The sequence below is a fragment of the Uloborus diversus genome, chromosome 8 (genome assembly GCF_026930045.1).
Source record: "Uloborus diversus isolate 005 chromosome 8, Udiv.v.3.1, whole genome shotgun sequence".
NCBI classification, from domain to species: domain Eukaryota; kingdom Metazoa; phylum Arthropoda; class Arachnida; order Araneae; family Uloboridae; genus Uloborus; species Uloborus diversus.
In genome coordinates this window covers 79,901,262-80,045,440 of record NC_072738.1, presented here as the reverse complement: position 1 = coordinate 80,045,440, position 144,179 = coordinate 79,901,262, and the positions used below count along the sequence as shown (strand labels likewise).

The 144,179-nt window shown below is 34.8% G+C and overlaps 1 protein-coding gene across 1 annotated transcript; it reads left to right on the top strand.

The window, feature by feature from the left end:
- Window positions 1-29,270: 29,270 nt before the first annotated feature.
- LOC129228444 (homeobox protein unc-4 homolog) lies at window positions 29,271-122,836 on the top strand. The gene is made up of 5 exons (XM_054863125.1): window positions 29,271-29,508; window positions 64,966-65,216; window positions 118,970-119,183; window positions 121,418-121,582; window positions 122,421-122,836. Exons 1-5 carry the CDS (start codon window positions 29,271-29,273, stop codon window positions 122,834-122,836), a joined length of 1,284 nt encoding a protein of 427 aa, XP_054719100.1.
- Window positions 122,837-144,179: the final 21,343 nt, after the last annotated feature.

Here is a 144,179-nt window from a genome sequence, read left to right as displayed (position 1 = left end):
CGCCTTTATGGATGTTTTAAAAAGTTATGAACTTACTTTGAAATAGTTACAGGATAAACTCGCTTAAATTTAGTACCATAGTCCAGAAACGATACTTAAAGCAGGATATTTGGACTTTACAGCGAAAAAAAAATTCCGTAAATTTTCCCGATCTATACTGGAAAGTTTGGACATTTTTCCGATTTTAGCTCAATCCTTTTAACTAAAAAGTAAAGAAATAACACACATTCTGGCATAATTTATATTACATTCTGTTAATTAGAGACTAAAACTGCAGTAGAAGCTAAACTGCGAAAAAGGCGGGACACGCCGATTATGAATTCATCAATTTTTTGCATAGTTGATCCCTTGGAATGAACACATTTCCGATCATTTCAAAGAAAGTCCCAAACATTTTATTTTATTTCTTTCTAAAATAGTTTATTTTCTGTAAAATGTTGTAAACTATTTAAAAAAATAATAATAATAATAATTTGAATTTTGTCATCTTGAATTCAAATTATGTTTTTCGCAATCACGAGTGTGTATTTGTATGTGTGTGTGGGGGGGGGTATGTGTATGTGTGTAGGAATGTGTGTTTGTGTCTGTGTGCAGTCATGAGTGCGTGGGTAGTTGTGTGTATGAGTGTTTGTGTGCGCTGGGGCGGGGTATGTGTATCTGTGTGTGTGTGTAAGCATATGTGTTTGTGTCTGTGTGCAGGCATGAATATGTGGGCAGTTGTGTGTATTTGTGCGTATGTGTAGGTGTCTGTATGCATGCGTGTGTGTATGTGTTTGTGTATGTGTGTAGGGGTATGTGTGTGTATGGTGGTGTTTGTGTATGCGTGTGTGCGGGTGTGTGTATGTATGCATGTGTGTGTAGGATATGGACGCAACCTGGAGACGGTTTTCACTAGAGGAGCAGCATCGTGAGGCCGGCCGACGCGACGGGTGGTGCTGGCAGAGGGTGGCGCCGCGCCGGTGGGAAAAATGATAGCACGCCAAAAACAATCAAATGAAAGCAATAAGCAATCGTGATTGCTCAAAAATAAAACATCGTATGCGCTGCACCTGCTGTATCGCCACATCGACAATTAAAAAACTTTTTCTGGTAAGCGACGCGGCGCTTCCGGGCGAAAATACGGTATAGTTTTGGAATCCTTGTGTGCATTGGTCTATTACGGGTCTAAAGGCAGATGGGGGACTTGCTCCTAGTGGTATCTCTCATTTTCATAAATAACACTTTTGCTACTGGATTTATTGCACTTGTTTTTGTCCCTTTCCTCAACAGAGCATTTCCAAGAAGCAGCGAATGGCTAGTTTTTCCTTCATTTTCAGCAATTTGGGTATCCTATTGATTTCTTGACTAGACAGCTTAAGAAGGGAAAGGTCTCATCAATGTATGATCTGTAGTGGAGATATAATTCCCAAAAATATGTGAGCTTACGAATGAAAAAACATCTGCTAAAAGAAGCTTAGTTTTAAAATTTTGAAATTTAGCTTAGGTCTTTGCATGCATTGGCTAACCTAATTGGCATGAAACTTAGTTCTTTGTAACCTCAAAACATATACCTGCAATTATTTGCAATTTTGTGCTTTATAACGTTGTTGAATAACAGGCACGCATAACTCAAGAAACGTCTCATTCTCCCCCCTCCTCTTGGAGGAATTCGCACCAAAAACCAATGGGCACAAGTTCACATAGGGGCACACATGTGTACCAAATTTCGTTCGATTTCATGCGGTAGTTTTTGTTATAGAGCGACCACAAAAAAACTGTTCAAACACATACGTGACACACACACAGATAAACAGACATTTTCCAAAAATGGTCGAAATGGACTCAGCACACCTCAAAACGTTCGAATCTGTCAAAAATCGAAATTCGAAAATTTGCACGAATCCAATATTTTCTTCTATATATTTGATACATAAGAAAGTAAAAATGGCAGGATGGCTAAATTGATCAAAATTTGGTAAGCCTACCTAACATTAGATATTGATAACATGGACATTTCGCGGCATCCAGTTTGAGAACCCCTGCTCTAAATAAATATTAAAACAGCGAGTAAACTTATTCTCGTTTTTGTGGTAATCTGACAACCCAGAGCAACATCAACTTTGGTCAAGTGAGGATAATAAACAATTCGTGATTGCTCATTTTTGCTCGCACCCTGTATAATTTTTTGCCGCCTCAACACCTTTTTTTTTTTTCGCGTGAGCGCCTTTTCTTCATTCTATTTTTAGCAGCTTGTCCTTCTAGAATCCATTTATTTCATTTTGAATTCGGTGCTAGTATTTTTCACAAAAACTACTTTACTCTGTGGCGAAATAGGTCCCAAAAGTATCGAAAGAAGCGTATAATAAATTTGTTTTAATTTTATGCGTTGAGATTGATGTGCACAAATTCGACACACAAAATGATTTTACATTTTGTAAGTACCTACTTTAGATTTATCAGCGTACAACATAGCGGCGAATCATAAGCGACTCCAAAAATCAAAATCAAACCAACTTTCTCTTTCGCTCGCTCTCCATATCGAGCTGATTAAAATCTAATTCACGAACGCAGAACGGGTGAAGACAAAAACGTTCTCGAAATAATTTCCCCAAAATCTTACGACGGGGAAGCCAGCGCAGCGGTAGAATGAAACTCAGAGACGTAAAAGGAAGAAATGTAATTAGATTTAAAAGGAAAGGAACAAGAAAATATAAATAAATAAAAATGGCACAGAGAACATGAAGCAAGAAAGAGCGGGAGAAATATCCAATCGGCGAGACGATGACGTGAAAAGTCATTGGGGCATTAAGGTGGCTGACAGATTCAATCCTGAATTTCATTACTGCTCTTAATTAAAATCTGGCGGAGCGAAATGACTACCTCGTCTCAAGTAATTATACCGCCTCACAACAAGTACCGCTCCGCGAAAAAGTTCTCTTTTTCTTCCAAGCTGTGTGATGCTCGCCAGAATGATTTCCGATCTTTCTGGAAAAAATTCTTTCATCAAAAACAAGCATTCCAGCTAAAGAGAAAGACGACGGCGCTTGGAACGTTTATTTTTCACGTTTATGAACATTAAGACGCATATTTCTGCTTTTGCGACTCATATGAATTAGGGTTTGAAAGTCTTAAAAGAGCTTTCGGTCGGATTTATTAATTTTCTATAATTGATTAAAAGTTTATTAATTTGCGACTCATTTTAATGAACAAAGTCACTGGGCTATGATTGAGGCCAGCTTTTCCCTAAGAATAAATATCATTACGTTTTGCAAAGAACTGATACGTTGAAGGAAAACTTCGGAAAAATTTAACTATGACCAAATCTTTAATATTATTTTTTCATTACAAGTAGCGTTAATTATATTTTGCCAGTACTAATGTCATTAAACTTTCTTTGAACCCATTTATTATTTTCCAGATAAATTAATTAAATGGTACTGTTTTCAATTAATTTGAACTAAAGTTTTAGTTTGCTGACCAAGTTACGTAATATAAACAAGAGCAAATAAGAAAAATGGCGGATTTTTGACTTTTATCGAACATTAATATCGGTCAGTTTCAGCATTGAAGGTTGAGCTTTTATCTTAGCTTGAACATGGGATGCTTTTTTTGACATAGATCACTGTTATAGCAGCACCACATTCAAGGGTGCCCCCTAAATATCGCAAAGACCCCCCCCCCCAAAAAAAAGAGAAAAATACCCCTCAAAACAACCTCTCGAAAAATTTTGGTGGCGCAGTCTGCGCCATGACCCCCTCCCCTCAGGTGGGTACCCCAGCCATATTCGAGACCCCACACTGTCTCTAGTGTGGTGTTGGTTATAGTCACAAACTAAATGTGCCAAGGTATTTCTTTTTTTTTTTTTTTTTATACACTACATAAACTTTTTTTTGTACACTTTTGTACATTAGAAAAATCCGCGGCAGTAAACTTGGATCTTCAAGTTCAAATGCCAATGGGGTTGTTTCCTTCTGTCAAAAGTAGTACTTTTAGTCACTGAAATTGATAGAATAAGCAAAAAAATAATAATAACATGGACCCAGAAAATTCTTTCATTCTCCCAACAGTTATTCAATTCATTTTTTAAACTGTCCGATTTTTCAAACAAGGCGTGGTCTTGATGACGTCACAAATGATGCTCTTTGGCGCATCTTTGTACCGCGTTTCCACGTTATAATAATCAAGAAGCGAATTAAAATTGCGCTCTATGCTTGCTATCAGCCATATCGTTACCAATACATGTGAGTAAAGATGCGAATCAAATATTTTGCTCTGTGAATGGAAACACAATGGCATTTCATCGTTTGTGATGTTATCCGCAAGAAATGTAAACAATAAAAGTGCGCCGATTTAAGTATTTTTTTTTTTTTAATATTAAACTTAAACAAATTATTTAAAAAATAGTTAGATCCTATGTTTTTAAGCATGTTCTTTCAAAAAAAAAAATACTTTTAAAATTTTGTAAACGACCCCATTAAAGTCCCAAAAACAAACAAAAAAACCCCTTAAATACATGTCATAAAACTCCGATTCAACGTCTCCCGAATTTAACGTTTTCCCGCTTTAAAAGTTTCTTCTCGTTGATCCCGAATTTCTTCATTTGTATTTCTTATCACACTTTTATTATCACCTCTTAACCGCTTTTGACTTTTTAACTCAAAATAATGTTATTGATTTTGCTCATTTTTTATATGATAAATTACATATGAGTCAAGTATAATACCATATTAAGTGACTTAGCGGTGCCAGATCGACCATCTCCGATTTGAACATAGAGTAAAGAAATATTTCTTTACTCTATATATTTCTTTACTCTATGGATTTGGATGACATTTTATAGAGGTGTAGTTGTGCCTTTGAAACTAATCTATGCAAATTTTCAGCTTTCGAGAACCAAATCCTGAGGATCTAGGATCGCCCAAAAATGTGATCCAAAATGGCGGATCAGCTTTTTGTGACGAATTGCCATCTTTAGGCTAAGATTGTAGAATATTTTATCACACAGGAAACCTGAAATTTTGGGGGCTTAAAGTACGTTTAGCCTTTAATATATTCAAGCATTTTTGCGAATTTGAGCTCGTTAAATTTTGTGTAGTAAGTGTGTAAACTCGTGAAAAAGAACAATGGAGAAATTTTTTCTTGGATTTTAGGTTGTCATTAAATCTGCACAAAAATAATTCAAATTCTCGTACTTTGTGATTCAATTGTAAAAGTTCTTTTTTTTTCTAATGTGTTACAGTTGCAGAGCTTAAATATCTTTTTTTAAAAGATATTGTCATTCAAAGTGGCTATCAAAACCGTTCAAGAGAAAAATGGGCTATTTTCATAACGCTGTAGCTTCAAGTTTGTCGCCTCGCATCTTCTGTTCCATAAGGCTATTAGAAATCTACTTCTGGTGGGGAACTTTTTTCCCCTATCTATTTTTATTTTTACCTTAGTGAGATTTATGCTTTTAGGAGGAGCTCCCGAATCTTCAACGTCTCCCCCAAACATTATCGTAAAAAATGCTTTATTACTTTTTTAGTCTAGAGCCCTAATGTTGGACATTTATTGGGAAAGTTCCCACCAAACACTCTTAACGTGGCTAAGAAAAAATGCATTTTTAGGCCTTCAATCTTGAAATAATTCCTTGGGAGACAACCAAATCCATCAGTATAACCTAAAAATCTTTTCAGAAATTCAAAGTCAAAACAATTCAGAAGACAGCCCCAAATCCTGGCACCTGTTCTTGCATCGATAAAGAGAGGCTTTCAAGCTTGAAACATTTCCTTGGGAGACAACCAATTCTGTTTTCAGAAATTCAATATCAAAAAATTTCGGAAGATATCCCCGAAACCTGACGCCTTTTTTAGCATTGTCCAAGCGAGCGTAAACTGCGTTTTAAAGACTTCGATTTCGAAAAAACTCTGGAAAAGATTTCCAAACCCTCACCCTTTATACAACCAAAGATAGTATAAATTAGTGATGGGCATAATCGAGTACTCATAATCGAATCACTCGATTATTCAAAATCATTCGAGAACTCGATTATCATGAGTTTTCGATTATCGTATCTCGAGTTCTCGATTATCACTTTTCGAGTTCTCGAGCGATGAACTTCTCGAGTTCTCGATTATCACTTTCCGAGTTCTCGAGCGATGGACTGCTCGAGTTCTCGATTATCACTTTCCGAGTACTCGAGCGATCAACTGCTCCAGTTCTCGTTTGTCCTTTCCGAGTGATCGAGCGATCAACTGCTCGAGTTCTCGCTTTGAACTTCTCGAGATGTTGAGTTCTCGAGATCTCAATCACTCGAGCAGTGTAATTTTTGATCGATTTGAGAATCGAATGAACCCCTCAATATAGTTGACTTCTGACAGGGGTGCCCACCTTGGAAGATGGGGATCGTGGCGCAGACTGCGCCATTGACATTTTTAGGGAGAAGGGGTGTTTTAAGGGGTATTTTTCTTATTTTTCGGGGGGCTCTGTGATATTGAGGGGGTGCGCCCTAACGTCAGGGGGGCACCCCTGCTTCTGAAGTGATTCAATTGCAGGGATGGATCCGTCATTTAGGGGGTCAGAGGCCTGGCTTTGAAAAGTTAATGATTTTATTTATGAATGGTCATTGTTTTTGTTGCCTTCCGAAAAGATATGCATTGAGACTCTTTAACCCTTCCCCCAGAAAAATTTGGAGTGACGGGTTGAGCTGAGGTGCCCACAGGGGAGGTGGGTCATAGCGCAGACTGCGCCATTGAAATTCTCAATGGACGTTAATCTTTTTTAGGAAATGTCCTTTTTGAGGGGGGGGGGTGTTTTGAGGGATATTTTTCGCTTTTTTTTTCGGCGGTGGGGTTGTTCTATGCGATATTGAGGGGGGTGCCCTTGTCCTCAGGGCGGGTGGGCACCTCTGCTTCTGAAGAGTTTCAGTTGCAGGGGCGGATCCGTCATTTAGGGGGGTCAGAGGGCTAGCTTTGAAAAGTTAATGATGCTTCATTCGAATAGTGTTATAATTGAATGTATGCTGTCGAATGCTTGATTATCAAATGATTATTTGGGATGCTTTGGTAGTCTAATGATATGTTTGGTGGAAGTGGGCGCGCTAATAAGGTTCGGACTTGAGAGGCATTAAAATTAAAATTATATTTCAGGTAAAAAGGTGGAATACTTAAGTTGAAAACTTGAGGGAAGTCTTTCCCCCTTACGTCCACCTTCGACTATACCATTAGGTAATGATACAAGTGTAACAGGCAACAACAAACGTTTTAGAGCCCAACTATACAGATTACTGCAGACACGTGTTTCGGGGTTTCAAGGAACCCTTTTTTCAACGCAAAATAGTGAGATTGTGGATGTAAGGACATTACTGGATGTCTTTAGGGACCATTCATTAATTACGTGAGGGTCCCGAGAGGGAGGGGAGCTTCAAACCCATTCTCACGCAATATTTTCCAAGTTGATGTTTTACATTTGAAATTGTGCAGTCAAGTGGTTTGACGGGAATTATATATTTTATTTGCGTTTAGAAAATAAAAAACTTATTAGGATGAGCTGTTTTTTATTTGTTTTACGAAGAATGACTCGTGTAAAACATGATAAAAGAATCGCCCTATGCATAGCATGTTTTATTTTTAATAATTATCGCATCATACACAAAAAAAAAAAAAAAAAAAAAATGTCGAAAAAACATTTAGTCTAGATTCCAATTTTTTAGTAAATATTTCATTACACAAAAAGGATTAATTTAATAATAGTGAATTTAATTTCGATTCCCAGTGATGTTAGATTCGTTATTTTATTGTTTTGAAAAACGGAATTGGAATCAATCTTACCTAAGAATAGGGGGAGCGGTTTGAAAAATCTTACATACTTTTACATGGTGGGAGGGGGGTCAAAAAAATGCCAAAATCATCCTTACGTAACTAATGAATGGCTCCTTGCACGCAAAAGCTTACTATTTTGTTGAAAAAAGGGTACCTTAAAAACTCCAAAGCACGTTTCAGCAGTACTCTGTATATTTGGGATACAAAACGTTTGTTATTTCATGTTACTTCTCGGCACTAAGGTATTTACTTATTCCTTAATAAAACAAGTGGTTTACTTCTTGTGTAAGTCCTTCCTATGGGTGCTAATAAGAGGGGAGGGGGGGGGGGAGTTTTGACGCAAACTGCGGGATTGTAATTTTTAGGCGATTTTGTCTCATTTGGGGGTGTTGCTCTTTGGGAAGAGCTTCATAGGTGGTGCGCCTTCGCTCTTGGGATGGATAGATTTGGAATGATTTTAAAATACAATGAATGCTTTTCGCTTGCTTTATTCGAATGGGGTTATAGTTGAATGTTTGGCGTCGAATTTTCGATAATTGAGAGATTCCTTAATAATCAAACGATATTTTTCGAACGAAAATTGTTTATTATCATATGAGCGGATTTATGGAGGGGTGTGTGTTGTGTGAGTGGCGGATACAACGGGAAAATCATGGGGGTCATGTCCCCCCACCCTAAACTGTCGACAACAGTATCCGTACACATTGTGTTCAAACACTTCATGCATAAAATGTCAACGATGACAGTATCTTTTCATCTCATTAATTATTTTTCAAAGTAAATATTTGAACTACTACTTCGTTTCATTGCTCATGAAATTAATTCGCAACGTTTATTCCCAATCAGGTGCCTTATTCCTGACCGATTTGGTGCTTTATTGACTCCCAAACAGATTCAGACATTTTTCGTACCAAAAACGGGAATTTCGTTCATGGGCGTGGGGGTGGGGGCTTTCTTCAACATGAGCCCCCTCTCCCCCCAAAAAATGGTTTTCTGTATCCGGCCCTTTAGTGATCCGGTAGTGAAATCTTGAAACAAAGGGTAGAGAAACGCTTTCCATACTGTTTTGAACTTGACAATTATTAAGATCAAATATGTTCAATTTTTATTAAAAAGTGAGGGATAGCGATAATATGGGCGGGTCTTTGGGCGACACTAGCACGTTTAAACTTGAGAATTGTTAAACTTAAAAATATATTGAACCAGTAAGTAACCAGTAGTGTAATTGAAAATTTAAGGTGGTCTTAGGTCTTTTTCGGATTATTGTTTCTTAGGGGGAGGGGGGAGGGAGAAATTTTCATAAGATGTGTGCCATTGCTCACAGGGACGGACGGACACCCCTGTCATTCTCTAAAGTTTCAGAATCAAATAATAGCTTCTCAAGTGCTTTTTTTCGAATGGGGTTACTCAGAGAGCACACTTTGTTGAGATAAAGGTTTTAAAACGATTGTTAACGCTGTGACAGTCATGTTAAAACGTTTAAACGCAATGTGTTTAAAATGCAGTGGTGCCCATCCCCCCCCCCCCCTGGCGATGACATTCATCTCTCAAATGCGACGGAGAACCGAACGAGAGCCCCATAAAATAAGACTAAATGCCCTCTTATAAGTTACCCTCTCCTCCTCAAAACTTCAATGGCATGGTCTGCGCCATGAAACCCCCCCCCCCCCCTCTGCCCTCTCAATCGTGGGGGATCCTTGTTTAATATATTGCTTGTTGTCGAATGTTCGGTTATCGAGCGTCTCGGATGATTTGAAAACCGGATACGTAATCTGCTTTTTAGAGAAAGTTGGTAATCAATTTAAACCTTTTTGAGGACCAACGCACGGAAAATCAAGCGCAGCTATGAAACTAAGTTCCGAAATGGACCGTCGCGAGCCAAAGCATTTTCAGCAGTTTTGCCTCAACTTTACATTAAATAAATAAATAAATAAATCTCATAAAATCAGCACATCAATTGACTCCAAATTTTTAAGTTGAGTGAATAATATACTAATCAACATTTATGAAAATATAAGGAATATCACATTGAAAATATAAGGAATATGACTTAAACAGAAGCGAGTAAAACAAGAAAAACATTTAAATTCAACTACGCACGCGAAAATAAATGCTACGCACAAAAGTCATAAATATCTTACGTATGGAATTTGAAAGAAAAAAAAAATCTGTATAAAATGTTATTTTTATTTTTAAAAAAATGGGCCAAAGAGTGGAAGCTAGTATTAATTCCACACGACAAACTTCCATATTTCTTTTTAATGCACTCAGAAATATTTCAACTTTACTCCCTACACTTTTATACTGTTATTACATATTTCCCAAGTCAGCGAATGAAAAAGAAAAATAACAAAGAGCGAATCAAGAAAGAAAAAAAATAATCATGAACTTCAATGCAATTCAAGCCACACTTATAACTTTCAATGCGCCGGGAATCCCAATCTGCTGGAAAACGCAGTCAGAAATATTTTACCCGCCCTCCGCATGTATCAGTCAGATAAATATAATTCCACTAATAACAAGAACATAAAAAAAAGCAAAGCAATAAATAAGAATAAATGAGTCCTTTTGCGCTGAGAGAGCAACGATTCCCCTACTTGTTTACAATATTAACTTTGTGTTTGAGTGCCCGAAACCATTTGAAATAACCACGTGATATCTGAGAATCATTAGTTTAAATACATGACCGTTCGAATAAATCACTCAAAATGAATGTAAAAAAAAGAAAAAAAAAAAAGAGAAATCAATCCGTTACAGAAATTGAAATGCAAGGGGGAGGGGGGTGATACCATTTCAATCGCTACGGGGCGTCCCCTGAGGGCTACCAACAGTCAAGGGCACATTGCCAGTTTTCTAGCCGCTACCAAGCCGGGTCGCCCAAATACCGAACTCCTAGTTTCTGACAAGCTAACAGGGAATCTCGTCGAACCAGCATCCCCCAAGGATTGCGACCCCTAAATGAAGACTAAAATCTATCAAATTGACCCCCTAAAACAGTCTTGCGTTTCGAACTTTTCCGGAGGGTAGGGGGGCAAGGCTGTATCTGCTCATTTTATCGGAAAACAACAAAAAAACTAGACCCACTGAAACGTAAAAACTAGATTTTTTCAAGGAATTGGGGGAGGGGGGCAGGCCGTTATTTCGAACTTTACAAGAGAGGAGGAGGGATTAAAGAGTATCCTACGAGTTGCATATTATGCCGAATAAGAGTAAGAATTTCATTTATATGAGTACAATAACTTCTAAAAGCCAGGGGGGTTCGCCCCTTATTATACCCCTAAATGATAGGCTTGATGGCACATTCCTATTTCGAGCGCACCCCTGCCAATACAACTCGGGAATTCAACTGTTCCAAAAGTCAAAGGTATCCACCCCCCCCCCCCCCCTTCGCAGGGCGATGGTGCACCCTCTCAAATGTTAGGGAGCATCCGTCGCGAAAGAGCTCCCCCTCCCAAAATGCGATTTAAAAAACCCTCTCAAAAAACCACTTTTATAGAAATTTCGGTTTCGCAGGCAGCGCCATGGACCCCCCACCCCCTCCCGAAAATGAGATTTAAAGAACCCTCTCAAAAACCCAGCCCTAAAAATTTTAATGGCACAGGCTGCGCCATGCCCCCACCCCACCCGAAAATGAGATAAAAAACACTCTGAAAAAACCGGCCAATTGCGCAGGCCGCATCATGCCCCCTCCCTCTTATAGTGGGGCGCCCCTGTAGCAGTCTACTCAATTCTGGAAAAGCTCAGAAAATGAACTACTTGAGTACTCGATTCAAACGTCTTGAGATCTCGATTTGAAACATCTCGAGATCTCGATTAAAAACATCTCGAGATCTCGATTTAAAACATCTCGAGATCTCGATTTAAAACATCTCGAGATCTCGATTTAAAAGATCTCGAGAAGTCCATTGCTCGAGTACTCGATTCAAAAGATCTCGAGAAGTCAATCGCTCGAGTACTCGATTCCAAAGATCTCGAGAAGTCAATCGCTCGAGTACTCGATTCCAAAGATCTCGAGAAGTCAATCGCTCGAGTACTCGATTCCAAAGATCTCGAGAAGTCAATCGCTCGAGTTCTCGAATTCAAACGATCTCGATTATCAATCACTCGAGTGATCGACTTGAAAAGATCTCGATTATCAATCACTCGATTATCAGAAGTACTCGATTCCCGAGATCTCGATTATCAAAAGATCTCGATTATGCCCATCACTAGTATAAATTGTGTCTTTAAGATTTCAATTTCTAAATTTAGTCGAAGAACTGAATTCTTCTCTATACCTGCTTAACGTGCTCGAACGCAGTCGAAAATTGTACTTCTAAGACTTAAACTCTGGTAAATTTCCGGGGGAGTCCCCTCAAGCTCCTCCCTCTAATATCAGCACAGATATCTTTAAATTTCTTTTTTAGAAAATTCCGCGGGAGAATCCTCGAACCTTTCCTCTTCACATACAACCTAAAATTGAACCTCTTTTCCAAACTTAAACTTAAAGTCGCATCTTTGGAACCTCAATTTTGAAAAATTCCAGAATAATGCCCTTTGGTTTATATTTCGTGACGTTAGGATGCCCCCATAACGTCGGGGAAAAAAGCGTACTGTTGATTTTTTTTTCTAAAAAAAACTAACTTCTCTAAAAACTAATGAGTCAAAAATCTTCGAGAGGGAAGCCGTGGCTTTTATTATTTCAGAAACGGCACCAAAGACGGCTCTTTTAGGACTTAAAGGTTGAAACATTTTCATATTGAGAGCCTCCAAACCTTTCCATTTCCTAAACGTCACCAGTTACAGCCTGAAATTGCGTGTTCAGCGCAGAAAAATTTCCGGAGGAGAACCACCTAATAATGTAACTTCCACCAGAGATTGAGTAAAATTGCTTTTTGAAGACTTCAATTTTGAAATAATTCTACAATAAATCACCAAAGCTTTCTCTCCTAACGTTTCCAAAAATAGCTTCTTATAATTGTGTTCTCCAGAGTTTCGCAACTAAAAACTTCCGGAGGGAGCACCAGAGCCTTTCCCGACGCCTAAAAGTCGTTAAAAATAGCAAAAAAATTGCTTTTTTAAAAAAATTTTTTGTGCAAATTTTTGGAATGAGCATTTTATCCCCTAATATCGCTCAAGAACCCTTTGGCCTTTTTGGCCACTAGAGGGCGCCTGTGATGTAAGGAGTGTTATTGCTGCTAATTTGATAAGTGTTTTCTTACTATAATTTTTCATTATTACTGTCTAGTTTTAGGTTTTTTTACTGCACTTTATCATGTAATTTAGTTTTATTGTGTTTTGGGGGCTCATTTTTGATGTTATTGTATTCTTGAAGTGTTTTTGCATTTTTTGGAACTAAGCCTAACATGTGGTGATCTCCTGGTATTTGATCTTGTGTGCTTTATTGGGTGTAGCAACTCTGTTTATTTACTGCTGTTTTTAATATTTATTCTGTGTTTTTTGCATTTTTATCTTCCTGTTTTGCCTTTTGGAATATATTCACTGAGTAGAAATGGGTGTTATATGCATTATGAAAGAGGTAAAGAGTGGGAAGGGGAACAGGTGGATCTCTTGTGATTTATGTCATATGTTCTGCCTGTATAAGGGGGAAAATGAGTGTTTTTGAGGAGGATTGTATTTGCACTAAATGTGCTGAACTCTCAGACTTAACACTTAAGATGCTAGTTTTGGAAGCCCAGTTAGCATGTTAGGGTGTAGGCCAGTTGTAGAGGATATAAATGTTCCAGAGATTCAGGGGGAAGTTTCAAATGAGGAATTAGACTGCGGAACTAAGGGTGTAATTTTGGGGGACTCTATGGTAAGGGAGGTGGGTAACAAAGTTGGGAGAGTAAAGCGTAAGGTGGCTAGGTGTTGTTTACCAGGGGCTTGGGTAAAAGACGTTAATATGGTTATTGAAAAGAAGGGAGTATTCAATAAGGAGGACATGGTTACTTTGTGGGTGGGAACAAATGATGTATGCCACAGTAAAAATCAGGAGTTTTCTAGGGAATGGGAATCCCTGTTGGATAAAGCAACCAGCTTTTCGATGAATGTCCAAGTGGTTGGTTTGCTTCCCAGGTATAGAGTTCATAGGAGCTGGCTAAATCAACGTGTGAGGTGTATGAACCTGCTACTGAAGTCAATTTGCGAAAAGCGCAGTATCAGGTTCATTGATGTATGGAGTCATTGTAAACGGGATTGGATTGCTAGGGGTGGCCTGCATCTGATCTCTACAGGGGTCAAAATGGTTAGTGGATTACTTTTAGGGACTTCGGAGTCAAAAAACTAAGTTGGAATGGGGGGCATGGTTCAAGCATCAGGTATCGAGAGAATGAATTTTTTTTTTTTTTTTTTGGGTATTGCTAGAAATGGAAATAAAGTGTCGAACAAGAATAGTAATGTTAATAATAGTGATTTAAGAAATTTCAGGTTGTTAAATAAAAGCAATTTAGGCATGCTTAAAGTTTTCTATACTAATGCTCGCAGTATTAGGAACAAGATGGATGAATTGAAAAGCATATTTATGGATGAGAAGTTGGATGTTATTGGAATTAGAGACATGGGCTACCGAATCTGATGCATATACATATTATTATTACATATTGCTGGGTATAATTTGTTCCGACAGGATAGAGTAGGTAAAAGAGGTGGTAGGGTTTTATTTTATGTTAGAGACAATTTTGTTTGCAATGAATTGGTCATAAATGATAAGCCTACTGATATTGATATGGTTTGGCTGCAGTTGATGAGCAGTAAGGGCAAAAAGCTACGCTTTGGAAACATTTTTAGGCCACCTAATTCAAACCAGGGACAAGATGAACAGATGTACCGTATTATTAGTGACATGTTCAGTAAGGGATCCGTTATCAGAATGGGGGATTTCAATTTTCCGGGTATTGATTGGAATAATTTTTATCCTGGTAATGGCAAAGAAGAGGAATTTTTCAAAGTAATTGGCGACTGTTTCTTAGATCAAGTTGTAACTCAGGGAACTCGAGAGGAGGCGATTTTGGATCTAGTTTTTTGTGACATAGGAGGTTTTGTTCAGGGGTTGTGTGTAGGGGAGCAATTGGAGATAGTGATCATAACAGCATTAGGTTCCGGATTATATTTGAAGTTTGCAAAGATGATAATTTTAGGTTTGTGCCCAATTTCAGAAACACTGATTTTGTTGCACTTAGGCAGAGCTTGAAAGAGATTTTTTCATCAGGATTGGAAAATAGCGACGTAGATCAGCAGTGGACGGAATTTAAAGAAAAACTTGCTAAAACGGTTGGGGATTATGTTCCATTTAGGAGAAAAGGTGTTAGTACCAAAATTTGGCCCATGTGGTTCTCCAGGGAGATTAAAAAAGCTCTTAATTATAAGCAAGCCGCTTTTCGTCAGTTTAAAGAAACTGGTCAGAGTGCGGAGAGGCTCCAGTATGGCAAGGCAAGGCGAAATTTTAAATATTTGGTACGGATTCAGAAAAGGGAATTGGAGCAAAGGCTGGCAGATGACATTGATGGGAACCCTAAGAGGTTTTTTGTTTACGCTAATTCTGGGAAAGCTCGAAACAGTCAAATAGAGCCTTTGGTTGATGAGTATGGAAATTTAATCCAAAACGATAGGGATATTGCAAATGTTCTAAATAACTTTTTTTCGAGTGTGTTTAACGATAACTGAATCTCAACAGTTGACACTAACAAGACCCAAGCTATTATACAGCTTGAGGATTTTGTATTTTCCAGGGAGGAGGTTTTATTTCATTTGAAAAAGATTAAAGCAACTAAAGCTCCGGGACTAGACAATATTTATCCAAAAATTTTAGTTGAATGTGCAGAGGAATTAGTGGATGTTATTTTGAATATTTTCAATGCTTCTTATGACTCGGGGGCGGTGCCAGAGGACTGGAAGCTGGCTAACATAACGCCACTCTTTAAGAAGGGGTCTAAAGGTAATGCTGGGAATTATAGACCTGTAAGTTTGATTTCAATGATTTGTAAGATTTTCGAAACTTTGATCAAAATTAAGATTATGAAGTTCTTAGAGACTAATAGTCTGTTCAGTAAGTTACCGCCCTATAGCCAGGGCTAAGGCAGAAATACGTGAAATACACTGCTGGCGGTGTATTTCATGTAGTCTGTTGACTAGTTTGCAGTATGGTTTCAGGAAAGGTAAATCCTGTACTACTAATTTATTGCATTTCTACGACAAGGTTACCTCAGCTTTAGATAACAAAAAATGTGTGGATGTTGTTTAGATTGATTCTCAAAAAGGTACCGCATGTTGCTCTTCTCAGCAAGTTAGCTGACATAGGAATAGGAGAAAAAACTTTACTTTGGGTTCGAAATTGGCTCACTGGTAGGAAGCAAAGAGTAGTTGTGAGAGGAAATCATTCTAATTGGAGTGATGTTTTAAGTGGGGTTCCTCAGGGATCAGTTTTAGGGCCTCTTTTGTTTATTATATTTATGAATGACATCAATGAAAATATTTCTGGAAGCATGAATTGTTTTGCTGATGATGTAAAAGTTATGGGGATTGTCGAAAATGAAGAACAAGTAAAACAGCTCCAAGAGGATTTAGATCATAATACTAAGTGGGCAGATAAATGGGGTATGGCAGTTAATGTAGGGAAATGTCAAGTGCTACACTTAGGTTATGGAAATAAGCGTATGATATATTGTTTACAGGGTTCAGTCATAAATCAGGCAGAAAATGTTATGGATCTGGGTATCTTAATAAATCAGGACTTCAAGTTTAGTCAACAGTGCAGTATTGCTAGTAACAAAGCCAAAAAAATGCTTGGGTTTATCAATAGATCTATTTCAAACAAATCTAAGAAGGTTCTTCTGCCTTTATATAGGAGTTTAGTAAGACCTCATTTGGAGTACGCTGTTCAGTTTTGGTCACCTTATCAGAAGAAAGATATTTTTTTATTGGAAAGGGTTCAAAGAAGGGTAACTAAATTAGTAAGGGGACTCTCAGATTTAGATTATGATACCAGACTTAATAGTCTTAACATGTATAGCCTGGAGCAAAGGAGAGTCAGAGGGGACATGATTCAGTTATTTTAATTTATCAAAATGAAAGATGTAAATGGATTAAATTTTTGCGGGGGAAAGCAGAACAAGGGGTCATTGTTTTATGCTATTTAAATCTCAGGCTAACTTGGAAATTAGGAAAAATTACTACTTTAGCAGGGTCGTGAGCACTTGGAATAGCTTACCGGAAGAGGCAGTAATGAGCAAGCGGGTGGATAGCTTTAAGAGGGCCATTGATCTTCATTGGGGACTAATTAATTGACTAGGACCAGCCTAGCTGGGCCCAGAGCCTGTAGCTGGTCGTCACATTTGTATTTGTATTTGCATTTGAAATTGATTATGATTTGGAAAAAGACTCGGGAATGAACAGCAACCCCATTTCACCCTACGGTACCATCAAAACGTGCCAAAAATTGTATTTTTGACATCAATTTTACCAATTTTTGCGAAAAGGTCCTAACTCTTTTCACACACACTCTCCTTTTTACAAGATGCTCTCTAGCTTGGTTATAATGTCTATACCCTTGGTTTTATCTTCACTTTTACGATATAAAGTCGTGCCATGCTTGCACTAGCTCCGGCTATGGGGTGGTAATTTGTAACTTTATATCCAATAGAGGTGTATATAGTGGTTTCAGGCATTTAAAATGTTCGCGATAATTATTCCAAAGGATTTGTATTCTTCAGTACTCTATACAAATTTATTTCAAAAGTAAAAACCTAATATGTATTGGAAGACCTATCTTCTGCGGGAGAGTGACGAGGGACCACCCCTTGTACAGAAAATTTCATATTGTTTAAAAGGGATGGCTGTCCTTCTGTCCTTCTAAGAGCGATGTATTCCCCCCCCCCCTCTTCGAAGGATGAGAGTCCCCGCAAAAGCGAAGAAAAAGATCCTCTAAAACAGAAACTCCCCACTTGGACGCAGGTTTGCCTCCCCCCCTCCCCCTGTTCGAGTTATAAATCCGCCACTGCATTTGATCGATGCATTTTATAAAACAATAAAACGAATACACAAATGCAAAATTACATTGTGTCAAAAATCTATCAGGGGAGGGGGGATAGATTGCCAAAAGGTCGAACCTGCCCCCCCCCCCCGCTGCAATTTTTATTTTGAGCTGGAGACGACCTTGGTGGGCAAATCAGTAGTGAGTCAAGTCCGATTTCACATTTGGTGTATGGGCGAGAGATAGGTTTGGGAAATTGCCACAGTTCGTGACAACGGAGAAGGAGGGGTAACAAGAAATGTGACATCACGCATTTTTCAGATGCGCATCATTATATCCAGAAGAAGTGGGTTTTCCTGACACCACACTGCTAAAAATGAAATTCAATATTCCACCAAAAAATGGTTAAATCTAGCAAAATTTACCTGCAACCATCTTATTGGTGATGAGTTTCACCGATGTAATATGATGCTTCTGGTGGACAACAATTTGTAAAAATAAAAGTATCATTACATTGATGAAACTCATCACCAATAAGATGGTTGCAGGTAAACTTTGCTAGATTTAAATATTTTCTTGGTGAAGCATTAAACTTGATTTTTAACAGTGAAATTGATGAGATCCATGCTTGAAATTTTCTGTTGCAACAGAAAATTTTAAGCATGGATCTCATCATTTTTCCCCGTAATAATTTTCCATGGAAACATATTCCTGATACGAGCATACTTTGTCTCTAACTCCCCCCCCCCCTCTCCCCCATCTCTTTTCGTCTCAAATGACGCTTTTCGGAGAAAAGTGAAAAATTCAACACCGCAGTTTCGCTTTTCCCCGCCCAACACCGGACCGTTTCAGATCAAACACATTATCAGAACAGAAAAGAAAGGTCAACAAGTGAAAGGAAATGGCCGCTAATTGAAAAGGGCAATCGAATCTGGCGGCCGCTAATGTGTCTTCCGGAGCCATGGTGTTGACTTTTGCATCTCTTTCCGCTGCGGGGGATCTCTCCGACTCTGGAAAGTAAACAAGGTGGGCGTCGGACTTCGGGAGGATCGTTCTTTTTTAATGAACGGTTCTTTTCTGATTCAATAAACTTGGCAAACTGTTATTGTGATCTAGTTGGCCGTTCCGTGTTGCGTGACATTTGGCAGTGAATGATTGATGCGGTTTAGCAAATCTGGCAGATTTCTTTAATGATGTTTGTCTCACGAGAAAAAGTTCATTTTAGAATCAAAATAATTAGGAGCTAAATTGAAAGGTGTCAATATATTTTCACAAGGTTCAATGTAAACGTTCAATGCAAAAAAAACGGTTTGGCCCTTTAATGACTGATTTTTTGAATGCCTTTAAAAATGTTTTCTTTGGCTTTTATTTGATTATTAGCTAATTCCGCACTGCTGTGCTCGTGCTTCAGTGGTATTTAAAAAAAAAAAAAAGCTTTTTGAGCGTATGAAAATTTTCATTCCTATTTCGAAATTAAAAAAAAAAAGATTAAGTTTCATTAATTAAAATGTGTATACATAACTTTACCTCATCTCCAGGCGTCTTCCGTGAAATAATAAAAAATCCAGATATAATGATGACAACTGTTTGTCAAAACTCAGGGCCGTATCCAAAGGGGAGGTTTTTTGGATTCAAGATCAAACCTCCTCCGAAATGTTTTCGAAACTATTCCAAAAAAAGAAATCTTTTTTGCTACACTTTTTTGCTCGATAAAATATATATATATATATATATATATATATATATATATATATATATATATATATATATATATATATATATATATATATATTTTCAATTTTATTTGAAAATTAGAATATTATTTTTGAAAAATTATATAAATTCAGCGCTGTAACCACAGTATTTGTTTTATTGCAGCTATTTCCAAACAACAGTTCTTTAAATAACAATACTGCGTTTATTTACAGATTTTAAGAACAATATTAACATTCAAATGTATTTTTATGCAAAAGTGCAATTTGAGGAAGCTTATGAATAACTTGGAAAAACCACAAAAAAAAAAAAAAAAAAAAAAAAAAAAAAAATCAAAGTTTGATTTTTTTTTTTTTTTGCCGTTTTCTTCTTAGACAGCCATTAATGAAATTCAACAGTATGTAACTGCTTGAGGTAAGATTGCTGCATAAAGTGTGATGCATTCTTCTAAATATCTTGAGTTGATCATTACATAGTTTTACCATTTTTCATTAAATCATATACCATCATATTAATGCTAACAAAAATCAGTAAGTTATAGGAATGGATAGCTCATGCCGGTTTCTCATCAAATGTGTTTGGTAAAGCCCTCCCCAAAACAAAAGCCTGGTAATGGCCCTGTCAAAACTCCCTCTTTCAAAGAGAAAATACATCCAATTTAAAGACGCTTTACAATCAATCAAAACCATCGTAGCTGAGCGTTTAAAGTAAAATATTAAAATAATAACATGTTCCTATCCTATCCCTATGTACAATTACAAATTAATAGAGAATGTTTATTATTTTTCATGTCCCTATCCTGTTTCCTTTACTTAAAATCATTCAGCCTTTTTCGCTCTCGTCACTCATTTTCATTTATCTCCCAGACTCAAGAATAAAAGAAAACTATTTTTATTTATTAATAATGTAAAAAAGAAAATCTAAACGTCAATCACTTAAGAAACCAGTACTGTATAAACTTTAGTACAGTACTAAAAATCTTAGTCAAACTCCAATCTTGTTGCGACTTCTGGATAAACGCAACTACACTTTCTGAAGTCGACACCCGCTTTTCGTCTTCACTTAAGTTTTTATGCTGATCAATTACCATGATTGGAAAACATTTGATTTTCATCAGATGCGGGAAAGTAATCATTATCAAATTACAAAGAAAAAAAAATGTCTCTGTGAAAAATGATAGAATGCTAATACAGTCGGACCCCGATTTAACAAATTCATCGGGACCGAAACTTTTATACGTTAAATCGGGTTATTCGTAATATCGGGGTGTGAAAAAAAAAACTAAAAAATTTCACTAAGCTTAACTAAAAGCTCTAATAAGAAACTACGCAAAAATATCCATAATTAGAAAGTGTAGACTTTTTACTCAGCATTTCGTGACTTATCACACTAGTTAATTTGAAATTTTAAAGTACTGTGTAATAGATATTTGATAATTTCCTTGATATTTGACTCGAAATAGCTCTTATTCGACTTTATGGAAAGAAGAAAATACCGTGTCACTGCCAGATATATGTTTTTAGTTTCCAGGCCATGTAAAGCATTTGAAAAAGTAACAGTTTCAATGAGAGTTTCATTATCGCTTTCCACACATTCATTAGTTTCCCCCCTCACCCGTCAAAAATTGCTGATTTCAAAAAAAGTCTTTGTTTTTTGCTTAGGACAATGTGGGTTAAGTCATTTGGAAAACAATCCAACATTTCCTTACTAAAATTACCAAAAAAAAAAATTTTTTTTTTTCGGCTGTTAAAACAATTCGTTAATTCGGTGTTTAATATTCGGTAAATAGGAGTATTTGCCTTCATTTTAGTTGGGGTAAAAGAAAAATTCGCTAAATCGCGAAACTCGTTAAATAGAGGTTCGTTAAATCGGAGTCCGATTGTATTTTACTTTAGAATAAAAAAAATCATTAAAAAAATATGTGGTTAGTGTAAAACTTGCCGCCCCTGAAAATTTTGCCGCCCTAGGCAGCTGCCTATTCTGCCTATGGAGAAATTGGGCCCTGGTGGGGCATCTCTCTCACATAATGAGGAGAGATGCAAAATTTTCAAAAATTGTAAATGATGGGGGGTTTTGCTCATTTATTTATTTAATTTAATTTATTATTATTATTATTATTTTTAGAATGCCAAGAAAATACCCGAGGAAGCATATGGTAATCAGGGGGCAGTGGAGAGAAGAGAACTTAATTCCGACTTTGAAAAAGTAAAAAAAAAGAGAAATATCGAAAAATGAAGCTCAAAAACTTTATGGAATGCCATGGGAAATGCTACATTAGGTTCTACAGCTTGTGGAATGTTCCCACTCAATTCTAAAGCTATTCCAGATCATTTCTTTGCTATATCTGATTTAATTGAAGTAACCTACTCGTGACATTCCTCTTGAAAGTGCTGCTGCTGCTACTCCAGCTCTGTCTCCACAAAAACCATCACTTCTAGACAAACACCCACTAGTAAAGAAACCTCTCACAAAGATCCTTGAGAGAAATCATATTGAATCCCAAAACTACTTAGCGCGACAGTGATGCAAAACAAGTTACTTGTGTGTGCGGAATGTTGGGAAAATTAGTATTTAACCAAAAAAAAAAAAAAAAAATTAATTTGAATTTTGTCATCTTGAATTCAAATTATGTTTTTCGCATTCATGAGTGTGTGTGTGTATGTAGGCGTGTGTGTTTGTGTGTGTAGGGGGGTATGTGTGTTTGTGTGTCTGTGTGCAGTCATGAGTGTGGGTAGTTGTGTGTATGAGTGTTTGTGTACGTGGGGGGGGGGGGGTATGTGTATGTGTGTGTAGGCATATGTGTTTGTGTCTGTGTGCAGGCAGGAATGTGTAGGTGTTTGTGTGTATGTGTGTGTGCGTGTATGTATGCGCGTGTGTGTAGGATATGGATGCAACCTCGATGCGGTTTTCGCTATAGGAGCAGCATCGTGAGGAGCCGGTCGACAGTGATGCTGCAGAGGGAGCTGGCGGGAAAATGAAATGATAGCGCATCAAAAAGGCAAATGAAAGCAATAAGCAATCGTGATTGCACAAAAAAAACTGACTGGCTTAACTGTTCCTTGTACCAAAAATGGCTGCTTGAGTCATGTACAATGTACATTCCGCATTGTAATAATTGCGGTAAGGAAATAATCCGCAAAAAGATCAAAGACAAGGAATAATAACATATATGGCACAACACACCATCTCCCCCTCACTGTAAAAACGATTCAAAAACGTTCCTGCTGGAAAATAATGGGCAGCTGATGTGCTCAATTTCTGCCAGTAAGATAACTTGCAAAAACCAGGAATGTTTTTCGCTAAAATTTTGTAACCTTCCTGAAAGTATCCCAGAAGCTTCCTGAAAAGTTCAGAAATCTTCCCGTTTGAAGCCAGTCATGTCATTGGAACTTTAGAGTAAACTTAAGTAGGTATAATATGATAGCTTGGCACCTTCCCGATTTAGTGAGAAAGTTCCATACACTGTTATAACTAGGGGTTCCAGACGAGTGAATATATTCCCCCCTAAGGTGAAAGCATGGTGCCCAAGGGTGCCATGCTGGCCAGGAAGTAGAGCAGGGGTGCGAAAATAGCAGACAATCGCAGACAGGGGTGCCAAAACAGCAAGCAATCGGAAAATGACTTGCCGGCGCATGCGCTTCCGGCATACATTCACCATTCAACCACTTCAATATGGCGGACGAATGATAAGTTTCATCTATGCGTGGCTTTTATGTCTTTCACATTAAATGAAGTACACTTATTGGATTAAATCTCAACTTTTCTAGGATAATTCTTTAAAATCACAAGTAAGTACAGCTTTTGATCACTTTGTAGCTTTTAGGGCTTTCAAACATAGTTAAACGTACGTTTACTGCTTTTCAGTTACCGTTAGTCCGTTACGATACCGTAGTACCGTTGTTTAGTTTCAGTTTACCGTTACTGTCGTGAAATTTCCATCATTCAAAACGCTACTAAATCTATATCTATCATTATTTTCTTGAGTATTCGATAAGCAACATTTAATCACCAAAATAATAACCGCAATAAGATTATCAATAATCAACAAGTGAGAACCTGAATAAAAATGATTCTTGTGTTTCGTAGATTACTACAAAACAGCAAACGCAAAAAATAAAAAAGAAATCTCTCTCCGTCTAGCTTTTTTTTTTTTTTTTTTTGCTTTTCCATTCAAGTGTTTGAGTCACTTCCTGTTAGCGGTTAACATTCCGATAGCGTTAGGAATTTCTTAAAGTTTTTAAACTGTCGAAAAATTTCATGCGCATTTTATTTTATTGTTATTTTGATTGAAATTTTGAACGTTTGAGAAACAATTTTGTTTTTCCTTAACTTTAATATCCTAGAATATTTTTGGCTCTTCATGTAAATAATTCATAAGTACCTCTACATTTTACTTTCGATGCGGTTATTTCTCACAAATGATCATTAACTTAACTATGATTGTTGAAATAATTATTCGTCTTTAACTTTCTATATATTTGCGACAATTCTTTGATACCAAGTAAAGTGGGTAGATATTTATTGTTTTATTCATTTTTAATAATTCTTTGTAAAAAAAAAAAGCTCATCAGTACGCAGAATTTTTTCACAAGTTTTTAACGGCCCGAGAGCTATTATAATTATTATTATTTATTTTATTTATTTTTTAAGAAAAGGATAAGATTTCACGGGTTCGCAATGTTTTTCATTTGCTTTTACCGACCGGTGGGTCAAAAGAGGTTGAGAAACACTGATTTAGAGCACGATCAGATGAATTAAAGCAATAGACACTTCTTAACTATGTTGAAAACTCTGAAATATGATCAAATGCTGTTATAATTACGAGTTTTAATCATTTCTAGTACTGAATTCATGCAATGTGAAAAGTGTGCAAAACGTAGACTATCATGAACTAAAACAACACTATTGAAAAAAAAAAAAAAAAAGACAACACAACTGTATTTAAAAACGCCCACAATACGGGGGGGGGGGAGGACCTTCAGTAAGGGTGCCATTTCTCTCTCCGAAGGTTCATTCTTTTTCACCCCGGCTGCCTATTTTTTAAAAGGTGCCTGTTTTTCACCCTAGTTAGAGGTGCCATTTCGGCTCCGTATTAGGTGCCGCTGGTGAACAAGCGTTTCACCCCCGAAAGGAGCCGAATGCAACCTGTAGTTTTAACAGTGTAGGCAGTACTACATAGTGATGTTCCGGATATCCGTATCCGTATCCGCGGATATCCGAGGGAAAATAAAGATCTGTATCCGGATCCGAATCTGGGCAATTCCACCGCTATGGACGTAACAATCACAGACTTTAAACATGCATAATTTCAATTTGGTTTCATAAAAAGCTACAATTTTTTTTCTGTTGTATAGTTTGGTGTTATCAATGCTATCGAAAATTTGGGTGCAGATTGCTCTATTACAAAAAGTAACAAAAATTAAAAACTTCCTGTTACGGACGTAACTCATCAGAAAACAGCAAAATGTATACATTGTCATACAATTGCCAATATTCCTGTGAATTATTCATAGATTTCTAAAATTTTCTTTGAGATACTTGTTCTAGAGATTTCAAGCTTTCTAAAATCATAAAGTTTTCATGGATATTGTTTGTAAAATTTATGATAGAAATTTATATGTTTGTTACGGACGTAACAATAAAAGTGTTACGGACGTAACATGTCTGATATGCTAATTGCACAAAGCAAATAAAAGCTTATGTATACTAATAATTTTTGTTAAGAGAGTGCAATGGTCTAGATTAACACATTATTTTGACCCTTAATTACACTTTAATAGTTTTTAAAGATTTGGGGAGGTAGGGAGCAGCCCCCGTGATATACCGCCATGTAAATAAATATAAAATATAAATTGGTGCGTCATAAAAAGTAAAATTATCCAAGGGGATATTAAGCAAAACAAAAGTGGAATTATTCAGTTACAAATAAATGTTTCAAATTTTTAACATGAATTTGGAGGGAGGGGGGGGGGCTTCTACAAAGGAGTACTTTTGCAGTTTGAGAATTTTCGATGATTTTTTCTATCTCTCAACAAACATATTAACTGCCAAATTTCTTTTAAAGTTTAACAATTGCCTTTGATTTTGATCGCGTTTTAATAGAATTGGCAAGTTTTTGCCAAAGGTGGAAAAAAACGGTCGAAACTCACATCGGAAAAATGCATTTTGGCCAATCTTTGCCTAAGTAATCTAAATCTTGCTTAAAAACTAAATGTGTTTTATGTGAGGATCAGATGTAGCTAGTTTAATATTCAGTACTTTTAACTCTAATCTAATTATGCTTTTTAATTTAAGTTTTAAAACAAAATATTCAACGCATCAATGAAACAGTAATTGAAATATTATTTTTTTGTGGAGAGTAAATAACTATAAAAAGTAACTCTCTCAGCAACTTTGGTTTAAACTATTAAACTATTAAAATTATTTCTTATCGCTAAGTTAGTTTTTAAATAAAAAGTATTATGAATTTGTCTATGCTTTCAGAATGATAGAAGTTTGAAAGAAAAACTATAATTAATATCTGTAATATAAATTTTTTTGAAAAAATAAACTTTATTAATGAAAATTACGCACAAAATGCTTTGTGAGTAATTTTCACAAAAATCTACTTGGAGAACACTATTTTTTTGTGTCATAGTGCATTGATGAAGCAAAGTTTGAGAAATTAAGGAACCCTCTAGAATATTTTTATGCACGTTATTAAACATTAATTGCTAATCTAGAATTATTAACAGCAATTGAATTTATTGCATGATTTGGAGGACAAAAAATCTTACCTTGAGAGGAACACCTCAGAGCAACAGTAGGATATCTTAGTGTTATTCCTAGGATTAGATGTCTTAATGTTGCTCTGAGGAGACGATGTGTATTTCAATAATTTTAAAAAATGAAATTAAATATCCACTAATATTTATAAAACTTTGAAAATCACAGTATCAGAAGATTTGTTATATCATATTACATGTCATACCCTATATTTTCATTGCCCATCCTGTATTTTTTTTTCTTTTTAATTGGAAATATACATGTGTTACGAACGTAACTTACTGCTTTTTGTTACGTCCGTAACAAAAAATGTTACGTCTGTAACATCATTTTTTTTAAAAACTAAAGAAATTTTAATGTTTTAAACTAAGGTAAATAATTACTCTGATGAATTGCTAAAAGGCAGAAAAGGATTTCTTTTAATTTTGATTTTTTAGGAAGTAACGACAACTTTTGCCAAATTTTTGTTACGGACGTAACATTGAACTTCATTTTTTAAAAATTTAAACTGCCTAATCTTATTTTAAAAAATGATAAAATAATTGCATGTTATTATAGTATTATGTTAATAGCTTAAGCTGTACTGCAATTAATTTTGTTTATTTTAATTTTGCTATTAGAAATAAGCGTTTGAAAATGGGGTGTTTTTTTCTGATTGTTTTGAAGACCCGACTACCATACTTCCAACTAGGAAAAAAATTTATTACTTAATTTTTATTAAAAAAGCAATGCTATATTCTGAAAATACACATTTCAAGCTCTACAATGATATATAATATAGCAAAATGACTGCAATATGAGATTTTGATCTACTGGTTTCACTTTTCATGGAATTGCCCATCTGTTACTTTTTTAACGGATCTTAAACGGATCTTTTCTATTCTAAAAATTCTTAAATATTTGAATAAAAGACTGTTAAATTCCGTTTAAATTACGTTTTACTCCCTATTTAAATTATAAGGTATCATTTCCGAGGCTAATTTGTTCCCCCGTCTCAAAAAGGAAGGTATAATAAGTTTTAAAAATGTGTATATGTGCGTCTATTTGTGGCATCGTAGCTCCTAAACAGATAAACCGATTTTGATAGTTCTTTTTTTCGTTCAAAAGCTGACTTGAAAGAAAGTATCCTTAGATTAGCCTCGTTTTTGTAGAACTTTAATTACTGGAGTCCGGAGTGCCGGAGATATTAATTAAAAGCCGGCTTAAAGTTTTTCACAATTATGGTAATAAAAACTTACCCGTACGTTAAAAATATTGGAGCTAATTGAAAGAACGAAGTTTTCTGCGTTTTATATTTATTTGGAACTTCCAAGTTATATATACAGTAGGAGCTATAATCTTGTTAAGTAAGTTCTAAATGCAATTCTGAGCCTTTATACGCATGATTGGTAGCGATTTCTTAGTCGGAAAACAAGACTTCATATGAGGTCGGTCCTCGGGGACATGTTTTTTTTTTTTTTTTTTTTTGAATTTAATATTGATTTTTGTTATGTATTTGGGGGGTTTGTGTTATTTTTCATTTTGGTTTTTCTCGGCAACCTTCAAAATAAGTGATATTAAATTCTCTATTAACTGATTGTAAAGGTGTTCCCGGCTCTGTTATTTCGTCGGTCCGGGTAAGTCTGTTGGAATGGGTCAGCGGAGCATTTATGCTGAAATAAAATGCGAAAAAAATATTTCTAGCATGTCCAGAAGCAGCTTTACACTCTTGCTCCTGTATCCGACATCTAACGAGCAAGCTAAAAATAATTTTTCACATTCTATCTAAGTATTAATGCAAAACTGACTCATTCCTTCCAACTCTCCCTCAATTTTAACGGAGATTTCGTTAAAGAGTAAATCATAGTCTTGATTATATTTTCACCGTAGATGACATTTTTTGAAGAAACAGTGCATTACCGTGACGGGATACCTTCCTTAGCAAATATTACACTTGGGTAGTTGATTTGGGGGGGGGGGGAATGAGGTCCGTATCCGTATCCGCGGATCTTGACATTAATGATCCGGATCCGGATCCGAGGATCTACTTTTTTAACGATCCGGCACATCACTAGTACTACAAACATGGTCAAAGCTAAACCAGAATTGCAACTAAGCCGCATTCGTGCAACTTGTAGCAATCCAGGAAACTTTTTGACAATGATATTTGATTTTTCCAGGAAGTGCATAAAAACATTAAAATCCCGAAACGTTACACGGAAATACTCAGTAACGTTTCGGAATTTTTTTTTACAGTGCTGGGAGCGATGGCCTGTTCTCAACTTAATATTTTTTATTTCTTCTTTAATTAAGTAGAAAGTTAGTTAATGGTAATTTTAATACTTAACAATAATGTGACTTCAAAATAGAAGATAAAGGGTTGATTTATATTGCATTTTTAATGTTTTACCTAATTTCAACAAAAAGGACTTTAAAGGACCCACTTTTACCCTAGTAAAATTAGTACCTATTATTTGTGTATTAAAGAAAAAATAAACAGGCTAAAACATTGGTGGAATGAATTCTATCTTTTTCATGAGATAAAAAAAATTGAGAATCCCCGTAACTCCGAGTTTGTGAAATTCAGGGTAGCATACACCGATGTATTACTGTATTCTACAATTTAAAAACTTTTATGCCGTTCTTTGCAGTAGTTATTCAATTTCTCCCCTTTAAAGGTGTTTTGGCAATAAAAGTATAGCTTTGAAAAAGTTCCGCTTCTAAGAAGATTTGGAAGTAAAACTTAATTGCGAAAAAAGAGAAAAAGTTGATACTGGACAAAATGAAATTCTTCAAGTACTTCCCAATAACATCTGCAGGAGAACATAAATCTTGATATGTATTCTTAATCACATGGCTAAAATCAACAAACAGTCTCAGAAAAACACGTGAATATTTCTCCATCAAAAAGAAGCTCAAGAGCGCTGTGCATTCCGCTTCGGATCGCCCAGCCCAAAGTAGGCGTGCCTCCCGTCCGATTGGCTCTGCCGCCACATAGGTGGGCGTATCCCTCGTCATGACGCTGTCGGCCGGCACCGATGGCCGCCATGTCAGATGAGCGACGTTGAGTCAATCGGGCAAGAGCCATGGAGTCCCGGCTCTACGCCCCGGGTCCCTTGCTGCCGATTGCGCCCTACAGCGTGCCCCTCGGGCCCCCTTACGCGCGGCTGCGCCCCGGAATGCCTCCTACCTACAGCATCGAGGGTATCCTCGGCGTCCAGCCGCCTTTCGTGGCCAGCGTTCCGGACAGCTATCGCGGCCCGCCGCAAAACAAGGTGGCACCGTCGACAGCGGTTTCGAAGCAGACAACTTCCATCAAAAAAGGTAAGATTGCTTGGTAATACAAATCAGTATAGGCCCAACCTAATGCCAATGGTGTTTCCATAGGGTTTACTCCATATACGCCGTATACTCTCCAACATTTTTTAGATTTATAGAGTTGTCTAAAAAATCAAGTCCCTCTAGCTTCAAAAATTTTCCTATTATGATATATTTTGTAAGTGAATGCATACACATATTGTGTGTAATGGATTACTGAGAATATACCCTCAGAAAAAACTATGCAAACATCACTGCCTACTGCCCGTGGGCCACATGCGGTCTACGAAGCTGATCCGTGTGGCCCGTTGTTTCATTAACTGTTACAAATCTAGTCATAATGTCACAAATTCGGAACCAAATGCTGAGAAAACAACTGGAAAAAAGCTACAATTAATAAATTAAGCATTGAGTAACGATAACAACAATATTCTTCGTTCGTAATTTCCTTTCCTTTTCCATCTTTATTAAGAAAATTTTAAACATTTTGAAATATAAAATTGTGTTTTGACCCGTGAGAATCATTTTATTATGTAGTGCTTTCCTCTGGTCCTAAAAAAAAGGTTGGGCAGCACTGGGATATACCAACCAGTTAAAGAACTGCTCGCAATTCCCCCCCCCCCCCCACCAAAAAAAAATATTTTCTCAGACGAATTGGCCGTAGTAATTATTTTACACATATTTCCAAACAGAAAACAACTAGAAAGTTTTTTTTTCCAGTGGTTAGACGTGTTCATACAGGGAATTGGAGGGTTTTCTTTTTTAATCTTCCCCCAAAAACTGATGTAGAACTAAAAGTTCTCCCAATTTTTTGAAAACAATTACTTAAGGTCAGCCAAAGGTGGTCATAGTTAAGGTTTGAAGATTTTTCCTATTTTTTTTGGTTAGGTATATTTTTCTGACTTTTTTACGTTGAATTTTGCATTTATCTCTCACACATTTCAAGAGCTATTTTTTTTTTACTTTGTAGTGGTGTTTCAAAAGTGGGCCATGTGTTCAAATCACTTGTAAAGCGTGAAAAAACATTTATTTTTTCTTAGCTTGATTTTGCTGTTGCATAGTTTACAGGATTTATTATTATTATTATTATTATTAGGATAGCCACCTTAGGAACATGCATATGTTCACCATTTCCACCACGTAAAATCTGTTAGATACATTAAAGTTAAAGTGAGCGTGGTTAAAGAGAAAAAAAAGTCTTTCAAAAAACGAATCTTAATTCAAAGTTCTATAAGAATTTAAAAACATGTAAGTTGAAATATATTTATGTATGGAAGTAAACTATTCCTCCTCAAAAGTGAAATCACTGCATGCATTGGCGACCGATCAAAGTCGACTTTTGTATGCAAAATGTTTTCAAATTCGGTCCTTTCAGCTACACTGTAAAAAAGATCCGAAACGTCCCAGGTTATTTCCATGAAACGTTTCGGGATTTCACGGATTTTCACTCATCTCTTGAGGAAATCAAGTATCTTTGTCAAAACGTTTCATGAATTACTACAAGTTGCATGAATTCGGATTTCTTATTGTTGTGAAAAATATTTTTAGCTATCAGTTTAAAGATTAACTAAGCATATGTATTAATTATTATCGGCTTCAGCTTGATTATGGCTCGTCCAGATTGACTAAGCTCCCAATGAGAGCGAATAAGTCTCTGGATTCCGTAGCTTCGCAAGAGTTGCAAGCGAGATGCTTGGTATTTACTTGCAATTCTGTCTCAGCATTTGCCATGGCTGCAATGATGCTTTTGCAACTTTCTTGGTAAATATGGAAGGTGCCTAGCATATTAGCTTGGTGCCTCCTATTAAACCAACCTCAGTTTTATCTGAAGGGAAAGATTCCAGGATAGTTTCAGGGGATTGCAAATTTAATTCGTTTTAGCCATGCAATCAACTCTAAATAACTCGAAGTCTTATTAACTCCAATATTCTTTTATCTCGAAGATCTCATTACGTACCAAACTCTTGAGAAGACTGGAAACTTCGCGTAACTCGAACAACCAAAACTCCAAGGTTTTAGCCTGAGAGTTGACAATTCGTTTTAAGCGTGTTCAAATTAACGAGGATCGACTGTATAGTTTCACACCGGTAGTTAAAATATATTTCACAACAATAAAAGACCTGCATTCATGGAACTTGAAGCAATTCAGGAAACATTTTCGATACTTGATTTTCAAAGAAAACTGGAGGAAACCCGTGAATTCAGTGACGTTTCGGAATCTTTTTACAGCAGCGGTTCCCAACCCGTGGGCCGCGAGCAGCGTGTTACTGGGCCGTGGGCCCTGTTCTAGAATCTGAACCGATATAAATATTTGGGGTTTTAAAATTTCTGTTTTTTGCAAGAATTCACTTTTTAGATGTACCATCACTCAAAAGCTCTCCTTGGCTCATAGCCAATAAGGAACTTTTAAGATTAAGATTTTTCATCTTTTTCAAGAACTTTCTCCCAAAATTGAAGATGAAATTTAATGAATCAAAAACTTCTTCAAAAAAAATTGCGAAAGAAGCTAGTTATAACTTTAAGCTTCAAGCCTTCAAGTTAAAAATGCTCATCATTTGTTGAATTGGTATGGCTATAACCAATGAACTGAGACACTTGAGGGACTTTTCGACAATCAACCTATTTTATGAGACTTTTCATTGCAGTTTTTTAATAAAATAATACAGGAATTAATTGAACGTCGCGAGTTATTTGAAACTAATAAAACAATCCAGTTTCAACACAGATATCAACTCCCTCGTAGACGAAAAACAGCGTCAAAAATCCCATTGAGCTTTAACTTTGATGACTTGTTTTTGAGTTTTCTTACAGCTACGCCAGCTAAGGGAATGAAATAAAGATGTTTTCTTTCTTAAAGATTGTTTTAAAAATGTTTCTTGTACAGTATATCTATATCGGTGGTGCAGCATGAGGGGAGAAGCATTGATCCTAATTTAATATATTTACACCTAAGCACAGTTAGGAGCAGATGCCCCCCCCCCCCAGACAGTAAATTTAGGCTGTGCAAGTAATAAATGGTAGTTAGTGGGCCTCAATGGTGGTTTTTACAAAACTGGTGGACCGCACAACTAAAAAGGTTGGGAATCACTGTCTTACAGGGTAGTTTAAATACCGAATTTGGTTTCTTCTTGGCCATTGGAACAGAAGCAGTGGCGGCGATTCGGGGGGGGGGGGGAACCCCCTCTTTTTATGGTCCATTTATATATTTTATTTTCCAATAGCAACCAAAACTAGAAATTATAAAAAAGCAGAAACTTCAAAATGTTCAGATCATAATTATTTGTTTTATTTTGTACACCTGTTTCTGAAGCATTATTTAGTATAGGCAGTAACTTTTAGTTTATGTATTCATTGTTTAGATATTAGTGAATCAATAGTTTTACTTAAAAACCAGCCATACTTGTTCAATGAAATTACCAAGTGTTTGTGACATCTCAAAATACTTTGGGATAAATAATGTAAGTCTAATACGTGATTCTTCGGGGAAAGATTATTGTGTACAAAATTCATCAAAATCTTAATAAAAACGTGAGTTAAGTTGCTAGGTTTATATTAATTACTACTCATCTGCTCTCAAAACTATATCCCTAGCAAAATTTTGTGCTTTTTTCTCTGTCTCTCTTTTTTTGTTCATTTTTCTTTGGCTGCCGCTAAAAATCCTATGACTTTTAGTTGTCATTTTTTGGTCCCCCCCCCCGCCTCCACTTTTCAGTCCCAATCGCCGCCTCTGTACAGAAAATACGTACATTGTACACATTTATAAAGGTACTGTAGTAGGGCTCTGAGATAAGTTGAACTTTCCTTGATAATGTTTACCTCTTTTTGGGGCGTTTAGTAAAAAGGGGGCGCGGATTTGGGCATAGGTGGATTGAGGCAGTGAATTCTGAGGGATGCAACATTACTTGGGTCTGAAAAGCATACCTCATTGCTTCGAAAATTTTTGAAAATTCACAAAAATGCTGATTTTCAGCCGATTCCAGGGCAGATTTTATATTGGAATGATTCGTAGGAACTTGAAACAGTTTACTTGTGTTTTGATAAAGTACATTATACAATAACCAAGTTTTTTGACTTTATTAGCCATAGTTGTTTCAAAGTAATAGCAATTGTAATTCAATCCCTATAAACACCTAATTACAAAGCACGCAATTGTTCTATAATCCAGCACTGAGTAATAAACAGTTTAAGAAATGTTCTTATTTGAAGAATGAAATTATTTATTATCTTTTTTTCAAAAGGAAAAAACGACTTATTCTCGATACGTATAGCACAATATGTCTCGTACTAGTTATGTGTGGAGACACACACGGTTCACAAAATAAAATGCACATTTTTATATTTCTAGGATTGTTTTTAAGTAAATGAACTTGTGTTGTAGCTGTGAAAAAAATATAAGATATTTTCCAAATAATAATTCCTGGTGAAATATATTTAATTCGTTCAAAAAAGAAAGAAAGAAAAACAACAAAAAATGTTGAGGGTGCGGCGCACTCCTTGGCTCACCTATAAATCCGCCTATGGAGCTGAGTTAGACTACTTTTTACAAAATAACTTAATATCGGAAGAAAAAAAAACAAGTCAGCACTAATTACCCTTCCCTATTATCTCAAAAAGAGGAAAACTTTAAGAAGGTGGTATCAGAATCGCCCTGTGATTATTTTTTCCATGCTTGTTTACAACTCGAGGTTCGTACAACAATGAAAACCAACCATAGTATTTTTTTTTTTTTTTTTTGAAAAGGAATAGGTTGTTCGTTGCACTGTGTGATTTTTCCTTCACAAAAGAGAGAATTTTATGTATTGAGCAATAATATTTGGCAACTAAAATGTCAGAGAACTCTTTTTTGTAAGCATAATCAAGAAAATGAAAGAGTATTTTCAACTGAAAGTCGAGAAATCCATTCAAAAGTTTCTACTGATTGCTTTTCCAATGAAATATCATATTTTCATCATCATTTTTTTCTAATATTTATTTCATAATTTATAGACCGCGTGTAGGGATGTCGGGTTTGAATCCCGGTTAAGGTATGGATATTATTGATCGGTATAGCAACTCCTTCGAATCACTCACACTTCCTTCCTCATTAGCTATCGATGTCCCTCCTACCCTTAAAATTCCGTATACACTGTAAAAACGAATCAGAAACGTTCCTGAAAAAGAATGGGCCCAGTTTCTGCAAGCAACACATCTTGCAAAACACAGGAACGTTTTCAGCTAGAACTCAGTAACATTCCAGAAATTATCCTTGAATATTTCTAAATAACACAGAAATCTCTCCGGTTAAAGTCAGTCATGTTTCTGGAACCTTCAGAAAAAAACTTCAGTAGGTTTTAAAAAGTAACTTTGCGCCTTCCTGATTTACCAGAAAAGCTCCAAAAGTATTATTGTAACCATGGCCAAAGCTGAGACAGAATTGTTACTAAATATCTCACTTGCCTGCAACTCTTGCAAAGCTACGGAATCCAGAGATTTATTCGATCTCATTAGGAGCTTAGTCAATCTGGATGAGTCGTAATCAAGTTAAAGCCAAAACATTCAATAAACAAGTAAAAACTTTGTAAACAACTTGGTAAAAAAGCTTTAAACTGGTAGTTAAAAATATGTTTCACAGCAATGTGTATAGTAATTCAGGAAACTTTTTGACGAAAATACTTAATTTTCTCAGGAAATTGGTGAAAACCTGTGAAATCCTTTACCGCGCTTCATGGAAATAACCAGGGATGTTTCGGAATTTTTTTACAGTGTAGCAATGAACTCTTTCAAACACCTACTTCATGAAATAATTAAAAAATAATAGTTAAAAAAAAAGAACTTGAAAATTGAAATAGTAGAACAGATCTCCCCCCCCCCTTCCCCTCTCCCTCCACGGCTTAAAAAGATTATCTTTATACAATGTCTAAATAATACCAAGTAGAAAACTTGTTTTGATTGCCAACTTATTTCCACTGAGTAATTATTTTAATGATCACTTTTAGCTCATCTTTGTCCTGCGCTATTAACTGATCATTAATTCTCATTAAATGCCTATGGAAAGGAGAGAAGAAAAAATTGTGTTGTGAGAAAGATTCTTGAAAACAACAGACTACTTTGGAGGCTGATAAATTAAAGGAAAATTAGCCATCTTTCAATTACTGCGATTTCTGTCTCCCTAATCGTGATAATAGGTTACTAATGAAGATTAGATACAATTAACGCTATCGTCATAAAATATAGCTAGCTGATCGAACAATTACAGTTACGAGTAGCAGAGAATGTTGCTAAGCCCATTATTTTGAGGGAAATTGCGGGAAAAAATTGCTTGAAATAAATACTGCTTAAAGACTTTGTTCAATCAGATATAGTATAAGATTTTGGTAATATATTTTTTTAATCTTCGGTAAGTTTATTGCCTACGTTACAGCAATATCTAAAGTCAATTTTAAACTATATCAAACTTTCAACGGGTACCATGCAGTGATGCAGAACTTATATTTTTCTCATCAAAATGCGAGAGTGGAAGAATTTTTTTAAAAAAAATTGAACTGCTGATGTCATCGTGCTTTGTTCTTGTTTCGATATGGCGGGAAGAGGAAGATCCTCCAGAAAAAAAATTAATTCCCACTATTTCTTTCTTTCTAAAGGCTGCGTTTAGGGTAATTAGACTTTTGTAGATCTAGTGCTATCCTCCGATCCTAAACAATATTAATTGCTTAAAATTACTAGGCATTTACTTTACTTCTTATTGATGGTTTTTGTCCCAACAGTATCGTTGTAGACAGGTTTTACTGTATAAAGGAAACGATATTGAAATAAAATATAGTGTCAAATAATGAATAAATTTAGTTAAATTTGGTATTATTTCTCTCGCCGTGGGATAATTTTAGCTTACGCATTTTGAAATAACTTTTTGTGTTACTGTTACATGATTCGAAAAGATTTCAAAAATGTCCATTTTAGGAAGAATTCGTTGTAGGGGAATGTGGGGTAAAGTGAAATAGCGGGACAAAGTGAAATAGTGAAATATTTGCTCTGCTTTTTGCGCTACCCATCTGGTAATATTTTAACTGTGTAGTAGCACATTTTGTCTATTTCAGTCAGAAAAAAAAATACCGACGAAGATTAAAGCCTAATGGTAATACAGGCAATTTTCCAAAATTGATACTTTTATTGTGATTTTGTTGTAAGTCAAAAATTATTTTGGAATAATAAAAGGATCTTGTTATTAACATTTTAAATACTAATTGAGATCTTCTAATATTTGTTGTAAGCTTACATGAACTTTAAATATTTTGCACACTTAGTCAAGTATTTGCGGGGCAAAGAGAATGGGGCAAAATAAAAGAGCTTGTTTCGGTTATTCAGTCAATCATTTATTAAATCAATTACTTATTCATTTATTAATGTATTCATTTACATTCCTTCATTTAGGTAATTCACTTATTTACTTATTAATTCACTTATTTTCTTATTCATTCCCTTTTTTATTCACTCAGTTATTTTTCTTCATTTGTTAATTAATTTACTTAATTATTCCTTTATTGTTTTATAATACTTCCATTTTAACAGTCAACGTTTTATTTACTATTCAATTGATCAAAAATATTTTTTATACTCGAAAAGAACATTTTTTATAAGAAAAATATTTTATTTTTCACTTTGCCCCATCAAAACAAATAGTGAAACGTTCCACCTTTTTTTGAAGGTGCAAATTTAGTGCCAACAATAAAAAATAATGCTTCAATGCAAGTTGTATTAAAAAATGCAATGTTCTTTCTTTATGTACTGTGTACTGTAATTTTCAAAACAAATTTTCAATTTATTCACTTTGAAAAAACTGTCATCTTATTTATTTCACTTTGCCCCACATTTTTCTCAACGGCACTCCACGTTGAAGAAAAGTACCAGAACTACGTACCGACAAACATGGCAGTTTCAAGGGGAGGAGGGGTGGAGCAATCGCCCTGGGTGCCACGAGGGCCACGCCTGGGGGCCTCAAGGCGCCCCTCATTTCGTGTATCATAGATGCACAGTCATAGACACACAAAATGGAATCATTGCAGGGATTCTATTTAGGGCAATAATGAGCGCCTTGCGGCGCCCCTCATTTCGTTTATCATAGATGCACAGTGATTACCACACAAGACTGAGAATCATTGCAATGATTCTGTATTTTTTCCTAGTACACGAAATTATTTCCCTCTCTCAGTCTCCAAAACATCAGTTTTTTTTTTTTTTTTTTTTTTTTTGTAGCATTGAAGCAGATACAATTTCTGATAATAGTATAACTGTTTAAAATCAAACAAAAGGCACTTCTCCTTTGTCTAGTTCCCACCAAATTTCTTGAAATTCTGCCCCAGCGTGCAACCAGTTTTAGGGGGAAGCACATTAAAAAAACAAGAACAGTTTTTTTTTAAATCTAATAAGAAAGAGAGGGAGGGCGGTCAAAATTTTGAAACTTTCAGTTTTAAAAATGCAATTTTAGACTTTCTTTGCAGAAATTTAATACCAAAATAAAGAGATTTTTTCCCACTTCTGGTAGAATGTGTTTGGAACTTCCATGTTTCATAGAATTCGAATTATAACGTTCTTTTAAAGCAGATTTTAATAACGGTCAAGCCTTTATTCACGCGATTGATACTAACCGAATTCATTGTTGGCCGACAAGGAAGCAACAATTTAAGATTCTTATCTGTTGCCAGTTTCTATTTAATAGCAAACAAAATACTTGACATTGATTTTTAATAATATGAGGCTTTTAAAAGGATTTTCAATTTTCCTTCTTGATTCTACAGTTGCGACTTAGTCGGGGGTTTTTAAAATTTTTAGTTTTATCGTTGTTTGTACACTACATAAATGAGTTCCTCAGATTAAAAGCAGCTAGGGTACAAAATTTCATTGAAATCCGGCGAGTAGAACAAAATATATTAGCCAAATGCAATTCAGGGACCGCCATCGCATGTAAGATGGTACTTTCGAGGTTTAAGTTCACCAGTCAATGCAATCGAGTTCATTGAATTCCAATTGGTTTTTTCAGAGGAAATAACTGAAGTTTATCAGTATAATACAATAACTTTCAGCAATTGATTGACAATTTTCGGGCTTTGTTAAAGATATCTATTTTTACCCAATTTGAGAAAACATTATACAATCAACTCTCGATAGCTCGAAGTCCCAAGTAACCGGCTAAAATCTGCGCGTAATCAGAAGTTCGAGTTATCGGAAGTTCCCCTTCCAGCCTTCTCAAGAACCATTTTTATTTTTAGAAATAGTGCATAATGGTAGATTTTATAGTTTGTATGAAATTAATTATTTTCATAAAAATATCTTTACAGAGAACAAATTTTATTAAGATATTTGGAAAAGGGTAGTAATTTTCGACAGTTTACATTTTTAAAAACCGCATCTAAATAAGTCACTATAAGTTTGAAAACACAATTCAATTTATCCATGTTTCCAGAATTTTCCGAGTACTTCAGTAAAATATTTGCAAAATCTGATACTTGTTGATTAGTTGGAGGTGGTAAAGGTTCTTTGCTGTACAATCAGACTTTTCACGAACTGCTTACACAATCGTTTCATCGTAGAACAAATATTCACTTGTAGTACCAGCTTCCTCAATGTTTAGAATCATATTTCATTTTAGCCCAGTCCACATGAACTAAAATTTAAAAATGATCCTATTCGTCGGTCACTTCAGACATCATTGATGTTTTTTAAACCCCACCTCATAAAGCAGTTTTTAACTACCATACGAGTACATGTGATACAGTACTCGTATACAATGAGACTTCACATTGCATACAATGTGAAGTCTCATTGTAAGCGAGTACCATGCCATGTGAAGTCCTTATAAATTAGTATTTCTTTTATGACCTATACGCAGCCAATATAATGCCAATAAGTAGCATTTAATACTTGTGCTACTTATTGATTACTCATAAACGATACTGATATAAAAAAATAATGCAAATTCTATCACTAAAAAAATTAATAAAGATAAAAAAAACTAATTCAAATATAACTTGATAACAACATAAACACTAATATTCTAAACTAAACTAATACTCTAAATTTAATTATAAAGAAGTAATTTCAAAGTAATTGTAAAAAAATGTGTCTCAATTAATCATTTGGAGACATGCAAAACATGTCTTTCGTTTCATTTAGTTGAAAAATTTTGTATTGATTTTTACATTTCTTGTATAGCAATAATCTCTCTTTTTTTTTCTTTTGGAAACTACTAAGTCTGTTACTGAAAGTGACTAAAACGTTGAAATCACTGTTATTTATTAAACCCCATAAAAAACCATCACAATAATTTAAATTCTGTTTGCTACAATTTCCAATTCATTGAATGCAAAAAATTTTTGTAGTATTTTTAATCTTAGTTATTATAGCTTGAAATTGACGATTGCTTTTTTTTTTCTCAAAGACATATACAACATTTTATATAAAATGCTTGATGGGTCACAACTACTCATTCTCATTCATGAAACTAATTTTGTTTACGAGCAGTAAAACCGTTCGTTTGTGACAATATACGATAGAGGGAATGATAAAGCTTAGACAACAGCAAAGTACAAAACAAATTTCATAAGTATAGCGAAATACGGCATCACACCTTTCACCGTGTGCTGATTCTAAATTTTCAGTGTTTGAAATAACTATATTACATCTTCTAATTAAGTAAAATTAAGAAATCATAGTTTAATGACATTTTAATTAAATCTTCATACTTTACAAAATTCTTTAAAAAATCATTTCCGTCGAGTTCTCCTTGAAGTAGTAAGAATTTTTTTTTTTTTTTTTTTATTAAATAGAGTATAAGTTGTGAGTATTCTGCCGTGTGCAGGCAGGGCCCAATTTCCCAATAGGCAAAGTAGGCAGCTGCCTACAGCGGCAACATTTTCAGGGGCGAAAAGTTTTGATTTAACTACACATTTTTCAAATTAATTTTTATTCTTGAAAGTAAAATATTAGCATTCTTTCATTTTTCACGGATATAATTTTTTCTTGTCATTTAATAATGATTACTTTCACACATCTAATGAAAATCAAATGTTTTTCAATCATGGTAATTGATCAGCGTAAAATAGTAAGTGAAGACGAAAAGAGGGTGTCAATTTCAGAAAGTGTCGTTGCATTTATTCAGAAGTCGCTATACAAAATTGGAGTTTGACTAAGATTTTAATGTATACTTAAGTTTATTCAGTACCGGTTTCTTGAGAGATTAACGTTTATTTTATTTTTTACAATATTAATGTTTCAAAATTGTTTTCTGTTAATATTAAGTCTCGTAGGCAAATAAAAATGAGAGACGAGCGAAAAAGGCTGGATGGTTTTAAATAAAGGAAACATGCTAAATTAAAAACCGAAGAACAAAAAAGAGTCATCAAAAATTTTTTAAACACACATGATATTTTTTTTTTTTTTCAAATGTACAGTTTTCAAAAGCGGAATCCTTAGACTATTTGCAAAGTAATCGAGTTATAATTTACTAATGAAAATACCATTGGACAGTGAGGAGTGCTAAGAACACAAGTGAGTGAACGTAATAATAGAGGAAATTATTCAAATCGTTGATTCGTAGATGGGGGGGGGGAGAAAAGAAAAGAAAAAGAACCAGGATAAAGATGCTGCTATAAATAAAGATGACAACCGATAAAATGGTTAACGCACAAGACACTAAGGCTCAGTGCTCATCAAAGATTCAGCGATATAGAACATTAAATAATTAAGCTAGGTTTAATTTTAAAACAGGTTTGATCAAAAGAGCATTAATACGTAACTCTAAAAAAAAGTAACAGAATTTATTCGGAATGTAATCGTGTTTTTTTTTTCCAGAAAAAAAAAAATATGCTCTATTAATTGATAATTGCAAATAAATATTCATATTGTAAATATTATTTATATTGATCTTATGTGAATCGCTTGATAACCTGCTCAAAAGCATTACTTGAGCCATGAACGATGTAAAAAATTAAATAATATAAACAGAGGAGCATCGAACTAAAATTTGGGTGGGAGGGGGGAGGAGGAAAATTCTAATTTCTCCGAATGAAAAAAACACGAGCTTACACGCATATCACACATACGTACATAACATCTATCGAGAAGCAAAGTTAGGTATCATTAAAAAAAAATAATTTAGAATTAGAAAAAAAGAAAAATAATATGTCGCTATGTAATCTCTAAATCTTCTGAATCGTCAGCAAACTTTGCCGAATAAAGAGTTTTTTAGGAGATTGCTGTGACCTCCCATCGGGACGCCCCTGAATGTGAAACGTCATCATTTCTTCATAAGCTTGACAGTGTAAATTTCGGGAACACTTTTTTGCGTGTTTTTGAGTTTTTGCTTTTTTTAGGGGGAGGGGGGGGGGCGGCAGATTTCAAATCTGCCTGGGGGTGGCATGGAGCTAAATACGACCCTGTGTGCAGGTCAGTAACTAAATTTTTCATTTTTTTGCATTTTTGTCATCTATTGTACGTTATCTTTATTGTACAAGCTCGCTTATTTGGTTTCCGCTGAAAAAAAGGCGCGAAAAAAAAAATTTAATTCCAACATTATACTATTGTTAGCATTGAATCCACCGCACATTTCTTCAAATATCTCGAAAACTCATTTCTACAGATCCTGCTGTTTATCTGCACACGGTAGTATTTAGCCCCGCCATATAGTTATGACCTAATTTTTTTTTTTTTTTTAAATATAAATGTCCATCTTGTAGGCAGGATTCAGAATGAAAGAGAGTTTACTCTGTCTGTTTTGGGGAGAAATTATGATTTGAAAATAGGAAAAAAAAGTGTTAAATGAAATATCATGCCGGAATAGAGTTCCGTCTTGCAAACGCCGTTCCGACCACACTACAGCCGTCTCCAACACAAATCTGTAATTCGAAAGAAAATAATTACCGGTTTTCTGCACTTTTTCAGAGTTCGCCTTTGGTACCCGTGTTTATTTTTTAAAAAAAAGACCAAATTGCCTTTCTTTGTTAAAAATGCCGAAAAACATAATTGAAACTTAAATTTTCACACGGAATTATTATTTTCTTATTTTTTATGAGTCATTTTATTAGGGGCGTCCCGATGGAAGGTCTCTATGACCTTCCAACATTTTCCCTTATTCAACAAATCTTCTCTGACGATTCGGAAAATTTGGGGACATAATTGTAATATTTAAACACGTAACTTTTTTCATTAGATAAACTTTTGTGTGTGCTTACCCGTATTTTATCATTCGGCAAAACTGGAACTTCTATTCAGCAAATTGAGAATTTCCGCCCTCCTAAATTTTTTGATTTAGGCGCCCCTGCATGTTATGAATTATTTTGGAGCCAATTGAGTAATAGATCAGCGAGATACTGGTCCATCAATCTTAGGGTATACTTATTTGGCGCACTTACCTTTTTTAAATTATTGTTCATACAGACGTAAATAGTTCGTTGATATCATTGATGATTTATTTATTTAATATGCAAATCTACGCATACATGACGCTGTTAACTCCATTAACCACCATTACTGTTCAATATCAATCTGCCAAGTCACCTTGCCTCTCCTACAATTTGGAAATTTGGTGTCTGATAAAAGAGTATCGACTCAAAACATTACAGCACCAATACAGTATAACTCAGTTATGGCCCATCCTACCCAAGTTCAATGGCGAAAATTCCCACCGAATTTTTTTTTCTTAACCTTTTTTTATTTTTAATTTTAAGATAACTTTTTTTAAAGTTATTAATTTCTTTAAAATATTTTTTATTTATTTATTGATTTTTAATTATTGTTACTATTATTATATTAGAAAAGTAATGTGCTACGCCGATGACATACACACACACTAAATAAATAAATGAAATAAAATTTAAGAACAAAATAAAATAAAAAAAAATTAATTAAAAATAAATCAATAAGTAATGTTGATAGCGCATCTTGTGCCATAATCCCACCGCCCTTCTGTGGAGGATCCCCTGGTATACCTTTTATCAAACTGATGTCTCCTGTGGTAACTGTCTTGTTTTCAGTACAGTTTGTCTTTTGAGCAAATTATCCACCATTAAAATAAACTTCATGATATCTCCATCTTTCAGATAAAGCAATAACACGCGAATATGTACGCACCGCCATGGAAACGCAAAACTACAAAAGAAGAGGAAAAGCTGACGCGTATAATGAGGGGAATTATCTTCGTCTATAACATTTGACAAGTTGCCTGGACACAAAGCGACAAGTTGATGACAAACTTTTCCAGTCGGGGTGCCGACATTAACATCTCTATTCATTTCAAATGTCATGTCGAAGTGGTTGCGCAGTCATCACGTCTGTTTTATTTGACACAATACAGGAGCGGCACATGATGTAGCTCTTAATTACAGAATGACTGACATGGAGAGAGAGGTTCTCACATATAAAAAAAGAAAGATTTGCATTGTGTTGAATATGAACAATGTTTCTTTTCTGTAATCCGTTGATTGGGGAGTTCAAAAACCACTGGATGAAAACTTAGGCCTCATACACACGAGGCGGTTAGTTGAATCAACTTTTCGAAAAAGTCGCCTATCAACAGCTGTAGTTGACTGGTGTTTTTCTTTGTGTTAACGTAAGGCAACTTGGTTGAATCAAGTTTCTTCTCGAAAGAAAAGGGTACATAAAAAAAAATAATTTCATGTCTCACACCAGTGGCCTAAGCCGAATTTATTCGAGTAACTGCTCCAGGACGCTGTTAAACGAATGCTTGTTAAAATCCTTTTGGTAGATTCAACTGAAAGAGATGGGAATGGTAGCGGCACATGTACCTGGCATGTCTGAAGAGTTGCCTTTTATGTGAAGGATGCCAGAGTGTGTGTGTGTGGGGGGGGGGGGGGATGTTGAGTTTTGATGAGTTTTGTTTCGGTTGCTTGGCTGATCACGGTCTTTTTGTTTGAAGTACAAAAATCTGCTTATGCATCGTCGATATTCAATTACCCTTTGAAATTAATTTCAAAACACTTGCGTACAACGACATGCTTTCCAAGGAAGTCTTTATTTAAATATCAAGTTTACGGTACGAAATTCTTGCGGAAAACATTTAATGAATTGCCTATTCAATGAATGTCCGTTACAGCGAACTTCAAGAATTGACGAATTTGTTCGTAGTAACGGGAATTTCGTTGTAATAGAATTCAAACAAGGCAATGGAAGTTAAATCGGGACTGAAAATGTGTTTCATTGAAACAGATATTTCGTTGCTTTGGTACTCGTTGTAACGGGATATCACTGTATTTTGCTTCTTTTTCAAAGCAAGCTAGTTGCTCAGGGGGGGGGGGGGGACCCCATGACTCACCCTTTGGATCCACGTCTGCTTCTTATACTCGTACTGTGACCTTCTGGGCAAAGTTAGAACATCAAATAAACGATTAAAAAAAAAAGCGTTAATCATTGAAATTGTTTCTCGAAAACATCAATAGATTGTTTCCCCCCCCCCCCCCTCCATCAAAGATAGAATTACACACAATCAAAGTTACCAGGATTTTAACCTTCCTAGCACTGAGAAGGCAACCTACGTTACAATAATTGTCCTACTATATCTAAAAATAAAAGGACGAACTTATGTGCATGAAAGTTATGATCCAGCATTGCAAGATACACGATCAAGATTAATCGATAAGGCTGACTGTATCGTTATCGATTAGATCTTGAATGAGGGAAGTGTATGCTGGTGGGGATAAAACGAAAAGGTGTCTCTTCTGTATCAGATCTTTCTTCGCTTTGTGCTCTTCAAAGGAAATTACAGGCGATAAGAGATTTTGATTTCTTCTTCCTTCATGCACCGTTAGATGGATAAAATACATAATACATATCAACAGCATTTTCGCTTTGCGCTTTCGTATCAATAGTATCTTGATATCGTAGTTTATGATTGACGTTTTCTTAATTGTTATTTTTATTCAGTTATTACGTGCGGTGTGTAACGACGAAGTTGTGAAATAAGTGCTAGAATAAGCTTTCAGAATTCATTTTATCATAAATAAATAACATCAAAAGCTTGTGTTGCTAAAAAGTTGGAATGTATTTTCTCCGTTTAAATCGCTATTATCATATAGCTACAGTAAACTCTTGATTATCCGCGGAATAGGGTGGCACGGTAGCGGGTAAGCGAAAACCGCGGATAATCCAAATAATGGGTAAAAAACAATACTATAGTACTGTATGCAATAGCTAAAAAATATGAATAAAACTCAGACATACATTTAAGTTATAGCTAAAAACATTGCTACATTGCATCTACTAACATTGAATGTAAAAAAATATACACATTTAAAGCTATACTATAATTTATTCCTTAAAATCTTAGTTTAACAAGAAGTTCCGTCTGGAATTAAACGAGCCTACTTTCCCGTATACCCATACTACTTTCTACTACCTGATCAATCTTCTCAAAAATAGCAAAAATCGCAAATTGTTTCAAACAAATATTTTTAATATTTTAAGCTGATTTCTGGAAATAAAATATTCCTCACCCATCTAAAAAATTAGATGCGTAAAATAAATAAATAAATAAACGAACAAATAAAATAGCAGCACCTTTTAAACAAAGCAGCTAATACACTTTTTTTCATTAAAAAAATTCTTTAACAGCTTTCAAAACGAAAAAATAATAATTAAAATTAATAAGCTCATTAAAATAAATACACCATATCAAAAAAAAAAATATCGTTTCTTTTCCCCCTGTTGCGAAAAATAATTTTTAAAATGAATTAATGCATTTACCAAAATAAAAAAAACAATAAAATGTCAACTTAAAGAAATAATTTTCATTGTCCAAAAAAAAAAAAAAAAAAATCGTCTCCGCATATCTTTATGTACACTGTTAAAAAAAATTTCCTGAAAATAACGGATAAAGTACCGGCAGCAAAGTTGCCGTAAATATTACGTTTACGTTCAATGACTTTCTGTGATTTAACCAGGGGATTTAACAGAAGTTCCATTTCTTATTTCTCCGTAGTTGTAGTTTTCCGTTTATAAATTTCCCGTGACTGAACGAAAATTCCATTTCTTATTTTTCCGTTCATTTACGATCTTTCTGTGTTTTAACAGAATTAACGTTCCTTATTTTTTCATTGTGATATTTTTTCCATTTCTCACTTTCCTGTATTTAAGTAAAAAGATTTTATTTTCAAAAAAATATTTAAAAAGTTATGTCAAGTATTGACTTTTCATTTCATCAAAAATTTAGTTCTTTAAAATGATATATAATACAGATATAGTTAACTGTCTAAAAATTATTACTTTTTTTTTTATTTGCATTTTTTACTCAAAGATTTTTTAAATTAACAACTGAACAGAGAACTTACCTAACATAATTTCTACTCCGAGCATCCGTGACCAAAACTTTTTATATCAACTTCAGATGAATCAAATTAATCATATAGTACTAGCAGAAAAATTGATGGATTTGAATATGACACCAATTATCCCTGCTGATACTGTTCGATATTCCCTTCCTCGTACAGTGGTCTGGGGTGGCATGGAAAAACATACATGAAAAATATATTTTTATTTGCAGAATATGTCAAATAAAATACTATTAAAAACAGGTTGACGTTATCATTTAATAATATACCTGATAGAGAGTACCGCATATCTATTGTATTTAAAAAGAGAATCATTGACATGCACGTGAAGAATTTTTTAATTCAATGCTGCATGCCTCCCCCCCCCCCCCCCAACGATATCCCAATTTTTCACTCATTGGAATCGCAACATAGATTTTTAGTACATAATCATCATACTTAAGCATATCAATATCAATCAGTTCATTTTACCTGAACTGTTTTTCCAAGAAACTTGCAATAATCTCAAATAAGTTGTTGGATAAGAGCCTAACAAATTGAATTAAGTACTTATTGTTGCCAAAACTTTCATTGTATTTTCAAAGATCATTAATACACCTTTATTTAGAGATTTAAAATAGTGACTTTCAGTATTCCAAACTGTGAAGCGAACCCCCCCCCCCCCCCAAAAAAAAAAAAAAAAAAAAAAAAAAAAAACTAAGTGATTTTTCCTATCTTGCTCGCAAACCTCTCCGGTAGATACGGCATTTAGCGTTAATGACTTTCAAGAATGCAATGCGTTAGAGCAATAAAAAAATAACTTTATAATAGTTCTATAAATTCTAAATAAGTTAACATCGGAATTCTATCAAATGCATATTAACAAGAAAAATACATTTGTATATTAACATGTACAAAGATATTCAACAATACTTACATGTGACCAGCGGTGCTAAATTTAAGTATCTCCATTGCATCTGGATACAAGTAATCCAATAAATAGCCTTTATTTGAAATGGATAACACGAGATCCTAAAACTATTCTCACCGCTCTAGAACACACAATATGACTAACGAATGGAATTGTTCAAAGCAGTGAGCAAAATTTTAAAACCACAAGGATATTCTAATACTGACTCAGTAAAACCCACATCAAATCACCAAGACGATCAAAACACATCTGCCAGTCTTAAAATAGCGCAGTTAAAACCATAGCTGCGGAATCGGAGTCAATCTCATTTTGAGATAAAGGAGTCGGAGTCGAATATCCAAGTCAGTCATTTGTCCTCCATGTATAAATTTTTATCGGAACTATACGAAGTCAGAGTCGAAGTCAGGGAGTCGGAGTCCGACTAATTGTCGGGTATAGGAGTCGGAGTCGGTGTCAGGTGCCCCTAAATTCTCGGAGTCTTGAGTTTTTCGTCAAGAGCTATTTCCAACAAAATTTGTTTGAAGTAAATCCGCCTTCAAGTACGGAATCTGCATTGACTTTCAGTTTCCCCGTAGGCGCTAATGTTAAGGGATTTGAACTCTTCAAAATTGAACGGAAAATTGTTCAAATCAAAAAGATATTATATATACAAGTTTTTCATCAAAAGCTTCTTCCTACAAAATTTGTTTGAAGCAAATTCGCCTCACAGTTCGGAATTGCCCACACAGCTTTGCCCGTAGTAGAAAATTAAAAGGTCAATTGGTTCGCCTGTATATTTACAAATAATGGATAATGAATTTCTCACCAATTTGCTATGTTAATTTGCTCGCCCATATTCTGGTAATTTGCTCGTCCACGTTATGGTAATTTGCTCGTTCACGTTATGGTAATTTGCTCGTCCACGTTATGGTAATTTGCTCGTCCACGTTATAAAAATTTGCTCGGTAAAATGTTCTTAAAATTGGAATAGAAAAAAAAAATTGAATTTTCGAAAAATCGCTTCGAGGTGCTCACTCCTATGCTACGAACTAATTCTGTGCCAAATTTCATGAAAATCGGTCGAACGGTCTTAGGCGCTATGCGTGTAACAGACATCCAGAGATGTACAGACATCCAGAGACACAGACTTTCAGCTTTGTTATTAGTAAATATTATCTTCTTTTTTGACTTAATAATGCAAATTCCTCTGGTACACCGCGAGCATGTCCCTTCTCCTGGGCGGTGGCATCCATGTCCTCCGGAATCAACCTCGACTTTACACAATCCTTTCTAAACATCCAGCGCGTACCCTCTGGCAATCATTGGCATTTTGACGTCTTGAATTCAAATCATGTTTTTAGACTTTATGATTGCGATAGAAGCCGTTTGTTTTAGCAAGAAACCCCAGAAGTAGGGTCCTATAGCAATTCGTGATTGCAAAAAACCTAATTTAAATCAAAGACGCGAAAATTCAAAAAAAAAAAAAAAAAAAAAAACACTGGATGCTAGATATTGTGGATTTTTTTAAGGTCAAATATAATTAAAAAAATTTAAATGACGCTAAGTTACATTAACTAAAAATAAAAATAGTATACGCTGTATTGTTGCAAACACGAATTAATATTCTTGACTGAATATGGCAAAGAAAATGAAAATAGTACATTTATAAACAAACAACGAAAATTCTGTTTTCATTTTGGGGGTGAAGGGGAACGAAATTTCTCTCCTCCGTTCTATCTCTAGTACGATCGAATGTCTCCACACTATTTCGACATCTGCTAAACCGATTCATTCCTGACAACACGAAGGAAGCAACCGACCAATAAAAGAAAAGCCAAAAAATCACCCCGATTATCATCACCCATTATTGAATGAAGAAGCGCATAATGAATGAAGAATGGGGGATGTGTGGGCGTCCGCCATTGGTGGTCGGCGATGTGTGTCGCCCGGATGCGATCAATGGTCCTCCGCGTCGCCTAGGCAACGTGCGTGGAAGTCGTACATTGAGGGGCACGGAACGGGTTCGCGTTCGATTCAAGTTAGCGTGACTACTAATTAATCAATTATTCCGTGTCGGTGCTGGATGAAACTGGATATGGTGGTGTTCGAAACTCACATTCGAAATTCGAAACAGAGAGAGAGAGTTTGAGAAGTAACCAAATCAATCAGAGTAAATTCTATCAGAGTAGAAACCTCGTTATTGCATCCAAAGAGGTACAGTATAGTAACTCCAGTCAGTGGCGCAGCGAAGGGGGGATTTTGAGGGTGAAAACACCCACCAGAGGTATTGGTTTTAACATAAATGCAAATTTTAATACAGTAGTTTATGCATATGAAAGGAGTTTTGATTTTAGTAAAAAAAACTCTTCAGAAGGTAATTTTTGATCAAGAAATTCCCTTCAGAAGGTATGTTTGATTTCAAAAAAAAAAAAAAAAACCCCAGAAAGTATTTGTGAGCCAAAAAAAAAAAAAAAAAAAAAAAAAAAAAAAATAAAATAAAAAAAAATAAAACTCTCCAGAAGGTATTTTTGATAAAAAAAAAAAAAAAAAACCCCTTCGGAAGGAATTTTTGATCAAAAAAACCCCTTCCAAAAGGTATTTTTGATCAGTAAAACCACCTCAGAAGGTATTTCTCGCTGCGCTAGTAACTCCTGTTATCCGAATTAATTGGGGCCGGTCCCCTATTAAATAGTCAAAAATTCGAAGGATTTGATTTTTTCCGAAAAGAGTCTATTTTAAAAATTTAATGTGTTGAAAACAGGAGAAACAACTACTTTTTTTTTTTTTTTTTTAAAGAAAAAGATGATCTAATTAATCAAATGTAAAAGCTGTAAAGTTTCAGAGAAAAAAATGTAAAGTTCCAGTGCAGTGGCCAGTAAAGTGGAAGAAAAGCAAAGTTATAATTTCAAACTTCTTCAAAATGTAGGATATATTGCATATCAATTATTACTTTTTAGGACATTTTATTTAATTACATGCATATTCTAGTAAAAATTATTATCATGAAAAAAAAGATTAACTTATTAATTGAAAAGTATTAGAGCAAGAGCCCGTGAACGCCAGACCTACGTCATAGTATATAGGCAAAAAAAAAAAAAAAAAACGTTCTGTATAACCACATCACAGTAGGTAAGAAAGATTCGCTATTATTTAAGCTGAGTTGCGCTGGCTTTGGCTGGAAACAAATAGCAAAAGTTGCGTCAAAAACTGAGTCATTCCATGTCAATTGACTTCGTCGTCTCTACTCGACCATCTCCGATTTGAACGAAATTTTATAGAGTGGCAGATATGCCTTTGAAACTCACCTATACAAACTTTCAGCTTCCAAGACCCAAATCCTGAGGATATAAGATCGATTAAAAAAAAAAAAAAAAGCTCCAAAATGGTGGATTAGCTTTGTGAAACGAATTGCCATGTTTAGCACGGTTGACCATTTTAGAGCCCACTTTTTTTTTTCTTTTTGAGGTATCCTAGATTCTCATGATTTGTGTCTTGAAAGCTGAAAATTTGCATAAGTTAGTTTCAAAAGGCACGTGCACTGTCAAAACTACGGGTGCCTTTAACTATTTGGCACCTGGGGTGAAAACACGGGTCCTCAGGGTGCAATAGAGGCTAGGAAATGTGCTCAAGGTGAATGACGCTAATAAATGTGAAAATGGACCTCCTAAATGCATGGGTGAAAAGCTGGCGCATGCGCTCTTCGCTCTGACATCATTCAACCACGATCAATGGCGGACGCAGGAATAGCTACGCACATGCACTTTCCCATTGAATGAAGTACGAGACTGGACTAAAACTCATAAGATTCTGCGATTTACTCTTCAAAATTTCGCGTAAGTACAGGCATTTGATCATAGTGTAGCTTTTAATGCTTTCGAACATATTAAAAAATGTTTCAAAGGTACGTTGATTCTTCAGTTAGCCGTTATGTACATTTCCTATTTCTATCATGCATAAATTTTATCTAAAAATAGCTATCAGCACCGGATAAGTAACATTTAATAATCAAAACGCTTAAATTAGGTGCTATTTGAAAAGTTATTTCAACTATTAATTTTGAATATGTGGTTTTACTTGCTTGTATTGTCAACAATTTTGTGGATTTTTAACTAAGAGATTTATTGTTAGCAATGTCATGCACTCGGCAAGTGAACGGAAACTCTAACTACGATGATGCAAATATCAAAAACATAAAAGCACGAAAAAAAAAAAAAAAAAGGAAAGCGGATTGAGAAAAAGGAAATTTCTTCTCCGTCTCGAATTTTTTTTTTAATTTATTATCTCGTGTTTAAGTTAACTAGCTTTCCTCGGCGTTATTGCTTAAAGCGAATGACTGAGCTTTTTTCGTCACTCTAGTAATAGTAAGAATGAATAACTCGTTAGAATTTGTTTTTGGTTTTAATTTATCGAAAGACTTGTGCTCTTTTATATTCTATACACTGTTAAAACTACAGGTTGCATTCGGCACCTTTCAGGGGTGAAACGCTTGTTCACCAGCGGCACCTAATACGGAGCCGAAATTGCACCTCTAACTAGGGTGAAAAACAGGCACCTTTTAAAAAATAGGCAGCCGGGGTGAAAAGAATGAACCTTCGGAGAGAGAAATGGCACCCTTACTGTAGATCCTCCCCCCCTCCCCCGTATTGTGTGCGTTTTTGAATACAGCTGTGTATTTTTCTTTTTTTAATAGTTTTGTTTTGATTCATGATAGTCTACGTTTTGCACACTTTTCACATTGCATGAATTCAGTACTGGAAATGATTAAAACTTGTAATTACAGCATTTGACCATATTTCAGAGTTTTCAACATAGTTAAGAAGTGCTCATTGCTTTAATTCATCTGATCGTTCTCTACATCAGTGTTTCTCAACCTCTTTTGACCCACGGGTCGGTAAAAACAAATGAAAAACATTGCGGACCTGTGAAATTTTTATCCTTTTCTTAAAAATAAATAAAATAAATAATAATAATTATAATAACTCTCGGGGCGGTAAAAAACTTGTGAAAAAATTCTGCGTACTGATGAGTTTTTTTTTTTTACAAAGTAATATTAAAAATGAATAAAACAATAAATATCTACAGACTTTATTTGGTATCAAAGAGTTGTCACAAATATATTTAAAGTTAAAGACGAGTAATTATTTGAATAATCATAGTTAAGTTAATGATCATTTAATAATGATCAAACGCACCGAAAGTAAAGTGTAGATGTACTTATGAATCATTTACATGAACAGCCAAAAATATTCTGGGATATTAAAGCTACGGAAAAACAAAATCGTTTCTCAAACATTCAAAATTTCAATCAAAATAACAATAAAATAAAATGCGCATAAAATTTTTCGACTGTTAAAAATTTAAAGAAATTCCTAACACTATCGAATAACCGCTAACAGGAAATGATTCAAACACTTGAACGAAAAAGCAAAAGAAAAAGATAGACGGAGAGAGATTTCTTTTTTATTTTTTGCGCTCGCTACACAAAGCACAAGAATCACTTTTATTTAGGTTCTCACTTGTTGATTATTGAAAATATCATTGCGGTTACTATTTCGGTGATTAAATGTTGCTTATCGAGTACTCAAGAAAATAATGATAGATACATTTAGTAGCGTTTTGTGTGTGAATGATAGCATTTTCACGACAGTAACGGTAACCTGAAAATAAACAACTAACGGTACTACGGTATCGTAACGGACTAACGGTAACTGAAAAGCATTAAACGTACTTTTAACTATGTTTGAAAGCCCTAAAAGCTACAAAGTGATCAAAAGCTGTACTTACTTGTTATTTTAAAGAATTATCCTACAAAAGTTGAGATTTAATCCAATAGTGTACTTCATTCAATGTGAAAGACGTAGAAGCCACGCGTAGTGCAACCTATCATTCGTCCGCCATATTGAAGTGGTTGAATGGTGAATGTATGCCGGAAGCGCATGCGCCAGCAAGTCATTTAACGATTGCTTGCTGTTTTGGCACCCCTGTCTACGACTGTCTGCTACTTTCGCACCTCTGCTTTACATCCTGGCCAGTATGGCACCCTTGGTCACCATGCTTTCACCTTAGGGGGAATATATTCACTCGTCTGGAACCTCTGGTTATAACAGTGTACGGATATTCAAATGTCGAATCATATATACGTACGTACTAATATGGTGCTCTTGATTGAAATTTCGAACGCGATGAAACGATTTTATTTTTCCATGATTGCAATATAATTGAATATTTATTGTTCGTGTAAATGATTTACAAATAGTACCTACGCTCTTCATTTTCGGTACGATCGTGCTGCAGTAAAAGTCAATAACATATTAAAATTACTGAGCAATCCAAGTGGATGTACGAAAATTAGTGCACGGCAGACAAATTTAAGTCATGAACACTTCTAAACTATGTTCGAAAGTTGAATGTGATCAAATGCCTTAAAGTACAAGTTTTAATCATTTTCAGAAGTATTCAATGTGGAAAATGTACCAAGACTTAGTTTTTTATAACTCAAAATAATAAATAATAATGTATACAATTGCTTACGGAAATGCACACAAAACCGAGGGGGGCGGGGGGGGGGAGGCTCAGCAACAGGAAACACAGGGTGCCAATGTTCTGCCACAGGGTTCCGTTTTTCACCGCGGTGCACGCTGGGTGAAGGGTGCCGGTTTTTCGCCCGTGTTAAGAGTGCAATTTCGGCACCGTAAAGAGTGCCGCTGGTGAACAAGCTTTTCACATTTGAAAGGTGCCAAATGCAACATGTAGTTTTAACAGTGTATGCCTTTGCATGCTCTAGAACGTCCTCCTAATCGGAGATGGTTGGATGGGGACGACCAGATCATGTGACATGGAATGAGTTTATGATATTCAGTTTTCGCAGCAGTTTTACGCACCTTTGCTACATGTTTCCTTTTAAAGTCAGTGCGACTCAGCTTCAGTAATAGCTAAGCTTTCTTAAATGCTGTGATGTCCTTACGCAGAAAAATTTTGGGCCTTTATACTATGACGTAGGTCTGCCACTCATGGGCCCTTAAACTATATGTTGTTCATATTTAAATAATATTTTTTTTCAAATCAATGACATTACAGGTTTTTATATTTAAATCTGTTGAAATTTTATTTTTGTTTCTATGAAAACAAGAAAGGTAAGAAATTTATAACAATGGTGCATTAAAACGTGAAACAACAACGTTAAAAGAAGTATAAATACACTGTAAAAAAATTCCGAAACGTTACTGGTTATTTCCGTGGTACGTTTCGTGATTTCAGAGTTTTTCACCTATTTCCCCAAAAAATCAAGTATCTTCGCAAAAAAGTTTCCTGAATTCCTAAAAGATGCACGAATGCAGACCTTGCACTGGTGTGAAAAATATTTTTTGCTACCAGTTTAAATATTGACGGAGCGTGTTTATTAAGTGTATCGGCTTTAGAATGTTTATGGCCCGTCCGGATTGACTAAGCTTCCAATGGGAGCAAATAAGTCACTGGATAGCTACAGCTTTGCGAGGCTGGAATTGCAGGCAAGAAGTATGCTTGGTTCTTGCTTGCAATTTTCGCGTGGCCGTGGTTGCTCTAATACCTCTGGAGCTTTCTTGGTAAATCAAGAAGGTTCTAATCGAATAAATTAAACCTATTTAATTTTTCTAGAAGGTTCACGACTGGCTTTAATAGGAGAGATTTCTTAATATTTCAGAAAGGTTACTGACTTTTATCAGAAAACGTTCCTGGTTTTTGTAAGATATATTAATGGTAGAAATTGGGCACATCAGCTGCCTATTATTTTCCAGGAACGTTTCTGAATCGTTTTTACAGTGTATGCAAAAGCAGATGCATATTTATTGCAAACACGCGTTTCGGAGTTGCCATTGTAAAAAAAAAAAAAAAAAAAAACTTTTTTACAAGGCAATAAGACTTCTCTGCTCATACTCTCTAATAAATTTTCCAGCCAAATTAGGGTTTAATTTTGTCCTGGCATTATTTCAATTTTCAAATCGAATTTCTCTACATTTCCTTCAATTAGGTCAATCACCAATTAAAATTTTAGTTTCTACAAAATTGAAGTTGAACAATAATAACACTATAAAGGGAAAGTTTTATTCCAATCGGTGATTCATACTTGGGTATGGTAACTTGTTAGTAATCTTACATTTTCCTCTGCAGAGCTGGTCTTCAATGGCAGAGCTGGTCAAAGTAACTGTTCTCAAGTAGCTTTAATTGTCGTTATTTGTGGCGTGGAAGGTTACTAAAGATATTTAATTATGTATTTTCCCTTCCCTTCAATTTTTGACGCGTAATTTAGGTGCAAATGCAATTCACCACATGCATTCTTTAATGAGGTAATGGAAACAATTTTGTCTTCCTTCCTTTTTTTTTTTGTAAGAAAACAGTTTGATGCAAATAACACTCATGTATATACATTTTTCCTAAATTTAGCGCATATAATGTAATGTTTGTATGATTTTTCTTTTTAAAAGATTTCAGATTGCATGCGCATAGTTCAGAAAGTAGCGTGAGACCTATGGGTATGGGGGGTGACACCCGAAATCAAATTGCAATTTTTTGAAAAATTTAAGTACTTAAATTCAGAAATCTCCCCCCTTTTTTCAACTGTATTTACTCTATCAAACACATTTGTATCTTCACGGGGGGAGGGGAGCGCTTGCGTTGTGAGACACCTTTTAGAGGGAAGTGATGCCAAATTGATTTTAAGCATTTCGTTTTTTCATGTATAAAAAAAAATGCGTTTTTAGGGAGGGGGAGGGGTGACACCGCAAATTATCTCACCGGATGTCACCTGAGCTAGGTACGCCACTGTATACGGTACTGTTGATGTAGAGCTTCTTTAGCTTCTAAACTGATTGTGTTTTTGAGATTAACTATCTACAACCGCCTCATGGAAAAATTAACCACTGCTTCCATTTGCCCCCTAACCTCTGGGGTAAAAGGGGATACGCTGAGTGAATGCAAACACTTTTTCATTCGGTAACACATAATCAAAATTTTCAGATCTACACTAGTGGACTTAATTCTGGACACTTTTCAATTTTATAAGGGTTTAACACTGTGCAATGAATTATTAGATTTATTTATTTCACTTAAGTCATTTATTTATAACTACTGTAATATGTAGGGGAAGATTGCCGTCAATTAATCACATAACACTTTGATCTTTTTTAGGAAGTAGTTCAGACTTAAACTTTATATTGACGATAGGAATAATTATTCAATATATTGTTCCATTAATAAAAATATTCGCTTTAATGTTAAATGTGTTCAATAAAAAATAAAAAGAAATATTTTAGCATGTGGTGCATTCATGGGAACCAGTTGCTATGGGTGGACCAAGTTTCCATCGATGGACTGCATTCTCAACTAAGAAAATCAAACCGTAAAATATAAATTGTTATTACAGGAGATAAACAAACATTACAAATAATAGTAAGTTATTCAAAAAGAGAATTTTTTTAAAAGTATTTTTTATCATGGGAGAAACATAAAAACCTCTCAGGACTCACACAACACAGCTGTTTTCACCAGGGCTGCGGAGTCGGAATGAAACTGACCGACTCCGACCCCGACTCCGACTCCTGGAGTTTTGAAACGCCCGACTCCGACTCCAACTCCGACTCCAAATTTTTTTAATTTTTTTTATTGTATTTTTTCAACTCCCTCTCACCCTTCAGGGGAAGGGGGACAACCTCTAAACAAAGATTGAAATATTAATTCCTCTTTGTAACAATTTCGTATTTTGTTTTTTATTGTAAACCCAAGACGCATACGACGTTAGAAATTCAATTAAAAAATCAAATTTTCCAATAGTTACGATTAAAAAGTGAGATGACTTAAAAATCCCTTTAAAAAAAAAATTGAAAAGGATTCTCTGTAATTTACCCCCCTTTAATGTTTAACAAATAGATATTGATCAAATCGTGTGCTTTTAATTTTTGAAAGCTGTAACTTGAGAGAAAAAAAAGCTTTTTTTCTAAATCCAAGTTCTTGAGAGGGGGTGGTTTGCCCCGGGTGACACTCATCTGGTAGATGACACCCAAAGTTAATTTCAGAGTTTATAAAAAATATAAATACTTTAATTCTGAAAATTTTCGCGAATGTATTTTAAATTATATTTCATCAATAAAATTTCAACGAAAATAGGGCACATATACGCCAGGAGCTAATTTTACACAAAATGCGGCGGTATACAAATTTGTCGAATAGATTTTACCGTACTTATATTTCTTCTTCACTACATTTTCAATTTATTGGCTGCTTTAGAATTAACCTTAATATGAAGATTTTAAGATTAACTGCAATTATTGAGTGTTGTAATCAAGAAATCATTTACACTTATTTTGTTCCATACTTTTTAGTGAGAACCAAGCTTATAGAAATAGTCTTAATAAAGAAAAAAAAAAACATTAGATTATTTCATTGGATCTTTTGGATTGGTGCTTTCGCGCCAGAACTTATTTGAATTTGCCGTTTACCCTCAAAAGTGTCCAACTGAGCTACGGGCCTCGACTTACTAAATTGTTATGTTCCCTTTACTATTTTATAACTGAGATTGAACAAAACACTACATTTCTATTTTTATTTGAAAGTGATTACTTGAAATTGTTAGGCAACAAAATCGTTTGCTGACAGTTGCTATTAGTTAAGTTAAAAAGCCAGCAAACTGGGGACGGCTACAGAAAATTCGGTAAGCACTCAAGCTAGCTGATTGCCATAATGGCAATTATTTTTTCATTAGTATTTTTTTATACATGTAATCGAAACAATTGGTAGTCAGTTTTTAAAAAATGCAAGGAGAGTCAGTAAAAAGGAAAGAAAAAAATAAACCCGGAGTCGGAGTCGGCTTGTTTTCTAACAACTCCGACTCCGACTCCTTTACCCCAAAATCAGTCCGACTCCGACTCTTTGACTCCGACTCCGACTCCACAGCCCTGGTTTTCACCAGACCTCGCTCACCAATGATATTTTCTAATACGTGTCTTACTCTTCTTAGATAAAATGTCATGGGGCCTCTTTTAAACAATTGAGTGTCCTGTTTCATCCAAGTTCAAATTTTGATCCAAAGATTTTACTTGACCACAAGGAGTTTGCTATAGCACGTTACATGCCCTCAGTTATCCACTGCCTTTATTTTACTTATTTTGGTATTTTTTTTCGAACAACAAACGTACTTGACACTGTATTAAAATGTACTTTAACAAATACTGAATCGACTACATAAGTTTTAAGTTGAAAATATAATAACTGAGGGGAGTTTCCAAAACTTATATTAAAAATAATTTTTCATCATTATCACACTTATTTAAAAAGATTGATTAATTATTAAAGATCGAACCTTTAATAATATTCATAATATTTATAATTAATAATTTTAATAAGACGAAACTTTTATAATATTTGTAGGATTTATGAATGAACCACATTGTTAGCTGGTTCATTCATAGAAACACCTAGAGGTTCAATGATAGCAACTGCATTATTTTAAATGCTTTCATAGTTGTCACTGCTGTGACGATTCATCATGAAACTTTAAACATGGGGAATTGTACTTGAAAATGTATTATTTCAAGTCAATGTTCCCATTTAGCTGTTTAGTAATATTCAAAGCATGTAAAAGCAAAATATAAATGTCAATCATTATTAAGTGAACAGTAGAAATCTTATTTGGACGTTAAACAATATGATGCATTGATTCAAGCTCCTTGACGATTCTGTATTGGACAGTTTTGAGACAAAAGAAGACAGTAAAACTGATTTCGTGCCTGAGAAAACTCTGGTGGGGAAAATATCTTCGAAGTCCAGTCATGGAACCGGTTCATTGACGGCAACCTTCCCTTATATATATTCATTTCACATGTGAATATCATACATTTTTCTTATTTCCAATTATTAAACAATAGCAAATGTTACAATAATGATAGCATAATATAATTTCCTAAATATGTATTCAATATTAAATCAATTATTTAGTCAATATTTTGTAGGAAAACCATTACTTTTTATTACTGCTTCAGTTCTACAAGGCATAGAATCTTCATTTCAAAATTCATTTGAATACTATTTTTGTTTATAGTTTGCATTAAAAAAATAAAATATAATCAATATTCTAATGAAATGTATACTTACATACTAGGGGAGTTATAAATAAATGATATAGAGAAAATAAATAAATTTAATAATTCATTATACAATGTCAAATGATGAAATCTTTAAGAAATTGAAAAGTGTCCAGAATAAAGTCCATTCTGTTTCCTATTATCCCAATTGACCCTATTTTAGTAACGTCGCAAAAAGTAAAAACTAAACGTAGAACATTCATTTTTCTCCCATAATACGCTTACATATCGTATTATAAACAATCAACGTACAACGTAATACAAAGTAATTATCGCATTTATTATCAGAACTTGGAGTAATAAAAGAATTAATTACAGATGCACCATTAATAAAAATGCAGTTGAGACACTTTGGCGTCCATTCATTATAAAAATAGTCCTCCTGGAATCTTAGATCCTTCGAAGATCCGAAGGCGCTAATAGAAATTCACGACTCGTTTTAGCCCTAAAATTTTCATCGCTAACTCAAATAATTAATTGAAGAGGCCTCTCTCCTTTACTCTGAGACTTTCGCTGGAAAAAAATCGTATAATTAAAAGTAAAAAAGGAAAAGAAAAATTCGTTGCGCAAAAACAATTTGCGAAGCGAGCGGTCGTCCATCAAAGTTTACTCTCGTTAATGACTTAATTACAGTTCGCAGAGTGGCGGTAATTTTATTTATAGCTTCACTAACGCCATCTGCCGGCTGCAATGTGTCTTCCTCCGTCGCCGCCTGGGGGCTCTAGCTTACGTGTGCGTTTAAAGTTGTAGTTATTTATTTTTTTTCCTCGGCGTTTCTCTCTCCTTCTGGCGAATATCTCCATTACTCGAGTCTTTATCGATAAACGATCAAATAAAGTTTAGTGGGCGAGTGTCAGATCGTTAAAATAAATGGAAAGGGGTAGTAAAAATTCACGATATCAAAGTCGTAGCGTTACCTATTTAATAGTAATTGAAAACAATCGAAGAAGAAGAGCTGATGAATTGTATCCAGCATTTTGTGCCGTCATTTACTGATTCTCCCGGGAAGAGGCTAAGTCGCTGCGTTCTTTCTAAATTATGATAATTCTTTTGCACGCTTCGCTTAATCGAGAAAATGCAAATGAATTACTTTCGCATTTTCTGGTAAGTAATCGGAAACATTAGAGCGACTGGCCTTCCAGAATTGAAATTAAATAGAGAGATTATCAAGCGATTTAAGGAGATAAATTCTTAGTTTATCGTATGAAAAATGAGTGGAATTATATGCCTTAACAATATATCCTAAGATTTGGAATGCTTCGAATATAATAAATATGCACGGGAAACTGATGGAGACATCCAAAATGTGAGTTCATTAATAAATCAAATACCTGGTAATTAAATAGCAGCTTCAGGTAACTGGACATAACGTAGTAAAGAATGTTTTGTAATTTTTTTTTCTCGGTTTTTAACTGGCTACTATTAGTACGTGGATATTATTCTCAAAAATATGACGCTATTTTTCAACATTACCGAGTTTTAATATAAATATAATACTTTATAATGCATAAATTGATTTTACACTTGATAAGGAATGTTTAACTGTTAGATAAACAAAATATCAACTTTACAGATTCGCTATAATCTTTTAAGTTTTAATTAAAAGTGAATTAGGAATGTTCTTATGGGAAACAGACATTCTTTTGCAGCGAAAGTTCTACTAAACTTCTTCTTCTTACAAGTTCTATTGAAGACTGAAATACTGTGCTGTTTGAAAAAAATGTTGAGAAGGAATCACCAATAGGAATGGTGGTTTGAAAACAATTTGCATTTACTACACTGACATTATTTTTACAGGCATTGCGCTTAAGCATAAAGTGGTTTATTTAAATCAATACTGCAAAATGTCGTTGATAATAATCGTGCAATATTTTAAACTTGTAATTGATTCAACATTTTTTTTTTATTTCTAAATACTTAGCGCTGTCGTTCTTTCTTGTGTCATTGATTACAAATAAACTTATTTTCCTTGAGGTTATTTCAACAAACAAAAATATTATTTTTTTTCTTCCATGGATTACTTATAATCGCTTCAGACCTGAAACCTCAAAAATAAAAATCAATTTAATTTAATTTAAAAAAAACGAATTATTAATCTACTTCTCTCTAAATGCCGGTCAAAAGACACAAAAATGAAAATATAATATACTCCTATTTTGCCCATACCACTTTATTAAAGCAGTTTCACTGCTATTTAATTTTCAATTCCATCTCACTAAATAATGTAAAATATTTAAATCTGGAATTCAAACTTTTTTCTAAATTTATTTGACACTTTTATGATCTTTCAATGCTATAATATTCGTCTTCCTTACCTTTTGATAAATATTTAACGGTATTTTTTATACCAATTTTGAATTAAAACTCACGTAGGAATTGAAATTTTAAACCATCGCGAAAAATTTTAAACACCTATGTTCATTAAAATCAGTGTTAATTAATTTGAATTCGATAATCGTTTCTGTATCTGATGAAAATGTGCTTGATACACTTATAAAATGTGTTTATCTTTAAAAATTCAAAAATCAAAACATTTCGTGAGTCCTTGTTTTCTGCATACTGCGGCAAAAAAAGGGGGGGGGGGACGAAACCCTACTGCAAATAAGTACACCAATAGTTTTTTTAAAAAAAACAAGACAAACTGTTGTATAGTCAAACAGGAAAATTACCATTTATTACGCATAAGCACTTCTATACTATATATGCGGTGATCAATTTTTCTTACGTCACAAAAGCGTGCACAGTTATCAAAGCAGCTTATTATGCACAAAACATGTTTACGTAACTTATCGATTTTGAATGCCGCAAGTGACAGTGAAATCTATATTTAACTGAGTCACAAGAACTGACAGTTGAACATGAAATCTAATACTTGACTTGTTGTGTCATTCTTGTGGTTGCGGAGATATTAATCTTTTTTTTTTTTTCTTTGCTAGAAGAGAAGTTAGTACGTCGTTTATAGTTCCAGGGTCCGAGTAATTAAAAGTGAGGCCCAAGTTCATCAATGGTTTGGACCCCCCCCCCCCCCCAAAGAAAAAAAAAATTCTATATCAGAATGCAATGGCTGGTTTACACGTTTGGGGACCCGTCGGAATGAAGTTCTGGGGCTGCTTCTGTTTATCACAGAACTATGAACCGCCTTTGGGGACACCATGGCCATAGGGGGTCCTTCGCAATTGTGGAATTGTAAACTCGCTACTGGCAAAGTGAATAAACCTCCTTTAAAGGAATTTTATTTTTCCAATTAATACGCCACAATTATTTTATCATTAAAAAAATACATATTTTGTTCGTTTAGTTTTAATGCGATGCATAAGTCTTTAAAAAAAAAGAAAAGTGTCCACTTAGAAAGATAAGGCCCGGGTCTAGTCGGCCTGTGTGGTAATTAGACCTTGCAGGGCTAGCGTTAGTTTATAGAGTGGTTTTATCTCCATACAATAAATTTAGGAAAAAAAAAACAATGAACAGCTTTAAACTTTTCATTCAAATAACAAACAATCTTCGAATAGATAAATTAAACCATAAAAAATTACAATTCAAATGTGAAATAATATGAAAAATTAATAATATGAAGTCAGTTAAAAACATTAAAAGTTCCATCAAAATGCACTATTAAAGCATGAGGAGCAAATATGGCAACCACGTAAGCAATTTTTTTTCTCAACGGGTAGAAAGTAAACAAGTCGCCGAGCGTCAATTTACCACAGCCTTTAGTTTATACTTTAATTCAAAAAATTGATTTTTTCTGTCTATCTTTTTAAAGATTGCATATAAATTCAAATAAAATATCAAATTCAAAAATTATTAGCGAATATATTTTTGAATCAACATTTACAAATGAAAATGAAAAAAAAGGAAAAATTTAACTCAAACTTGAAATATCAATTTCGTTGAGTGCTATGTGGGAGACTTAAATTTTCTATGCAACGCTAATTGATACTTGATGATTTCTAAAAAAATTTCTTAAATTGAAAAAAAAAAATGTATAGATAAAACCAACTACTGAAGAAAATTAAATTTTAGGCCTAGTGTGGGATACTTAAAAACGTTTTTTGATTTGAATAAATGCGTTTGTGATACATGTATAGGGTATAGGGACAAAGTTTTATCAACGCGAAATTTCGAGCTTTAAAAAAAGTTTTTTTTTTCATTCGGTTAGTATACAAGTGCTGTTTTACACTTTCAAACGCAAGTCGCTTGGGTTGCCGTTGTTCAAATTATATGAAACTTTTTTCCCTCAATTGTTTTGACATAAAACGAAATATAAAAGACGGTGTGCGACTTGATAAATCGACTTTCATTTTTGGGGCGACACCCTAATCGGCATTTTTCATTTCAAAACTGTAGTTACTTTTCTTCTACTTCGTCAGGATTTTTTTTTTTTTTTTTTGTATACTTTGTGTGAATGTGACGACTTTCCACGGTATAGCCAAGGGCTGCACGAGGAGTGGGGGAGAACCTTGTCAGGAGGGGGCCCTGTTGGCGCGGGTCTGAAAGGAGCTCGAGATTTTTAAAATGAGGGGTGAAATATATGTAGGGACGCAGGGGTAAACAATACGGAGGGAGGCCCGTAAAAGTCATGTGTGATGGGCTCCAAAATTTGTCTGCACGCCTCTGGTATAGCACGTCCCCAGCACGTATCTCAGAAAATCTTATGTTCTCCCACAGGCTAACATCAACCTTTAAAATTGTAAACATTTTTTTTCTTTTCCGAAATATTATTATTGTTATTTTGTAACAAATTTCAATTTACATTCATGTCACAGCAAGAAAATAAATTTTTAGTACGGAAAGTAAAATATTTCCGTGTTCATCAGTAATACAAAAGTTTTTTTTTTGCATTGTGCAGTTACAGATGTTTGTTAGTCTCCGAATTAAGCAGAGTCGCATTGAAACGGACGAAACATGCGCATCAAGGTATTCCTTTCCCCCCTCATTCATATAGACTCGTCGTAACTGATCGCTCGCCAATTCCATTGTAAACGTGGTCAGATAGTAATATAGGTCCTTTCCTTCTGAAATAACCAAATCGACAGCTTAGTATTCGAACATTAAAACACATGCAGAAATTTTATACTCTAAAAAATTGAGCTTCAATTCACAGAAATTTGAGTACCGTTTACTTCACTCTTCTTTTTTTGTTTTTCAGTGTCCTCCTTGGGGCAACCGTCTTCCCAGCCACAGCACGATGACAGCAGTAGAAGGAGGCGCCACCTTCAGGAGGAGGGCGCAGAGGACGACGGGGAGGACGAAGACGAGAAGCGCAGGAGGACGCGTACCAACTTCAACGGGTGGCAGTTGGAGGAGTTGGAGAAGGCGTTCGAGGCTTCACACTACCCCGACGTGTTTATGAGGGAGGCTTTGGCATCGAGGCTAGACTTAGTAGAGTCTAGAGTACAGGTACTTGCAATTTTCGAAACTACAAAATGTTCCTTATTATGTAATATTCTAATTTAGAACAACGCCTGATTTATCTCAGGTGTTTAAATTCTTGGGATTACCTTCTCAGTCTGATTCAGACCGAGATTTTACATTTCAATGACGAGATGACCTTAGGAAGCTTAAATAAATATACAAAGTCCCGCGAACTGAATGCTTGAGGATTCATTTCACCACCGAAATTCAGGGGATGATTCAGGCTGCTCTGTGTGCAATCGTTTTTGAAATTTCACCTGATTAATTTCTGCCAATATTTTTATTTTGTCCCATGTTATCTAATGGCTAGGAGCAGGGCTGTGCTGTCGGGGTCGAAGAGTCAGAGGCGAACTCATTTTGGGGTGAAGGAGTCGGAGTCCTTAGAAGACATGCCGACTGCGATTCCGCGCTTCTTTTTTTCTTTAATTTTTATTTATTCTACTTACATTAAAAAAAAAAAGAAACGAAAAACTGATGATCAATTGTTTGATTGCATAAAGGCCTACTGATAAGAAAATCACTGCCATTGGCAACCAGCTGGCTTGATTATTTATCAAACTTTTTGAAATAGCTGCCGGCGCTTACCCGCTAGCTTGCTTTTTTTTTATAACTTTCTTTGTAGTCGGAGTCGGAGGTTTGAAAATCCAGCAATCGGAGTCAACCATTTTCCCTCCAGTCCACAGCATGGGTTAGGAGTTCTTCTTTTCATAAAGAAGATCCAAGCTCAATATCCAGCATGAGAAGCTACTCTCACGGGCCAATGAATTATAAAACCAAGATTAAGACTATCTTTTGCACGGATAACTGCTCTGATTCGTTTGGGCATCGAGCCTACAAGCTTCTTTACAATTACATCCACAGAATACCATACATTGGCTATGCAGCGTTATGGATCTTGTAAATTAGATGGAAAGGGAGAGTACTGTCGGCTGCGTTTTTCCACGATACCCCACACATTTTCTATGGGGTTAAGATGAGGGCTATGCGGTGGCCAGAGAAGGTGTTGGAAGTCAGATTGATGCTCAGAAAAACCCATTTTCAATACTTCTGGCACGATATATAGTTCATTATCGTCCATGAAGTATCTGTCGCCATCAGGATAAAAATGCAACATTGCAGAGTGCACTTGATCTGTCATTACATCTAGGTATCGCATAGCTGTTTGTTTACCCTCAAGGAACACCAGGGCACCACTTCCATGCTGCAGAACATGCTCCATATCATGATATTCCCTCTAGACCCTTGCACTGAGTGAGTAAGGAACGAAATTCCTCTCAAAGGTTTTTAATTCATTTTCCTAACCCCTAATTATGCTTTTTCCACGCTCATGCGTTTATAATCGTAAGGCATCATGATGAAAATTTACTCAACTGGTGAGAAAGAAATACGTAACTTTTACTGGATTACACACACGGCTCGGACTGATGCTTACATAAATTTTCAAAAAGGATAACTTAATTTAGTCATATTTGTTGGTACTTTAATCTTGGTATTACAAAATGCCATCCTGCCGACTTAGAGGTAGTTGACCGCGAATCAGTCACGAAGTTGCGGAACTGTGGCGTCTTACCAGGGGGTTCGCTGTGCCGCATTTGTGTCATGTTTCAAACATTTATTATGGATAGACAAAGCGATACCTTGTCCTACACAAAATAATCGTAGTAGTGAAGGAAGAACAATTTAAAGTGGGAGAAAGAGAATGATTATCACAATAAATGAATTTACCATAACTTTTCGCTTGGCAGATGAAATTACCGTTTGTAACAAACCTATTAAAGAAAATAGATATTAAATGAATCATGCGAAGACAATGCAAAAGCCAGGCCCTTTGTTAAGAGGGGTCAGAGGAGGGAGCAATTGATCCCCCCCCTGGTTTTGAGAAATTAATGTATTTACATAAAAGTGGAAGCGGTTTTCGTTATTTTTAGGTATAATTTGCACCGAGTACATAGCATTTGAACTCCCCTGTAAAATTCTAAATGACGAATCTGGTTAAAGCTAACGACCAAGCGGCACGACTTTGAGGTTCACGGATTTGGACAATATTCTAGATATAGTTCCATTTCCACTAGATAAGAGCCAAGGTAAAGCGATTTGACTGCATAGGCCCTACTTTGGCTGCAATGAGGGTCCAAAGTTGCTAGTTTTGCCCCAGAAATACAATGGCGTTTCCATTGGAATTTCAGACTTAAGATACTATGTTCTGTCTTCCAACATAATTGGCATCCATTTTTAGTAAAACGAGTGGAAGGATGTACACCTATTTATTCATGGGCATTTTTTAAGTTACTTAAAAAGTCAAAATGATATTGTATTTTTGTTTTTTTTTATGTGTCATGTGCGATAAATTAGAGCTCCCCCCTCCCATTTTTTGCTTATCGTTGTGGAACATGTATGATAGCAGACACAAAATATCAAGTACATGTTTTAATTAGCAAACGATAAATACTTTATACTAGCAGATGATTAATATAAAACGAAAATAATTTGATTCCTTTGCAAACGATAAATATCCGGTGACTATGTTATTTCGGCATTCAAAATATTGAAATTAAAAGTAGTATCCAATTTACATTTGAGAGCCACTTATTCAAAATTAGTATTCAAAGTAATTAATTCAAATGTAAGGGCATACAAATGTCTCATACTGCAGTACAATAGCAGACAAAGTGATGGTAAAGATGATAATTTTGAAGGAAACTCCATTGTATTTCTAGGCCCAAATTACCAACTTTGGACCCTCTTTGCAGCCAAACTAGGACCTATGCAGTCAAACCGCGTTACCTCGGGTCATACCTAGTGGAAATTGACCTATATCTAGAATTTTGTTCAAATCCGTGACCCTCTAGTTCGTGCCGTTTGGTAGTAAGCTGAAGGGCGATTCTCAAAAAAATGTCCCGTGCGTAACGCTAAGTTTTTTTATTTTTTCCAGCTAACCAAAACCTTCAAAAAAAATTACTGTTGGGGAATAATACATGCTTTAATATACTATCAAATCATAAAAGTTAATCTCATATTTAATTAATAGTTACTTGAATAAAATAAAAAACTTAGCGTTATGCACGGGATATTTTTTCGAGAATCGCCCTGAAGATGAACTTCCGAGGAAAGAAAAGGCAGGACCTATATTTATCATTCAAAGCTAAAATTAAAAATCAACGGAACAGAAATTGAGAAGATACGAAGTTGTGTTCGTTTAGGGCAAAAAATATGCGTAACCATGGCAAAAGGAGTAAAATCAAGAAATGGATAAAAATAAGATTTTCGAGCATTGTCAGTCCTGTCTAACACTTGTACACAGACTTGAAAGAAAAGACTTGCAAACTCTGAAAATTCTGCGAAGACTTTCACACGAGTCGTTAATAATAGCTCTTTTACACTTGACGGTTTTTATACACCCATCATAAAGAGGCAATTTCCCCCTAACTTTTACCGCGACAGCGTGAAACGCGTGTAGTACCACCACCTGCTTACGTGTCGTTGGGATGCACAGGAAATAGCTTCAGCCATTCGGCAATTATCCCAAGTCTGCAATCGAATAGTCGGCAACTGTTATTACGATGGGAAAATGGAGTTAGGAATAAAGCCGATCGTCAAACTAAGTACACATCACGTATAAAAGGCGGGAGCGATAAAAATGTTTCGCGTTTTTCTTTCTTTTCTTCTTTTTTGAACGCTTTTTCTTGAAATGAGGCAACATTGTATAGTAAGGAAGAAGAATTTTTTTAAGTGCTGGACTTTCGACTGCAATAAATCTCAATTGGAAAATTGGAGCGCATAAAAACTTTCATATGTAGGGGAACGTGGGGCAAAGTGAAATAGCGGGGCAAGTAAAATGGTCAAATATTTACTCTGCTTTTAGCGCCATCTATCTAGTAATATTTTAACTATGTATGTAGTATAACACATGATATCTATTTCAGTCAACAAAAAATTGCCTCTGAAAATCGAAGAATATAATAATACAAGCAATTTCAAAAACTTGATAAACAAATTGTAATATTTTATTGTAAGTCAAAAATTGTTTTTGCTTTCATTACATGATAAAGCTCTTGTTATTAACATTTTGAATATTAATTGAGTCCTACGATTATTTAATGCAGTATTTATTTGTTTAGTATTAAGCTTATTTGTATTCTAAATGTTTTGCAATGTTAATCAAGTGCATGCGGGGCAAAGTGTATGTGGCAATGTGAGATAGTTCATTTCAGTTACTCATTCAATCTTTTATTAAATCATTTACGTAATTATTTATTATCATTTACAATCCTTCATTTAATAATTCATTCATTCAATCACTCATTTTCTTATTCATTCACTATTTTACTAATTGATCTACTCTTTTTCTAATTTATTAACCAATTTATTTATTTATTTGTTTATTGTTTAATTTCCCTTTCATTTATTCATTCATTATTTTAGTTGCTCATTTATTTGATCAAAAATTTCTTAAATAATCAAATAGAAAATATGCCATTCGAAAAATATTTTATTTTCCACTTTGCCCCATGCTAAAAAGAAGTGAAAAATTACCACCTTTTTTGTTGGAAGTACGAATTTAATGCAAAAAAAAAAAAAAAAATTGTTTTAATGCAAGTTTTATCCTGAGACATATTGTTCTTCCTTTATGTACCGTAATTTTCAGAACAAATATCCAACTTATTCATTTTGAAAAGAATAAATTATCTTAAGTACTTCATTTTGTTCCACATTCCACTGCATATATGTGCGTGCGTGTACGTTGGTTTTACAATGAAACCTCGTTATAAGGTTACAGGTTTTTTAAATCACCACGTGTACAAGGGCACCGTTCGTAAGAACTTGCAGAATTAATGGAGAATTCTGCGTATGCTGTTTATTGCAATCTCCATGCACAGTTTTTAGGTTATTTTGAGAAATTACTTCATAAAATAAAGTCCTAATAACTTTCTTTCAACAAGAAATTAGTTATTTATAATTTTGCATGTAATTAAACAATGAAAGGACATGAACTTACTTGGAGCACTTTTCCTTCTCTATATAAAAAAGCAGCACCTTCCCCTTTCTTCTTCTCACATTTTCTTAGGGATGAGAGCGAATTGGAAATTCAGTCTATACCTAAGCAGATATCCTGAAAGCAAAATGAAGAGTGCTTGAAATGGTGATTTTTTTTTTTTTAAACTCTTCGATTGGTATTATGCATTAATCAATTTTTTAGCATTTTCTGGTATACACTGAATTAAAACCTTTTCTCTTTTTTTGGTCTTTTTCTCCCTCACAATGTTCAACTTATATTTAACATCAAGGGCGTATATAAGGGAGGGGCTGAGGGGCCCGGGCCCCCTCCAAAATCTGGGGATAAAATCCAAAAATGACGGTAGCTATTTTTGTTTTTAGTTGCTCACAAATAATTTCCAAACTTTTAGCTACAAAAAAATAATAATAATAATGAATAAATAAATATGTAGTCATAATAATAATTACAATACGTTAGATCAGGTTTCCGAACTAGGTGCCGGAGGAAGAGGTGAGGGGTGCCGCAAAGTGCCCATGGTACCAATAATATGTATATAAAACTAGATTAGGATGCCGTGAGAAAATTTTAATTCTTCAAAGAGTGCCGCAAATCGTTAAATTTTGGGAACCCTGCGTTAGATGGCACTAGGCAATTGGCAATGGTATTCAGAAGTGGTCAGGGGATCCGTACCCTTTACTCAAGAAAAGAACATATCTTGGGGAAGCGATGTTATTTTAAGAAAAAGTCGGTTTGAAAAGAAGGGTATTCAAAATGTTTCTCTCGTTAACTCTCGTCCCCTGCAAGAAATTTAAAATAAGTTTTAGTTGTTCGGTTTTAGTAACAATGGAACTTGATGTCCTAAAAACGCATTTATTCGGACCTTTTTCGGATATCAATTTCAAAACATTTCTGGAGGAGAGTCCCCGAACCAACACCCTTTCATTAAGGTTACTACCAAAAATAGTCTGAAATTGTGCCTTTAAGATTTCAACTTTTAAAAGTTTCGGAGGAAAATTCCTAAAACCGTTCCTTACGTCTAAATGTCTCCAAAGATGACCTGAGATTGCGTTTTATCTTTCATGGGAGGATTCTTGAACTCCTCCTTTCCAAAAATTGCCTAATGTTGGGAAAAAATCTGAATTGATTTTGAAAATAACCTTAAAATAAAAAAAAAGTTACTGATTATTGATCAGTTAATTACGTCCAACTACCCCTATTTCTTTCGGTCCCCCCCCCCTGTCCCATTTCTTTTTGATTTTTCCTATTGGTCTAAAAATAAGAGAGTCTTCAAAATGCTACACTTCGCAATCCCCCTCCACCCACTAAAATCATTAAAGAGCTTCTCGAACCTCGTTTTTAGGGCTTCAATGTCGAAAACTTTCCAGGGAACAATTACCAAACGCCTTGCCTTCAGAAAGCATGAAAATAGTTTAAGATTGCTTTTGTGGAACTTCAATTTTGAAAAAACGGCCGAACTCATAACGTCACCAAATATGGTCCACAGTCGCGCTTTTAAGACTTCAATTACGACAAAATTTTGGACGAGGGTCCGACTGCTCCCGTATGAAATCTGAAAAATCAAAAACTACAATTTCGAAAAATTTAAGGTGGAGAACGTTTAAATCCCTCCACCTAATACAAATGAATAACTCCTTAAAACTCCGTTTTTTAGGACTTTAATTTCAAAATAGTTTTGGGGAGAGCTTCAGAACCGCCCTGCCCGTAACATCATGGAATCATCGAAGTTAGTCTAAAATCGCTTTTAGAACTTCAGTTTCGAAAAACTGGGCGGAGGGGTGATGGATTTCGCTCTATTAAAAAAAAAGCCATCGGAAGCAACTTAAAGTCTCATTCCTTTGATTACACTAACGTCGGCAAATATAGCCTATAATGGCGTTTTTAAGATTTCCATTTCTAAAAATTTCCTTAGAAGGCCTTCCGAATTTTTCCTCCCATAGCATCACCAGAGACCGTCTAAAATTGCGTTCATAGGACTACAATTCCAAAAGATTTTCAGGGGAAACCCCTCGGATCCCCCCACCTACCAGAAATGAGAATATTTTAAGAGTGCCCTCCTAATTTTTTTTTCTTTTTTTTTTTTTTTTTTTTTTTTTTTTTTGCGGCAGACAGCATGAAGTCCTTGCCCTACCTCGGAAAAAATAAGATCAGGGCACTGTTGATCCCCCCCCCCCTCAAAAATTGAAATTACAAAACCAAAAAAAAAAAAAAAATGTGTGGGTGGGGGGAGCTAATCTTGGTTATATGGGCCCCCTCCAAAATAAAAACATATATGCGCCACTGTTTAACATCATCTATTGAAATATTACTCGGAAGTTATCAAAGCTACACTTCATAAACGCTGTGATGTTCATTAAAAATTTAATTCTTGAGAATAATTTTATAGTGGCAGGTTACATAAAGCTAATTAACAAAACAATATCAACCAAAAAAAAAAAAAACCCTTTGAATGTAGCTTGATTAAAGCTTTGATTTTATTGTATAACATATTCTGCCTTCTATTTGCAACATTTCTAACTGAGGAGTTACCAATCAAAACCACATAGGTTCAGTTTCAACAAAACTTTAGTCAGTTGCTGATTCAAATATTACAGGAGGGTTCTTATAACACTGCACTACTAGTTTCAGTCAAAATTTCATATTTAAATTCTCTTTTAAAACTTAGAGTCCTATATTAAATAAAAACATAGGCTCGTTTCAATCAAAAAACGGCATGTTCATTCGGCCAGTAGGCGGCCTTTATCTTGGCCACATGATGTCTGTGAATGTTTTTAGGTTTTTAATTCGTGCAAAAACAAACAAGTCCATGTTAATCAAAGAGCGTGCACATCAGACCCAATCAAATGAAGACATTTCCTAATTTGAAAATCTAGTTACAGATTTATTGATTTTATATATTAGGAAGATTTTTCTTTGGGATAGTAATGAGACTAAATCAACGTTCATAAATATATAAATAAATTTTCCTAAAAAAGGGTTATTTAGAAACACATTTTTCATGAACTCCTCAAAAGCGTTTGGAATGGACAAGTGTGGTTTTTATTAGCACCTTCTCCACTGTCACAAATAATTTTTTGCAAAATTAACAACTTACATTAAAAAAAAAAAATGTTTCTAACTACTGCAGAAGGTAAGTCATTTTGCAACTCTATGCCAAGACTGATGTTGCAAAAGCTTTCATGAAAATTTGTCAGAAGAATTTACTTCGTTAAAATAACATTTTGTCTGTACTAATTAGAATTTTAGCTTTCAAACTGACAGAAAGCCTAAAACCTTCAATATGGGTTGTTGGGTTTTGTTAACTATGCTGGGCATCAACATGGTTAACATGAATTAAATATAATATTCATAAGATGGAAAGCAGATTTACTAACGAAAGTTTACAAAGTTTGTAGTAATGTTGAAAACATTCAGAGATTTTTAAATTTATGGTGCATTTTTTTTCAGTCGCGCCATTAAAAAAAAAAAAAAAAAAAAAAAAAAAAAAAAAAAAAAATAGTGCTGTTTTATTTTTTTACAAAAAAAAAAAAAAAAAAAAGTGCACCAAAATAAAGAACAGAATATCAGTTTTCATTATATATGCGACTGCCAAAGTTACAGAATTTACTAAACACTGATAAAGAAAAGCTTTCTGTAATTTCAAGTTATTAGAAAGGAAATAGTATTTTTAGTTAAGACAAAGTCGAGCTTGTTGAAGAAAAGAAGCTGAAAGACCTTTAATATATAAACATATACTGCAATCACGGGGAAGCTGGACTAGAGATGTAAATAAAGAAATGCGCCATTTGGCGACCTCAATCACGTGTTTGACTTAAAAAAGGACAAATTGGTGCCAATACTATTGGTTAGTTAATTTTTTATTCCAGAGAAAATCCGCAGAAGTGGCATAGTGGCAAACTTTCTGGAAACCTATTTGTTAACTTTTGGCCTGTATTTTCCGTGAACGCAGTATAGTTTATAAATTGTCTAGAATGTTTTCAGGAGTAAAAATATACATATATTTATCAGTAAGGAATCGAAATAGGAAAATATGTCAAGTATCATCGGTGATTCACCGAAAATATTCGGTCTTTCGCCGATGTCTTTGATATGTTGAACGTAGATCTTCACCAGATAATATCGACATTTACCAGATTTTGGATTCCCGAAGTAATTTTTCTTTACATATTCCTCTCTACCGCTAAGTTGTAAATAAAACACATGCCCGAAAGTTTGCATAGGGGCAAACTTTCTTGCAACCTATTTGCGAACTTTTGGTCTATATTTTCCGTGAACACTGGAGAGTTTATAAGTTGTCTAGAATGTTTTCAGGAGTGAAAATATATATGTTTATCAATAAAGGATCGAAATAGGAAAATGTCAACTTTCACCGGTGATTCACCGAAAATATTCGGTCTTTCGCCGATGTCTTTGATATGTGAACGTAAATCTTCATCAGATAATGTCGACATTTACCAGCTTTTGGACTTTCACAGTAATTTTTCTCTGATATTCTCCTCTACCGCTAAGTTGTAAATAAAACACACGCCCAAAGCGCCTAGCTCTCCCAAGATGTTAACGTGTTTGCAGCAAAGTTGATGACAACAACAGATATTCTTCCGTGTTCGATTAATGTGGCAATAAAAGCTATTTCTTCTTCAGCAGGAAACGGCTCACAATCGTCGCCTAAATGACCGTCATCGACTGTGCTCATAACCGTGATTACAATGATTCCAATGATTAGAAGAGATTCGGCAAACCATCGTAGCCGAAGGAAGAATCGTTTCCGCTAGAATGAAGCAAATGATGCAGATTTTCGTTTCTGTGGCACTTCTTTTGTCAGCAGCTGCGAATGTTGACGATTTTTTGATGCATGATCCCTCCCCCCTCCTTCCGTTCTTCCCTCTTCTTACATTAATTTAAATAGTTTCGATAAAGGAAAGCTTGAACACGAAGAATGAGCCCGTGATTTCTTAAGAAATAAAAACGTACCTTTGTGCAGAGAAGTAAAAAGAAATCAACAACGTTTTATGGCACAAATTAGCATATTACTGCATACACGTGTTTCGAGGTTTCATGGAACCCCCTTTTTCAATGACAAATAATGGGCTTTTGGATGTAAAAAACATCTGGTAAATATCCAAAAGCACACTATTCTACATTGAGAAAAGAGTTCCCTGAAACGCTTAAATGCGTGTATGCAGCAATTTGCGAGATAAAAAGTTTGTTGGTTTTCTTTTACGTGAATTCCTATTTTGCGTACTGGTAAAGAAAATATTAATCATAAACGTAGATTTTTATTGAATGTTAAACCTCAAAATTCGTCCGGTCTAACAATCCAGCATTTTTAAATCATTAACAGCATTTCACAAGTTATAAAATGTCTTGTCCCTTGTTGTCATGTCTGTTTCTTATAGCCGAATTTAACTACATCTTATGAGTAGCTTTTAAAATAGGAAGACAATCAGTGCCAGTTCTAGTAGTTCTGCCGCCCTAGGCGATACTGACAAGTGCCACCCCCTCCCAATGAACAATAATAATAATATAAAATAATACTATATCAATAAAATAATGGTACAGTGCTTATAATTAAAGTGACTTTTTGGTTGAATTCCAAACTGAGTTTTGCATATCCAAACTCTGGTACACACTTTAAATTAAAGTAGTGCGTCTTATGGCACTGACATTAATATTTTCGGAAGATCTTTAAATCACGCAGTGCATATCCGAGCACTGGTAAACACTCTATTTTTTTTATTATTATTATTTTTATTTTTAAAGCACTGAAGCAGTGATTCTTATGGTGCTGAAACAGAAATTCATACTTCAAAAAAAAAAAAAAAAACTGTTTCAATTTCGAAATTTGCCGCCCCTAAAATCTGCCTCCCTAAGCGACCGCCTAGGTCGCCTACCCCAGGAGCGGGGCCTGAAGACAATGATCATAAATCGGTACTTCCACATGTATGGGAGGTCAGAGCTCCACTGTTTAAACATACAAAAAAACTTTGGGTTTTTTTTTTGGTTAGTTGATACTTTTTGTTGAGCAAACATTTGTTGTTCTTTGCGTCGTATGTCAGTAGTTTTAGGAAAGGAAATGAACCAATCAAACGGAATTCACAAAACCAGCCGCCACGATATTAGAATTATTCAGGGTTCTCTTTTTCGAGAATCATTGAAATACATTACATCATCAATATATTTTTGAACTCTCATGACATTCAGTAGGATTTTTTTTCTCTTTTCAATAAGTAGCCGTATAATTACACAGAATTATGAATACAAAATTATGAAAGGTAAAAATGGCTATCTCTTGCGCATACACAATAAAATCTTTTTTAAATGTTTACATTTATAAATTATTCCACCAAGTTGCTGTTTTTGTATCTGTACATTATTCGTAATGGTGTAAACCGGGGTGACTTCGTCGTATCCAGGGAGAATTTTCCGACTTCTCGTACACAAGATTATCCTTTCTGAAGCTTGACAACTAACGTAACGGATGTGCCTTTCATCCAACACAGTACTTCTTCTATCTAAAACGGGAAAGAAAGTTGACAACAAACGTAACGGATGAGACTTTCATTCAATGCAGCACTTCTATCTAAAAATGAAAAAAAAGTTGACAACAAACGTATCGGATGAACCTTTCATTCAATACAGTTTTTCTTCTATCTAAAAGTGAAAAGAAAGTTGACAACAAACGTAACGGCTGAACCTTTCATTCAATGCAGTTCTTCTATCTAAAACAGAAGAGAAAGTTGACAACAAACGTAACGGATGAGACTTTCATTCAATGCAGCACTTCTATCTAAAAGTAAAAATGAAATTGACAACAAACGCATCGGTTGAACCTTTCATTCAATACAGTTCTTCTATCTAAAAGTGAAAAGAAAGTTGACAACAAACGTATTACGGATGAGCCTTTCATTTAATACATTACTTCTTCTAATTAAAAGTGAAAATAAAGTTCTCAAGCTTCAGAAATGAGACAAACAACTAAACGTTTGAGAAGTGGGAAAAGTCACCCCCAGTTGACGAGAATGCTACCTTTAAATGTGTCTGATGGCTTTCTCATTTTATTGTACGCTTCCCAACAAAGCGTGAAGCGTTGCTTAGATTTATTCCAACTCTCTGACAAGTTACTAGATAATTGCATAGTCCATGGTGCTTGCAATCTATTTTAAGGAATGCGGGTCCTAAATCAAGCATAAAAAAATCAGTTTCCACAGAGTCAGAATGTACCTTTTTACTGACAGTTAATTATAATTTATTTTCTGACCTTGATCACGCCGGATGCACTGCATTTAGAAGCACAGAGCCATATTTTACATTGTGTCGAGATTCTGGATATGATAATATACATTGTATGCGTTAGTAGTTTGTTTAATGCGAGATAAATTCAGGTAAATGCATAATGCAACAAATCCTACAAGAAAATTCGGTCGTCCTGAGAATATTTTAAAAATAGATATCGTATTGTTGTTCGCAATTGAGTAGAAGTTAGAAATTATTACGAAGATAATAAATACATTTCGGTTATAACGTAAAAGCTAAATTTTCATTATCTTGGTGATTTCGTTCACAACACGATGGAAGGCGTAGTAAACCCAAGGCTTTTCATGCTAAAAATCCACAGTTTGGGGGGAGAGGAGGGAGATTCGTAATACGGAAGAGGTTCATCCTTTATCGTCTCTCACGATTTTTGTGATCATATTTTGAGAATGACCCTTTTCCCAAAACCAAAAACCGGAGCATGTCTTCGTCTCCTGGAACAAATTAAATGCTAAACGTTCGTTTTTTTAACTCAACATATTTAAAAATTACTAACTGTTCTAATTTGACGCAGTGAAAAGAGGGATGTCAGTGTCAAAATTAAAAATTTGAAGATAAGCAGTACTAATGGTAGGAGAGCTTCTCCTCCAATGTAAAAAAAAAAAAAAAAAAACGAAACGTTAATGATTACTTTCGTGTAACGTTTCGGGATTTCACTGGTTTTTATCCACTTCCTGGAAAAATCAAGCATGTTTGTCAAAAAGTATCCTGAACTGCTACAAGAGACTTTTCACTGTTGAGAAAAATATTTTGTTCTCCCTGTTTAAAGATTAACTGAGCGTATTTATAAAGTGTATCTGCTTCAGTTCGATTACGGCCCGTCCAGACTGAAGAGAGCAAATAAGTTCATGGACTGCGCATCTTTGCAAGAATTGGAGGAGAGTAAAATTCTTGATACTTTCTTGCAATTCTGTCTTAGCTTTGGTCATGTTTCCAATACTGATTTTGGAACTTTCTTGATAAATCAGAAAGGTGCCAAGCTATTATGTATTATATAATATCCACCTAAGTGCACTTTAAATTCCCAAAGACCCGACTGGGTTTAAATGGGAAGATTTCTGAATTTTTCAGGGCGCTTCCAGGATAATTTCAAGAAGGTTAGTGAATTTTAACGGAAAACATTCCCGGTTTCTGCAAGATGTGTTACTGGCAGAAATTAGGCTCATCAGCTGCCCATTATTTTTCAGGAACGTTTCTGCATCGTTTTTACAGTGTATGTTTTAGTGGAAAAAAAATTGTACTAATAACTCTTGTAGTTGCAGCTGGTACAGTATTAGTTATAAAAACCTACCTATCATCTGGTCTTTAAACGCGTTTTACATCCCTTTGCTTCTCATTGCCTCATTTGTCCAAAGTACATCTTTTTGTTGCGTGTGACTATCAAACTTGTTGTTATAAGAAATGTGATGGAATTGACAGAAAATCTTCTTGCTATTATTGGGCCGTGATGGATTGTTGCAATCTACCTGTCACACAATCGTCTTCCAGACAACTCTGTCCTTGACTTGGCGCAGTATAACCTACTAAGGCTCTTGCGCCAAAAAACCCAATCTAACCTACCAATTGTTTTTGACCTTCTTAATAGCTTGTACTTGCTCTATCGTTGATGGGTGGGTCTATATACTAAACTGTCTGAGGGTGGCTCAAGATTTGTAATCTTTGGTAAAAGCAAGAATGAAAAATAGTAACTATACATTGTGAAAAAATTCTGAAACGTCCCTGATTATTTCCATGGAGCGCCCATTTCCTGAGGAAATCAAGTACCTTTGTCAAAAAGTTTCATGAATTACTACAAGTTTCACGAATTCTGATTTCTTATTGTTGTGAAAAATATTTTTAGCTACCAGTTTAAAGATTAACTAAGCATATTTATTAATTATTATCGGCTTCAGCTTGATTATAGCTCGTCCGGATTGACTAAGCGCCCAATGAGAGCAAATAAGTCTCTGGAAGTTCAGACTTCTGTTCTGTTTATAAAGGAGACCTTCTAACTGTAATCACTCACACTGGTGAATCCAGATGGTGATTGAGCTCTGTGGTCACTTTTGCTGCGGTTGTTCGCTTTTTAGACATTACAATTCACTTCAATACCCGTCGGTTTCAATCTTCGAACTTCTCTTTCCGTCCACTATTTTGCTTTGCCTAACTTGTCTTTCCGCACTGTGTGTATGCTGTTATGACTTTAGATACTGTACCTCTAGAAACGCCAAAAGGTTGAGATGTTTCAGTTACACTTGCTACATCTAGACGCGCTCCAACGACTTGGCCTCTTTAAAAATTTGAGAGATCCGACATTTCACGCGCTTGAAAAAAATCTAAGACTCTTCCAGATCTTCCTTTAAACCACCAAATATTACCAGAATATATACATTGCTATTTATAAAAAATAAATAAATCTAGTTTTATTCTTTATTACTCACGAAGCGACTTCAAAAATGTCACTTGTAGTCACAGGTGTTTCCATTATTTTGATAGCTACCTGTATGTGTTCCTTTACAACTTATTATTTTGTTATCTTGCTACCTATGAAAAGTTCTACTTGGACAGCTCAATTGACTTTCGCAAATTGCGTACTGACTCAGAACAAAAAACAGCATAATTTCCGCAATTTTGACCATTATCTAGAATCTTTTGCTACTAAGCAAGTGGTGATAGTTCGTGATTTTTCATTTTTTGCTTTTTGTTAAGTAGTAGTTATAAATAAAGCTTATGTTTTTCGTTAATTAGTTATCAAAATAGTCGCCATATTTAGTGCCTATTTTGACATTTTTAATAAAATAAATAAATGTGTTCCTTGGCAACTTATTATATTGCCAACTTGCTGTCTTTCTACGTTCAATTTGGACATCTCAATTGACTCTTGCGAATTGCGTGCTACTACTCAGAGCAAAAAACAATATAATTTCCGCAATTTTGACCATTATCTAGAATCTTTTACAACTAAGCAAGTAGCGTTAGTTCGTGGTTTTATGTTTTTAGTTAATTAGTTAAATGAATCTCAGATGTAAAAGAGTTTGATATAGCTTCATTTTCATAAACAATTAGGAAGATTAACAATTTGAATAACGATCAAATTATGCACCGTGTGAAACCAAAATAAAGACTTCATTCATATTTATAACGAAATATTTATCATTAATCCCGTTTAATGATGAATTTCATACGCTAATGTATGCTAATGAAACTAAAATTAGCATCTCTTTCTTTTACTTCTGTTTTTGGAGAGATAAAATTTTCTGACCATCGACTCAGCACCTCTGTCCTCAAAATGTAGAATGGATATGTTGAGAACTTAATCTTTTCCATCGCAACCCTGGATCTCATGTTGATTAATGGTTGAATACATCGCATCTGCATTTCACGCATTTTGAGAGTGATGTTTAATATTAAACGGTAATCGCTGGTCTTATGCATCATACTCTGCAGATACTTAGATTGCTAATTGAAAGAGGATGAACCAAACATCACTAATCAAAGTGTTAATTTTCAGCCAGGTGGTAGATTTTTTGTTCTTTATTTATTCTTCATACATCATTGAAGTTGTCGAACCAGCAGGGTTCGAAAATATCATGATATTTTCGAAAATATCGAAATTCTCCGATATTTTGATATATGTACATCGGATATTTTGATATACATATCCGATATTTTCAGTCAACCTAAAGTCTTCAAAATAGTAAATGCATCTCTAAATCACTCTTTAGTTTATTATATCGTCATTATAATATGTAGACTTAAAATTAAGGTTTCTTTCATAATTTATATCAAATATTTTATTTAACATTTTTATCAATTTTAATGGAGTTTTAGCATTAGCTGTTTTTCTCATTTTTCCTCTGTCGGTACACAGTCATAAGTCCTTCTTTTTTTCTGACCAACATTTAATATTCAATCAGGCAATTTTAATATTAATTAAAATTTTTACATTACTCATTATTTTATGAATGTAAAATAAAAAAGGAATATTATATTACTTTGTTATATTGATGATATATCAATACATCATAAAAACATAGTACATAACTTTTGGTTATTTCTAATAATAGATGAACAGTATTACTATGGTTAATATAATTTTTATATTGTGTGAGTATACTGTAGTCGAAAAGATAAATATCGAAAATATCAAAATATCATGATATTTTCAAAATAAATATCGGATATATATCGTGATATATATCGGCGAACCCTGCGAACCAGATTAACATCTTCTTGAAACTTTGGTTAAATTCAATTTTATTGACAAAACCAGTTAATAACATTTATTTCGAATTGAGTACAACACAAGCATTGACGAACTGCACTTGTGATGAATTCATGAATGTGAATTTTTAATAATTGGTGACGAATGATTTGTTTTCTATGCAACTTTTGTCAGCAAGAACCAAATTCAAAAGAAATTAATTAAAAAGCATTAATTAAAACGAGTTTTTTTTTTGAAAAAGACTACATTAGAATTAAACTTCCATTTTTTTAAATTAAATTTTAATTCCAACTTGCTACATTGAGGAGCAATGCTGTCGAACAATCAATGTAGTCTTGAAAAAAAAGGGGGGTGGGCACTTGTAGCTGCAGTTAATGACATTAAAAGTGTGGAAGGGGGAGACAAAAATTGCACAAAACAGTACATTACACTGTTAAAACTACAGGTTGTATTCCTCACCTTTCAGGGGTGAAACTTTTGTTCACCAGCGGTACCTCATACGGAGTCGAAATGGCACTTCTGACTAGGGTGAAAAATGAGCACCTTTTAAAAAGTAGGCAGCGGGAGTAAAAGAGGGAACCTACGGAGAGAAAAATGGCACCCTTACTCATTTCTATTGTAGATCCTCCTCCTCCCTCGTATTGTGTGCATTTTTGAATACAGTTGTGTAGTTTTTTTTTTTTTTTTTTAATAGTTTTTCTTCATGATATTCTAAGTTTTGGACATTTTTCACGTTGAATTCGGTACTGGAAATGATTAAAACTTGTTACCACAGCATTTGATCACATTTCAGAGTTTTCAACATAGTTAAGAAGTGCTCAATTGCTTTAATTCATCTGATCGTGCTCAAACTCAGTGTTTCTCAACACCCACGGGCCGGTAAAAGCAAATGAAAAAATTGCGGACCAATGATTTTTTTTCCTTTTCTAAAAAATAAATTAATTAAATAATAATAATAACTCTGCGGCTATTAAAAACTTGTGAAAAAATTCTGCGTATTGATGAGCTTTTCTTTTTTTTACAAAGTAATATTAAAAATAAATAAAACAATAAATATCTACCCCCTTTACTTGATATCAAAGAGTTGTCACAAATATATTTAAATTTAAAGACGAGTAATTATTTCAATAATCATAGTTAAGTTAATAATCATTTGTGAGAAATTATACATTTACTACAACATGACTTGTACCGAAAATAAAGTGTAGAGGTACTTACGAATTATTTACATGAAGAGCCAAAAATATTCTGGGATATTACAGTTACGGAAAAACAAAATCGTTTCATAAACGTTCAAAATTTCTAACAAGAGTAACAATAAAATAAAATGCACATGAAGTTTTTCGAAAGTTTAAAAACCTAAAGAAATTTTTAACGGTATCGAAATATTTACCTCTAACAGGAAATGATTCAAACACTTGAATGAAAAAGCAAAAGCAAAAAAAAAAAAGCTAGACTGAAAGAGTTTTTTTTTTTCGCATGCTCTTCTGTTATAATCTATGGAGTACAAGAATCGTTTTTATTCAGGTTCTTACTTGTTGATTATTGATAATCTTATTGCCAGTTATTATTTTGGTGATTAAATGTTGCTTATTGAGTACTCAAGAAAATAATGATAGATATTTTTAGTAGCGTTTAGAACGATGGAAATTTCACGACAGTAACGGTAAACTGGAACTTAACTACAGTAACGGTAACGGAAAAGCAGTAAACGTATTTTTAACTATGTTTGAAAGCCCTAAAAGCTACAAAGTGATCAAAAGCTGTACTTACTCGTTACTTTGGAGAATAATCCTAGAAAAGTTGAATTTTAATCCAATAGTGTACTTTATTCAACGTGAAAGACATAGATGCAACCATAGATCCGCCATGTTAAAGTGGTTGAATGTATGTCAAAGCGCATGCGCCAGCGAGTCATTCGGCGATTGCCTGCTGTTTTGGCACCCTTGCCCCTATTTCCTGACCAGCATGGCACCCTTGGGCACCATGCATTCACTTTAGGGGGAATATATTCACTCGTCTGGAACCCCTAGTTATAACAGTGTACTGCAGACACGTGGTTTGGGGTTACCTTTTTCAATGCAAAATATTTGACCTTATGGATGAAAAGAAATCCGGCGACAGCAATGGGTGTGTCGAGGTCTAGTTCACAAAGAGTTCTTTGTAACCCCGAAAGTTGTCTGCAGTAATCAGTAATTTCGTGCAATTACACGTTGTTATTTCTTATTTTTCTTTTCAAGCACAAAGACATTTATTCAACTTCAAAGGGCAATTAATTGCTTCGATTCTACAACCGTTAACTTAAAAAAAGTTTTTATTTTGCACGGTTGTTGAAATTTATCAGAAAGTTTCGAGATAAATCTGCAACGTTACTGTCGTGTTTCGCAAATTCTGTTGTTGCAATTTTGTGTGAAATTTTTGTGATTGCTATTCTGTGCTGTAATTTCTGTTGCGAATAAATGAGTACAAAGTTCAAACTCTTAGGTAGGCTTTCATTGAAAGATTTTTCCAAACCATGCCGCTCGTATAGCAACACCTACCAGGGCTGATAAACTGCATTCATGAGAAAGATATACTGTAGTTGGGGCAAATCTAACCTGGTAGCATTGTGTAAGTTACGTAGATTCTAGTCAGAGCTTTACGACGCTGTCAAGTTAGGTTTACTTCTGCTATAGATGTAAACAAAGAATTGCACTATTTGGCAACGTGGATCACTTGTTTGGCTTGGTAAAGAACCAATTTTGACCAAGCAGACGGCGAATGGGAATTCTATTGGTTGACTTTTTTTTATTCCCGAGAAAATCTCCAAAAGTGACCCAGCGGCAAACCTTCTGGCAACCTGTTTACTTTCGGTCTATCTTTTCCGTGAACAGCCATTGCACTGGTTATAACTAAATTTTTAATTTTGGCACTTACATTCCTTTGCTTCTATACTTGTGGCAAACCTAAGCTGGCCACGTCGTGATGCTATAATTTGGATCTGTGTAGCTTTCACAATGCTGTCAGGACAGGTTTGCTCCAACTATAAGCGGTGCTTCAATTCTTGTACGGATTCGATTTTTTTTTTACACTCCACTACTTAACAAATTTTCCCACGGTTTGTTTAACAGTGAATTTGCCACACTTGTGTTAGATCGTGATTGTGTCACTTTTTAGCTAAAAAGTTATTTATTCTCAATTTTTCCATTTAGTGGTTTTTCGTTACGGACCAGCTACAAAGTAATGTTAGTAATTATTATAGAAAATTCATGGTGATTTAACGTGTCTGAATGATATACTGTATGATAAAATAATAATTATCACTTCATTCATAATTTCTCAACATCACTACAACTTACAATGAACTCACGATTATTCGAGGAACTTTTTGTTATGAATATCACGGATAACCATAAAAATGCTAAAAAGAAGGGACATTTAATGTAAAAATTGTTCTTCCTCAAAAACTTGACTGTATTGCTGCCTAAAATTTCGTACCAACTGATTATGTAAACAGAACATGTTTTGTATTTTACGGTACTATCTATACTAATAATACAAAGCAAGTAGAGTTTGTTTGTATGAACGCACTAATCTCAGGAACTACTGGTTCGAATAAAGAAATTCTTTTTCTGTTGAATAGTCCATTTATTGAGGAAGGTTACAGGCTATATAATATCATGCTATGACTAATAAGAGTGTAGCAGCAATAAAAAATGTCATGAAAACGGGAAAATTTACATCATAATATAAAATGCTTGGAACGACGAATAGACGTATCCATGGTGGCTCGACCTGAAAGGGCGGGCTTCGAGATCCAATGCGTGTAGGTTTGAGTCAGATTCGAGGTTCTTTAAAATCGAGCTAAATCTCACATGATTTTCAGAGAAATCCCAAACGATGCTAAAAAGGATTTATAAAAAAAATGCATATCATTGTTTTTATTTTCTTTTAAAACATCGCGCTTTGACTAATACGAGTGGAGCAGCATTAAGAACTGTATTGAAAACGGGAAAAGTCATACCATTACATAAAATGCTTGGAACGCCAAATATACGTATATTTTTGAGGTAGATCGTGCAACGCTTAGCAATGCAGCTAGTAGAAAATAAAAGCAGTATAGAACAAGTGCATTTGCAATGAAGAAGTAGAAAAAAATTTGAAGGAAACAAAAACAAAGCTTTTTTTTTCTTCAAAATAATAGTACAAAATCATTTATTTGTTTCTTACTGGGAAAATATTTTCGTGATTCTTGTTGGCTTCCGGAGACAATTCACTCGAAGATAATCGGGAGTTTACTACATAGAAGAAGGAATTCTTTGCAGTCTGTTTTGAACATTTGCTACAAATTTTTATTTTATTAGTATAGTCCTAAGTTCGAAATTTACAGATGGTTGCAACTGCAGTTTTTCAAGTGGTTTGCTTTATATTCAGACTTTTAGTAAAGTAATAGATATTTATTGTTTAGAGGATCCGAAAATTGACCTTTGACTTTCGTCCTTATTGTAGTTGAACGGATTGTTTTTGTGAGGATGATCGAAATCCACTCACTCTCTTCTAAGAACTGACTTTATTGAGAAGAAATAAACACCAAACAATGAACAAAAGTTGCAAAATTAAAAATGCTTTCCTTGCTTTTACGTTTACGACCCCCTGGTCAATTCTTTCCTTCTCGAAGAGACCATTCCCTGGAGGGATTTGAACACAGAAGTGTTAAAATCCAAAGATTCCATTATATTCTCTGCACCCTCTTACCAACACCCCCACACCGGGGCAACAGAGCAAATCCCTCGGCTCTCGCCTTCTGGAGTGTTATCCAACAACACAAACAATTCGGACAACGGTCAGCGGAGCGGAGAAAAGGAGGAGAGATGAAAAAAGACAAGGACCTTCTTAATGGCATGGTCGTCTTAATGGCCTTCTAAGTGGTCGATCCACAAAAGAAGCGCCCCCTGAGGACAATGCTCACAACTTAATCAGTCTGCGCCGGCCCGTTTAATCAGACATTACGGCTTTTTGTGCGGGTGGAGGTCGTGCGCGGGAAAATAAAAGAGATTCGCCAATGGGGAGGTAGATCTGCGGTCAGGTGGGAGAAGAAAGGAGGAGTTACGGCCACAGGGAGATTTAATGAGGCTCTAATTTAGATTAAATCGTCGAATGCTCGATGAAATCGACCATTTAATAGGCTTGAAGGAAGATCGAATCCTTGCTATTTTTACTTCGTTTTACAAAAAAGTAAGTATTGTATTCGCGAAAAAATTTTCACTCAAAAATCGACCTTAATTTCCATTTTGCTCACCCCTGGATGAATGTTGAGTTTTTTTTTTCGACTCGAACGTATAGACGAAGTGCCTAAGAACGTAAGGACGCGCGAAATAACCATTTTGACGATTCCCGAGAAAAAAACAACAAGTTATCTGGTGACGTCTGTACGTGCTTATGTGCGTATGTATGGCGCATAACTCAAGAACGGAGTGTCCTAGAAAGTTGAAATTTGGTACGTAGACTCCTAGTAGGGTCTAGTTGTGCAGCTTCCTTTTTGGTTGCATTCGGAGGCTCCAAAGGGGGTCTTTTGCCCCTTTGTGGGGGGAAATCATTGTTAATTTCGATGTAAACTCAAGTGGTGTTATTATTTGGCAGACACTTGGCGATATATCGCCAGTCTTTTGGTCACTAACTTGGCGACAAATATGGTGGATTTTTTTCTTTTTTTTAATCTGGTTTAAATTTGGCCACTGTTGGTGATATTTAGAGAGTAAACTATTGATTCACATTAAAACTGCCAATAATGAGAAAATGACATTAAATTGGAGTAAAAGGAAGTCATGTGAGGCACACATCAGCTCGTTTCATGTACATTCTGAACATATAAACCTGCTCTTACGAAAGAAGCTACAAATGAATGATAGAGATGGACGCGAGCCAATAGAGAATTATGGCATTTGATTAAAAATAATAACTGAAGCAACGAGAAACAAAGGGATTTAAAATTTAAAGATAATCAGTACAAATGGTAACAGAACCTATCCTCTGTTTTAGGACAAGAGTTGGTGCTAGTATCTCTAGTGGATACTGCTTTACAGCATTATTTAGAAATCAATTTCAGTGAAAGCCTACCCTAGGATGTCATATTTTTAGAAACCATCAAATTATGAATGGATATTCTAGCTTAGCTACATATATTTCCCTAATGATCACGTGATTCAAAAACCAGCTCTTATCATTTGTAATTCATGTTGTGTGGTTGCAACAATGACGAGCAAGAGTTCGAATTTTAAATAACTAAACACAAACTAAGATACTTTTTAAAAGTTAAAATTATTTTACAATAATAAATATATTAATTTGTTAAGATAATTAACAAAACTAACTTTAGAATTACTAATATTTTTCATTGTTTTTGGCAACAATTAAAAACGACTACGTCACTTCCGTAACACAAAAAGTTTGCCGCGGTCAGGATTTCAAAGCCCTCGAATGAAAACTTTCACTTCAAAAAGTTTCCAGCTATCACATTAAAATAAGTTTAGCATGCATTTGAACAGAATACTGCACATTCTTAGAAAATGTAAACATTTAAAATCGAGAAGTGCCCGAACCTTCGAGCGATTAGAGGAACTCTGTAAAAGTTGTTTCTTTTCTAAGGCAGTATCAATGTAAGAAAAACAACGTGCCATCGCAACGCTAGAGCACCAGCCCTGCTAGCGCTGCAATTCATATGCGATGTCTTTTTGGAAAAAGTAAAATGGATGTGAACAAGTGTTGAGTACAGTTACAGTGAAACCCCGATTTTACGTCCCTCGAATCACGTTTTCCCGGATTTTACGTTTGTTTCATCGGATTTCAGTTTTCCCGTATAATATTAATTTAATCCCGATTGTAAGTTTGTTATTTAATTTCCCGCATTTTACGTTTTTCACGGAAAGGAAAAAAAAATATCCTAAAATGAGCAATAATTTTCCTTTTGTGCATTTTTAATGCTAATCCACTTTGTTGAAAGTTAATAATGAAAAGAGAAATGCATTTCAGAGACCATTTTCTTTTGTATAGTCAACTATTATGGACCATTTTTAACCTAAACGGCAGGATTTGCAACTAAATGTGTTAAAATAATCTTTAAATGGAACGCTTAATTACGCTCTCCTTATATAATATAGAGATTATAACGTTTTGAAAGAGTCATCTTCATGACTTAGTTTTCTTTCAATTTGATTTCTTCTATCTATGTATTTCTGTAGTTTTCGGTTTTAAAACCCAGCCTCTTGAGAAACGTAAAATCGGGGGTTTCACTGTATACTCTCACTGAGTAAAATATGAGACACGGGGACTGATTAAGACACGGTCCTGCAAGTCCGCGTCGACCTGGGTTTCACAATTTTAGGGGCATTAAAAAAGGGTACATGCCTTAATTTCTTAATTTTTTTTTGTATAAAAAAATAATTTGAAAATGTGCGTATTTTCTTGTGACAGGGGCACCACATTTTTTTGGACCCGGGAGATATGAGGAGAATATCTTCACCTTTTACGCAAATATTAGGGGGACTGGAACGTATGTAATATATAGACGCATATTATATACGTATATTATATATATATATATATATATATATATATATATATATATATATATATATATATATATATATATATATATCTTTTTTATCAAACAAGTAATTTTTCAACAGATTTTTATTTTTAACCAATAATGTAAATATCATTGTTATTAATAACTTTTTGTCATCTAAAATGAACAATTTCTGTCCCGAAACGATTAAAATCATGTGGTTTGGGACCAAAATGTCTGAAAATGGCATCTTGTATATCAGTCGTTTTTTAAAATTTTTTGGCCTCAAAGCTATCAGAACTAAAGGAAAACAGATCGTGCAGTGTCGGGTGAATATGGTGAGGAAGGCAACTACCGCAATTTTTTAATGTTTTGTTAAGCGTTCATAAGGAAATTTTCATTGCAATTTCATTGCAAAATAAGTGAATGAAAAGACATCCAACAATAGTTAGGGTTTTTTGGATGTCTTATCATTCATAAGTTCACTTATTTCGCATTGAAAAGGGGGTTTCTTGGAACTCCGAAACACCTGTATGTAGTAATCTGCAATTTTGTGCAATTAAATGTTACTTTTTCTTATTTGACTTTTCAAGCACAAACGTATTTAGTCAACTTCAACCAATGATTGCTTGATGTCTATCGGACTGCTCAAACCGACTACGTATGAATTTCAAAAGATAATTGATCATCTCATTGGTATTCAGTTGATTTCGCCTTTACAATTAAAATCAAGATGAGTTGTAGCTTAAGATGTTTTCAAGATTCAAGCGTAATATTATGTAAAACATTTTATTTACAGCCTTACACAATTGCGCAATCTAACTATACAAGGTGACATTTAAGTTCTATTGAATTTATAGTCAAGAAGCAGCCAAGCGTATAATTACGTGTAGACTCATGCATCTAAATTTTTAAGAAGGAACATTCGAATCTTATTCTTACAAAATTAATTTGTCACAGCTTCGTGAAGTCATGTGACCTGCATCGCCAATAAAGACATATTGGATTCGTTATCTTGCAAGAAATTTCAAGTTGACTCCATAGGGATAGGGTAAAAGTGAGAGATACGCCATACTTTTTGCAGAAATTAAATAAACTTAAAAATGCAATATAAATCAACCTTTTATGTTTTATTTTAGTTACACTATTATTAAGTATTAAAATTACCATTAACGTGCTTTTCAGTTAAATAAGAAAGACAAATTGTAAGTTGACAACAGGCCATTCTCCCGTAACGTGTGAAAGAGACGCCATAAAGTGTGGGAGAGATGCCATCCTATGTTATTATTTCTTGATTTTGATCTTTTTGCGGATTATTTCCGTACCACAATTATTACGGTGCATTGTACGTGACTAGTGCAGCCATTTTTGGCATAAGGAACACTTAACACAGTCAGTCTTTTTTTGTTAAATATTAATTTTGCCAACATTCCGCTCACACAAGCAACTTGTTTACACTTCACTGTCGAGCTAGGTAGTTTTGGGATTCGATAAGATTTCTCAAGAATCTTTATAGGGGTTTCTTTACTAATGGATGTTTGTCTGGAAGCTAATGGTCCTTTTAGAGACAGAGCTGAAGTGGCAGCACTTTCTAGAAGTATGTCAGGAGTAGCTACTTCCATTAATTCAGATATATCAGATATAGCAAAGAAATGATCTGAAATAGCATTAGGATTGAGTGGGAACATTACAGAAGCTGTAAAACCTGATGTATTTCCCACGGCATTCCATAGTTTTTGAGCTTCATTTTTCGACATTTCTACATTTTTTACTTTTTCAAAAGCCAGAATTAGGCAAGTTCTCTTCACCCGACTGCCCCCTGATTACAGTATGCTTCCTCGCGTAGTTTCTCGGCATTCGAAAAAAAAATATATATATATAAACAAAACACCCCTTCATTTAAACTTTTGAAAAGTTTGGCACTTCTCCTTATTATGTGGAAGAGATGCCACACAGGTATAACGTACGTGAGTATTAACATATATTGCTAAATGTAGTTGAAATAAGTTAATAACACGCCAAATCAAACATTAAAACAAAAAAAAAAAAAAAAACTTTATGGTGTCTTTCTTTTACATTTAACACTTATTGAAACCAAAGCGATTCAAAATTTTCGTCGAAAAATGCTCGCACTACAATGATCTTTTCGTCATGCACACGTCACACTCGAGCGCAGTCGAACAAGAACTGACACCTTAAGAAGGAAACGTCAATGGGTAAATAAAAATAGTAGCCATCTGTTTCTTAATCACTGAATTCCCGAAGGTATGGCGTCCCACCTCATATAGCGTCTCTCCCACTTTTACCCTATTACAAAAGCCTAAATTAGATGAAATGGATAACAATTATATATATTGTCTGCTTTTCACGAGACGGCATTTCGCACCGCCTCCTCGAACGCAGAATTCCATTTGGGTGATCGGTAAGCAATCCACGGGCTTCTAAATGAGAGAACCAGACAGCCTTAACTAGGACGTGCATTTTAATGTGCAAAAAAGTCTTATTGTCCTTTACATCACTTGCCTCACTTGTCTGTTGTCATTTTAGTTAATCTTACATTTTAAAAACTGCAGCTTTTACAACAAAATGCTATGATCCGAATATACCTTCTGCCGAAAACAGCGAAATAGAATATTCGGATACCACGTGACGAAGGAGGAGTCAAGTGCCTTCTCGTGGAAAACGGACAATACTTATTTTGGACCTTGTTTTTTGCATAACAGACAAGTGAATTTCATATTCGGAATTAAAATAATCTATAGCAGGCGCTTTAGTCAATGGATAATGATGGCTGAGAGAGGTAAAAACCAAGACCAGCCCACTTACATAGAATATGACCTATCCCAGGAGACGTCTGCCTTGTACAAACAAAATAAAAATGGTTTACCTCTTTGGATAACTTCTTTAAATCACCACAAGGTGGCGTGTTCAAGTTCTAGAACTGCGAATTTTATTGAAAGGCGACGGCTTATCAACTTGCATCATAATGCTTACAATAGCCAGGGGTGTCCACATAGAGGGGTCATAGCACAGACTGAGATATTGAAATTTGAAGGGGGTGTTTTGAGGGGTATTTCCCCCTTTTTTGGGGGGACTCATGCTTTGGGGGTGTCTTTACAATATTAAGGGGGTGCGTCCCTGCTCTTAAGGGGGGGGGGCACCCTTGTAATAGCCATAAAAAAGCAAGAAGTTAACTGCAACTGAAAGCATCAAAAAATTAGAGGAATGGGGTGGGTGAAAATAACCATACTTTTTACTTTGTACTTACACCTATGAACGAGGTGGACTTAATGGAGTTCGGAAATCCCTGGTGGCGACACCTGTTCATTCTTCCCTCTATAGAATGAGACATTTTATTTATCGGGCACTCGAGACAAATTGACATGGAGCGGGGATATCGCCAAAATTAGTCAGCTACATTCATCGATTTTAAAGCATATCCACCCTGGTAGTAAGCATGCTTATAAAAAAGTTGTCCCCCTTATTCTATTGGTTTTGCTTCGCTAGCTTTTGATGCTTTTAAGACAAGTTTTCTGTTTTGCGCTAATCCGCAAAATAGTTAGAAGCATTATTGCTGTTATTATTGTGATTATTATCATTACCATCACCACCATCTTCACCATTATTATCATCATTACCCTTATCCATTATGATGTCAACGTTATTATTATCATTAATTAATTAATTAATTAATCTATGTTACTTGTTTATTTCATTTTATTTTATTATTATTTTTATTTTGTGTGTGTTAATTGATGAAAGTTTCCTCTTCCTCTGCAGATTATATTGAGAAATGAATAATACAGTCGATCTCAGTCGATGATACCGTATTAACGAAAACTCAGATTTAGCGAGAAAATCAAAAAAATTCTGTTTGTATAATGTTAAGTCCAAGTTAACAAAACTCGTTTTTGACGAGCAAATCCCGCTTAAAGCGAGCAATATTTTTGTAATTCATAAAATGTCTGTTGATTTCCATCTGTAAAAAGATTATTCTATTTTTGGAAAAATTCCATTAATGTTTTAAATTCAGCAGAAAGTTCGAGATAAGACATAAATCATGAGAGCAAGTGATGACCCTTTTCTGAAATTCGTGGAGCAGAGGAACATTTAAAAATTGTACATTTGTTGAAGAAAATGTTATCATTTCCGAGATATACTACGAGGATATTGTAGCTGAAAGTCAAAAGAGAGGGGAAAAAAAGAAGCATCCTAACGACAAGTGTGAGGAATTTGAAGTTAAATGGCCCTCGACTTACTTATCTTCAAAAGTGCTGTTTTGAAGTCACGGATTCAAATGACGATGTTTTTCGGACGCCACGTTCCTTGACAACAATAAAAAAGAGACAATAAGACAGTTCAAATCAAATACACAACTTCTTTGGCACTGTACAGATATATAAAAATAGCAAAGCAATGATGTAATTTCTGTGATTCTTTTTTCACACAACCCGTTTTTTACGAGCACTCGGTTTTAACGAGCAAATATCGCGGTCCCTTCGCGATTCTTATAAGCGAGTTCGACTGTACTATCTGTTTTCATGGAGTGCAATGTCAAGGCTTTGTTTCCCCGTCCGAAGTAACTCTTTCGCTGTCTAGAGTTTTCAATGAATCCTGCATTGTGACTGCTGCTTATTGTCAGAAATGTAATGATTTCTGCATTAAAAAAAATTTTTTTTTTGCTACCCGAAAACACGTTTATGAACAATTTTTAGTAATTTGTGCATCAGTAAGGTAAACACACCAGTAGTGGGCAGTGCTTCAGTAGTGCTCACCTCAAGGTTACTTATATACTTTGAAGAAAGAAATGAACAATAATAATGTGATTAATATATTTTAACGTAATATAACTATCATATTGAATCAATTTTATTCATCAGTTATTTAAATTTAAAGTAATGTAAATTCTTCGGATAGGAGAATGTTAGGTGGCCACTACTGAAATTTTCAGACTTTGGAGTGGCTGCTAGTGGATCAAATTTGAGTTTTGGGAAAAAATGCATAAAAATTGAACAAACTGAAATTTTGGCTTTTTTTAGAAAATGGGACGATTAAGGAAGAGTTGGGCTATAATACACTCATTGAGTTTCAAGAGAGGTACATTAATTTTGTTGGCCCGCAGTTTAAAAATATACCTCACTGTGACCGCTACTAGTGCGTTTTGAACATTGAAATGGCCACTACTGAAGCACCGGCCACTACAGGTCTGTATATCGTATTTATTCCTTTTGCTTGATCGTTAATTTCTATTGGTAGACGCTTTATACTTATCGTATCAAAAAAAGTTTGAATCGGGATCCTGGAAAAACCAACGTTTGCTATCTGCGACATTTTATTCTTAGTGACAGAAATACATTTACTCTACACCCTTTATTATTACTGTAATTTTTGTTTTATTTCAGCGGTTTTTTTTTTTTTTTTTTTTTGTAGCTCTCTACATTTTTAACAGGATTTTTGGAAAAAGAGAAAAATTTCCTCGAAGTAGATTTTTTTTTAAACGATTGCTATTAAAATATAGAAAATTTCCACGGAATAAACAATAGTCCCTCACATTCTCGGTTTTTTTTTTTTTTTTTTTCAAAAGCAGTTCGAAAGTCGAAGTTTCTCTTTGTAAATTCCTTAGCAGTATTTTCAATGAGGTAGAAATAAATTTTTGAGAAAATATTTTCCTTTTACTATTGTTGAATAAATAACAGCCGATGATCGAGTAACCTGCGTTCTTCTACAATGAAACTCGCGCCACTGCATGATAATTTGATAATATGTTTTGGTAATGTTTAACATGCACGGTTTACATTACCAAACATTGTTAATGTTTAACATGCTTTATTGTGACAAGGCTGAACTCGGTCCGGCAACTTGAGTGTTTTACTGGTAAGACTGTCATTTCAGGGGAATGAAGAAACAAAAAAGCGGTCAACCATGAACGCTATCTACTGGAGCTTAGGGTTAATCCACTGGAGTTTGGGTTAAAATTTTAACTGTCAAACTATCACCAAACAGGCAATTGCTTTGTTAAAATGTAGAAGAGAAGCAATTTTTACCCTTCGTACCTTGACGACCTTGACGGGCGACTTTCTAGTTGTTAAATAAATATAAGAACATGATAATATTGGTCAAAGAAAATTTATTCCGTTTTACTTTTATTTATTCATATTTGTATTTATTTATTTATTTATTTATTTATTTATTTAATTCCGAAACATATCAGGCGGCAAGAACACTTGTGAAAATTTAACAGGAAAATATAAAGATGGGACTGAAAATGGATAACAAAATTTGTTTTTGATATAAAGTTTCTGCAGACTTTACAACATTTAATTAAATTACTTCGGATTGAAAATAAGGCCTATCTGTAATCAAATTTAATAAGGTAGCGGTTCCCCGAAGAAAAAAAAAACAGGTGAAGCGAATTTAGTTTCACGTCGGTCAGAGGTGCTCCCCCAGTGGCGTAAAGCGAACGCGCCACTTAGATTTTCCACAAGCGAGCGTCCCAACGGGGACCCCGACATAAATTCCTATTTACTTTGGATCTCCCCTCACCTCACAGGGACAAATCACTCGCGACGAGTTTATTTATTTATTTGTTGCTTCTTCACCTGTTCCATTTGGAAAGAATCGATGCCGGGTTCGAAAAGAAAGCGGGGGCTGTTTTCAGGTGAGGAGGAGGAGGGGTGGAATACTACCGTGATAGAAGCAATTGCCGTTTCAGATGAATATTTGAAGCACTGACCATCTAAAATGGTTCAAAGAAACTTTTTGGCGACGCTCGTTTGAATGTGTTCTGTGTGCAGAAAAAGCTTCGAGAGTTTCGTGTTTGGCGCGGCATGTTTAAGACACTGTAAATTTTGTGAAATCAAAATTAAAACAAAACTTAGTATTGTTCTGCTACTGTTTGGACTGGAAAATATCCAACCTCTACGTGGAAGCGGAAAGGTTTATTAGTCGTTGGGGTGTCGAGTTCTTTGTTACAAGTTTTTATCTCGTAATAAATTTGTACTTTGAATTACTTCAAAATAATTTGGAAGTTCCAGCAATTTTGCTCTTTATAGAAACATCATGGCATTTATAAAGAAAATTGAAAAATTGAAAAGGATACTAGAGGGTTTTGCCCCATGCTTTGTTGCGCTTGCCTATCTAACTGTGCCCACTGGATAGCCTCCTTCGGCAGCGGTTTGGCATTTGACTACGAACTTAGCGAAACCTTCCCTCCAGAGTCTTTGGCATTTGGCGATGGTCTTGCTGATCATTTGCTGACAGTTTGGTCATCTCGCCAAAATTTCTGCAGACGAGCAAGACCCGATTAGTCTCTAAAGTTAGGGTAAGCTCAATCTTACTACGGAGACTCCTACTTGTTTGTAGTGTTTTTCTAAGTTCTACGCATTGAAAGCAAACTCACTGACGCTGCAAATATCATTTCCCAAGGGACACGGCTAAATTCAGATTCCAGTGTCTTCTCTTTCTCCCCCCACGACATAGATATGTGTATACATTGTATAGTTGCCTTGCAACTCCTGCAGTTAATAATCAAATCATATACTGGAGCAAAATCGTTGATATTTTTAAGTTTTAATGACAGAAAATGACTAATGCAGTTTTTCCCCCTCTTGTTCTGATAATCTTTGTCAGGTGAAAAATAACACTTAAAAACAGTAACTGGAATCTTTCATCAAAGTTTTAAAGTCATTCTTGGACCTTCCTGAAAATTCTGAGGGAAAGCCCAAACTTTCAGAGCTTATTCAGTATTCAAGCCCTGCCAACGAGGATGTAACCACATGAAAGTCTCGTATGACAGGCGGGCACAGATTTTAATTGTGTAAAAGTTAAATTAAAATCCCCAGTCCTTGTCTTTTTGAAGGATAAGATCAGGCGTAGGGACTGTCTAGACCGTAGACAGACAGTCATTTTGGATCCAATGTAAGTCAACTTCTTTAAAATAACACCAAAGCCAATTGTGATAACCGTTTCGGCGAAATTGTGTACAGTTGGTAGCCAGTTTGAAAGGAGAAAGTATCTTAATAGTTAAACAGTATAAATTACTACTCGTAAAACGTTTACGAAAATCAAAGTGCTGAGCCGACGAAACTTATTTTTTGCTCAGTAACACATAAAGCCTCCTACACATATTTGTTTCTCTGAAATTGGAATTCATTACAATTCATTTGAACACATTTGAAGTTTTTCTTGGACAATTTTTTGGTTCAAGCAGACGATGGCGAACCACCTATCTGGCCATCTATCTATGCATATGAATGTTAATTATTTAACTTCAACGCAAATAGCAAATCCTTATTACAAGTTCTGAACCCCGCATTCCAAGCAACATTAAACTGCATTGTTGCCAAAATCTTATTTTAAATAAATATTTCACTTAAGATGGGAATTTCCTCTTTTACCAACAAAATTAAAGCTCGATAAAATATTCAAGGCGACAGAGACAGTGAGGAGAATTAATTACAGTTGTCTTTCGCATCCCGCGCTTTTCCAATTGAGCAGACGATACTTTCACGGCATCCTTCTCAAAAGCGGTCGACGAACAGAATGCGAGAGCTGTGCATTCCAAATCGCAGCCAGTTCAATTATTTTCAATTGCAACTAACACAAAACACCCCTCCCCCGACCTAACCGCTAGACACTCTTGTATTCCAAGAGCAGAAGTCCCGTAGTGATTTAGATTACTTTTTAGGCGACTTTATTCTATTACCTGAAATACGCCAGCGCCATTTTCCTTTTAAATTAAACCGTTACAAACTATCTGCCGTTTGGAGTTGAGCGGAGGCGGAGGAGGTTATTTTCCCATTATTCTTCGAATGTGCAGAGCTTCGTTTTTACTCCCCTCCCTTTTATGAGCTGATAATTCGGTCTTTTGTATGCAAATTAATTCCATGCCATGCTACCTCATTATGCGCCATGTCTCTCTCGAGCGCTGTTAAGGAGCAATTCATAAGCTCAATTAAATGTCCGCCATGATTATTTATTTTTTTCCATTGGAGCAGTGTTGCAATCAGGTGATTAGCACCGACGTAATTGCCGTAATGCGGTAATTAAGTGTTCTAATCAGACTTATGGATAATGCAATAAATCTAGTCTGAAATATTGTGTCTTTTTAATATAAATTTTTACGGAAAAAGTCGGAATTTTTAAAACGGTCTTAAAGTTTAAGGTAAGCTCAATTTTATATTTTATACGGAAAAATGTAATCTCAAATGCATTTTAAAAATTATTATACAGTCGAACTCGCTTATAACGAAAGCGAAGGCACCTTGATATTTGCTCGTTACCCGGGTGCTCGTAAAAAACGAGTTCGTGCAAAAAATCAAAAATATTCATTTCATACATACTTTTTTTTTTCTCTTACACAGTAGTACCAAACAAGTTTTGTTAATTTGCTTTGAACTGTCTTATTCGCAACTCCAACGAACTATAGGGGGCACTGAAGTCACTGTCTAATGGCGGGCTTAAAAACTAAAACAAACGCACGTGGTAACGAAGAAAATGCTAAAAGTGTTGTGATTTTTGTTCGTACGTATGATTTTTTCGTTTTATTCTTTTTAAATTAATTTTCAAAGTGTTGTGGATATTCTGGCCCACGTAGAAAGAAATGAGAATTCAAGAAGCATTACTAAACGTCAACGATTAATGCAAACTACGTAGTTCGTAGTTCTAAGCAGCTATTTCCACGATGTTGAATTCGATATTTATCAATTCTTGATAAAACTAAATAATAATTGTAGCCTGACAAGAATAACAATTAATGCTAGAAAATTCAATATGACATTACAAATTGTTATCGAAAGAAGATGATACTTTTTTGCCTTGCTTGGCTAGCGCTTATTGTTTTCCATTTGTAGCTGAGTTATTTCTCTCGAATTCCCGAATCGGTTAATTTAAAAATTTTCTGTTTCGATTTTTCTAATTTCTGAGTTACGATTTAATTGTGTCATGTTATGCAAATCATCAACAAAATTCTCACGGATATATGGTGGTAGTTTTCTTTTCAGTTGATTGACCATTATTTCTTTTCACTTATCGAATTCTGTAATCTTACTACCATTTTATTCCACTCATGATAAAAATTAAAAATGCTTTAACTAAAAACGCGAAATCTCGCCAAGGCTACTTTGCTCGCACTATACTAAAACTATAACCCTAAACAAATTTGGCGAAACCTTTCAGCTGAGAATAAAAGGAATAAAGTAAATTCTTTCTCGGTTATTCATTTTGTTCTACGATAATATATTCAAGAAAATATTTTGCATACTGTCCATTCCAACTAAATGCTGCTGTAAAATATGGTAAGTTTAATTAATTTAAGATTAAAAAAAACCCCATATTCTTACAAATTCATACAAAACAATAAAATTTTTTACCTTGTATAACGTTATCCAAGTTTGTTAATCCAGAATTTTCGCTTTCACCAATTATTAAGGAAATAATGAAAACTAACATTATTTTGAGAAGCTCGAGAATACTACTAAGGGACGAATTAATTTCTGTAGCTGAAAGCAAACTAAGACACATCGATTGCGTTAATAAATACTCAGAACAAACTGCCTGTGTTTACGTCAACAGACACACGTGGATCGCAACGTGGCAATGTTTTAGTTTCATTTGAAGTTTTATAAATCACCGCAAGGTAGCGTATTCGAGCGCTGGAGTTCCGAATTGTATCTTTCTTAGGTTATTGTTTTCGAGGAATACTCATGGGTTGCGTTCGCCGACCTCGACTGGTCGACCGGTGACTAACCGCAGCGTTCTACACTGACTACCAATAAATATTTGGACACCTGTGATAGAAAAGAAAAACTAACTTTATTCAAAATCAATAGTTGGTAGAGCTTCCACGAGAGGCAATTACAGAGTGAACACTCGGGGGAATACTTTCCACAAGTCTTTGTATGACAGCTAGTGGTATTTTCTTCCACTCAGCTTGGAGAAGACATAGAAGTTCCTTCACCGATTTTGCACGGGGAGTGCGCCCCTGAATTCGGCGTTGCAACTCGTCTCAGAGTTTCTCGATAGGGTTCAGGTCTGGGCTCTGGGGAGGCCAGACCATTTGATGAACTCCATTGGCACCATACCAAGCTTTGGTTAACGTCTAAACATGACAACTGGTATTATCGTCCTGAAAGTAACAGGGGTCCAACCCATAAAACTGCCACAACGTAGGAAGCACAATGTCATCCAAAATAGTGCAGTAGGCATCGGAGTTGAGCTTACGATGAATGGGGACCAAGGGTCCCAGCCCATACCAAGAGAAACACCCCCAGACCATAATTCTACCTCCGCCGAACTTGACTGTTGGCACAATGCATTCTGGTAGGAGACGTTCTCCAGGTAGACGCCAGACATAGACCCTGCCATCCGAACGGTAAAGGGTGAACCTTGATTCGTTACTCCAAAGAACCTGTTTCCTCTGATCTACGGTCCAATTTCGATGTGCTTTGCACCACATTAACCGAGCAGCACGGTTAGACTTTGTGATCAAAGGCTTATGGGCAGCAGCACGACCATGGAAACCAAGCAGATGTACTTCCTTACGGATGGTATTATATGAAACAATACTCCCGGATGCCTGTTGAAACTTCTCGCAGATGAGGGCCATCGTTTGGGTGCTGTTCTTCCGAATTTCTCAGGACAGCACTCGTCGGTCTCTATCTCCCAGTTTCGTTGGTCTGCCGACTCGGGGACATTCCGACAATGACAGCTCACCCTCCACTTCTTAATCACATAGGCCACTGTTGATTTTGGGTACTTCAGATCGCAAGTAATGTCCCTTAAGGATCGGCCACATTTGTGATACTACCCGATAGTTATACTTTTCTCGAAATCAGAGAGCTCCGAACTGTGAGAAATCTTGCATGCGACTAAAGCCGATGCTGTTTCCTACACGATATATACCGGCGGAGGCCGTGACGTACCTTAGGACCGCAGATATCGACATTTGCATAGGTGTTCAAATACTTATTGGTAGTTAGTGTATGATCTACCGTTCGACCGCAATTTAAGCTGTTGATTGGATTAGCTTGAATTTGAGCAACTAAGTGATAAAATTGACGTCAACAAATATATAATTTTTAAATGCTTCTCTTCCCCACCAAGTTAAAAAAAAGGGGGGGGGGGAGCCGTCATCATTAGCTTTCTGGGCTCATGACTCATCTCAACAGTCATCACTAACTTTCGGTTGCCTTCAGAATTTCAAAGGAATTTTTCCAAGAAAGAATAAGCTGAGTTGAAAATCGATAGAAATTTTAAGAAACACAAAAATATTGCTCGCAATAAGGGGGGCTTGCTCGTTAAAAGCGAGTTAAGCTCCCGTAGACTAAACACTATACCAACCAAGTCTTTCTGATTTCTACACTAAATCCGAGTTTTCATTGATTCAGGGCTCGTTGTTAGCTTGTTCGATTGTAGAAGATTTGGAAATTTTCGTGTATGCAGTGTGAAAAGAAGACATGGGCTACCGGAAGAAAAATCTAGTGTCTTGTTTATGTTGTCCGACACAGTCCGACAACGTAACTTTCTTATTCCAAAACTCAATAAATTTTTAATTGGTGTTGTAAGAACATATCTAAAGTTTTGTTTTACATAATTTTGAAGATCGCAATTGTTAGGTGACGTTCACATTACGATCATACACAGAAAAACTCTCTATTCTTCCCACGATTTGATGAATTTGACTTAGCAAACATTTGGTACCAACAGGATTGAGTATGGTTCACATTTAAAGTGCATCAAAGGCTGCTTTGAGTGTACACTTCCACCTGTACCACTGTGAGTGATCAACTGCACCTCCGTTTGGCCCTCTTGTGATTTTTTTTTTTTTTTTGAATCTCATGTTTAGGACAACCCTCTAAGTATCCTGTAAAACCTGAAGGTCAACATCAAGGTAGAAATCGTCAACATGTCTGCTGCTATGCTATTAGAAGTCATGAGAAAAGCCAAAAATCAGCCACGTCGTTGCATGGACAAGGGGGACGTCAACTCCCTTATATGGTGTACAAAGCTATGCAAAGCAAAACTTTAAAATAAACCTACATTACTAAAAAATGAAATAAAATAAGCATATTATGATTCATAAACTGGATTTTATTGTATTCTGAAATGAGAACGTTAAATTGCCGGATCATACACTACCATCAATGAAAAGCAGTTTCATCGAAATGATGGGAATAGGGGCTGAAATTAATTGCAGTGCGGCACTAAAGTCAAAAAAACAATGAATGAAATAAATAAAGTTTTGAAGAATACCATGTTTTTAAAATGAACTAAAAAGTAAAATAATTTGCACATATTTCATGTAAATTTAAAGCCCCAAACAGTTTCGGAATTTCTCGCAGGTTTTTTCTAGAATATTTGTGATTGTAAGTTTTTAACAGCCATTATACAGTCGAGTTTCGATAACTCGATGTCTTATGACTTAAATATTTCTCCATCTCGAAGTTTTCATTCGGTCCCGAGATAATTTAGTGTTTTCAATACAAAGTTGTCTCTATATCTTAAATGTATTACTTTTAAATCGAAGTTTTTACGGAATTTTTGTTTTCATTTATGAATAAATATGCAACCAAAATAAGAAAAAAAAGTTTTTTTCTTACCAGCTGGTATGAGGGGGATAATTAATTTACACAAAAACTTCTTGATGAACAAAATTAGCCAATTGTAAAAAAAAAGTAGCCGATTGGGTTACTTTTGCCTTGACTGACGACCTAAAATTGCACTGCCGGGCTTATCTTTGGAAAACCTAAAAAAAATTTCAAAACTTGAAAAAAATTTCCTTGATTTTTGGATGATTCAAGTAGTAGTGCTTTTAGGAAATAAAAATTAAAAAAAAAAAAAAGAACCGACTTTAAAAACTGCAGCCGGAAATTGTTCTAAAAAGTAAAAATAATTTCATTCTTTTGAATAACATCTTTACTACTTTTTGAACATAATTTTTGCATAACTTTGTCGGCGCAAAAATGATGTGTAACCATTTTTTCATTAACATTTTTCATGAAAATCAGTCAAAATTTATGTTTAACGAAACTAGTGTGGAAACTGTTCGTGGAGAGTCTGCTTGTGCAGACTCTGATGATGACAATAAAGAAGAATCCTGATCCCCTCCCTATTAATCATCGAGCATAAGATTTTTCCAATATTTTACTGCAGTAACTGGAGAATTTCGAAAACGTAGACTGGTCGAATTGTGTTCACAAACTAAATGACGTTTCAAGGTGCGATAACAAAAACAAATATAAGCAACCGAAAACAATATTTTTCTAAGTATCATAATAAAATTTATTCTACGTAAAGATTTATGTATATATTTATAATGATTAGTTTTATTCAAACTACTAACGCTATAATATATCTATTATTCACTTTTCCTAAAAAACAAAATAAAAATTATTCTTGAAAAGGGTAGGAAAGGAGCTTCCAATAACTCGGACTACCGATTATTCGAAGACTTTAGACTTTATAGGGTTCCTTGGTACTTCGAGTAATCGAGTTGACTGTATTACTTGTAAGTTTTAAAAGGAAAAGTATGGAGCGCACACAACAGACAATTGATGTATTTATAATTTAAGTAACTGATTTATCGCTCTGTAAATAGTATAAACTGAGGTGTAAATTCTCTCATTGATAGCTATCCTTTACATATTTTAATAACGTAGTATGCTTTCCATGTTTTTCTTTTATCCCTCCATTTATTTTATGCCCCGAGAACTTGTTTTATAAAAAAGCGCTCAGTTTGCTGGGACTTGTTTTGTTGGGACATCGAGCTGTAAAAAGTTACTAACATTACACATCGATGGTTTTATTAGCTGACTTGGTAACAAAGTTTGTTAGAATTTGTAGTCAATATTCGGAGTAGCGAAAAAAAAAAAAAAAAAAAAAGAAAATGACAGAGCTATTGTTGCCACTTCCGACAACTTATTTATACTAACTTTTGAAAATAATTAAATTCAAAATAAAACAGAGAAATGTTATTTATTTAGTTTTCTAGATGAAATTGCAATTTCTACAAGTTAAAAAACATCGGGGATTTAAATAATAGCAAGTAAAAAGCTAATCAAAGTTCCTATCTAAACTTTTTACATAATGATTCTAAAATTTTGGCATTGATTTACTTAGTTTTTTTTTTAATTAAAGCTTAAGCTTAGAAATTGACGATATGGTTCAAAGGACATTCCTTAAAGACATATATTGGTATTTGAATTTAACTTTAATTACATTTCTGATCTTTTTGCTGCACTGTCAATAGACAACAAAGAACAGCAAAATCTATTAGCTATGCTTCTTCTACCTACAATTAATGGAGATAAATGATGATTTTTCTACTTCCTCCTCAGAATTAATGGATAATTTAGTCGTAATTATAGTCGTTAGCTCACAACTAATTGTGCAAATATTTATATGATGTTATTTTTGGTTTTAAGATTGCTACCTCTTTTATGAATTTGAAAAGCTCTTTGTCGGACATTGTAGCAACGTATGGTCATTAATCTAAACTTCCTGCCTATGACTTTTAGTTCACACATTTATTAAAACGCGTTCACACGTAGTACAAACACAGAGCAACAAAAAATGCATCACATTGAGTCGTGGACATGCTTGAATTCATAACATTGTTCATGCTCTATCATGGCGATTGCTCAACCACAAATTCCCTCATAAACAGATTGTATTCCGTAACTGTTTGCCCTTCACTAAACCAGAGCCGCAGAGAGGCAAGGGGAGCCCCTTGTCAGTTATGTCACCGGGCCCCTTAAAAAAAGAGAAAAAAAAGGGGGGAGGGGGAAAGAAGGAAAAAGGAGAAAAAAGAAAAGGAAAGGGAACAAAGAAGGAAAAAACGGGGGGGGGGGAGAAAAAAATCGAAACCGCTTATTAGAAAACAATTAACTCTATTTTAAGTGCCACAACAGTAAATACCAAAAAAGTAAATTTATTTAATCTTTACGTTTTCTCTTAATCAAATTTCCCCCCTTTTTTACCTTTTTTCTCTCTCTTTCTTTTTTTTTGCGTCAATGTCGCCCCCCCCCCCCAAGGCCCAGGCCCCTAGATTCCGACTAGGCTTACATGGCTTCTCGTCAGGCCTGCACCGAACTGATGGCGCCAATTTAAGGTAAAGACACTACATTATCTACTAACAACAAAATTTGGGGAGAGGAAAATTAACCGCTGCTTTTTAATTTTTTAATCCACTTCAATCACTTTAATACGCAACGAAATTTATCATTTATCCTTATGTATATTTATGATCAAATTTAAAACTTGTTTAGTGTTCAGAGAAGTTTGACTGCGATGGAGAGGTCCTGGGTTCGAATCCCGGCTCGGACATGAATGCACATTCTCTCTTGTCCTTGTAATTTCTTTGTGTGACTGTGCTGTTATGCTTTGAAGGGTCGCCTGAACGGAGAGGTTATTTACATTCTTTATGATTGCCGTGTCCCCTAGGTCACCTGACCTAATACCATACGATTTGTTTCTGTGGAGATATGTAAAGAATACTGTGTTTACTCTTCTTACCTGCTGTCTTGACGAAATATGAAAATGAACGACTGCGGCGATTGCTTCTGTGAGTGCGTACATGCTTAGAGCAGAAATTAGTAAATGGAGGGAGCAAGTTCAAATATTTGTTTAGCTGAGGCTAAAACTCTAAGTCACGTGCCAACAACGACGAATGGTTGACATGTTTTGCTTGAAAGTAGCAACAGAAACCTGATTTCTTCCAAAATGTTTTGCTTTTAAAATCAATCACGTGACTTGGAATATTTGCTACACGAAGGAAAGTCTTCACGCCCTCTATTTCATCTCTTCTCAATGCGTACATGCGGGGAGTGCACAGAAATGTTGGGGCCCGTCACAAATGACTTTTCTTGGCCCCCCTCCATATTATTTACCCCTATATTTCGCCCTTAGTTCTCAAAATATTGGGCCCCCTTCAGGCTCGGACCCAGGCCAACAAGTGCCCCCCCCCCCCCGTGAACGCCTCTGAGTACATGCATGGCAGCAGTTTAAGTAAAGGTATGCTATCGTTCAGACATCAGGAGGAGGGAGCGTGTAGAATATCTTTAGAATGATTTAAATGCGTAAAAAGAAATTCTTTTAACTACTATTTTTACTCTTGGACAATGCACACAACTGAAACCAACTATCCTTTTTGAAACGCCTTCCTCTTTCAAACAAGTTTTTTTTTTTGGTGAAAGTAAAAAGCAGTAATTACTTACGATTACGCTTGCATTAAGCAATTTATCATTTATTGGTTTTAATTGGTATTAAGGGAAAACCACCAATTTCACTTGATTTTTAGAAAGAACTCTATTTCTTTTTCGTTCTTGTGTTTTTCCCGGTTAGGGGGATGGGTAGCTTTTGAGATGAACACGCCATAGTTCATTAAAAGAAATACACACGAGAATGAAAAGAAAAAAATACCCGCGTTAAACGCCAAACGCCCAGCGCTGATAAAGAGATTGTGGAAGTTGAAAACTGTCCGCCCTTTTGCCGAAATTTGTAACACAAATCTAGTGCGTGAGACTCGCCATTTTGGGGGGGGGAGGGGGGGGGGGATTCGCCTCTTTTGTTTTTGCCAGTTCTACTTCTTAATGGTTCCCTGGGAAGGTTCTATCGTGCCGCTGCATAGATTTCGGAACGATTGTTAGATTATTTATCGCAGTAAACTGGGGATTCCCAATAGAGAGGACGCTGTAATGATCGTTTGTTTTATTGCTTTTGAAGAATCAATGTTGCGCCCGTAAAATGCACGATCTCTCTACTTTGCACCAGTATGCGCTATGACAGTTGGCGTCATGTTAACGGAGGTCTCTTTTGTAACCAACTCATATCATCACACAATTAGTCCTGGCATTGAACACTGGACTACAAAGATGAAGTTGCTTTGATACCTCTTAAACTAATGCATGAATTTCAATTCCAACTTATCTCATACAACTTGTTTTAAGTTCTTAGGGTACATAATCTGAAAGAAAGGAAGCAAGACAAATCCGCTTCTGATTGACTTTTATTTTTCTTATTCTTTTTTTTTTTTTTTTTTTTGGATGCCTTTTGCAACTATTGAGTGTTAACTAGAACTTTATTCTGAAATATTGCGGTACATGCACCGCTTTGCCCGTAGTAGAACATTAAAAGCTCATTTGGCTTACCTGTATATTTACAAATAATGGATGACGAATTTTTCGCCAATTTGCTATGTTAATTTGCTCGTCCATGTTATGATAATTTGCTCGATAAAATATTCTTAAAATTGGAATAGAAAAAGAACAAAATCGAATTTCCGAAAAATCGCTTCGCTCACCCCTATGCTACGAACTAATTTTGTGCCAAATTTCATGAAAATCGGCCGAATAGTCTAGGCGCTATGCGTGGAACAGACATCCAGATATCCAGACATACAGACTTTCAGCTTTATTATTAGTAAAGATCTGTTGAAAAGAGGCAACAACTGCTGTAATTCGGTCAAACGCAATTGCTGGTGAAGACATTTTAGTGCTTGCAATTAATTGAACTGCAAAAAATAATCAGTAGATTATCCTTATACCTAACCTAAAACTATACTGGCAAAATAATCTACGACTCAGCTTTTCAATCAGATATTATCAACTCATTTCATCACTGAAAAATATACAAACAGAATGGGTGGCAAAAGTCAAAACTATTCAAATCAACTAAGCCATTTTAATGATGTCCATCACGCTGCTGAAGTTCAATCTTTTTATATTCAATCCTTTCCCTCTCTCTGCACATGCGTGAGCTGACGGTTCGCTAGACACAGATACTTTTCTCGAATTACTATCTCATTGGTTTGTTGGCGTGACTACCATGAAAGCAGTGGAAAGGAAACAGCGGAGAAAACCATGCGTGCACAATATTCACAAAATTAATTCAGATCGTTATGCAGCGTCCAGTAGTCTCTCGAAGGCACGCATACCGAGCTGCGTCGTCTGCATTTTATCCCTTGTGACCTTTTCAATTTTATCGCTTTCCCTCCACGCTAGTTTTTTCTTTATGTAGATATTGCTGGGGCAATAAGGATGCTAATGTGGTTCATTATCTTGACAGAATCGTTTGACATAGCCGAAAATTTCGCCCTCCAATCCTTAAAAAAAATGCAGCAGGCTGTACCAAGTTTCTATTGGTAAATTATCTTAGTATGGAAATACAAAGATTAAAACTTTTATATGAAAATCAACACAGTATTGATTTTTACCCTTTATCTCTACTAATAATAAATCTGAAGGTTTGTCTGGATGTGTCTTTTACGCGCGTAAGATCAAGAATATTCGATCAATTTTCATGAAATTTGACCAAAAAAAAAAAAAATCTTTTAAAGTAGGGGCGTGTACCTCAAAGTGCTTTTCCCAAAATTCCCCCCTTTTTTTCCTCTCTTTTAATTTTTACCTCATTTTCTCCAAAAATTTGATAATATAGGGAAGAAATATTTCATACACAGTTTTACCTTTTAGGTCATTCGATGACTTAAAAATTTCTGTATTAGAAGACATTTGTTTGAAACTTCTACGAGTCTTAAGAGAGCTACCAGCTGCGTAGCCCGGCTTTGCGCAGTCCACCTCGAAAATAAAAAATACGTCAAGTGAGACGTGTTCTCAGACTTAAAAAGAAAAAAAAACAGTTACATTTTGTGGTAGATTGCGGAAAAATAACCAAAAAGTGAACATTTTAATTCCCAGGAAAAGCCTTTAAAACAAAGAAAGAATTTTACTTGTTTATATTCGAAAAAAATGGCAACAGATCTTTCGTCTCAATGATTTTCTTCACCGCTATTAATTTTAATAAAAGCATTGTTGCGGAAAGTTGAGATGAAGCACTGAATAATAATTTGAATGGAGGAAAGCCTTCGAAAAATAGGGATTTCATGTCGAAATCTAAGTGTCATAATCAGTGGCGTATCCAGGATTTTTCCAAGGGGAGAGTTTGATCATACGATGATTTTTAATGATATATATGTGTGTGTGTATATATCATTAAATATCACCATAAAAAGTTCGCACAAGTTCACAATTCAACCTAAATTTTTGTCAAAGGGGGGGGGGGGTAACCCCCCCCCCCCTTGTATACGCCACTGGTCATAATTAATATATATAGTTTTTAATTGATGTCTCCGCTAATTATTATCGGAGGATTATGTTAAATAGCCAAACACAAAGACGGGAAGATTACGAATCCATGGATACCAGGTTCGATGGTCAGTTCACTGTCCATCGGGAGAAGAAACTTGGACATAGATGACTACATAAATACATAGGTATATACATAGATACATACGCTGAGTTTTTAATTATATAACATGAGAATTGCTTTTAGAAAGCATTGACCCGAGGCTTCAGCGAGCCAAGCGATTCTAAATGAATGAATGAATGAAATTCATTTTCGCAACTGAAATTGACGTTTTGTTTTGTTTTCCAGGACACGTGTTTTAATCCCCCCCCTCCCTTTTTTTTAAAGTATTTTTTTTTTAACTATACTGCATTCTATTGCGATGTGGGACCTTTTTTCTGTCGACTCTTTTCGTGGAGCCCCAAATTTTTTTTTCCACATCAGAATGTACTGCTGTAGCAAACAATAAAAAGAAAATCGTATTGAAAGAATTCAGAAAGAATCTGAATTCTTTGAAGTTATTTTATAGAACTAATGGAAATAATTTTCACAAATGCAAAGAAAATATCGTAAAGACAATCCAGCAATTTCTCAATATCGATAGGGAGAACAATTCTAGTGAATGACAAATAAATGAGCAAAAAAGAAATAATATTCCTCTAAAAAGTCAGGCAAATGAGACTTCAGCCCACCCAAAATTTACGTCACAGGAAGAAAAAATTGAGGCATGTAATAATCGATTCAGGATTTTACGTAATATAAAAATCGTTTTTGACAGTTGAGTGTGGAACGACACGCCTTTCCCGTGTTCCTCAATGCTTCGTAAATAACCCAGACGTTGTCATTTCCACTTCCAATGGAGCTGAAATGGCGGACAGCTGCTTTATGAAATGAAAGGAAAATTCCCGCTAGTAATCAGCCGACGAGGTTTTTACACATGTTAATGTGATTTGTTCGCTAAATATACCATATTTTAATGGTACGACAACAGAGAGTAATTAGCAATCGTTTTTGAAAACTCAGTCAGATTATAAAAAATTAAAAAAGGAATTGTAAATCATTCGGCAAAAGTGTTATAACCTGTTCGATTGACTTTTTTTTTTGATTGACAAGTTTTGGTGTTGCCTCTGTATATTGCACTTAATTAAGCATTTTTAGATGGTTTGCCTCTATATATTCCACGTAATTAAATATTTTTAGATGGTTTGCCTCTATATATTGCACTTAATTAAATATTTTTAGATGGTTTGCCTCTATATATTGCACTTAATTAAATATTTTTAGATGGTTTGACGACTTTTTTTGCAGTCTCAGATAATTTCAACGACTTTACACTTGTCCTTCATGCATTGGAATACAGAAATACGCCTTAGAAATTTAGTCACGTTTACTTTCACCAATTTCGAAATTCGTATTTAATAGACTGATGTCATTTTTTTTTAAATTTTTTACATTCCGCACACAATACAATACTTTTTGTTGCCACTCTAGATTTCAGGTCGAAAAATAAAACATTTACACAATTTTGAATTAGGCATTTTTAGCACAAGTATTAGTTATGCACCAAAAGATTAAAAATTATATACACTGATCGTATTCAAATCGAGTGATCAGTTGACTCAGGCTCACGGGGCACCAACAAGAAGAGTTCTAATAGAGTTCTAATTACTCAATTACATATGAAAACGTTCTACAAACCCTCACCGTACGAACCACTGACATCAAACGTCATGAGATCAACCGCCTGGCTTAACCGGTCGGTAACTCTATTCGAACAAGACCATTATAACGAAAGATCAAACATAAAAATAAGCATAATCAGTTGAAATCAACTTAAAAGCACGGAGCGACATGGGCGGATTTATAGGGGGCAGAGGGGGGAAATGCCCCCCCCCCCCAGTTTTGGGAGGACTTTATGTAGTTACAACACATCCTCCAAAAATTAAAAAAATATATATATTTATTTTTTTTGTTTTTTAATAGTTTAGAAGAGCATGGGTGGATTTATGGGAGGGGGGGGGGGGGCAAAGGGGGCAATGCCCCCAGTTTTGGGAGGAGTTTATATAGTAACAACTTACCTTTCAAAATCTTATAACAAAAAAATATGATTTTTTCTTTTTTGAATAGTTCAATCAAATTGAAGAGAATAGCAAATGTCCTTTTCTGAAGGGAGAAAAGAAAAAGAAAAAAAAACGGACATTAAATACAAATAGTACAGCTGTCACTAGGGTACTGAAAATTGGTCTAAATTAACTATTTTGGATTGAAAACCACTTGGGCAAGTATATGAATGAAAATAAAGGCTGAACGAGCTATGCATTCAGCTGCAACACTTACAATAATTAACATTTGGGACCCTCCCTTCCCCGATTTGCTCTAACAGAACGATCTACTCGTTACAATTTGTTTTCTCTCTTTTCAGAATGTTTACTTTCAATTTGCGTGATTTCAAAAACTAGATGTTTTGGGTTGTTACAGACGAAAGATTTTCTTCTGGATTCACACGTTCAAATGAAATTGGCTGATTTGAAATGTATGCTATTGAAAAAGAAGTACTTAGCTAAAAGGTTTTTGTACAGCAAAATACTATCAAATGTAACAGTTAACACCATACTCAATGAATGTATGTAACAATTAAACAAAAAACTGGAAAAATTGTCCAATCATTAAACAAACAAAACGTAAAATAACTGTAAACAATGCGTTAATTTTTTAGGGGGAAAAAATAGGAACCTCAATCCCTAGCAGTTCAAAACTAAATTTCTGATTTTCCAGAATCATACATTGTAAGGAAAACATCTGAATAAAAGAAAAAGTGAGGGAGATATATTTCCGGCACGAAAGTTTTGCACATTTCTTGTAAGACCATTATTACCTGATGAAATGTTTTTATAACTGTGTTTTCTTTATTTGTTAAAGGAAAAAAATTGTATATATGAAACTAATTGTTAGAACTGTACTTCACGCGCTTGGAAAATTTTCGGCTTGTCTTTTTTTTTTTGAGAAAGAAAAGTAAATACTATCGCAGACTGAATAAATTTCAGTTACCTGAACGTTCTAATTAATTGAATCCTTTTACTTAGAGGGAAAGTACCATTTTCCTTACTTTCTCAATACTGTTTAAAAATTATGGTTAGTCATAATCATCTAAGTCTAAATGAGACAGTTATTGTCATTATTGAAATGTGAGTAATTCAGTTATCAAAAGCTTTGGAAAAGTTTGCTGAAATTTGATAAAAACCGATAAACACCTTACACAGATTGGTAAAATCATAAAAATCCTTTAAGTGTAAAAACTGACGAATTTTCGTTCAAATTACAAAAAATCAAACAAAAATCTGCAGGTAAGAGTGAATTACATGCAGGGCCGGATTTGCCTATAAGATAAACAAGCCATAGCTTAGGACCCCTGCTTTGAAGTGGGCCCCTAACTCCCAAAAAACTGTGATTCGTTCCTTAATAAAATGGAAAGTGCTTGAAAAACTAATTTCATTTTCAAGTATTTGAAAACCTTGAATATTTGGAAACGTGTGGTTACTACCCTTAAATTTTAAAATTTCTAACAAATTGTAGGGGGAGGTATGCCAAAATGTGTCAAATTAAGCTCATTGCTACATCCTGCATCAAAAATGTAAAAATCATGGTTCTCGCATTTGTAACATATTACTTGAAATAAATTTTTGTGACTCACATGCTTCATATCTCGCTAATTATTTAATCCCAAGTGCAGAATTTTGGAAATTCTTTTGTATTGATTGCTTTTATCTTACTTTTACTGCATATTGTTAATCTGTTTAGCTTGGGGAAAAAATTATACACCATCCCTGTTTCTTTTTGTTTTCTGCGCTACTTATAATTAAAAAAAAGTTGTAATGAGAATTTAAAGTTTATTCTTTCTCTTAAAGTTAAAAAAGCCGTTTCTTACAAAGTTTGAACAATACTGTTCAACTGTATATAATCTACTACTCAATTTCAGAGACCGGAAAGTGCAAATTATTGATAGGTTCTAAAATCCCTGAAAAGAATTGGTGCAGTATAGCCTACTAGAGCTCTTAAACCAAAAACCCAATCTAGCCAACCAAACCTTGAAAATAATTAGACAAGTCTTTGAAACTCCTAAAGCAAAGTGTGCTTCAATTTTATTTCATATCAAGTGTATAAATTAAGAATTGTTCAAATGGGTAGTATGTTACTCTCTTGATACCTATTCTCTAAATCTGTGCACCATTTCTTTTAAAGTATTAACTTGCATCACAAAGCACTTTTAAAGCGTAAAACTTTAAAAAAAAAAAATTGCCTATTATTTCCAATTAACCTTTATAAGACTTCAAGATGCAGAATTTTATATCCATTTTATATAATTTCCTCCGGGCCCCAAAAATTGGAGATTCTATATTCCACTTACTAGGAAGCCCTGCGTCACTCTCTCAATACCAGCCCCCTTTCTTTTAAGGTCAATTCAAAAAGGACACCATGATTACACGAAAACGATACATAAAAAAGTAAAGAATGGCCTTATGCATCACAGAAAACAGAGAAAAACATGGGAGAGGGGTGGGGAGGGCAATTAAAAATGTTGCCCCAAAAAAAAAAAAAAAAAAAAATCCTGCCCCCCCCCCCCAGAACTCAGTCCTAAATCCGCCTATGTGGAACGACTCACCTCCGTATAATAATTTACGATTGCTATGATGAGTACCGGGTCAACGCTTGCTTTGTCGTGAAGGGGAGGGGGGAGAGACAAGATTTTTAATCGTTGCCAAAAAAATGAAATGAAAAACAGTAATTATAAAGTTAATCTTTAGTTAATATAATAAATTCATTTCATGGCTGAAATTAAGCAAGCATGGATTTGTGGATTATGCATTTTTAAACCTTTCAAATAAATCCTTTGATGAAAGCAGTCAGTTTCAAAGCGTTTTTAAAACGTTTTTCAACATATTCTTGTTTTCAATTTATCAGGCCAACTAATTAGGATTTTTTGGAAGACATTGACGAACTTTTCGCAATTTGGATTAAAATATATATCGGAACTTTTTCAATATTGCCAGGTTAATTTTACCCCGAAAATATATTCTTATATCACTTGCAAGGGGCATTGAGGCTATTGTGTCCTTTCCTATCTTCCCGCCATCTAAAAATACATTTATGCAAAAGTAACAAGAGGCTAATAAATTATACCTCAACTGTATCCAATAAAATTCATCACGGGCAGCTCATTTCCCATCGCAGATTGGCAGCGGAACGGTCACGCGAGCGTCCACGCATGCGCCCAGAAAAGGCACGAAACATGCAAATCTCGCTAATGAAATTCTCTTCTCTGGAACTTGTGTAGGGGGCGGTGCTTGTTAGTAGTCACCAAGCCATGGACATCGCATGACATTTAATTCCAAAGGAAAAAGTCACGAGCCTCTGAAAGAGAAGTAATAAATGATTGTTACATTTTTTGAGATAAATGGGAAATGGTATTCCTTTTTATGACAAGTTTATTGCAAGTTTGGAATAACTTTGGAGTAGAATATGCGTTTCATAAGCAAATGGGGTTGTTTCCTTCAGTCATAAGTACGTCTTTTAGTCACTAAAATTGATAAAACAAGCAAAAAATGAAAAAAAAAAAAACATGGAGCGAGAAAAAAAATTTCATTTTCCCAACGCTTAATTTTTAATTTTTTTTTTTTAAACGTCCGCTTTTAAAAATAAGGTGTGGTCTCTATGACGTCACAGATGTACTTTTGGCGCATCTGTCTACCGCGTTTCCACGTTATGATAATCAAGATGCGAATGAAATATTGTGCTCTACACTTGTTATCAACTATATCGTTGTCAATACACTTGAGTAAAGATGCGAATTAATAATTAATATTGTGCTCTGTGAATGGCATTTCATCATTTGTAATGTCATCGGCAGAAGCGTAAACAATAAAAGCGCACCGATTAAAATATTTTTTTTAATATTAAACTTTGTCAAATTATTTAAAAAATGGTCAGATCCTATGTTTTTAAGCATGCTCTTTCGGAAAAAAATATTTTTAAAACTTCGGAAACGACCCCACTCTCAGCGTTATTTGCGAAGGAAAGAGAGGAATGATGCAGGGACCATATTTTGCATCGCTTTTTCAGTCAGATTGATCGTGATTGAATTTCATACTTTAACTAAAAATTCCATAGATTTTTTTAATTTTTAAACGTAGAACACTTTTATTGAGACCTATATTTTTCATTGATCAATTTTAGGGCATTTAAAAATTTTATGCTGAGCCAAAACTTTTATAAGAACTTGCTTTTTACAATATCCTATTTACCTGTGTTTAATATATGTTTGTAAACAATGAACTGCAAGATCCATTTGTGGATTGCTGTTTGTTGTTGTTGTCTTGTCTGTGGAAGTGCAACAAGGTCTTAACATGTCCAAAAACTTTTGGAGGATGGATTTTGCAAATTCAACTTTTGTGGGTTGAAAATGTGAATAAATTTTCATGTTTTTACTTTACGATCTACGAAAACTTTAAAGAACGTATTGAAGTGCAGCCGCTATATAGAATGAGATAAAACAAATATTAAATTCAAAGATTTCTAAGAAATATCTCAAAATTGAATTTCAAGTAACAGCACAATATTTTCTTCCCGAAACAAATTTAGTGTGCCAAACTTCCTAAAGCATCCTTATATAGGGTGACAAGAAATAACTTGGACACACATGATACGTTATAAATTTAATACTAATGAAAATATTAAGACCAAACTTTAGAATTAATATGAATAGAGCATTTCGTCTAATGCATTTACAAATTTTCAAAGTGTCTACATTTAGCCTTAACACAGAGCTTTAAACGTGTCAAAGTTTTGGCTATGGGCCGCAACTCACTTACTGATATTTTATCCCATGCCTTGCCTAAGGATTTGTAAAATGCTGAGTTTAAGCTTTAGAATTGCTTTCAAAAGGTATTCATCAACTTTATTCCCAATTCGTAGCATCCGCGTTAAGCACATTTCCAAACGTTGAATCCAAGAACCATCTGCGTTAATTTATATGATTTTGGTTCAATGCAGACTGCACATAAATGCCTGTTTGGAAATTAACTGCAAAGTTTGCAGAGAACATTTACAGATTTTTGAAAAGTAATATTTTTCTTTGAATCTATAGAAGTCCTTAAAGTATTCAACTGACAGCCCTGGAGATAAGAGATGATTCTTTACGAAGTCCATCAATAGCTTATGGATCTGTACAGATACAATACCTTAAAGTACTCAACTGACAACCATAGAGATAAAAGATGATTTTCTATGAAGACCATCAATAGATTCTGGATATATTGTTTGCACTACAATACCTGAAAGTACTTTACTGACAGCCATAGAGATAAAAGATGATTCTCTATGAAGTCCATCAATAGATTCTGGATATATTGTCTGTACAGATACAAATTTCAACTATTATTACTCTCAAAGTTCTAAAAATACTAACCATTACGCTGTATTATGTACTGTACATTCACAACGAAGGGCACAAAACTGGGGTTCAGCACGTCGTGACGGTAGCCCATAATTTCTGGAAAATTCGATCAAGATATCGTGCCAGTTAGAATCGTCACAAGTAATCATTTAGTTTAATGGGCCCATTACTCTCAGATCAGAATGGAATCGAGCGACGACTGAAACGGAAGCTGGCCGTTTGTTATTATTATGAGCAGACAACAAAAAGATTGGCTGTTGAAGAATGAACGCTGCAGTGTGGTGTGTGGTGGGATAATTAGACAGTTAAAACAAAGATACAAAGATCTTACGAGGGAGGTTGGGATGTTTCTGCATGAGAAGCCAAATGATTGGACGGCATGTTGCGGAATATTACTATTAGAGAGTTTTCCAGGCGACTATTCTGACACGTTTCGGAAGCTATGTTGTGAAAAGCACCTCAAAATATCGCTGTTGAAAGTTGTTGAATAAAGCGAGAAAGTTTTTTTTTTTTTTTTTTTTTTTTTTTTTTTTTTTTTTAACGTTGAGAGTATAGTATTGACTTCCAACTCCAACTCGTCCGACACATGGAAGTTCGAAGAGTTAAAAAAATAGTCTTTTGTGCATACATTATGGAAGAACACAAAACTTTACACTTAAAGAACAGAAAACCTAAATCTGGGAGCAAAATTTTTTTCTGGGACATTTTCTGCTTTATGAGTATATAAATATAACTGCAGTTTATATTTCCTCCCAAATTTTATTTTCTAATAACTTCTATAAAGTTATCTTCAGTTAGCGAAATCATTGATTCAACAGTATTTTATGTGCAAAGAATGTGCTTACACTCTTGAATTACGCACTTTGAAGAACACAAGCAGAACTTTTGAGAATTCCTTCTCTTTTGACTACGGCTGCATACTTAATTTTTCAAAATAATTATTGCTTACCATTTGTGACCAGTTGCCCTCATCTGTTTTAATTTGTTGTTTTATTTATTTTTTCATTTTAATTTGTTTAATGACTTGTTCCATTTACGCACAGTTCTTGATTCCTTTTCGTTTCAAAATGTTTGCTATATCTTTACTAATAATAAAGCTGAAAGTCTCTCTGTCTGGATCTCTGTGACGCGCATAGCGCCTAGACCGTTCAGTCAATTTTCATTAAATTTGGCACAGAATTAGTTTGTAGCATGGGGGTGTGCAGCTCGAAGCGATTTTTCGAAAATTCGATTTTGTTCTTTCTCTATTCCAATTTTAAGGACATTTTCCCGAGCAAAATTATCATGAGATGGACGAGTAAATTACCAAGTTATCATAACGTGAAACCGTAACATGTGCAAGCCAATTGGCGAGAAATTCATCGTACATTATTTGTAAATATACAGACAAACCAAAAGACCTATTAATTTTCTACTACGGTCAAAGCTATGTGGGTGCCACACAGCTTTGACCGGTGGTGTATGGAATAAATTAGACGAGAATACAGTTTGAAAGCAATGAAAGGAAAACGATCCTGCTTCAACTCATCAGACATCTGGGAGCTTGAAGATACGAAAGAGTAATTTTTTTTCAGTTACTTGATACGTATCCAGAAAAGCAGGAAAGTTAAATTTAGAAGTGAAATATTTAGGGCTCAATTTTATCTTTATTGCTTACTTTAATTTAATTTTTTTTTCCAACCATTTCTATTGTTTTCTTTTATACAGATGTCTCTGTATATTTATTTACATTCATTACACATCCTCAGGGGTTGTCCACAAAAAATGGTGTCACTCTCTGGGGGGAGTTACTAGGAAAATTGTGAGTTTGTGACAAGGGGAGGGGTTACAAAAGGCGTGACATAACGCCTTTATGTAACAGGTATGATTATGTAATATAACGTGACGTGTGACACGAGGAGAGGATATGGTGCAGAGTTGCACTTTGGGACAAAGGGAGGAAGGAGATAAAACGTGATGAAAAAACGTGTGAAATTTACGAACTGCCCCTCAACTGCTCTCAATTTTAAAACCCCTTTCTGTCATAATTAATGAGAGATGACTTTCTGCATGCAACAGAAAAGACTTTTATTACCATTCAAGGCTCATCTCCTTTCAGGTATGGTTTCAAAACAGGAGAGCGAAATGGCGCAAAAAGGAGAACACGAAGAAGGGCCCCGGCCGCCCCGCACACAACGCCCACCCTCAGACGTGTTCGGGCGACCCCATCCCGCCCGATGAGATAGCCCGGAGGGACAGGGACCGGCGGGAGAAAAAACTGCGGAAACAGCTCGAAAGGCAGGCCAGGAGGTTGCAGCAGCAGAACAAATTAGGTGAGGAATGCGCAAGTTGTTTAAACTTTTGAAAGTTTATTGATTATTTTACTTTTTGAGCTATTTCCTTGAATGAAAATAAGTTTTGAACTCGTTTTGGGATATTAAAAGTTTTTCAATTTGCGCGCTCATGTCAGCCATTCGATATATATGAGGCATTCTGAGCTAAAGTAATTCAAATCTAGTTTGACTTGCTCCACTTTAACTCCGAACGCCTCGTTTATGAACGTAACAGTTCATTTCCAAAATCCACTTCACGTTCAGAGCTAAAAAGCATGGACGTAGTATTAACTAGATAGATAACGAGAAACTTGTTCCATGGTCAACCGAGACCAAGTAGCAAACTTGCAAGCGTTTGTAAGGCGCATGCGTGCAAACAACTTTTTGCCGTAGACTACGAGGATGCAAACAGCATTCCCTGGAGGTCAGTGGTTGTTTCCTCGTAGGATACGCTTTTGCCCGTTTACTTCAAGATTCGCGTGTTCGCTTGAGTTGCGTATCTGTATTAAATCTGAGAGTTAAAGTGAACCAAGTTGAAACGAACTTGATTCACTTGAGCTCTGAATACCTCATATATAAATAGATAGCAGGATCGCTGGTTTTATCAAGATCGGACACTACTTGAAAGTAATAGTACTTATATCTTCTCAAGCTAGCCAAAGTTTGATCTTTTTGAAATAATATTTGCGATCAATGGATGGATAGAGCGTAGTTTTATCCCCTGAGGCCGGCAGAAACGTTTGTGTTCGACAGAGAAATTCTTGAAGCAGTTATTTTCATGTTTCGTGAAATCCTGATTTAACGAACGTTCTGCAAACTATCTAGTCGTTAGCAAAAGTTTGAAACCAGTATCATAATCTCAATATTTCAACAAAAAATATCAGTTTTTTTTTCGTAGATTAGTGCACGGTTTACTTCTTTACTCCAGATGCAGTTTGCAATTGAAGAGCAGAGGAAAGAAAGGTAAAATGCCAATCATTCTTTCCTCCGCTTATTCTTTAATTGTAAATTAATGTACTCGTCTCATTTAGTGCGAGTTGTTTATTGCAATTTTGCGGGGACAGAACTCTTCTTTTCAATCACTGTCGGTGAGCGCAGTGGTCCAGGTTTGAAAACAATCATTTTCTTATCGATGTAGACTATTTAACGATTTGTCGAGAGATTTCAATTGGTCGCAATAACAAAGGTTATGAATGCTAAACAGAAAAAGAATTTATTCGTACGGTTACGTGATTGTTATAGTATAGAACCGTTCTGTAGAAATTGAGCTATTCTGAAGATTCTCCAGCAGAAAACTCCCTTTCTTGTGTGTAGGACCCTTTGGCTTGTCTATTGAAGTTAAGACCCTAAGAACAATCGCTCGGGGGAAGTAAGCATCAAAGGCAATTTTTTTTTCTTTTACAGGGCGTCGGAGTCGGAAAGCTTTCGGGATTAAGTAGTCAGGGTCAGGAATTGATGAGTTTAAAAATCTAGGAGTCAGAGTCGGGCAGATTTTGTTGTGAAGGAGTTGGAGTCAGGAATTAGAGTCGGAGTCGGCCATTTCCCCTCCAACTCCGACAGCCCTAATTGTAATGGGTAAAAAGTCTACATGTATAAGGCAACCAAAAAGTGCAGAAATTTCAATCCTGCATAAAGTTAGGTTTTCTAAAAATGGAAAAAACTTCGAAAGTATGTTTGAGGAAGACAGCTGTTCATCAAATTAAAAGAAAATTATAAAATTTTTTATAATTTTCAAGAGGTTCTTAGAGGCTCTTATCAGCTAATAATCACGTGGACTCCGTTGCAACCGTTTCACTTGAAGTCGGTGCATTTCCCACAAATTTTAAAATCACATATATATCTTAATGAATATCTTGCTTACATTTACCATTTAATTTACTTCACTTCAGAAAAGCCAATATTAGTCATGGTCACTAATTCTGCCTTTCTCATAACGATTAGTTAAGGTTTTTTAAACCATTACCGTATATACACACTAATCCTATATCTAGCAACGTCTACGCGAAAATCCTATAAATAACCACTCATAATAAATTGGACGGGGACGTGTATATGTAAATTGCGTCTCAAGTAATGATATGAGGCGACACAAAAATCTAAGAACGTGATGAAATGTATTTAAAAAAATTAAAATTGGACATTGATCTTAAACTTCTGCAAAAACTATAATTAAACTACATAACACCTTCAGAGGTTTTTATTATATTTTCCCCTTTATTTTTTATTTTAATCAGGTAAAGGCAGCTCGAGTGGTCTAGCGGAATCCGTGCGACAGACTCTGGCAGACCTATTTCGAGTCAGTCCCAGAAAAGACCCCCAACACCTTCTTGGCCCTGAACTCTCCCCTCTCCTCGACTCTTTGGGATTCAGGACTCAGCCTCACTCAAACACCGGAGCAGGTGAGAGGCACCCTTTCTTTCGTTAACCGTTTTTCTTTTCCTCTTGGCAGGGAAATAAATGCAGACAGTTCCGGTCGAAGTCATCTTCAACGAATTACGTCATTATTTCTCTGGCTATTCGTCCCCCCAATCAAACAATCATCAATAAGAATAAACACAAAATTTAAATTCATTAGACAATAATACTCGTTCTTAAAACGAAGGAAATATTCTGCTGAGGAAACTTAAGCTTCACTTTATATTTTAAAGCCTTCACTTTTTTTCGATTCAGAAAGGTCTTGTTCAGTTTGTCAAAGATTGTTTTACAATACTCGGTTGATTGACAGATCATAATTGATTCAACCGAAATTATGTCCCATCACTTGGTCGGTACATCGATCTTTGATATGTGCTTGGTTGAATGACTTCTTTATCGGCTTTTGGTAAAATATCACTTCGCCGGCAGGTACTTTTGACCAGCATCAGCATTTCGACTTTTATATTAAACTTTGTTGTTTAATCCATTAAAATCCGTCAATATTTTACTTTTAATAAAGGTTATGGATCACCGTTCCATCTCTTAAAAAAATTTCTTCTGTCTAAGCTGTAGAATTTTTCTCGGGTGAAAACTCTGGATAAAATCGAACTTTAGGATGATTATCATTGTGTGAACAATTTCCTTTGCATGTTAAAATTTCCCTTAAAAAATCTGAAAAGAATTAAGAACAGAAGAAGTTTTAACTTAGAATGAGCGTATATGAGTGCACGCGTTAATTTCTTGTTCCATTTTTACTTTGAATTAATTACTTGCTATGAACAAAATACTTGATAACTTATACATTCTACCGTTTAGGTTCAGTCCCATTCCATCCTGGTAGTAATTCCCACCTTGACTACACTTCTGATGACGTTGACGATGTCGAGGATTCTAACGAAGTGCATGCCATCGAATCGCCTTCTACCAAAGACATAACTTCACCAGACGCACACAGACCTAAAAGCAATCTATTCAGCATAGCCAACATCCTGGCTTCTGATAGCAGTCGCTCCAAGCCCATCCGACACCCCTTCCTAAGGCAACCAGCTGGATTTCTGGTTGCCCAAAGGTCCGAGCCATCTGGAGGACCACTGAACAGGAGGACCAGCTTAACAGACAGTTGTTGCACCAGCAGTTGTGGTTCTTCGTCGCCCATCACGCCTGAAGATAGGGAAGATTTTGAAATGCCCTCGCCTCCTACGAGTGGTACAAACTATCCATTGTTGAATCCAGGATAGATATTATCGGACATTTTTTCCTTCCGTACAATCTGGTCACTTTTAAATTCACTTTAACTGTTGATACATTCATCTTTCAGAGGAGATCATCATCATTGTAAATAAACGATATCGTCATCATTGTAAATGGATTTTTGTGTGGACAGTCAATGTGGATGCAAAACTATACCGGTTTGCCCAAACTCATCAGGAAAAAATACGAATCAAAAGTTCTTGAAGTTTTATAATCTTGGTGCAAATGCTCTTAACAGTTCCCATTTTCTAACTTGATTGCTGTACGTTATAGACCTTTTCGTATTCTTTAAATGACCTCGCTTCTGGTCTCCAATAAAAAGTATTCATCGTTGAATCAGGCATACAAATGAATGGTAAATGATTGAACATTTCTTCATGACTGTAATCTGGTCTTTTCATTTGAATTATTCATTCGGAATTTCTAAAAGGTCGTTGTCACTGTAAAGAAGAGTTTCATTGAGTGTGACCTACGAAGACAAAGTCTCTTCAAAGCTCTTTTTTTTCCTTTTAAATCCGAAGTGTTTCTTCAGCTTTTGAAAGATTTAAAATCATGTTCATATATACTGGCAGTCATCAGTCAAAGCTTGTAAAATTAAAATTAACCTATTTAGTTTTGGTTTTCGTAGAAAATAAACCACACACACAGACAATCAAAAGAATATAAAAAACATCCTATTATAACTCATAAGTAGTTACTTATAAATTTATTGCAATCTGAAAATTGAAAATTTCTCAATTGCCTTCCACTTGTGGTGTGCCAGTTTAATTACATGAGCGTTAAATAATATTCAAATTTTTTAATTATTGTGAACTTTACTCATTATTGTGAAATTTAACGCGTAATGAATAAATAAACATTGGAAAATAATTGTGTACACTCACCTTCAAGGAAAATGTTGTACCATTTTAAAATGATACAATTTCAAACTAATAACGTGAAGACACAAAAACAGTTTCATTCCGAAAATATAAGGTAATGCTACCAGTAAGAAGAAAAGGGTCCAGTAAAAGACAGTCGCAAGTTTGGGTTCATATAATAAGAATTTAATGCAGGTAAAACTGATGCTGCTGCGACCCATGAATACGATGAAACCATCTAGTGTTATCAGAGGGAATTTTATGAGCCGATTGGTATTTACAAGGCAGTGGTGGAAGGTTATGAACAGCTACCACGAGGTCTGCCGGTGTTTCATGTTCATTTGAATTTAATGAGGTTTTAGATAAAAAAATAAAGAAATTTTGCACATTTTGAAGAGAAAAGGGAATTCTGTCTATTACTCATCCTTTCCTCATCCTATCTGTTACTAGGTATCATCAGAATTGTTAGCAGAGACCTATTAAGATATCGAGGGGCCCTAGACCAAATACTTTTTTGGGCCACCTGTATTCAAACTTTATAATTTTAGCCGATGGCTGAAACAATTATAATTATAGACTAAAATCATTTCAGCCGTTTGGAGGCCACTAAATATCGGAGGCCCTAGGCCAGGGCCTAGTTGGCCTATTCAGTAATCAGGCCCTGATTGTCAGTGTTTGTTACTGGGGGTTAACCTTTTTTTTCAAAATTGAGCAAATAAAGATAGAATTAACTAATTCAGAGGATCCAGTTAACAACCACGTTAGATGGGCCGAACGATGGAGGGCAAACGTTTGATGAGATGTAGTTACATTATGGAAAAATAGTTTTAAAAGTCTAAATACAATAAAAGGTTCAGAAAATTAAGTTAACCTGAGAGCAATTTTTTAAGCATGCCTGTTACTGATGCCGTTACCCTATCCATATTTTTACTGGACACTTACAACGATGTTTCCTATAGGGCAGTTCTACGGTAACGAGCCCCGTATCAAGTATTCTACAAAACACTCTCCGAAGCAGTGGTGGATTTACCATGTCACACATGTCGCTATTGCGAGGGTCCTCCGCGATCATACATACGAAACATACGTATGTTCCGAGACTCCCCTTACCTGTCACGGTTAGGACTTTTACGGTTGGCTGAGTACCTGATTAGAGATTTATTTAAAATTTTGTAGGTTTACACCAAACATAAAATTAGTTCTACAACGCCGGGTAGGATGAAAACATTATGGTAAATCGCAATAAAAACAGTTCCAAAATGTCTTATTTGACTGCTATACAGTACATGAACACAGCTAATTTGAATGATAAACATGTCACAGATGAACTGTAGTTTAACCACGCGGGGTACGAGAAAAGAAGATTAACTGAAATTGAAGATATTAGACTGTGGAATATAATTGTCATGTATTGGTTTTTAAGCTTATTATACAATGATAATTGAATAACAAAAGAGCAGTTAATGTTGCAAAATACAATAAGACGTACAATATACGTTAAAAGTACATCATGATTACGATTTTGGCCCAAAAGGGCACCCAAAAATGAATTGTGGTGGGCCCACCAAACGTGTAAATTCACCACTGTTCTCAAGACCCATTACAATGTTTGATCCTTATTTTATTGCATGAACTGTATGAAGAACACGAACTGTAGGACAATGCAAAAAAGGTTTCCAGAAACAACGTTTTAATCAATTCTGTACCTCAGAGCCAGAAGGGCGTAAGTCACATTATGAAAATTTTACAGGGGAGAGGAAAAACTTTTTTTTTTAGTGCAAAGGATGAGACACACGCTCGTTTAACCCTGGTAAAAAGATTGAAAAAGATTTTTTTTTTTAAGAGCGGCATTCAGATGGCTCGATGCGGAACAGACTTCTACATACAATGCACTAATCAACGGAAAATCGCAATTTTTGGATTGACGTCAGTCTGGCTCTAGGTACAGAATTGTTTTATTCAGTACTAGTGGCACTCGCACGGCTTTGCCCGTAGTAGAAAATTAAAAGGTCTTTTGGTTCGCCTGTATATTTACAAATAATGTATTATGAATTTCTCACCAATTGGATTGTCCATGTTACGGTTCCTCGTTATGATACGAGGGCCATCCGGAAAGTAGTACCCGTTTCCGCCGCATGAGGCGCTGACGACGCGAGTAGCCGCCGGTTATGGTCAGACCGTTTCAGTGGCTTGTCTGCCTTCTCTGTTGCTAGTTCCGTGACGCTAGCATCGCCTGTGTTGTTTCTGTGGCCGTTTATAATGTTTAAAAAATATTGAGAACGCCCCCAGTTGTAAAGTGAGGGCTGTGATAAAGCTTCTCAAAGCAAGAAACGTTCGGCTTTATCTATTGTCTGATGGCGTCATTCTCCTCCATGACATTGCCACGCCTCATGCAGCGGGCATAACACAATGACTTCTGCAGCAATTCAATTGGGAAATATTCGATCATCCACCGTATAGCCCGGACTTGGCCCCTTCAGATTCTCATCTCTTTACAAAACTTAGTTTTTGGCGGGAAAGAGATTTGACAGTGATAAAGAATTCAAAGAAGGCGTGACTACGCATTTCAATCGGCTGGCGGCGGAGGAATATGACGCTAGAATACAAAAACTCGTCACACGTTATGACAAATGCTTAAATTTGCTTGGAGATTATGTGGGGAAGTAGTTCAAGGTATGCTCTTTTCAATAAAAATGTTTACATTTGTTAATATTTACTTCTGTGTCTTTATTTCACAAACGGGTACTACTTTCCGGTCCGGATGGCCCTCGTAACTTGGTAATTTACTCGTCCATCTTATGATAATTTTGCTCCGGAAAATGTTCTTAAAATTGGAATAGAAAAAGAACAAAATCGAATTATCGAAAAATCGTTTCGAGGTGCACACCCCCATGCTACAAACTGATTCTGTGCCAAATTTCATGAAAATCGGTCGAACGGTCTAGGCGCTAAAATATCCAGACAGAAAGACTTTCAGCATTATTATTAGTAAAGATTCCAGTATCATATGAAGAAAAGTTTTGAGTCCATGTTTTCTATAAAGCTCGTGCAATGAAACAACAAACATATTTGGGGTCTTTACAATGTGATTTTCAGAATAATTGATACATCTATTAAAATGAATTGCCAGGGCCTGATCACATGAAAACCCGCACATTTTCGAAGTAACAGTTTCGAAAAAAAGGTAAAGAAAAAGTGAAATTTGTTCTATTTTGGTGCCCTGAAAGTTGTGGTGCCCAGGTCCACGGCGTCCACGGACCTTCAGGACCATGCGTTAATCGGACCCTGGGAATAGCCTTATATGGAGGTACCGATCGCAAGTTTTTAATTCTGTTCTAGATCCAGATATTTGAGTGTGGAGTGATTGTCTGCTGTGAGCTACTACCCTACTTTCCCCTACTGCTGATTTTAGCTTTTTTTTTTCTTTTAATTCACAAACATTTAATGTTTTATGAGACAGTGCGATTGAAAATTAGATCAATATTGAATATGAATGTAATTTTCTGAAGAATTGAAATGTTCTTCCCATTTAAAAATGTCTTCAAAATAAGGTAAAAAATAATCAATAGTTTTAAAACTTAACAAATTTCAGATCAATTACAAGCAAAGCAAAAGTCAATTAAAATCAATTTCAAAAAGTCATAAACTCATAAAAGTTCACATCCTACAATAGCGTGCAATGTGACAATAACGTATAAATTCTTTTAATGTATTTTTATTTCACATAATTTAAAAGAAAATTGAGAAAATTCATTTTTTCATTGCTTCATCATTACATGACTTGCATTTATTTATTCAATGTAATAACGTATATCTTGTACATATTTCTGTGTTAAAAATGTGAATATATAAATCTGTCTTTGTCTTTTATATGTTTGAATGAGTGGTCATTTCAATTTCTTTCACTTTATTTATTTGAAAGATTGTTTATTCAAATTCCCACTGCAAATAGACACCATATACTCAAAAGAGTCCCAACACTTTTTAAAAAATTGATAATTTTTCGAGTTTCTCGAAAAATAACAGGTCAGTTATTACGAACCTTTAGATGCTTCCAGTTGACACTTTCAAGGAAAAAATCAATCACTCATCCATTTAGAGAACCAACAAAAAAATTGAAGGAACAGAAAAGTTTTTCTGTGGTCATCTTTCACCCTAAAAATCTGGGAATGAGCTGTAAATTTTACAAATTAATTTACTTGCTATGCACTTATTACATAGATTTTCGTAAAAGTATTACATTGACGAAGATTTAAGCACAATTCTAACTTCACTGAACTTTCAGTAAATTTGACGGAAAACAAGATAATTATTATACTTACATTCGAAATCAAATTTGACAAAACATGAATACTTAAGAGTTAATTTTTCTCTGCGCATGCGCAAAAGATAGCAATTTGGAACTTTCATAATTTCAAAGCCAAGTATATATGGCAACTTATAAAACAAATCGAGCTGAATGTCATTGATAATTAAAAGCACGTCGGCGATCTAATCAGCAGTTATTTACTGTTTCTCCGGTAGATGATGAATCGTAGGTAATCTTTCACTAATCGCAACACTTTCTCGCAAAATTCCAGTATCGCTGTGATTCGTGATAGAAATAGATTATTTTTGGATTTTCTTTGCCGCACATTTTCTGAGAATCCAATGATTGCAACTTAAACTGCAGTGAATACAGATTTATTAAAATATTCCCTGTTTTATAAATTTCTAAAAAAAGAACTTTTTTCCCCTAAAAAATCTCGAAGTTTTACTACTTAAGTGTGCTCAAATTTAAAGCAAAGTTTTAGAGACTTTTTTTGGGGGGAGGGAGACAGAAGAAAAGCGCGATGCATACGAACAAGCAATGTTGTTGTGAACCTTACTTTAAACTAACTTCTGCCACGCGGTTAGAACATACACATGAATCCAGTATTAACTTATAGTATTTATTAAAGAAAAAGCATGAACGAAAATAAAAATTGAATTAACGAACATAAGTTAGAATCTGAACATAACATAACAGAACCGAATTACATGAATTCACCGAGTATAAATACCAAAACTGCTTGGCCAACACTGTTGCCATTTAAAATAACAAAAGTTTTTCCAGATACTCCCCACTTGTACTCTTTAATGAGTACACTAAAACTTAACATAAATTCAACAAATCTTTCAGTTTAAAATAAATTAGACAGTTCAATCATTACTTAAATTAAAAATTAACTTACTTCAGTCTGAAATTAAACAAATTTAAACATTCAATAAACAATACATTTCATTACAAAACAGTCACACTTCGAATGGATAAAGTAGTTGAATTGCTCTTCTTAAGCAACCTTTAGACGTGCGGACCATGAATGCACGTGCATTGCCATCTCGTCCTATGAGAACTTTATCGATCACACCCATGTCCCACAGTAACTTGTTTTTCAAAGGTCCTCCAACAAGCACTACATCTCTAATTTTTAAATTCTGTTAGGAGTAAGGAACTAAAAAATTATGAGCACTTCTCAATTGCAATAAATACTGTTCGTCCCATCAAGACCAAATTTGCTTGATTAAACGCGTCTGGAACAATTTACGTTTCTGTAACGTCTTTTGGTTCGAGTTTTTGTCAAATATCACAAGAAAATGATTTGGAAAGTTTATCTTGTTCTCTCCTTCAAATAAAAAACTTGAAGGTGTTAATGCAATAGGTTCATTTAAGTCGTTAAATTCAGGTAATTGGTGTATTATTCAAAATAAACTCAATTTCTGTAAGGATGGTAGCGAGCTCTTCTAATGCCAACAGAGCTCTACCGAGTATTTTTCTCAGCGGGTCTTTAATACTTTTCATCAATCGTTCCCAGAAACCTCCCCGCCATGGAGAACGTTCTGGAATAAATTTCCAAATGATATTTTCCGATACTATAAAATTCTGAAGCTCTGGATGTTGTATTATTTTACGGAAAGATTTCAGTATTTCACAAGATGAACGGGAAGTCTTTTAATTGTCAGAAAATATGATTTTTGTATTTCTTCTTCTTGCTAGGAAATGTCTCAAAGCGAATATAAAACCTTTTACGGACATATGTTGCACTACTTCAATATAAACTGCGCTAGTTACGGCACATATAAATAATACAATGTACACTTTCTCAACACTGGTAGATTTAGATTTAACAGTTATTGCACTATTAAAGTCAGTTCCCACCTTAGCAAACGGTGGAATTTCAGCAGTACGTTCCAAGGGCAGTTGACTAGTTAACTGCCTAGCTGGTTTTGCCGAATATTTTTGTCAGATTAAACAAGTAAAAATAACTCTTTTCAGTCTGTCTTCCTTTCAGTAGCCAGAATTTCTTACGCACTTTAGCTAAAGTTGTTGATACACCCGAATAAAAGACACGAAGATGTTCATGAACGAGCTGACGTGTGCATCACATGACTTCCTTTTACTCCAATTTAATGTCATTTCCCCATTATTCGCTATTTTAATGTGATTCAATATTTATTCTCTAAATATCACCAACAATGGCCAAATTGAAACCAAAAAAAAAAAAAAAACTCCGCAAAATTTGTCGCCAAGTTGGCGACAAAACTTGGCGACCAAAAGACTGGCGATATATCGCCAAGTGTCCGACAAATTATAACGCCACTTGAGTTTACATCGAAATTAACAATGATTTCCCCCCCAAAAAGGTGCAAAAGACCCCCTTAGGAACATCCGAAAGCAACCAAAAGGGGAGGTGCACAACTAGACCCCACTACGAGTCTATGTACCAAATTTCAACTTTCTAGGACATACCATTTTTGAGTTATGCGAGGCACATACGCACATACGCACATACACACATACATACAGACGTCACGAGAAAAGTCGTTGTAATTACCTCGGTGATGGTCAAAATGGATATTTCGCGTGTCTATACATTCTTAGGCACTTTTCCGCATGTGGTCGAATCGAAAAAAAAACTCAACATTCATTTGGGGGTGAGCAAAATGGAAATTAAGGGCGATTTTTGAGTGAAAATTTTTTCGCGAATACAATACTTCCTTTTTTGTAAAAGGAAGTAAAAATCACTAACTCCGCAAACTTCGATTTCGGAAGTACAATTGGATGTTTTTCATTTTCAATCAAGGAAGCCTCCCTTAGACGTCTTCTTACCCGAAGATCACTAGTCTCGTCCAGAAATGGAGATAAGGAATAAATCTTAGAAAATGAACTAATCTGCTGATTCTTTTGAAGCCTTTCAATTTCCTCGCGAAACATCTCCCATTGCACAGTTTTTATCCACATCTCTTCAGCTACTTGTAATTCTATAGCGTTCAGTTGAACCTTTTCAATTGATATTTTTCGCAACTTTGAAATAAATCTCAACACCCATGCAGTCACTCTCAGTAATTTTTTGAAATTACTGAAGTCGTTAACGGTTAATACAAGACTATACGATGAAACAACCGTGGTAACACTAACTTTAAAGAGTTCAACTTTCGTCGCGTCATTCGAGCAGTATTGTTTCTGCAACGGCCACTCATCACTAGAACTGATCAACCACTTTAGTCCGCGCCACCACACGCTGTCATTTTTCAACAAACTCAATGATTCACCTCTTGTCACTTTATCTGATGGATTCATTAATCCTGGACGAAATTTCCACATACTAGGTGAAGTCAAATCTTAAATAAAACAAATACGATATGCAACAAATTGTTTCCACTCCCTAGATGAACCTCTAATCCAACACAAACAGATTTCTGAATCCGTCCATAATATTATTCTATCAGACAAATTATGAAACAAACAAGACAAATATCTGCAAAATTTTGCCGCAACTAGCACTCCGAACAATTCCAGTCTCGGAAGCGTTAACTTTTTTAACGGCGCTACCCTGCTTTTTGACATTATAAATGATGTCGAAACTTCACCCTTCTTATTACTATACCTAAAGAATGCAACCGCTCCATTAGCCACTAATGACGCTCCCGAAAATATGTGTAATTCAACAGAATCCCATTTAAAAAGAAATATCTTTCTACCGGTAATGAGGTAATGAATTTAAATCTTTAATCTCCCCATTCAATTTCCTCTACTTCGAAGTCAAATCCTCTGGCAATTCATCACCCCAATCTACACCTATTTTCCAAATATCTTGCATCAAACATCTAATTCTTACAACAAAAGGAGACAAAAAACCCATTGGACCAAATATCATTGCGGCTGTCTGCAGCACACTACGCTTAGTATTTTTCAACGAGATAAACTACTCAACAAAGATTTTACATCCTATGACAAACTGTCCTCCTTTGTATTCCAATTCAACCCTAACACTTTTAACTGATAATTTTTCAAACACTCACTAGTACTCAGACTCTGGTAAACCCATAAGGATTCCAATTAAATTTAATTAGATCTCAGCTTTCTTAAGTCGAAACCCCCATCTTTCAAAATTGATATGGCATCCGACAACTGAAATACTACTTCTACACTTTCACCTCCAAAATACAAATCATCGACGTACAGTGAACTTTTCAACATTTCAACAGTTCTACGCCTATTATCTTCATAATTTTTAATGTGAGTTTTAATTGTAGCACTGAGAACAAAATTTGACATTGTACAACCGAATGGTAATCGATTCATTTGCATAATTTCATATCCCTCAGAGTTATTAGCAGCCCAAATAAATTTCAAATATTTACGATTATTTTCTGCAATACTAATCATAAAGAAAGCCTTTGCAATGCCTGCACTGAATACTATTTTAAACTTTCTAAAGTTTAACATAATATCAAGAATGTTAGCGTTTAAATTTGGACCACATTCTGACGCATCATTTAACGAAATATATTGTTTTGATTTTGAACTACAATTAAAAACGAGTCTCACTTTAGTTGTATCTTTATCAATTCTAACAGGACGATGTGGCATAAAGTATTCGTTTTCAGTTCTAATACATTCCTGAATTATACCTAGCCGTTCTTGTTCCTCAAAAATTTTAATATATTCTCTAGACAACCATTCATCCTTTCGAAAAATTGTTTGCAATTCGTCAAATCTCTTCTTTGCATTACAAATTATTCCCAAACTCAATCGGGGAAAATTTCCACGGTAATCGCGCTTCATATCTACCCTGAATAAATTTTAAATTTGAATGAAATCGATCGATTATACGCTTATTTGTTTAAGTTAATTCTTCCTTAAGTGATACCTAAAACATCAAGCTCCCAAATAACCTGAACATCCTTTGCTATAAGCAATCAGTAGCCAAAACCCCTACGAAGCTTGAATTGCAAATTTGTTGGAGCCCCTGAACAGCTAACCCAAACATCCTTGGTACGCAACTTAATGTTTCATTTACTTTGAACACTTTTGAATCACAAATTATCCCCCAAAACACATCCTCTTCAATTAAAACTTCAATTTCATTGTCACTTTTACACAAATCTGCTAAGAACAAGAATTTCTGTTGCAATGCATTTTGAACGTTGACATTAGGTACCGCTAAGGATGCTGAAGTTATTGTTTGCGTTATTAAAACTTCAATTTCAATTGATGACTCGGAATGTTTTCTATTTGATGATTTAAGTTTTGCAACCTCATAAATTCTTTCCGATGATTTTATCGAACCGAAAGAATAAACTGAAAGTCTTTCCCTTTTAACTATATTTCATTTTAAACGATTTGCTGAAGATTTTGTGATCCAAGATCTTTCAGAACCGTTATCTAAAAATACGCGAGCAATTTCTGCAGATTTCGAATCGTTACCTGCACTTGCAATTACCGAACATGTAAGCAATAAAATGTTTGATTTCAAAGCCGTCAAATTACACTGCGCACAACAGAGTTATTTTGTTCATCAACTTTGTCATTACTTAAAGGTTTATTCTTGGCATTTTCACATAAAATGTAGCTGTGAAATTTACTTTTACAAAATTTACATTCAATTTTTAACCTGCACATGCGACTGTAATGATTTTTCGAAAAACATTTAAAGCAACGGTTTTCATTTTTTAACTTTTTTCTACGATCTTCGATAGTTTTATGTTCACAAAACTCATGATCTAGACTATTACAAAATACACAATGCCTTTTTGTACTAGCCACATAGTTTGCTGTTGATGTATAATTTTTATAATTCTTACTATTATTCGACCCATTTTTAAAATCATTCTTATCCGCAATTTCTGAACCGGTTTTAAACGATTTCGATCTTAATTGTACAAGTAATGCACGTTCACGCGATTGAATTTCACTTTCTAAAAAAGTAATGACGTCCTGAAATTTATGTCCTTCCGAATATTTTTTATTGAATTCTAAAACAAGATCTCTAGGAACACGATCAAGTATGATTGGTGTTGACAAATTACAGTATGAATCTATTTCAATATGCCTAAACTTTCTAGATTCCTAATTTAAACTTCTACTTTATCAAAAAAAATTCTCAACCTATTTAAATCCCTTGAATTATACACAGCAGGAATTTTCAACAAGTTATTCATGTGTAACTGAATCAAAGTATGGGTATTACCAAAACGTAAGTTTTTTAGTAATTCAATAGTCGAACTGTAATTTTCTTCTGACAAAGTAAAACCTTTAATGCAATTTGCTGCAGCACCTCCTAAAACTGACTTTAAATAATTAAACTTGTCAATTTTGCTTAAATTTGTATTTTTATCAATTACATTATTAAACTGATTCATAAGCTCCAAATATCCCACTGGATCCCCATAGTAAGTTTTAATGTTTAATCGAGACAATTTTACAGCCCCTAACATTCTGAACATTTAATTCTGAGGAATTAACTGAACTGGAATTGTTAGTTTTAGTCTCAACAAATGAAAAATAAAATTCTATTTTATTTTTCATTCGTTGCTTTCAAAGACTACAGTTTCCAAATATTATTTGGAAGTTGTACAATCTTTTTCAATTTCAGCTATCGGCAAATACGCTTCAATATCCAAATTCACAAAATTTAAATTTTTTCTTTCTCAAGTAATTGCTCATAAAACTCTTTTAAAATACTCGACTTAGAATCAATATCCTCGCTGTAAGTACCAATCTTAACCAAAAAGTCATCTTTTTGTTAATTAGTTTAGTTGTAGTCATTCTAAAAGCTGCTCTTTTAACTTTTCAATACCTGCCATTTCAGTCCTAATTTACTTCAATTACCAACTAACATAAGTAAATGATCAGTTTCTTTAATTCTCAATTCACAAACGAAATATTCAACGACAGTTCAATTCACTGCAAGATTCAATCATTAAACTATATATAATTCAAGTATCTTCAAATTTCTACAGATGAAATAACAAAAACTTCAGTGAAAATAGAAATAAAAACCACTCTCGACCTCTACACGTGCCACGGAATTTTCAACAACTTCCACAAGCAACCTCAAGTACAAATCTCACAATTTCCACCTTTCTCGAATTCGCCGCCTGATGCACCAAAAAATGTTGTCGCGAAACTTACTTTCAGATTAACTTCTGCCACGCGGTTAGAACATACACTTGAAACCAATATTAACTTATCGCATTTATTGAAGAAAAAACATGAACAAAAATAAAAGTTGAATTAACGAACATAATTTAGAATCGAAACATAACATAACAGAACCGAACAGAACCGACAGAGCCGAACTACATGAATTCACTGAGTATATATACAAAAACTGCTTGGACAACACTGTTGCCATTTAAAATAAAAAAAGTTTTTCCACAAATGTCTCGGGGAGTGATGTAACAAGGGATTATAAGTTTAAACCGTGCAAAAGGAAAACATAAAGAAAAGAATATTTTCTGAATTTACGAGATACATTATAAGGGCTTGCAAATGTAAAAAAATTCAGCTTGTACAAGCGCAATAGAAGTTACACTTCTTAAATTTATAATTTTTTAAAGAACTTTTTAATTCGGATAAATTTAAGTCAAGATGAAATAATTTTCAGGCTGCATCTGCAGTTGAGCTTCATTTTTGAGATTTTCCCCGGCAACAATTTTTTTAAAGAGAGGGGCTTTGGGAGCATGACAAGAAGATGGCGACGTACAATAGCAAACAAATACTGCTGCCACACTACATGCATCTTTGGCAAATCGCAGATCTAGGTTGGATAATTAATTTGCCTCCATTAAACTCACCAGGTTTGCACCATCCGATTTTCATTTATTCCTCTCTTAGCACAAATTTTGGGTGGGGTAAAAATTCTAAAATGAAGATGTCAAAACAGCACTACTACTTAATTTTTTAACCCTCCTACTGTTAAATTCATTGATAACTGCATCATTTTCATATCACAAAAGTTCCCCTTAGGCATTTATTTTCCACACACCCAAGTTTTTAATTTTTTTTTCTTCAATTCAGAAAAAATCTCGAAAAGAAAAATAGAAAATATTCAAAACTAGGAAAAAAAGTTATTAATAAAGATCGAAGTACCATTCTCGTAAACTTAACATTGACGCAAATCAGAGATAAATATGACTGAATTGAAATGAAATGAGTGGAAGGCGCAAATATTATCAGAGCTGCGGAGTCGGATTCCAACTCCCAGAATTTTAGAGCCTTCAACTCCGACTACTGAACTCCAAGCCGGTTCGACTCCGACGCCTTGACAGAAATAGATTCAGAGAGAAAATGACTACTCCGACTAGTAGTATTTTAAAACTTTCTCGACTCCTTTACCCCGAAAAAAAAGAACCGCCTCCGACTCCTCAAGCCTGGTTTTTTACTTTGAAATAATGATTGTTGAAATGATTTTCTTTTATTTTCATTCTAAAATTTTAATATATTTATTTTATTTTCGGCAACGGAAAGTAAAAGGAAATTCGGAATGCAGAAACAGAAAGAAAGAGCTGTGCTGCCGATTTAGTTTTTTTGAGAAAAGTTAGGAAGTCATTTATTATTTATTCATTTGTTTTCTAAAGTATACTTCTTTTGTTTTTGGCAACGGAGGGAAAATAAAACCCGAGGTGCTTTATTTTACACGGAAGAAAAAGCAAAACAAACATTTTTTTAACATATAAAATACATTTATTTTGAAGTGCTTTTTACTTTTACTTTTTTTTTCTTTTCGAAAACGATTAAATAATTTTTTATTAAAAAAAATTTTTGTTGCATCGTTTAAAATTTGCTACTAGTTAGTTTATCTATTTATTTGTTTATTTTACGTATCTATTTAATTAGATGAGAGATGCATATTATGTTTTTGAAAATCAACCGTTACTATCAATGTTAAAAAGGTATACTTGACCTAATTGGCAATCTTTTGATCAGATATAGAAGGTGGATGTTGGTATACTGAAAAGTAGGATCGATTAGTTCTGGATGGAATTTCTTGCTTCCTTCAATAAGAAGCGCGCTTTTTAAAAACTTTTTTTTCTCCTCCATTATCACAAAAAGTCGTGATGCTTCTTTAATGTTTCAAAATTAACACATTTTTGTAATCTCTTAACAGATTTTTTAGTAGCAATACAAATAACACATTCCCTTCCTTTCGATGAAAGAAAAGAAAAAAATGAGAGAGGGGGGAAAAAATGGAGTAAAAAAGTCTCGTGTTGGAAATTCCAAACGAAGCCTCGAGGCTTTCCCATTCTTCACCCCCTGATGAATGGATGCTGAAAAGTTCGATCAAATTGGCGGATAAAGAAAAAGAATAGATAAATAAACCTTAATCGTCTGATAATGAGATGTAATTGGTCGAACGTCTATTCCCATCTATTTATATAAATTTGACGCGTCCGTTATTATCTCTTCCCCTCCCCCCATGCTCTGCGAGATTCGACGAAAGCATGACTGCCGAAAGATTCGAAATTCGTCACGTTAGAAGAACAGATGTTTGGGTTCTTTTAGCATCTTTGGGTGTTGGCGATAAACAGCACGAAAACGGAATAACAAAACTTGTTTCCAGCAGACAGAAGAAATTTCTTGAGCAATCTAGGAAATAGTGTGAAACCCATATGCAAAGCGAGATTCTGCATAGAATTTTTGAAACTTTTATTCAGACTTTTTGAAGTTTAGTAGTGCAAACGGAAAGTTTTACTAACACACTATACGAATGCAATTTTCAGACTAAAAACTGCCAGATATGAAAAAACTAAAGATAGAGCCTCTTAAGCTACTATTAACTTTTCGAGTGACTCTTTTGTCAAGTAACTTGCTCTTTGTAGCTTCACTCAGCTGTAGAAATAAAAAAAAAAAAGAAAAGAAAAAGACAGAGAAAAAATGTAGGTCCACCTTGGCAAAGATCAGTGCGATTATTGACGTCTGTAGCAAGCTCGTCGGTGCAATTAATAGTATTTTTTTCAGGTGGCAGATCGTAATCATCAATGGTACGATTTCTATATAGACTCGTTGATTTGACCAGGAGTGAGCGTTAGAGATAACAGGTTTCCATCTTTACTGCTTATTTTGGAAAGCTCATAGGTAAAACCAGGTGCATCAAACTAATTTCTAATACGGATCATTCTCCAGAAAACGTAACTTTTGAGAGCAAATATTTTTCAATTTCGAAACATTTTTTTTTTTTTCATTCTTACATGAAAATGTTACTTACTAGAAGTAACCATAAACAATGGCCCAGCTAAGAGGCCATTCATTAATTACGTAAGGGTCCGGAGGGGGAGGGGGTTGGAAAAATCTCTACATACCCTTAATATGGGGGGAGAGGGGGGTTCAAACCCATTCCTACGTAATATTTTCGAAGTCGATATTTTACACCAGAAATCGACCGGTCAAATGGTTTGACAGATATTACATCTCATTTGCGTCTGGGAGGTAAAAAACGTTATAGAATGAGCTGTTTTTTATTTGTTTTTCAAAGAATGAATAGTGTGAAATATAATAAAAGAATCGCACTGTGTATAGCAAGTTTTATTTTTTATTAGTACATCACCATGTACAAAAAAATGTCGAAAAAACAGTCAGTCTAGATTCTAACCTTTTAGTAAATATTACTTTATACGAAAGGTTTAATTTAATTAATATTGAATTTGATTTCGATTCCAGTGATGTAAGATTCGTTATTTTATTATTTGAGGAACGAAATGGAATCTTACGTAAGAATAGGGGGAAGGGGTTTGAAAAATCTTACGTACCCTTAGGTGGGGGGAGGGGGGGGTCAAAATTTGCCAAAATCATCCTTACGTAATGAATGGCCACTAAGTTTCAATTATTTTACTCATAAATAAAAAATGTCTTGCTCACGGAAATTTTAAAAAAAAGAAAAAAACTTTTGATATTTAAAAATCGAGGCCAGTTTAATATCAAAGTAGTTATTTTGTTATCTGTGCAAACAATCAGCTATTTTAATGATTAGTGGGAATATAATATTAAGCTATCTTAATTAAAATACGTCTTAATTAGTCGTTTCAAATGTATGTTAAAAAATAATATTTAGTAAATTTGAGGATATGCAGGCAATTTACAATTTTGGTATAATGCCTAATATTGATGTATTTCCCCTCCATCATTTATTTTCACCTCAGAAATAATGACATTGATAAGGTCTGTCACGGAGGTGAGGAATGTTCCATCAATATGGGCCTAATAGATACATTTTTCACGGAATTTTTTTTTCTTCGTTGCTACAATCTGCACATATTAAGCATATTAAAATATGCTCACTTTTTTTTTTTTTTTTGCATTAATTTACAACCTTGAAATTCAATCTTACGGAAGTGAGAAGTTAGAATAACCACACAAAGTTTTCAAAGCAAAATCTATGTATCCTCTTGTTTTTCGACAAAAATCTCACAACTTCAAATATGGCTAAAAATAAACAAGGGGGCTCCCTTGCAGCATGGAAAATAAAATTTGATGTCATAACTGCCACGTGTTAATAAGGAATGGCATTTTGTGTTTAAGTAACGGAGGGGAGAATTTATTGTGTGACAGGATTCCTTGTCCCACTAAAACGAACTAAAACACATTTTTAAAAAATTAAATGCACTTAAACAATTAGTATTTGAGACACATGTGAAAGGAATAATAAATAAATAAGTATATAATTTTAATTAAACAAGTTAATAAGCAACATAAACAGTCGCACAAGGTGTGTGACATGCCACGGAGGTGGGAATTCACATGTTGTGAACCGAAAATATACTAAAATAAAATTATTATTAAAAAAATGTTGGCAGGTTTAAATAGATATATTTTTGATGAAATTCAAACTCATTATTAAATGAATTGTTCCTTAAAGTTTTTACAGTAAAAGGCGTGTGACAGAAAAGTTACACTTTTTGAAGAACGATCCATACCAATTTCGTGTTTTGCCACAGTTCACAAAGACTGCCATATCTTTTATACCTTCAACTCCATATTTCTATCGGTGTAACAAAATGTATTGAGCTTACCTTCAGAAATGTACTCTGATTAAGACCAGTGTTGCCAGATTAGGGGAAATTTAACCATTTTGGGGAAATCTGGTGCTCTCTGGGGAAATTTTGGGGAAATGGGTTTTGAGGGAAATTTTTTGGGGAAATATTTTTTCCTTGAGGAAAACCTGGGGAAAAAAGAATTTTTTTCGTATTTAGATCCGCGTCAAGAAGTAGTAGTTACATTGTTTGTATCAAACAGCGTTAGTTTAGCTTTGCGCAACTTTATGGAATTCGCATTTCGCATTATGTGGAATATTATGCTACGGAATTCGCATTAATGTTCTGCGTGAGTAACTAGTTGATACGTGAAACAGGTAAAAATAAGTGTGATGAAGAATGTTCTTGGATAAATATATACAAAAATTGTAGTTTAAATGTACATAGAGAAGCAGAGTAGTCAATGCAAGTAGAAAAAAAAACATTTGGCTATTTCTTATCTTTCGGTCAGGCGCTTGTATTTATGACTAGTGGCACCCGCACATCTTTACCCGTAGTAGAAAATTAAAAGGTCTTTTGGTTCCCATGTATATCTACAATAAATGCATGATGAACTTCTCGCCAATTGGCTTGCTCACGTAACGGTTCCACGTTATGATAGCTTGGTTATTTACTCGTCCATCTTATGGTAATTTTGCTCGGAAAATGTTGTTAAAATTGGAATAGAAAAAGAACAATATCGAATTTTCGAAAAATCGCTTCGAGGTGCACACTACCATGCTACAAACTAACTTTGTGCCAAATTTCATAAAATCGGCCGAACGGTCTAGGCGCGTCACAGAGATCCTGACAGACAGAGAGATACCCAGACAGAGAGACTTTCAGCTTTATCTTTAGTAAAGATAAAGAAAGATAAAAACAAAGACAAAAAAAAAAAAGCGAAAATGGGAAGAAAAAAAAGTTGGGGAATTTTATTAAAAAATTTGGCTATTTGGGGAAAAACAATTTTTTTTTTAAGAGACAAAAATATTAGAGGAAGTCGATTCATTTTATGAAAATATTAGTGTAAAAATAATTTTTGAATTTAGGGAATTTTGATAGAAAACATCGCTTTTTGATGAAAAGTTGGAAGGGAATTGGGGAAATCCGGATTTGACCATCTGGCAACACTGATTAAGACTAGAGTCGATTTGGTGTTTTCCTTTAACCATGTACTACTTCTTACTGATGCTTGGAACGTTAGTTTTTTTTTTTTTTTTTAATGCAATTTTATAGGGAGTTTTTTCCAACCGCACTTTTTCTACTGACGCTTCCATGGTAGGTTTCATACTTTCTAGAATTTCCTTTTGTTGGAAGCATCTGAATAACAGAAGATTAACAGAGAATTCAGTAGTTGACTCATTGTAATTAAGATAGTTGACATCCCCTGTCAACTATTGAAAACATTGGTTCTAAAATGTTTTAGAGGCTATAGTAGAAGTTAACTCTGTAAACAGTTAAATAACATTCAAATAAAGCAGGAAACAGCATTATAAAATTTTATTGCTACCCATATATTGACACCCCATGTCCACTACTCAATATAATGTCATTCAAAGTTTGAATACTTAGAACTAGGCTCAGCAGAGTCGTTTATTTTTAACCGCCGACACAAAGGAAGGGGGTTATAAGATTGACGTGTCTGTGTATCTGTGTATCGGTCTGTTGCACTTTAGCGCCTAAACGGATGGACCGATTTTGAAAACAAAAATTTGTTCTAAAGGAGAGTTGATCAAGAGTAGTTGCATCTTTGAATGACATTAATTAACGAAGATATTAATTAAAAACCTTTAAAAGGTTTTTCGCGATTTTTGCAGTGAAAACATAGTTTAAAATGTAATACAAAAATAAAGAGATTTTTTTCCGCATCTGATAGAATGTTTTTGGAATTCCCATGTTTCAAAGAATTTGAAATATAACGTTTTTTTAAAGTAGATTTTAATAAGCGCTAAACCTTTATTCACGCGATTGATAACCGAATTTATTGTTGGCCGGCAAGGAAATGATTAAAAGCAATGATTTAAAATTTTTATCTGTTGCTAGTTTCTATTCAATAGCAAATAAAATACTTGACATTGATTTTTAATAATGTGAGGCTTTTAAAAGGATTTTCAATTTTCCGTCTTGATTCTACAGTTGCCACTCAGTCGGGATTTTTTTTTTTTTTAATTTTTAATTTTATCGTTGCTTGTACGTTTTCTTATTTTAAAGAAATTTATACACACTTTGGAGTCCAATGAAAAGAACTAAATGCGTTTTTAATCAAAATTATAAAAATTACTTGCAATGCTAAGCTTTTAGAATTTTAGCGAACTCCTCAAGGAAATTATACTAAAGGGTTGGAAAACAAACACTCAGAGTCAGAGCAACGCAAGTCACATAATCGCGACTTTACGGGAGAGAGGAGAAACAGTTATTTGGCCCATGCAAAATATGAGACGTGCGCTCTTTTAACGCTGATAAATAATAATCGTATTACCCCGCATTATCCGGCATGCCGCAAAATTCGGCGGTCACCAGTTTTTCAATAACACTTCCCTGATCCTTTCCGGCATGCCGGAAAAATCGAGGTTAGGAAAAAAATAATTAATGCTTTAAAAAATGCATGTTCAGCTTAAAAATGAATATAAGTTCAAAATATGGCTTATATTAGTATTAGTAAACAGTTTAATTTTGTACAAATATTTACTAACAATGTCATTTATTATTTTAACAAGAAAAATATTGCTTAATAACGCATAATTTTATAAAAATTAAATTGAAACTAAGTAAGCAAACGTTTAAGCAGTAAGTTACAGCCCCTAAACCAGTGCTTAAGAATTTGCCATAGCTCTTCAATAAATAAAAATTAAACTTACTCTCTAAAAGAAACCTAAAATAATTTATTTAAAAAAAATTGTGAACAAATCGCAGTAACGATGTTTGCTTCTGAATTGATTACTTTATTGGCATATGATTAAATCCATTAATAATGATCTGCCATAAATAACCAAGCACATCTTATATGCAATACACATTTTTTTTTTTTTTTTTTTTTTTGTGAAAAAAGATTATTTTTAGGGTTTATTTATTTTTTCCCTTACAGTGGTTTGCTTTCTGATTGGAACTGTATGTGGAAATTTACTTTTGTTTTGTTGCAAAATAAACCTCAAATTATCCGGCATGCCGGAAAATTCGAATTTCCCGACATGCTCGTCAATCTCGCTTTTTCCGGCATGCCGAATAATGCGGGGTAATACGGTACAAAGGACTTCTTTTAACAACTACGTTCTTATGGCTCGATGCGGAATAGGATTCTACATGCGATGCACTGATAAACGGAAAATCGCAATTTTTGGACATACGTCAGTCTGGCTCTGACGTACAGAAGGTACTGAGATGCTTAAATTTAAACCACGCAGTATTTCCCCTATAAAATATAATGATGACAGTCAATTGAAAATATAATAAATGCATGTCAAAGGTAGTTTGAAAGAATTTTGAATAAAATACTAACTAAGTCATATATATACAAAATTAACTACATTTAGGGGAAAGGGGGAACAAGTTAACAATTTTTATCATTTTCTTATTTTTACAATATATTATCAATTTATCAGAGAAGACCGTGATGAATCTTCTTTCATTTGCGTCATTTTTTTTTTTGAAATTTTTTTATAAATTAGTTTTTTACTTAAAGGCATTTTTTTTTAAATGTCTTCAATTGTTCACATGTGCCTCTATAGATGGCACATACGAACACGATTAAAAATGTAGTTCAAACATCATATTTAAAGGAATAACTGTTTAATATGAAACATATACACGTATATATACAGTGGTGGTAAAAAAAAATGCATCACCCGCGCCGCAAAGGAGAGGAATATCATCCAAACTGCATTCAACACACGGTCAAGCATCCCCCGTATCTCAGACAATTTGGGGATGTATTTCTGATCAAGGAGTTGGTGGGCTTCACTTTGTGCAAGGAACAGTAAACGCTCGCGTGTATATTGGCATTTTGGAGGAGAAATTGCTTCCTACTTTACTTCAGTTCCAAACGTCATTTTCCAGGAGGATTCTGCTTCGTGCCATTGGGCAAAACTGGTAAATAACAATTTAAAAACCTTTATCCGGCCATTAGACTTAAATTGATATGGGGTTAAGTAATTTTTTT

What these genes read in the sequence shown, in the direction of transcription:
- LOC129228444 (XM_054863125.1), top strand. Translation starts at nt 29,271, where the DNA reads ATGGAGTCCCGGCTCTACGCCCCGGGTCCCTTGCTGCCGATTGCGCCC. An exon ending in GACAACTTCCATCAAAAAAG is followed by an intron (nt 29,509 to 64,965) that starts GTAAGATTGCTT and finishes TTTGTTTTTCAG; the next exon opens with TGTCCTCCTTGGGGCAACCG. An exon ending in TAGTAGAGTCTAGAGTACAG is followed by an intron (nt 65,217 to 118,969) that starts GTACTTGCAATT and finishes ATCTCCTTTCAG; the next exon opens with GTATGGTTTCAAAACAGGAG.